The sequence below is a fragment of the Myotis daubentonii genome, chromosome 5 (assembly GCF_963259705.1).
Source record: "Myotis daubentonii chromosome 5, mMyoDau2.1, whole genome shotgun sequence".
NCBI lineage: Eukaryota > Metazoa > Chordata > Mammalia > Chiroptera > Vespertilionidae > Myotis > Myotis daubentonii.
The window spans coordinates 16,566,466-16,707,148 of NC_081844.1; the positions used below are offsets into that span (position 1 = coordinate 16,566,466).

At 54.6% G+C, this 140,683-nt stretch overlaps 1 protein-coding gene across 2 annotated transcripts; it reads left to right on the forward strand.

Annotated features, from left to right (window-relative positions):
* Window positions 1-18,492: 18,492 nt before the first annotated feature.
* GFRA2 (GDNF family receptor alpha 2) lies at window positions 18,493-109,829 on the forward strand. Of its 2 annotated transcripts, XM_059696050.1 has the most exons (10): window positions 18,552-18,619; window positions 19,151-19,230; window positions 24,507-24,821; window positions 30,523-30,606; window positions 51,287-51,641; window positions 95,161-95,270; window positions 95,960-96,100; window positions 97,992-98,164; window positions 107,637-107,690; window positions 108,546-109,829. In XM_059696050.1, exons 2-10 carry the CDS (start codon window positions 19,191-19,193, stop codon window positions 108,666-108,668), a joined length of 1,395 nt encoding a protein of 464 aa, XP_059552033.1. In that variant the 5' UTR covers window positions 18,552-18,619; window positions 19,151-19,190; the 3' UTR covers window positions 108,669-109,829. The 2 variants fall into 2 exon arrangements, with proteins under 2 accessions (XP_059552031.1, XP_059552033.1); XM_059696048.1 differs by having other exon boundaries at window positions 18,493-19,230.
* Window positions 109,830-140,683: the final 30,854 nt, after the last annotated feature.

Sequence of the window (140,683 nt, forward strand, 5' to 3'; positions counted from 1 at the left end):
GATGACTGAAACGGATGATTTGTGAGTTCTTAGAAAAGAAGGTGATTGCTAGGAGCCAGCATGAGTTTGCTTTGAACAGAGCTGATCAGCCACCTTCCGTCCCCTTTGTGACAGCTGGGAGACTGACACCCAGTGCAGCCTGGGGCTTCTGCTCCGCGGGGAGGTGGGGCGGGTGGGCGAGGAGTTGCCCTCCTCCCGGTATTGCCCATGCACACATGGGATTTGGGAGTTGTGGGGTGGCCTTGTGGCCCATCCTGGTCTGTACACAGGAACAGAAGGACCCCCATAGATACTGGGAATGGACCCCCATGCCCACACTGATGCATCGGTGGCTGTAGCCAAGGCGCGGAGCAGGAGAACAGCATGGCTCCACAGACGGAAACCAGTAGAGAAGGGGTGTCAGGCCTCCGGGACCCTCAGTGACAGCTCTCAAGTGGCCCCGGGCTGAATGAGGACCCTGGTGGGCCTGGGGAGAAGCTGCATACGTCCCATTACAGGTGCACCACGTGGGTTCTGGGCAGGTGTCGTGTGCTTCCTCCCACCTCGGAGGGCCATGATGGCCCTGCAGATCAGGCTGAGGTGTCTGGCCAGGTCAGTGAGCAGAGCTGGCCTCTGAGTCCCGCTTTCTTTGCAGGTCACAGCCAGGCAGCCTGGGGGAGGGCTGACTTTCAGAGAAGTGTATACAACCTGGGAATATGTAGTTGGGAATCGGATCCTTGGATAAGTGGCTGGGACTCAAAGCCATTTGAATGTGGGTATGAAAGGAAACCCTTTTATACGTAGAGGCTGGTGAGGCCCAGCTACCTGGCTTGGTCAGTTCTTGAGCCGGCAGTGCAACCCCTCACAGCGGCCTTTGAATAAATGAAAAAACAAATGAACAAACAAAACTGAAGTCCAGTGAGAGTGCACTTGGGTGGACGCACAGCTGCTGAACAATTGTCCCAAAGAGGATTGTTGCTCAAACCTCAACTCTCAATTTAGAAGGGGGGGTATCCTCGTATTATGCCATAGGATTTGGTGCTAAATCATATTCTCAACAATTTCATCTATGACGTGGATGAGGACACAGAGACCAAGATTATTAAATTTTTGGATGACAGTTAGGAGGGATAATTGCGGTCCGGAGAGATAGCTGAGGGTTTGAAAACATCCTGATAAGCTGAAATGATGCCTGAAACAAACCAGATGAAATTTAACAGGGGCACATAGTGAGCTCTATATTTAGGTAATAAAAATGAATTATGTAGGTACAGTACAGGAAGCATGACTTGGGAGAATTTCAAATCAAAATTCTGTGGCCCCGGGGGAACATTGAGCAGCAGACTGCCTGATGGGGGCAGCAGAGAGCAGCTGCTTCGCGGAGCCCGCTGGGGCATGAAGCACTCAGGTGAGGGACCCTGCCCAGGGCTGCTAGAGGAGTGGAGGCAGCATGGGGCAGGAGTGATCAGGCAGGCCCAACACGGGCAGGTGGAGACTGGTTTGTGGCACACAGGCTCCAGGTATGTGGGTTGTCTGAATCCAAGGGAGGCTGGGCTTTTTATGCCTTGGGCCACCTCTGTCCCAGGCCTGCCTGCTCTTCTCAGCGGGGGTCCGCCCAGTCTCTGGGGTGATTTTGAATGACCACCAGCTCAGTGCAGGGAAAGACTGGGAACAACACACTTATAGAGATGGAAACAGATTAATGATCTGCTGGGGGTGGGGAGGGACGGGAGGGGAGAGGTCTGAGGCGGAGGAGTAGGATGAGGGAGGTGGGTGGCAAAGGAGAGGGTCTGTATTTTGATTGCGGAGGCAGTTACACCTGTGAGAAAATGGCACCGAACTGCATATGCACATTGCACCTTGTCAGTTTCCTGGCTTTGCTGCTGTAGTATGGTTATGTAAATTGTGGCTGTGAGAAAATGGCCCAGAACTATAGACGTGCTCTTGTGCCTTGTCAGTTTCCTGGGTTTGGATCTTGGAGTACAGTTAGGCCAATTGTAACCATTTGGGGAAACCGCATGAAGGGTCTATGAGACCAATCCAGATTATTTTTTTACAACTTCCTGTGAATCTGTAATTTTTTTTTTTAAGTTTAAGAAAACCAAACCAAACCAAACCAAACCAAACAAAACAAAGCTAGAGTTTGCGATGCGTGCCCTAGGAGTGGGTGGGGCCTTCCAATCATTTCTGGAGGAAACTACTGTTAGGACAGTGGGTGGGGCCTGCTCTGCTCCTGCTCCCCTGGGGCCCCTCCCTTTCATGCCCTCCGAGTGCCAAGGCGCTGGCACCACGTGGCCATAGATTTTGATCAATGTCTTTAGCAAATGCCCAGGAAGGAATCATCTGGGGAGTGGAAGGACTTGAGAAGAGTGGAAACATCAGTATGGGACAAAAAAGCAACTATGAGGCTCCAGACCAATTAGGGGAGGGGAGAGAGAGGGAGGCTGACCACACCCCAGCTGGAGACAGACAAACCCGGGAAGGAGGGTGGAGAAAGACTGTCTGTCTTGGACTATTTCCACTCCCAGAGTTCAGGGTTATGGACAACAGCAGGGGCCTGTTTGGGTATTCATCAGAGAAGAAAGCCTGCAGGGCAGCGGCAATGGTGCTGCTTGGAGGGGTTGTGTCAGCTGCCATTTGGCCTTTATGGAACCTGAGGGGCTCACAAGCTCTCCTGGTTGAGCTGAGCTCAGGAGAGACCACGGCTTTTAATTCTGTGCCTATTTCACACCAGGTGATGGGGGGAGGATAAACATGTGGTCCACTTGTGCCCAGGACTGTCAGAGAAGCAGCATCTCGGGTTCAAGGCACCAGATCCCTACATCCACTGTAGGGTCTGTCTGACCTTGGCAGGGTCACGTTGCTGGGTGAGGGGGGTGAGCAGTTTGCATTTCATGTCCCCCCATTCTCCTTCCTGAGCCCTGTCTCCTACCTAAAGATCTCGCCCTGTAGGCTGCCGTTCACAGACCAAATGGCATTGCAAGCTCAAAAGTTTCTAGCATCCATATGGCAACATAAACACTGCGGGGTGACGGTGACGGTTGGATGGACAACTGAGGCAGGAGGGTGTGGCAGGGCCTGTGGAGAACTCTATGCTCAACTGAAATCATTCAGATACAAATTGTTCAAAAAGTGTGTGTTTGCCAGAGAAGGAAAATCTGCAGATAGAACCTGACAACTTTCCATCTTGCCCCCGCCCCCCCACCCCCCAAGGGATCTCCCCTGGGGAAGTTCCTTAGGGTCCTCCCACACCAACCCAGTGACTCCCAGAAAGGGCGTGGGTGTGAGTCAAGGACGGGTCATCAACCTGCTTCTTGTATGACTTAGGGCAAATACTTGACCTCTCTCTGCCTTGCTTTACTCATCTGCCAAATGGGTGTAATATCCTTATCCACCTTATCCTTGTTCTGAGGGTGAAATTTTAAAAATCCCCACCCTGCTCCAATCCACACTGGATTTGAGGCAGCTTCTAAAGATACCTGCAGTATAAAGGGGTAAAAATAAACAAATGTGAAATCATCTTGCCCTTGTGCTGTAAACACATTTTCCTTGTCGTCACGAGGAGTAGTGAGAAAGTGATAATAGATGTATTATTTCCCAGACTCATTTTCTTTTTTTTTAAAAAAAATATTTTACTGATTTTTTACAGAGAGGAGGGAGAGGGATAGAGTTAGGAACATTGATGAGAGACAAACATCAATCAGCTGCCTCCCACACACTCCCCACCAGGGATGTGCCCGCAACCAAGGCACATGCCCTTGACCAGAATCGAACCTGGGATCCTTGAGTCCGCAGGCCGACGCTCTATCCACTGAGCCAAACCAGCCAAGACCAGACTCATTTTCAACGTAACCTTGGCCTTCAGGGCTCTGACTGAAAAGCAGGCGGGCAGGAGAACCTCAGACACTGACGCTGGCCAGCCGGCCCGTCTACTTAACTCTTGGACTGGTTTTGCCTCAGGGCACTTGGGCTTGGGGGCTGGGAGTCGTCAGTTCTGAGTCTCCAACCTCCTGCTGCTCTGGTCAAGGCTCTACCGCCAGCTCTCTCACCGTTAATGCCGAATCTCCCCGAGCATCCCTTCCACGCCTGGCCTGGGGCTGGGTGCTCAGACACAGAGAAGAAAATGGCCGAGCTCTGTCCTACGGGGGCGCGCCAGGAAGGGACCTGGGCATCAAAGCCACACACTCGGCGCAGCTTGATGCGGGAAAGTCGGTTCATTCCTTATTTCGATTCTTCCTCCATGAGATGGACATGGAGATCCTCCTCTTCCTCCCTCTCAGCAGTGCCAGAAGTTTAGGCCAAGAATGTGCTCTGATAAGGAAAATTGCTATGCAAATGCAAAAGTCATCATCTCTATTCAGGGCTGCTCGACAGCGATTTCAAAAACAGCAGAGCTATTAGGATTTAGGAGCCGACATGACCGAGAAGGTTTGCCTTAAACTCTCTCCCTGGAAAGTTTCAGGGATCAGTGCAGGACTGAGCCTAACCCAAACCCTAACCCATGCCACACAGATGAGCCCTTCCGCGGGAGCAAACGGACGCCTGCCAACGCTGGAGCACGTACTGAATATGTAATAGGTGCCCAGCGCTGAGGTGGGCATGGTGAGGTGAGAGGTGGTCATGGGCTAAATGGTGTCCTCCTGCCCCAATTCTTATGTTGAAGCCCTAACCCCAGCCCCTCAAAACGTGACTGCGTTTGGAGACAAGGTCTTTGAAGGGGTGGTTCAGATCCAGCCTTGCTGGATGTCGTTATAAGAAAAGGCATTTGGACACACAGAGAGACACCAGACATGCACACACGGAGGGAAGCCTATGCAAGGACAAAGAGAGGACACTGCCATCTGCCAGCCAGGGAGAGAGGCCTCAGGAGAAACCGACCTTGCCGGCACCTTGACCTTGAACCTCCAACCTCTAGAACCGTGAGAAAGTAAGCTTCTGTTGTGGAAGTCCCCGATCTGTGGTCTTCTGTGCGGGCAGCCAAGCGGACACATGCAGATCTACACAGAAAGTGTAAATCTTTAATACCCACTTCTTGAGCTGGGCACTCGGTGGTGTGGCGATACACGGATGATTAAGGAAGATGTGGCTTCTGGTCTCAGGAAGCTCACAGTCCAGCTGGGAGGCTGACGTTGCCTTCGAGAAGGGGAGAGGAGACGGGCACGCGGAGTAAAGACGGCAGCATACATTGATCTGTGTATACGTGCAGTTGAAAGTGAGTCGTGTTGACCGAGTGGTGGACGCTCAGTGAAAATAAAAGGAAAGTGGATGGGAAGATTTTGTGGGGAGGAGGCTTGAAGGGCTGGGTGGTGACATGCTGGCTGCCGTGGGCATCTGTGCAGAACTTATAGGTCCAGCACCAGGCGGTCCCTCAGTGCTGTCGTACCTGGGAGGTGTCCCTCCCTGGGGACTCCTCAGGGACTGGCCGAGACAGGCTTCTCCCCTGGGAGCCATGCCGCCTCCCTCTCAGCTGAAGGCGCCTGCTCTCCAGCAGCTGGGCCTCGGCTGGCCCTTCTGCAGTTATTTGCTGCCATTCCTCCAGGCAGATGGGGACTGCTGGCTGTTCATCAAGTTAGCAATTAACACGTAATTCATTAGACGCCTAATGAACACGTTATTAACCTGGCCAGCCATGTCCCGCCTCTGACTGAAGGGAGAAATGGCTATTAATAAGGGCTTAGGGTGGCCGCTGCGGGTTAGTGGCGGAGGCGTGGCTGGGGGACAGAAGACGGTTCTGGACACTTAAGCCAAATCACTTTACTTCTCTAGAGCTTGGTTTGGCTGCTTAGGGGGTGGGAGTGATAAAACCTTATTAGTGGGCAAATTAAATGTCAGAGACAGTGTGTGTAAATGCAAAGCATTAGGTTGTATAAACTCCAAGGCCCCTTCCTTCCAACTTCCTATGATTTCACCTCCCCAGGCCCATGTAGGGGACACCAGGCCTATCTCTGGAACCCTGTCATCGGGCAGCTTGCTGACAACTTAGTCTGTGCCCGGAGCCCTAATATCACAGAGGACGAGGCATGGCAGGGAGGTCGTATGTGTATCTGCTCTCATGGTGCGTGCGGTGTGGATATCAGATGTTCACACACAGCAGACTCACTGTAGAGAACAAAGCAGCCTGCGATAGATAGGCCATGAGCTATAGTATTTCAGGGAAGAAAGACAGCTATAAGCTGGGGTGTGGGGCCTTGCCAGAGGGCAGGGACTTAAAGCATGACTTCATTGTGTTTTTCTGATTATAAAAATAACGTGTGCTTATCCCCCCAAATCTCCAAATAGAGGAAATTGGAAAGAAGGAGAGATTCTGTAATCTCATCGGCCAGCGGTAACTGCTGTTGACATTTTTGTGTGTATCTGGGAGGATTTTGACAGGCAGAGGTGGTGGGAGGATATTCTAGGTGGAAGACACGTGAGTGAAAGCTCTGGGTTGGGGAAAGGTAGGACCCGTGGTGGGTTCCATGGGGTTGGACCGGGTCCTGGGTCCTGGAGCAGAATGGAATTGGAGGCTGGAGGACAGGAAAATGGCTGGAGAGGGCAGAGAGGGTGTGTGTGTGTGTGAGAGAGAGAGAGAGAGAGAGAGAGAGAGAGAGTGCGAGAGAGCACGAGAGAGCCTTGTGCATCCGACCAGAAGCCCCAGCCAGCAAACCCTGCTCTTCAATCACACGCATGACGCAATGGAACTTATTGATATAGCTGTCCCACTTAGAAGAAATACTGCACAAACCTCTGCAGGAGAAATAAATGAATATAAAGCTATGGCACAGGTGCCAAAGGGAGTTTGGGACCAGAGGAAGAGGCCGGGAAGGCTCCATCTAGTCGTAGCTGGCGGGCCTTTTCCCGTGTGTCACCTGGACTCTTCGGGGGATAAGGGACCTGTCCCGCTCTGCCCGCCAACCAGTGGGTCCTCATTTCAGGCCCATGCCTCGTCCCTGGGGGACGTCCAATCCATTTTTTTTTGGTGATGAAACAGCAGAAAGGTTTGTAGGTGACGAAACTCTTTTCTATAAGATAATAACGAGATAATAGTTTGATTCTTTCAACCATCCCGTGGGATAGGTATTTCTGTTCCGTAGTGTGAGGAAGTGGAGGTTCAGAGAGGTGAAGTGACTTAGCCAAGGCCATATAGCTGATGACAGAACCAGGCTGAGAATTGAGATCTTGGGACTGCAGATGCGCGCGCACATGTGTGTGTGTGTGTGTGTGTGTGTGTGTGTGTGTGTGTGTGTGTGTGTGTGTGTAATTAGTTCTAGTTTGGGAGATAGTATAGCTTGATGGTAAAGTGAATGGTTTTTGGAGACATGATAGTTCTGCGTTCAATTTTCTGCTCTGTAATTTTTCTCACTGAAGAGTATGAAGAACTTTGGACTTTTTATCTTCATAGATCAACTGGGGCTAACAAAACGATTTATCTCCCTGGGTCATTGCAAGGCTTAAATGCAGCAATACAGGCAATATAGACTTAGCGTATAGCAAGTGCTCAATACACGTTAACTATAACTATTATGGTTTTAACTCTGAGTTCATCTGAGTCACAGAAATAAGCTGAATCTTGTGGTTGTTCCTCAGTTCTCGCCACGAAAAGTCACTTCGGAGTCAGGAAGGATGTGGGTTCAGTCCCGTGCCTCACAGATTGCCAGGGCCTGAGGGGCCAGACACAGAGTTCGCTCAAGAGCTCTCTGATTGGCCAAGCACCAGGTTTTGCAGGATGTAGGATTTTTCTCTGGTCTCTGTGATAAAGACATTGATGCCCACCAGGCAACCCATCTCTTTCCCCAGATCTACCAGCCCTAGTGCCCTTAGAAGACCATCTAATTGGTTCAGGCCAATGGGTGAAAGTGACACGTCTCCCGCTGGCCAGCCCCTCTCCTCCTGCCTCAGAGACAGAGGAGGCTTAGTGATGGAAGGTAATAGTGCACCAGTCGGCCTGGATCCTGAGTGACTGTGTGGAGCAGAGCCCCCTGCGAGCCTACATGGAGCTTATTGCATGACGAAGAAATGAACCTCTGCCGTGTAACCTGGCAGACTCTGCAGCTATGTTTTACAGTAGCTGAGCCTAGCTAACTAAGAGGACACATTTTGGTTGACTGCGAGCTGACATGTTACATTAATAGTAAAACTCATACCTTGCACTGTATAGCTTTCCACAGTTTATTATAGAGCAGGTTCATACCTATCATCTTTTTTGATCCTCAGAACAATTACCTTTATGGGAATTCCTGCTGCTAAGAGCTCAATGTTATTTCTTTATGTAATGACTTCTCTAAAATCCCCATTTGTACACATACCTGTTTTTCAATCAATCGCCCCCTCCCCACCTACAATGCCCTGAGTCTTCCACTGTAGCTTCCACACTTTGTTGCACTCATTTGTTCACGCATCTGTCTCCCACACTAGGCTGGGATCCTGTCTTATGCAAGACAGAGGCTGTATCTGTTGATTTTGTGTGTTTATGTCTATTGCAGCAGGTGCTTTAATGATGGCTGAACAAAACACCAATTGTGTGAGGTGGGCAGGGCAGGCCTACTGTCCCCATTTTGAGGCACATCACGAGGTTAGGACCAGCCCAAGGTTGCACAGCTCGTAAGTGGCAGGGCCAGGAAGGAGCCCCGTCTTTCATAGCCAACATTACGGCCTGTTGTTGCACAGGCAGGTTGGAGGATCAAATGAGATTGTGTGGCCAGGGCACTGCGGAAGTCTTCCTGCTATGTCTGCACCTCCTACTTCCAAAGTGAGCAGCTCCTTCCGAGGGCTGGCCCTTCTGTAGCAGAGATTTGTTCTCATTGGCCAGCAGGTTCCAACAGGGGCTGTTCCTCTTCCTTGGCACAGCAGGTCTCCTAAATAGACTTCTTTTGTTGTTGCTGTTAATCCTCACCCAAGGATATTTTCCCATTGATTTTTAGAGAGAGTGAAAGGGAGGGAGAGAGGACAGAGAGACATGGATGTGAGAGAGACACATCGATTGGTTGCCTCCTGCATGCACCCTGACCAAGGCCAGGGATGAAACCTGCGACCAAGGTACGTGCCCTTGACCGGAATTGAACCCAGGACCCTTCAGTCCACAGGCCAATGTTCTATCCACTGAGCCAAACCGGCGAGGGCTGATAGACCTCTTTCTGTCCTCCTCCAGGGAGTGGGAAGATCTCTCTCTTTGGTAAAGCTTTTGGACACTCACACTGGACACTCCTGGCCTGGCTGGGTAGCTTGAGGTCAGCACATAGTGCTATTTGAAGGGTGGAGGGAGCAACCTCCCTCTCGCCTCCCAGAACCCCAGACCTTAGAACTGGAGGGCACTCAGAATTCATCTAGCCCGCACCTGCAAATGGGCTAGATGGACCTGTGTGCCCACCACAAGTGACTGGTGGTGGCTGCCATCAGTTAACAGTACCTGCCAGGGGTGGGAGAGGGGAGCGGAGCATGAATGCTGCGGGTTCGCCATCTGGGATCTCATCAGAATCCCTTTCTCCTGGTGCCCGATTTCCACTATTAGAGAGCCATTACCTCGCATTAAGACCTTGCTTCTCTGTTCATGTCTCTTTAAAATGCATGTGTGTCAGAGAGGAGTACCAAGAAGATATCGAAGAATTCAATAATTGATTGCTTGGGATTGGTTGCAAACAAAAAGACCATGATCAATATCGCTAGTTCTGGAAATTGCAACACCTGGGCAATTCTTAAAAACCTTAGATTATCACTCGGCCTAGGACCGGTTTATCAGCCCACCTTCCCAAGTGGTGGTGACTGAGAGGAAATGGAGAGCAGGCCAGTTTGGTGGAAGTCAGGTTCAGAAACTAGAGGTCGCCCCTGAGGGCGCACCCTGCAGTGGGGACACAGGGGGCCAGAGTCAGGAGGTGCTGAACACCTGCGAGAGGCCTGAGACCAGCTCTGCCCCTTCCTCCGTTCAGAAACGCTCTCTTGTGGAGCCTGTGTCCCTGGCATTGACACCCATTCTCTGAGGGCTGTGGCTCTGTCACCCACTTCAGGAGGGTCAATCTCGGGGAGAACCAAGGTTGCAGCTGCTATGTTTCTTCAGACCAACAACTGATTGGAGGTCACTGGGCTGGAGTACTGAGTGTGGGGGCTTATACGCTAACAAGTAGGACTCAAATAGTTCATAGTGTTGATGAAGAATTCTAACGAGTCCAACTGCTGTCAGTGTATTAAGTCTTTAAAGAACTAGACTGTAAAGTGAAGAGCAGAAGCCAATCTCATTTGAATTAAAATAACTTAAATGGCAAAAATAAAAAAAACCCCTGGTCAGATTTATTAATTTTTCTTAAGGAGAACAGAATGGTGGGAAAGAGAAGCATTATGTCAGGTAAGAGGCACCATTCATTCATTCATTCATTCATTCATTCAACAAGCACTTATTGAGGTTTTATGGTGTGCCAGCCTCTAATGATATAGGAATGAAGATTACATGGGTTCTATCCACATAGAACTTTGAGTTGAGTGAGAGGTACAGACCAGAAAATGAGCATTTTCAGCAGAGCTTGATGCATGTTGGGCTCTGGAGGCCTTGATTCTCCCATCTGTGGAAAGGGAACATCCCTCATTACCATGGCGCTCCAGTCACTGGAGCAGCAATAGCTATCCCAAGCCATGCACTGGGTGGGCGCTGTGCGATCCTGAAGCAGAATCACCATGGAGCGTGGGCTGGATAGCTATTGCTATCCCTCCCTCCCTCCCTCCCTCCCTCCCTCCCTCTCCCTTCCTTCCTTCCTTCCTTCCTCCCTCCCTCCCTCCCTCCCTCCCTCCCTCCCTCCCTCCCTCCCTCCCTCCCTTCCTTCCTTCCTTCCTTCCTTCCTTCCTTCCTTCCTTCCTTCCTTCCTTCCTCCTTTTGCTCTTCCTTTCAAGGAGGGAATGCTATGTGCACTGTGTTACCCCAAGCAGTACTGACCTCTTCTCTGACCTGCCAGCAAGCCCAGGTCAAAGCTAGAACTTGAACCCTATCCGGGCCTCTTTCCACAATGCCACACTTGCAGTTGGGGTGTTGCCTGAGAGCCAGGTGGCATTTAATGGGGAGACGGGCTGGGAAGATTGCAGAATCCTGAGGCTCCCATTGCTATCCACAGTGTGGACGCCCCAGCGTGGGAAGCCCCTCTCCTCCAGGGGGCAGACTTACCCATTTTGGACTCAGGAGGCAGCAGGTGCCTGGACCTCTGAGAATGGCCCCTCCTGGAGTCTGCTTTGCAGATGTGATGGTGTCTTCCTTGTGGTGACTTGGGCTGGGGAGTAGGAGGTAGGCATGTGCCTGATGGCTTTGATGGGAGCAGTTCTGTCTGCTCTGCTAAAAGCAAACAGCATCCAGAACAGGCCTCTGGCCAGGGAGGTTGATGGCAGCTGGCTGTCCATGGGTGTGCAGTCTGAGGGACTCCTGGAGGGCTCCCGGCCCTTCCCATTCCGGTGGACGGGGGAATCACGGGGAGGCGAATCCCATTGTGGCACAAGGAAGGACTCAATTATCCCACCCGTCTGGACCATGGAATGGGGGCCCACGGGAGAAGCAGGCACCCTGTCGTGGGCAGTGTTTCTCTGAAGTTGTCTTCATTTTTACTGTTTACAACTACAAAGTAATTATTTTATTTTATTTTTTCTGAAGTGTTTAAGCAAAGGCCACCTCACAAATAGGGATTTGAATCAGGACACCTGGGCTCAAGTCCTAAGTCAGCAACTCACTGACCATGTGATCATGGACAAGTCACTCGATGCCTTGACTTTAAAGTTTTCTCATCTAAACTACGTCCACCTCAGAGGCGGTGTGGAAGGCCTAGGGAGACAGATTTATAGAAAAAAGCTTTGTAAGCTGTTGAGTGCTGTGTTCTCTTTGGCTGTTTATTATCCTTGTCCTGGAGGTTTTCTTCCAACCCCAGAGCCTGAGGGCCCATGATGATTGAAATTCTACTATTAACAATTCATTCCTTTGGGTTAAACATTGCCCCTCCCACTGGGAGCAGCTTGGTTTCCTACTCTGGTAAAAAAAAAAAAAAAAAGGGGGTAGGATAGCTGGAAAGCACCAGTGCACGGGGACTGTGGGGGTAAGGACGTTGTGGGTGATGGGAAAAGAAGTTCCCAGGCTTTGAAGTCAGGGTGAGGGAGGTGGACATGCAGGTAAATGTGCTCATTTGGCCAAACTTTGCTTGGGCTCAGGGAAGGCAAGTCTGCTCAGAGAGGGACACTCTGGTCCCGATTTTTTGTCCAGAGCCCCTTATGAGCTGTCTTCTAGCCTCTGAAGACCACCAAGGAGACTGAGTTGGGCCCTTCAAGTGATGGTCCATCTCAGACAAATCTCCACCCACTATGCTGGGCTGAGCTTCTGGGGCTGAGGGCTCTCCGGGGACTCCAGGCAGCGGGAGCTGGCTCCCCACCATTTGGCAGGAGCAATCAGGGCCCCTCTCCCTGGATTCTGCCTCTGACCTTCAGTAACCTGGCAGATGGCCCGTGCCTGGGAGCTGGGGTAGATGTGGGTGCTCAGGAGAGAAGCTGTGGGTTGTTCTAGGCAGCTGGGTCTGCCAAGCACCATGCTGGCAACAGGACAACACTGGGGCGTGGCTGGGACGGTGCCAACACAGGAGGAGCAGTGTAGTCAGGGCCAGTAGGGAGGAGGCTGACAGTAAGCTGGGATTTCAGCCTGACAGTAGCTCCCCTAAGGGATGCTTTCCTTCTGCCCCTGGGAGTTGTGAAGGGGCCAGGGGGACAGTGGGGCTCCACAGTTTTCTTAGGGCATCTGTGACTTTAGGACAAGAGGAGTTTAGAGAAACAGCCCTTCCTAGGCCCCTACAGGATGAAACAAAGACAGTGCCCCTGAGTGTTGGGTGTGGTCTCCTTTCCTCCATGAGCTCCTGGGAGGGAGAAAGCAGTGGTGACAGATGGATGCTGGGTTTCGGGTAGAGAGGAAAGGTCACTAGACCAAGGTGTGGGAGGACCTGCTCTGCCACTTGCTGGCTGTGTTGTGACTTTGATGGGTCTTCAAGCCTGAGTTTGTTCACTTGGAAAGGAAGGTAGTTGTGCCCCGCCTTCCTCCCAGGTTTCTTGTGAGGACTCCAGACCTTGAGGAGGAGGTTGTGAAACTGTGAGGTGCAGAGCAGCTTCCATTTGCATTCCTGCCTCCTCCCCCTCTAATGGGCTACCTGGGGCTGGGGGCTGGCTCCCTGGCATGGGTGGGGCTGCAGAGAGGTCTCTGAGGCCCCTGGGGAGAGGCTAAGTAAAGCCAGATTCCCACCTCCTGTGGTGCCTACCTCTACAGAGAATGACAAAGCAGAGAACATTGACTGAAATCAATTAGAGGAATCAATGCCCTGAGTGCATTGCTCTGCAGGCATTTCTTCCCTCCTCGCCAGTCCCACCCACCTTGCCCACAGCTCTGCTCACTCTTTGGGAATCAGATGGTTTAGTTAAATCCCTGCTGGTGTCCACTCCAGCCAGGCTGGGCCTGGGGCATCTGGAGTGGCCATGGGGAGAGGGAATCAGCCTGCTATGGGGAGGGAGACAGGGGCTGGCCCGGGGCTGGGAAACACCGTGGTGAGCTGGGCACCGTGGAGCTGCGCCATGCCAGACAGGATCCTTTCGGGGCTCCGGACTTGAACTCCAAGGATTAGGCCCAACAAGGCCCACAGGACAGATGAAAAGGAATTTCAATGCTCTTGACCTCTTTACACTGCTGCTTTTCAGGGGAGGGAGAGAGTAGTAAGGTGTCCCGAGTTGGGACATGAAAATTTATAGACCAGAGAGCCTTCACTTGGCTTATGTATTCAGCCCAGGTGGGACCCTAGATCCCAACTGCCAGAGTTCGAATTCTGATTCAGCCACTTAAAGCATGACCCCAGGCAACTTAAATCACTTTTCTTGCTTCAGTTCTCTCATTTGTAAGTAGGGCTATTAATAGTGCCGACCCCATGGAGCTATTGTAAGAATTAAAGGAACATCAACATTTATCTTGCCATAAAGTTGGCCACTTTATTCTCTCCCATGACGAAGCCTGAGAGGTCTGGGCTGGTTGCTTCACCCTTGCAATCACCCTCCTCCCTGTCCTCTGCGCGGCATATCGCCAGCATCTTGCTGATCCGTCTTTACAGTGCCCCTGACAACCGCCTCTTTCGTCCATGCCCAGCACCTCCTTCCTGTTTGGGGCCCTCATTGCCCTGGGCGAGACTGTTACAATCGCCTCCTAACTGGTCCCTTGTCTCCATCCTTCACAGAGTTGTCAGATCGATCTTCGTGGAACACCGTTCTTGTCATGTCACTGGCCTGCTCAGAAGCCTTCAGTGGCTCCTAGGGGAGCAAGCTCCAAACCTTCAATGTTTGTCCTCCACTGTACATCCCAATAGGACCTTCCAGACCAGGGGTGGGCAAACGTTTTGACTCGAGGGCCACAATGGGTTCTTAAACTGGACCGGAGGGCCGGAACAAAAGCATGGATGGAGTGTTTGTGTGAACTAATATAAATTCAAAGTAAACATCATTACATAAAAGGGTACGTTCTTTTTTTTTTTTTTTTTAGTTTTATTCATTTCAAATGGGCCTGCGGGGCCGTAGTTTGCCCATGGCTGTTCCAGACTCTCTCACTCCAAGCCCCTCCCACCTGTGTGCTTCGCTCCTCCCAACTCAAACCCTTCTAACCCCTGTGCACTTGCTTATGCCGCCTTCTTCCCAGACTGCCCTCCTCTGTGCTCAGCCACGCTCCTCGACCATCCTTCCTGGTCCAGCTTAGATCCTGCCTCCCTGCAAGTCCTCCTGAAACCCGGTGGCACTAACTCTACCTTTCACTCAGCCCCAGTGTGCCCTGCGGTTGCTCACTCTTTTCATGGGGACCTGACCCAATTCTATCGGTTCATGCTGCCATGGCAGGGCAGGAGGGTGGATTCCCCACAGCCCTGGCATGGTGCTGGGGGCAGAGAAGGGGTTGATAAGTTTGTGTTGGTTAATTGACTGGGGGAGGGCCTGGGTCCTCTGCTTGCCAGGTCCATGGTCCCTGACACGTCTTAGTTGGCACCTTCTTCTTTTTACTCCTGGCTGTTGTTTTATTTTAGTCTCTGGAGCAAGGGAACCCTCAGCCTCCCTCCCTCCACCAAAGAAAGGGAAGGGATGAGATTTGCCGGGAGCAGCGCAAGTCTGGTCAGTGAGCTCTGCAGCTAATGCATGCATGCGTGTGTGTGTGTGTGTGTGTGTGTGTGTGTGTGTGTGTGTGTGTGTGTGTGTAAACTGGGGCGAGGCTCAACCCCCTCTCCTTCGGCTAGTCCTTCTGCCCTCTGTCTGCTTCTCTAATGCTCTTGCCCTCCAGATGCCCCACCCTACAAGATGAGTAGGCCCGCCTAGGGAGAGGAGGGAGAGGAAGGAACTAAAGGCCCACCTGTCCTCCTTCCTGCTCCTGCTCCTGACAACTCCTGGAGCTGTGAAGGGGAAGGCCTGTCTTGGGTGGACAGGAGGCTCCCCTGCTGGTGAGCTCAGGAGCAGCTGGGATGGGCCCTGGCCGGTGGTTTGAAGGATGCAGTCCCCGAGTGCCTGGAAAGTGTGTCTGAAGCCTAGCGCTTGCTTTTGTTCACACCTGCTGACCCTCCTTTCTCCCGGGACTCCCTTTTGCAAGGTCTCATACGCTTGATCCTCTACCAAGAAGTCTCTGTTTCCCTTGAACTCCCATAGCTTTTCCCTCTCTGCTTGTTGGTTGTCACTTAGGTTTTATGGCTTATCATCGATTCCCAAGTCTTCAGGATTCAGGGGAAAGAGGTGACATTTCATGAGCAGCTACCTATGAACCAGGTGTTTGACTAGATGCTGTGTACCGTATCTCATCTAAGCTCTACAAGGTTGGGTGTTTCTAAAATCCCCATTTTATAGCCTAGACAACTGTCAGCGAGATTAAGTTCACTGTGACTAGTAGGTGTTCATCTGTGTTTCTTCTGCAGATCCTGGCACAGGCGGGGCAGGGGCGCTTACAGGTACCAGATGCTGCTCAGAAAATATCTATGTGACACTTGGAATTTGCCACATCTAAGGGCAGCTCAGGTTGAGGGTTGGGGTTGGTAGAAGAAGGTAAAGTGGGAGAGGCTTGTATAGACAGGAGGAAAGACAGGGCCCAAGGTCAGAGTGCCCCAAAGTCACCATAAGACGAATGTTGGTCTGGTTGGTGTTGCCCACTGTCCTTGTGATGGCTGGGTGACACCGAGTCCTGGAAGTGCCTCAGCCAGTCACTTCCTGCTACCAGCTCCTCCCCCCCCTCCCCGCACCAGGAGGAATTAGTGGGAACCACCCCTGGGAGTCCCCTGCTGCTTTCTCAGCCCCTTCACCAGAAAGGGGTGGGAACAGGGCACAGCTCCCAGATGTTTCAGCGGGGTTTCCTCCTGATGCCCAGCCAGGGTTAACAGACATTTAGAAACATTTTTGGAGGAGGGAGAGGGATGTGCTGAGCAGTACCTTGGGACTTTGGAGGCGGGCCCTTAGAAGAGGGAAGAGCTGCCTGGGTTACAAAATGTGGGGGTGGAGGAGGACATCTGGGCCACCGGAGGGTCCCAGAAGTAGGGGAGGGGAGGGAGAAAGTGCATATAGGACAGGCTCCCAGCCTCTGTGATTCCTGTTGGGTTCCAGTCCTTTAGCCTACACTCTCCTGAATTTTCTGAAGGCGGTTCCTTAAGACGCCTAACGTTTGGGAAGAAGCCAGGAGACCCTGTCAGATGTAAACTCATTTCCTTGAACCTGAGAGGAATGACAGGAGGGCAGCCAAACGGGGCTCTCCCCAGCTCCACTCCCCAAGCCCTCTTGGCAGGTCCAACACTAACAGGCGGGGCCCGCGCCTTCAGGACACCTGTCAATGGCCCGGGGCCCAGGAGAGCGAGGGCCGACGCCCCAGGATTCGCCAGGTGAGAAGAGGCGTTCGGAGGAGCCCTGCGGCCCGAGCTTCCCAGGCTGGGGAAGCCGCGCGCCCGCCAATCCGCAAGATGGAAGTTGCTCCCTCTAGCTTTCCCACCGGCGAAGGCTGCTGGTGTTGTGAGCGACCCCTCCCTTCACGCCCAGATCGGTTTCTAGCACTCGCTCTTCGCTAGAGTCTTGTTCATTTAAAAACGCATCTTAAAAGGCGCCGCCAACAGCACCTGGGATCGAGCTCAGATCCGAGGTTGGGTAGGGCGGAAAGTTTACGAGGCACGGCGCGTACCCCACCACCGCACACGGGGTGCGCGCGGAGCTGCGTGAAGGAATGTGTGCGCCGGAGCCGAGGGATGCAGGCAGCGCTCACCTAGCTAAGGAGGTGTCCCGAGGGAGCGTGAAATGGGGTGCCCGGCGTGCGTGGGTGTGTGCCTCCGCCGCCTCCCCCGTCTTGCCGGAACGTGTCTGCAACCTCACATCTCCTTCAGCCCTTTCCCAGCCTGACGCTTCCTTTTTGGTGTTTCTGCGCGTTTATTGTAAATTCCGTGCCTAAAACACGCCAGTAAGCCCGGCCCATCGACAGATGGATCAATCGCCCCCTTCCCGGCTGGGGGAAGGGGACCCCACTCGGAAGCGGGGAGCTGCCGGCTGCCTCGGGAGAGCTACCTACAACCCAGCCAGCCGCCACGCGCGGGCAGCGAGCCTGGCGCCGAGTCCTGCCCGGGGCGGTCTTGGGGCGCTCCCGCCGGGGTGGGGTGCGGGTCCTCGCCGGACCTCTTCGGCGCGTTTCGGGCAGGTTCGCCGGCCTCGGAGGCCGTAGCGAGGGCGTCTGGGCGCAGCATTTTTCTGCCCGCGCCGGGGAGGGGAGACACTGGGGAAGGGTCTCAAAGGGCTGCGACGATGGGCGTGCGAGGGGCGAGCGCGCTGCGGGACTGCGGGGAAAGTTCTCGCGCTCCGCGTGGAGATCACATGTGTGTGCGTGCGAGGGGCTAGACCCGGCCGGCTGGCCTCGCGGGGACGCGGGCGGCTGGCGCTCTAGGGGGTCCTCCTTTTCCACGGCGCCTTCGGGGAGACGCTTGGTTTCGGTTCCCTGGCCAAGGACGCATCCGCCCGCCGAGGGTGCAGCCTCTTCCCCAGACCCAGGCCACCAAGATGGGCTTTTTCTAGCGCCCCTCCCCCAGCCTCCGGGAGGCTCGGGTGCTCTGCACTCCGCGCCCTCCAGCCTCCACTCTGCCTCCCCGCTTGTCCCGGACCCGGTGGCCGAGTGGGCGGGGCAGGAGCCCTAGGGGTTGGAGGGCGAAGCCTGCCCAGAGGGGTGGGGCGCGCGGCGGGGGGAGGAGGCGGGCGAGGAGGCTCGGGGGGTTTGCGCCGCAGCCCGGAGTCGGTCAGTTTCCGGCCGGGGCGGCAGGTCAGTCCCGGGAAGGGCGGGGGGCCGAGCTCTCCTCTCGGCCTGCGTTCCCGGCGCCACCGCCGCGCCGCCGCCGCCGCCGCAGAGTGTGGTTGCTCCGCCGCGCGCCCGCGCCCCGCGCCGCCGGCCGCCTGGGAGCCCGAGCGCCGAGCCCGGGGCGGAGGAGAGGGGCGCGGGCGCGAGAGCCGCGGCGAGGGAGCCGCGAAGGGGGAAGGGGGCGGGCGGAGGGAGGAGCGGGAGAGAGGGGGAGGGAGGGAGAGGCGAGCGAGGGAGAGCTGGGCAGAGCGAGCCAGAGCTAGAGCCCGAGAGGAGCGGGAGGGAGAGGGAGGAAGACGGACGCACGCCGAGGCTCGGGCGCCGGAATTCCATTAGAAAAAAGTGAGCCGGCCGAGGGGTAGCGGGAGAAGGTTTTTTGAAAATTTCCTTCGTCTGGAGCGAAAGAAGCGACTCGGGTCTCGTGCCCGCCAAGCTCTCGCTGGATTGCTCCCTGGCGCTTGCCCACGTCGGTGGATTGCTCTCCTCTTTGCGTTTTATTCTGACCCCCACCCTCGCCGCTGCCTTCCAACCCCCCGCTCTCCCGGCGCCTCTCGCCCACCTCCCCAGACCCCTCCAGAGGCGCACAGGGGATCGGATCGCGGGGACCCGCGCTCCCGGGCCGGCGGAGGGACGGCAGAGCGCAGGACCGCTGTCGGCGGGGAGCAGCACCCACAGACACACCTGTGCGTTTCATTCCAGTGGGCGAGGGGCGTCGAGCGGGCCCGCCGCCTTCTTCCCCACCCCCTCCGGCCAGGGGCGAGAATCGCAGGACTCAGGATCTCCATCGGGCGGACTCGCTGGGATCTCCGCATTGGATTTGGGGCTGATTTTCACTGCTTGGCTATATTATTGTCATTTTTTTTTTAACCCAAGGGAGAAAGACAAAAACACAAAACTGTGGGATTTATTTAACATGATCTTGGCAAACGCCTTCTGCCTCTTCTTCTTTCTAGGTGAGTACCTGCGAGCGGCGGGGGCAGCGGGTCCGCGGGAACCAGGGGGCCTCGCAGGCGGCGCGGTCGGGCGCCTGCGAGCAGCCGGGGACGCGGGGGACGAGCGGGGCGCCGGGAGACTGGCGGGGCGACCGGCGGGAGAGCGCGCCGCGGAGCGAGCTAGCCAGGCGCTGCCCGCCCAGCCGGGGCCGGGCGCGAGCCGTGGCTGTCTGGTTAAGAGCGGGGATTAAAACACCCAAGCCATCCCCGCACGTTCTCTCTCTCTCTCTCTCTCTCTCTCTCTCTCTCTCTCTCTCTCTCTCTCTCCTCACTTACACAATGATGTACTCATTTCCCTCAAAATAATGGGTTCAAATTGCGGCAACTTAAGAAAAACACACACATAACCGCCCCCCACCCCCAACTCTTGATCTGGAAGAGAGGAGGGAGGAGAAAGGCTCATCATGGGGAGAAAAATCCAGGGTCCCCCCTTTCCAGGCCCCCAGAATGGATTGTGGGGGAGCCCATGGGTTTCTCCAGGAGCTCTTTGCTGGACTTTTTTGGGTGGGGGGCGCTGGCAACCATCCCCCACCTCCCAGTCAACCTCTGGACGATGCACCCCGTTTCCAACACCCTGAACCCCTTCCCACAGCTCTCTCCCTGGAAGACTTTTCAAGTTTCTCCCCACCCTTTGCCCTCCCTGCTGCCCAGGCCCAGCCAGATGGGGAGGCAGGAGTGGCCGGCTGGGAGCCCTATCATTGCTTTGCCTTCCTCACCCTGGGGGCCAGGGACCCTATAGCTAGCCGGTGGGAAGAAAGGGAAGGAGGCCAAAGTTTGCTTCCTTGGATGATGGAGGAGAGAGCCGTGATGAAAAAACGAGATCTGAACAAAGACCACTACTCATCCTGTAAGCCCCTTCCCCCAAGGGCAGGCAGGAGGGGCTGCCTGGTAACCCCGACCCTAGCAGCCTCATTCCCACCCAGAATTCCCAGCCCTCACCTCCTTTTATGCTATGTGGCATCTCAGCTGCCTGGGAAGTGGGTGTAGAGAGAGCATTCTGGGAGTGGAGGTGAGGAAAAGAGGGTGTTTGCAAGTGCTGACTGGGAGTCCCAGGCAAGGCTGCTGTCCAGAGCAGGTGCTCCAGGAGGGAGCTGGTGACATGTGTGTGTGTGTGTGTGTGTGTGTGTGTGTGTGTGTCTCTCTCTCTCTCTCTCACACACACACACACACACACACATTTGCTTCAGTGTGGGTGCTATTCCTGCCACCCTGGCCAGCTGTGTGATGAGCCAGGCTGGGTCATGAGTGCACCTCCTGAAGGAGGGGAGGGGGAGGCCTGGCAGGTAGGTGCTGGTCTCAGAAAGATGTGGGTGGTGTAAGTGCCTCCTGACCAGGACAGGGGATTTCAGTGAAGATTGGCCCTGGGCCTTTTGTCCACCTGTCTTCTCCCCCTCCCCCAGCATGAGTTTCCCAGGGGGCTTGGCCCTGCTCTAGGGTGTGGCCTTCACCTTCCTGCTGCCCAAACCAGAGACTGCTTCTCTGCAGGTAGGAGGGGCTGAGGCCGGAAGCTGGGTCGGTGCTCCGGGTTCACTGAGTGCCTGCAGCCAGTCCCGGCAACCCTCTGCCAGTGGACTCTGTTACTGAAGGGGCCATTCTAAGACCTGACCTTTCTCCACACTGGTTTGAAAAGCCAGCTTTCTGGGCCAAGAAGAAAAGAAAACTGTGTTTTGTGGAAAAGCCATTAGATTGCTCAGTGCTGCTGCACCCACCCCAGGCCCGCAGGACTCCCAGGCGTAGGCACTCTGAGGTCCGGAGTGGAGGAGGGCATATAGGACCCTCAGGCATCTCCAGGCCCAGACCCCCATGCTGCAGGCAGGCCTTTCCCAGCTGGGAGGACTGCGGAGGTGACTGTTCTCATGGTGCAGGTGTGGGTGTGTGGGTATGAGGGTGTGCTGGTCAGAGATGCCCACCCTGGTGCCTGCGACCTGGGGGCTGAGCGGTGAGAGGAGGGTGAGAAGAGGGTGAGAGCCGTGAGAGCGGTGGGGCCAGCAGCCCCTTTGGTCAGAGACAGAGTTCCTTTCCCCTGAGAAGCCCCTTTCCAGTGCTGGGCAAGGGGTTAGCTGAGTGACCACAGACCATTGCAGAGGTCTGGGTGAGGCCAGTCAAGAAGGAAGGGATAGGTTGGTGCTAAGGAAACTTCAGCCCTAGGGCTTCTTTCTTGGAAAGGAGTTGCTTGGAAATTCCACTTGGGGGAGAGGTTTCCCTGGAGCTTTGGTTGGGAGCATGGTGAAGCATGTTTCCAGGAGCGGGGCCTTCCGTGTGCCCCTCCGAGTGAGATCTGCAGGGGGGTCTGCAAGGTTCCGAGTGAGGTCTGCAGGGGGGAGGCCTGGGGGCCCAGCCATCCTGCCACCCAGTGCTGGCATTCCCAGGGAGATGAGTGATGGGGAAAGCCACTTGGGGGCGGGGTCTGGTCAGAGGGCCAACTTTACATTGACAACTCCTGTCTGGCAGGTACTCAATGCAGCAGAGTGCTATAGCTCTGTGTAGCCGCATAGTCCACCCCCCCCCACCCGTGCCTCTAGAACAGCGGTTCTCAACCTGTGGGTCGCGACCCCTTTGGGAGTTGAACGGCCCTTTCACAGGGGTCGCCAAAACCATCGGAAAACACATATATAATTACATATTGTTTTTGTGATTAATCACTATGCTTTAATTATGTTCAATTTGTAACAATGAAAATACATCCTGCATATCAGATATTTACATGACGATTCATCACAGTAGCAAAATTACAGTTAAGAAGTAGCAACGAAAATGATTTTATGGTCGGGAGTCACCACAACATGAGGAACTGTATTAAAGGGTCGCGGCATTAGGAAGGTTGAGAACCACTGCTCTAGAAGCTCTCCCACACCTCTTTTCTGGACGGATCCGAGTTTCCTCTTGATCTAGAACTTGGGCAGGCCACCAGGATACCTTCTGACCTTTATTTTCCTGGAATTCTTGGCCCTGAGTTGCCATGATTTCCTTCTCTGGCTGGGATTCATTGCTTCGGGGGGTCATGCCGTCAACTAGAGGAGTCAGGGACAGGTGGCAGTCGGGCAGTTTGGGGAAAGGACGCACCTGGCCTCTGCTGAGCATCTCCCACCTGGTCCCACGAGCTCACTGGCAGGATGGGGAAGCCCTTGCTTGGACACAGAGCCAGGATTCTGTAAGGATCTAGACCCCACTCACAGGGCAGGCAGGGTAAGTGTCCTTATTGCCCCAATCCCCTGGGCCTGTGTCCTGATCAGCAAGCCTGTGAAGGTGCCCCTTTCTCAGTCCACTTCAGATACAGTCAAGGTGGGAGGGGAGGAACCTGCTGGGACGCAGGGTTGACGATCAAAGTCAGTGGAAGGCCAAGGGCTGGGTTGGTCTTAAGGCTCCAGCTGGCTGGCTGGCTGGCTAGGTGGGGGCAGCAGGTGCAAGTGAGGCTGGGTCAGCTCAGCTGCTCCTGGGTGGCCCAGATGCACCGAGTCCTGCTCAGGGATCTAGGAATTTGCTGAAGCCGGGAAATAAAGCAGATGCCCCACTATCCAGCCAACACTCCATGCTGGTTTCTTCTCTGGTCTGTCTCAGCCTGGCCACAGCCTTCAGCTCTCCCTGTCCTGAGGCAGAAGTGTGGTCCGTGGGCGGAGGAAATGTCTGTCACTCTTGCCCTAGAGGCCTTCTCCACTGCAGGCCCACCCCCTGCTCCTCTTCCGTGGCTGGTGGGTAGGCCTGGTCTCTCTGGGAGTGGGTTCCTCTCCCTTCTGGCCCTGTCGGGAGGAACCGGCTCTCAGTGCAGCGCTCTGCCTCTAGGTGTCGCTGTCTCCCTGCGGTAGCTGCCCCCTGAGCAGGGCTTCTCGGGGAAGGAGTGAGACCTGGCTGTAGAGATGGGGGATTCTTCGGGTATTGAGGAGGGGACTTCTGGCCTAGGATCATTTTATGTCTCATGGCCGGATGGAGTGGAGGAAGACTCCCAGATCACGACTTGGATCTTGGAAAAGGCAGTCTTGGCTCTGGGCCACGTATGGGCTTTTTCTGGAGCAGGATCTGGAGTGAGGGCTTGGAGAGGACAGGGAGACCAGCAGGATGCCTGTGATGGATGGAACCATGTTAGGAGCTTGGTTTGGAAGGTCCCTGCCCTTCACCTCTGAATCTTCTTCCCTGACGCCCTCTCTCCCAAGGGCTGTGGGTGTGGACCCTCTGGGCTGTGGACAGACGCGGGGCCTCAGCTTCCTGCCTGTTCACTTTTGGAGAAGCCGGGCTCCATGGGACACACTTCCCCTTTTGCAATTGGCTGATCATTTGGATTTTGGAAAGAAAGGAAAGACAGGGGGAGAGGGTTTCATAGGAGGGTGGGAGGAGAGAAAAAGAAATAGGAGAGAGAGAGAGAGAGTGAGAGAGGAAATGATTTGCGTCGAGCATTTTTTGGGAGGGGCTGGGGTGTAGATTGTCCTGAGGAGGCACCATTTCGGGTCTTGCAGCTGTGAAGTGGCCTGGGCGAGTGGAGGCTGGGCCGGGAAGGGGTAGCTCTTTCCTCGGACGTACCTCAGAGCACAGGATCAGGACTGTCTCCCATTCTCTTTCTCTCTTTCTTTCTAAAATGCTTTTTTTTTTTTTTTAAATTTTCAATTACAGAACTCAGAATGAATAGGCTAGGGGTCCAAGAAGCCTTTTAAGCCTGTGTGTGACCTTCAGTTGTCATCACCCTTCTCTGGGCCTCAGTTTCCCCAGGGGAAAATCTGGGGGCTGCACTCTGTGGTGTCAGAGGTCCTAACAGGCTATGAAAGTTAAATTGCTTTCTGCTGCTTACACGGCATAATCAGTGCTGTGGCAGGGCTCTGGCTGGAACTGAAGCTGACAGGAGGCTTGAGGGTTATGAATGTGATCCCCTCTGCTCACCCCAGCTGGCCCTGCAGCCCCAGCTCTCTGCTGAGGCTCTTACATTGGCCTTCTGGCATGGGCCTTGCTCGAGGGCCTTCTGGCTGGCCCAGCGCTGAGGGTGACAGGGTGGAGCCAGCTGAGGATCTGATAGAACCAGGGCAGAGCGCAGCTGAGTTCTCCGTGGGGTTTGAGGAGGAAGGTTGGTGTCTTAGGACCAGCAGCCCCTCCTCTGACCTGCTCTGTTGGGAGGTGGCACTGAGTGGGCCTTGATGTGCTCTGGAGGAAATGGGTGTGATTTCCAGAGGGTCCTGACCGACCCTCAGCCCTGCATCTTGTGTGGGAGACTGTGGTGGCCTCACTCATGCTTGTCTTCCCTCCCCACCACCCAGACGAGACCCTCCGCTCTTTGGCCAGCCCTTCCTCCCTGCAGGGCCCCGAGCTGCACGGCTGGCGCCCCCCAGTGGACTGTGTCCGGGCCAATGAGCTGTGTGCCGCTGAATCCAACTGCAGCTCCCGCTACCGCACGCTTCGGCAGTGCCTGGCTGGCAGGGACCGCAACACCATGCTGGCCAACAAGGAGTGCCAGGCGGCCCTGGAGGTCCTGCAGGAGAGCCCGCTGTATGACTGCCGCTGCAAGCGGGGCATGAAGAAGGAGCTGCAGTGCCTGCAGATCTACTGGAGCATCCACCTGGGGCTGACCGAGGGTAAGCCGGGGAGTGGCGGTGGTGGTGCGGGGTGTGGGGGCCCAGGTTCAGGGGCAGGACGGGGTAGTGGAGTGAACTGGCCAGCTCCTTAGCCCTCCTCGCTGGGGGAAACAAGAACCCAGAAGTAGCCTCCTGACTTGGGAGGCAGCTGAGGAGGAGAGAAGGCAGGGTGGTGGGAGGAGAACAAGGCTGGAGCAGGGGTGAAGGGGCAGGAAACACACCAGGGACAGAAGGACCTCTGACCGTGTGAAGGGGTCACAGGAAAAGGTGAGGTAAGAGTCCCAGGCAATGGAGAAGTGAGAACAGGATAGAGAGACAGACCGGGACCGGCCCTGTGCTTGCAGAGCTGAGCTGCCAGCACACCAGCTCCTGCCACTCCCGCTGCCTGGACACCCAGTGCGGGCTGCCCCTTCCCGCTCTTCCTGCTCCCAGGAGGCCCATCTTCAGTGGCTCCTGACCCCGTGGCTAGCCTAGGCACCTTCTGCAGGGCTTGGAGCAGTGTGAGGGCAGCAGGTCCATATTCCTCAGCAGGCCTGCCCCCAAGTCCCCAGGTAGAACCTTTAAACACCCCCCCGCCCCCCCAACCCGCCCCGCCAAAGACTACCTTCCCCATGTCCTCCGCCTGCAGAGTGAAGTGAGGCGGATTTGCATATATTGTAGGAGGGTGGCCACCTGGGTCAGACGTTCATTTATTAATTCAGCAACTGTTTACTGAGAGTGTACCAGCTGGTAGGCGTTGTGGGAAGAGTAGGGAACAAGCTGGGGCAGCCTCTGCCTTCATGGAGCTCATAGTCGGGGGGTGCAGACAAGTGAGGGCTTTCTGTCATTTGGGGGTGTGAGTGCTGTGGGAGCACTGAGGAGGGGCAGCTAACCCCTTGCTACAAAATCTTGAGAGCCTTCCTGGAGGAGGCAGCCTCGCAGCTGAGACTAAAGAATGAGCTGCAGTTACAGAATGAAGAGCTGTGGGGAGAGCGTGGGAGGTGCAGGGAGGGCTGGGCAAAGGCGGCGTGGGAGGGAGTGGAACTGCTTATGGACCCACAGGTGACAGTGTGCAGAGGGGCCGCGGGAAGTGGGTGGGGTGAGGAGAGGTGGGGGGTACCGTTCCGCTGGGCAGCAGGGCGCCTGGGCAGTGTTGGTGAGACCATCCTTGCGCTCCGCTTCAGGGACGCTTGTGTGTTTTCATGAAGAGCGCAGACTGAGAGACTGGAAGGCGCCGTGTGACACAGGCCCGGGATCGTGTGGCCGAACGAGGACAGGGCAGGAAAGGAGGAGCTAAGGGCTGTTCAGGAGGTAGAACCCACAGGGGTTGGTGAAGGGAGCGAAGAGTCAAGGAGGCCGCCCAGTTTCTGTCTTGGGAGACTGGTGGGTGGGGGGTCCGGTGGCAAGAAGCAGCAAAGGTGTTGAGTGGGGGGAGGGCAGGGAGATGATGAGCATTTGGGGGCAGGTGCCTCTCCTTGGCCATGCCCTGCGGACAGCTGGGTGTGCAGGGCCAGAGCTCAGGTGGCAGGGATTTTGGAATCGCCATCAGCCTGTAAGTAGGAACCAGGCAAGGGAGTGGGTGCCATCTCCATGGGAGGACCAGCAACATGTAAAGATGTGCAGGGAGGGAGGGGGCTGGCGATGGTGACGGAGGAGGAGGCTGGGGGAGAGTGAGGGGCAGCAGAAGACCAGGGAGGAGCTTAGGAGTGCGCCAGCCCCCAGCCCTTTAGGTCCAGCAGAAGAGGGTGGGACAGGGCCCTGGGGCCCTGGGGTGAGCTTCTTAGGTGGCTGCTGGGAGCAGAAGCCTGGTTAGGGGGTGAGTGGGAGCTGGGGAGTTACAGACCATGCATGTGGACAGCAGCTCCTAGAATCTTGGTGTGAAGAAGAGAGAAGAACAAAGGATGACATATTCCTTAAGAAGCAAGAAGGTTGGGCAGTTTAAATTCTAAGGCAGGACAGTGTGATGGAGATGCTGAGGTGAAGGGGAGAGGGGTGCTCTGTGGACAGTGCCTGGGAGAGGGGAGGGGCGCGTCCAGGGCCCGGGAGGGGTTAGCCTTAGGTCAGAGGACCAATCCCACCTCCAGGTGCTGGAGGGAAGGAGGAAACAGATCAGGTGTGGAGGCCAGATAGTGAGGGGTTCCTGACCAGTGGCCAAGATAGTTCAACTCTGCCCCGAATATAGCAGTAAGCTGTGCATATAATTATCAATAGCACCTCCATTAATAACAGAGTGATTCCTCGTGAATCAGGTGGCCATTCCTCCCATTTCTAGCAGCCTCGAGTTCTAGAACTAGAAGTGGGGCCCATGCACTGAGACCGGAGCTGCCTGTGCCCCAGGCTGACTCTAGCGCACGGAAGACGAAGGTTCCTGATTCAGTGAGCTGGGTCCTTTAGTTTCTTGTTTTATTTCCAGCAGCCTTCCATTTCAACCCTAGGCAGACTGGCAGCAGGTCGGGTGGGGGCTGCAGAATGCACGGGGGAGGGGACAGACTGCCAGCAGAAGAGCCAGGTGGGCTGCCTGAGACCTTCCCAGTGAGGGGCTCCCTCTGGGACTTCTGATTGGAGCTGGCCCCGAGGTGTCTGGAGGTAACAATAAGCATTCCTTATGTTTATGCTGCGGACTGCCCTGGGTCTGCCAGGTCCTTTTGACCCAGAAATGTCTGGCTGGAGACAGCTCGCTTCCAAATCTTGAGCTGCTGTTGGTTTATTTACTCAACGAACATCTGTTAAGCCCCTACTGTGTGCTTCAGAGGGTGACAGGAGCCACAATCAGTCCCTATGCCTGGTCCCTATACCAGCCAGCCAGCATAAGGGCTGGGAGACCCTTCCCCTGGGCCCCATGCTTATCTCATTCCTCAGAACCCAGCCCCCTCCAGCACCCCCCTCCCCCAAGATTCTATAATCTCCTACCCCCGGGTCTTGGGGCTCAGAGGTAGTTTCTGCTAAGAGCTGAGCATGGGAAGCCGGGAGGCCTTTTAAGGGCAGGTACTGTTCCTGTGAGTACAGGATCTATGTGACAGTTTATTATTCATGGTGTGGGGGAAGTGGTCCCCTGAGCACCTCCTCCCTGTTCCTAATAACATTGAGTAACCTGGCCTGGTCCCTGGGGTGGGTGGGCGGATGGGGAGAGGAGAGGCCTGTGCAGGTCTGGACTTTGGTTCTTGTCTTCTCTTTGGCCCCAGCTGGGGGTGAGAGTTCCCTGGGGGTCCCTCCTACTCCCTCTGCCTGAGGCTCAGGTCCTCGGTGGTGGCAGGAATGTGGCCTCTACTGAGCTCCTAAGCGGGGGTGGGGAACCTCTTTCCTGCCAAGGGCCATTTGGGTATTTATAACATCATTCGCAGGCCATGCAAAATTATCAGCTTACACATTAGCCTGCTATATTTGGTCGAATATTTAATCAACTCATCCCTAATGCCTTGTGAGTTGGTTGCATGTTTAAAACCAGGGCCAGACCAAATGGTTTCTTGGGTCTTATACGGCCCCTGTGCCAGATGTTCCCCACCCCTGTCTAGAGAGTTGCAACTGCAAGGGGTATTCAGCCCCACAACCATTTTGGTGGGGAAGCTGATGTGCAGGGAGGAGAGGTGGTACCCAGGGCACACAGCAAGCTAGAGGAGGGGCAGGCCTGACTCCTTATCCAGCCGCTTTCCAGTGCCCTGGGGAGGTCCTGTGGCCTGGGCCCGTCCTCCCTTCCACCACCACCACCACCACTGCCACCACCGCTGGTATTTACGGGGCGGAACTGTTGCTGTTGGGCGTCTTGCCCTTTTCAAAGGTGACAGTGAAGTTCAGGGCTACCCTGGTCCTTCAGACGCGAGCAGCAGAGACCTCTCCCAGGTCCTCCCAGGTCGTGCACACGGAGGCGCAACCAGCCCCCTTTTCTGGAGTCTGCAGTACAGCAGACCGAATGTCCTGATTTGGCTTCGGTCTGGCTGCCAGGGATGCTCAAGTAGCCAGGCCTTGGGTTTCCACCGGTGAATTCTGTTGCTCTGAGAAGAATGGACTCCTCCCAGCCAGTCCTGGGAATAGGCCTCCCCCCCCCCCCCCCCCAGCCAATCATCTGGCTGAGCTGTGCCCAGGTGTGGTGCTGCACCCCATGCAGCAGTGAAGGACAGGCCCTGCTCTGGGGGAGCAGGCCAGCTGGCAGGAGACGGATCCTGTTTAAGAAGAGCTTGGTTTCAATAACACTTTATTTTGGGGGACAGCATTCATAATGATTAAATACTTGGACCCCGTCACCAACTGCTTGGGTTTGAAGTTTGACTCTGCCACTTACCAGCTGTGTGGCCTTGGGCAAGTTACTTAACAGCTCTGTGCCCCGGTTCCTTATCAGTAAAATAGGGAGACGGATGGTGCCTACCCCATAGATAAATTTAAGAGGACTAAATGAGTTAGTACATCCACTTCCAGTAGGATTGGCACGTGGGAAGCACAGGATAACATTAACGTCATTTTTATTACAAAATACTTCCTAAGCTCTTACGTTATTTGGCCTCAACAACTAGCACTGGCTGGCAACCCTCTCCCAGGGAGTTTCTCCAGGGCTGGTGGGTAGAGTGGAGGCCCCACGGGGAAGGTGGGGCTGGAGACAGGCCTGAAGGGACAAGTAACGTTTGGGTGTTGCAGGGCCTGAGGGGTGCTCCCATGAGGTAAAGTGAAGGGTGGGGCCATTTCTCTAGGGGGAATGCACTTCCCGTGTTGTCTGTGGTGGGTCCCCTTTTCTGGAGTCTGCAGTACAGCAGACAGGAGGCTTTGTTCTGTACCAGCAGGGGCTGGTTACGCCTCTAGGGTGACCTCATGAGCTGGCTGACCAAGCCCCTCACCGAGGATTCCCACTCTGGATGGCAGGCACCTTCCTGCAGGAGGCCCCCATGGACGCCGCCCACATGGGGTCCCCTTAGGAAGGAGGAGCCTGTCCATAGCCCGGGGCCCTGGATGGGTGGGAGCTCACGGCGTGAGGCTGTGGGTCATCACTATCTCCCTGGCCCTCCACTCACATGAACAGCCCGAGTGACTATTCATTGATTTCTTCTCATGGGAACATCTCAAGAGGATATTTCCTTCCCGTCAAGGCGGTGGCAGAGGGGGCAGGAGTCTGATGATGTGGTAGGGCAGCCCTGTGCCACTGATCTCCTGTCACTCCCTTGCCTTGCCTTCGCTGAGCTTCTAGCGCACCCGAAGGTCTGAGAAGCCAGCAGGTGGTGGGCAGATATGTAGGGAGTTGAGGAGGGGGTCAGGCCAAGAGGAGCTGGGGTCAGGCCTCCATTCAGCAGACCTTGGGCCCTCCAGCCAGATTCTCCCGGCGTCATGGTGGGAAGCAGAGGTGCGATGGGAGAGGACGCTGGTGGGAGGGCTGGGAGATGGCAGGCCAGCTGCTGCCGTGAGGAGCTGTGTGATCGCGGGCAGGTTGCTTCACCTCTCTGGGCCACCTCCACGCCCTGCCTTGTGAAATGAGGGCGTCGTACTGAATGGTGGGACCTGGCCTTCCCCAGGCTGTCACGGTTCCACCTCCCCAGGCCTTCTTTCCAGAGCATTCAGCAGTCCCTAGAGGAGGGCAGGCCATGCCGGGGCACGAGGGAGAGTTAGGCAGCCTGACCTGCTCTGGGGGACGTCCACTCCAGCTGGAGGAGATAACTGGTCCCTGTGACACTCCAACTCTTCACTCATGACCTCCCCTTTGCTTTCGGAGGGGCCGTGGGCCTGACGATGTTCTCTTTTCCAGGGGAGGAGTTTTACGAGGCCTCGCCCTACGAGCAGGTGACCTCCCGCCTCTCTGACATCTTCAGGCTCGCGTCCATCTTCTCAGGTAAGTGGGCTGTGCTGGGGCCTCCCGGTTCTCGTCTGGCCCCGGTGCGGCAGGTGGCGCCCTGGGCTGGCTCAGGGTCCTGGCCTGTAGCGCCAGCAAACCCCTGACCGGCTCTGAGCATCAGGTAGATCCTCATCTGTAAAAGGAGGCAGCACGTCCGCCCCAGGTTCTGCATGGAGAAAAGGGGTTATGGGAACTGCCTTGCTCAAGCCGGCCAGGCGGCAGGCCTCTGATATGAAACCTGCTGTCACTCTCCTCTTCGTCACCTGTCTTGCCCGATGGGTCCCTCTTGCAGTTCCCCTGCTCTTCTGTTCTAGTTGTTCAAGCTCTTTGTGCCTCCGTCTCCTCAGCTGTGCAGTGGGGAGCATACTACCTTGGAGATGGCTGCGAGGTCTGAAGGAGCCAGTGGTTGTTAAGGGCTCAGCGTGCTGCTGGGTGAGCCTTCAGGAAGTGTGGGCTGTGGTTGTTGGTGTTCATGTCACTGCTGTCCATTCTGCTGTGGGTTCCCTACCCGCCAGGGCTCCGCTCCTTGCACCCCACTGAGGGGCCGCTGAGGAAGGGCTCTGAGCCCCAGGGCGGGAGAAGGACCAGGTTAAACTCCAGCTTTGGTCCTTTCTTCCTGACCTTGTTGTTCCTTCTGCCATTTGGGGGCCCAGTGGGCCCAGGGCAGTCTGCCCCTGCTTGGGCACCGGGGGGTGGCTTCCGGTCTTGGAACTGCTCTGTGGGGCTGGGGTGAGCTCTCCTGGAGTCACCTGGTGCTAGAAGGTGCCAGGGTGGGCTTGTTCCCTCGGATCCTGTGCCTGGGCCCCTGTTTTCCAGCTGGTTTCGAGGCAGGATTAGAAGCCTTCTGGGGTGTCCTTGCTCTAAGCCAGGGTTCTTCACCAGCACCACTGCTGGTACGTGGGCCTGGGTAGATCTTGTGGGAAGAACCCACCCTGTGCATTTAGGATGTTGAGCAGCATCCTTGGCCTCTGCCAAGGGATGCCAGTAGCACCCCCTCCCCAAGCGTGACAACCCCAGATATCTCCAGACATGGCCTGGGACACATTTGCTGCCAGTTGGGAAGCAGTGCTCTAAACTGTGACACAAAAGACCTGTGAGCCCCCAAGCCCTTCCGAATGGAGAATTTTCTAGGACCATGCTGCTCAAACGTTTCCCCATTATTACCCCCTAAGGAGAAAAATTAATCCTCTCTAACTGGGGAAATAGTCTGCTTGGGCTGCCATAACAGAATAGCATAGACTGAGCAGCTTAAACAATATGAATGTTTTATCTTACAGCGCTGGAGGCTGGAAGGTCAAGATCAAGGTTGGGCAGGGCTTGGTTTCTGGTGAGAGCTCTCTCTCTGACTTGCGATGGCCACCTTCTCACTGTGTCCTCACAGGGTGGGGTGGGACAGGAGAGTAGTTGGGGGTGAGTGGGAGAGAGAGAGAGAGGGGAGAGAGAGAGAGAGAGAGAGCTTGTTATAAGGCCACAGTCCTCTCAGATTAGAACTCCACCCTTATAACCTCACTCAACCTTAACTACCTCCTAAAAGCCTTCTCTCCAAGCACAGTCACACTGGGGGTTCTGCTCTTTGAGGGGCACAGTTTAGTCCATAACAAGTGCCAAGAAATAAAGTGTTGTCAGACAGGGTTGAGTTTCGGGGGGCCACAAACCATGGTAATGTCTATTTTGTTTTTGCCAAACCAAGAACCAATTTTTGTTTCCATGAGGGTGACACCACCCTCTCCTGTTGAGAATGCATGCTTCAGGGATTGAGCCGGGACATTATGCATGTGCCTGGTGAGAGAAACCCTGGACACCCCTGAGAAGGGAGACACTGGCTAAAGGGTGACCATTTGGACATGCCCCAGGGCCTGGTGGTGGCGAAGGGCACGGAGGCTGCAAAGATGGTCTGTGCGTTGAGCTCCCTGGCTGGGCTGTCACCATCAAAGCCCCCAGGGGGGTAAGAGCAGAGGTGTGGGGCTCGGCAGCTTGTCGTCTGGCTTGCCTGCGGGCACTGTGGTCAGGCTATAGGCCTTGCCCGTCCGACAGGGCTGCCCTGGGTGAGGGGTTGACTGAGGTCTCTCCCAGCACGAATTCTGCTTCTTACATTTTCTGGTTCATTCTGGGTAGAAATCCACCCTGGACCACTCCTCTGAGACAGTGCTCGGGGGCACAGATGCAGGTGGAAGATGTCATTGGCATGTGGATGCTCTGGGGGATGCCCTGGCAGCTCTGGCATACCCCTTCCCCACCCTACAGTAGCTCAGGTACCAGCTGAGTTCTGCACGTGGGTGAGAGCCATTGGGTCTAACTCCAGTAAAGAAGCAGCTTTGGCTTACTCCCTGAGGGTTGAAGGTCAGACGTCCTCATTTCAGTCCGGCCCCTGCTGCTCCCCGGGCTCACATTAAGTATCTTCTTAGCAGAAAATCTTTACGTAATGGACTTGACACTCTGTGGGACAAAGATGTTGACAAGATAAATGAGGAAATGACTAGGTCTGCAGCTCAATGAATCAGCTGCCTTCACCCGCTGCCCTGGATGCCTGGGCCCTGGGGACCGCTCCCCGCAGTGAGGGAAGGCTTCAGGGTCTGGAACAGCTCCCTCCTCATCCCCCCCGTGGACTCTGCTCCACCCATTGCAGCCCCAGAGCTGGTGCACGGGCGGCTCTGTATGGGGCGACTTGGGTGCATCTCTGGGTGAGGAGGCCCTGGCCTGGCCAGCCCGAAACCAAGTGGGCTGTGGTGGGCTCAGCAGAGAGAAGGCTGGGTGGGGGGCGGGGAGGCCAGAGTATAGGGCAGTCCCTGCCACAAGTCAGCGGAAGGGCTTGGGCAGGTCACTTCTGCTCCAGACCTTGCATTTTCTTTCTGAAGAAAGGAGGTGTGAACTTGAAGTAGTGCTCCCCAACCTTTCCCCTTTGGGGTGCTCAGACCATGGCAGTATTGTTGGCACACTCGGATGAGCAGAGCAGCCTGGAGCTCAGCGATTGCAAGCCCCTGCCAGGCTGCCCTGCCAGCAGAGGGGTCTGTATCTGGGCACACATGTCACCTGCCTGTAGCTCCCTGGTGGGGAGGCCTGGCCTGGTGATCCAAGATGTTGCACGGATGCTTTGGGACGATAAGGCTGCTGTATTAGGGCTGTGTGGAGTCCCTCCCACTTCCACACATGCTGTATGCTGCCCCTTGTCTTGGTGGCTCTCCTCCAGGCCCCACTGCCCCCCGCTGGGGCCTCAGGGACTGTAAGAAGGATGCTGCTGTATCCTCTTCATTGTCTGAGCATTCAGGGCCCTGGTGCAGGGCATCCTGGGATGTGTGTTCTCCTTATCTCTCGCCTTCTCTCTCTAATGGGGTTCTTGGAAAGTCCTACTGGGATTCTGTTGGCAAAGAAAGCTGCCAGGATTACCCACCCCTCTCTGATGCCGGAGGCCTTGGGGGCAGGGCTAGCCCTCTCCTTCTCCCTGCCCCGGGCAGACACAGGCCTTGGGCTCAGTGGCTGGATCTGGGATTCCTGGTGTCCAGTGAGTCCCAAGTCCAAGGCCAGGGGAAGAGCGGTCTGGATCCACGCTGAACCAGGTGACAGTGATATTGGGGGCATCCAGTGTCCTGCCCCAGCCTTGTAGATGGGCAAGGAGATTCCATGGAGGAAGAGTGAGGTCTGTCCTCTTTCTAGCAATTCAAACTGCCCTTGGAAACATGAGCTGGAGTGTTTAGTGCACCTGGTGCGTGGGAGGAGTGTGTGGGCCTTGAGCCACACAGTGCTGGGTCTGAATCCCACCTCCTCTGCTTAGGGCTGTGTGACCGTGGCCTCGCTGTGGCCGTTCTGAGCTGTATGGCCTCTGTTTGTCCAGTGGGAGTGTGGCACCTGCTCACAGGGTAGATAAGGAGGATTCTATGAGAATGGATGCAGGGAGAGGGACGGTGAGTCATCCTCTCTCTGCTGAGGATGTTCAAGGCTGGGTGCCTTCTGGGGGGGACGCAGGGGCGGAGGAGCTGAAGTTGGGAGTCCCTCTGTCCCCGAGCATCTGTGACCCTGGGGTTACCGGATCCCAGCTGGTTTCACCTGGGAGGCAGGAGAGGCTGGAATAAGGTGGAGAGGAGAGAAAGGCTTCTTCGGGAAAGAAGAGGTTGTCCAGGCAAAGAGAAGTCATGGAGGGGCCATGTGGAGAGGGAGGGGAGCAGAGATGCCCTGTTCACCTGGAGGGAGGCCTTCCAGGTGAGGACGAAGGGCCCGGGCAGGCCAGGCAGTGGTTTTTCTCCCAGCCACGGCCATGCCTAAGGGACAGGAGAAGTGACAGACAGTGGCTGGCTGGGCGGTCAGCAGGCGCTGCCTCCACATCCTTGGTGAGGGGCGGGGTCTCCAGCGTGGCATGCGAGCATTTCTGGATGCTTGGGCACGGAGCATGTTTATGCAAACATGTCCTCCCCTTTTTGTAGCTGGGAGGGAGCTCAGAGATCACCTAGGCCTGTGGTCGGCAAACCGCGGCTCGCGAGCCACGTGCGGCTCTTTGGCCCCTTGAGTGTGGCTCTTCCACAAAATACCATGTGCGGGCGTGTACATACAGTGCGATTGAAACTTTGTGGCCCATGCACAGAAGTCGGTATTTTGTGGAAGAGCTGATATTTTGTGGAAGAGCCACACTCAAGGGGCCAAAGAGCCGCATGTGGCTCGCGAGCCGCGGTTTGCCGACCACTGACAGGCTGACCCCTGCCCCTGACAGAAAAGGAAACTGAGGCCCCGAGAGAAGGTACAGACAGAGATGGAGGTTCAAATCCTGGCTCTGCCCTGCCCGCATGTACCTGCACAGGTGTCTCACCTGGAAGCCCCGTGTCCTCTTGCAGGTCATGGGCAGGTAGAACAGCCTGCCCTCCAGGGTTTTGTGAGGCTGAGGGAGTACTCAGGGGGGTGCTGGCCGGTGCCTGACACACTGCACTGAACTGCCCCTGTGAAGGCCCCCTGCTGAGGGATCTCCCAGGCGGAAGGCAGGCAGGGCAGGGCCGGCCTGGAACGCAGCATTTGGGGAACAAATGCTTGGTGATGTGCGGCTGCCTCCCACCTGTGAGAGCGCCGGATGGGGCTGCAGTGGGAGGCCCTTGGGTGATTTTCGGGAGACGGACCCCAGGGCTCCCGCTGAGCTGCTGTGGCCTCTGTTGGTCCACTGTGACTGGGTGGGGACACATGAGGCTGGCGAGAGGCCGGGCTCAGGCCCTCTTCTGGGCTGGAGGAGGAAGAGATGGGCGGTGTCTGCCTCGGTTGGCCTGCGAGCCTCCGGAGCGGTCCAGCTTGCTTGGGTGGAGCCAGGAGGGGCCCAGAGATGTTCTTGTTGGAGGCTCTGGTGGCCCCCTTTTCCGGGCTCAGGACTGGAGGGAGCCCTACCCTGTCACGAAGCCCCGCAGATGGCCCCTGAGAGGTGAGCACCACCTGCCGTGGTGCCTCAGCGCTTTCCCCTGCATCATGGTGCTCGCTCTTGCTGTGGGGACATGTGGGACTGCGGTGTCGGCCTCTGTGCCAGTGCTGTGCCCGACGGCAGCTCCCTGGGGCATCCTGGAATAGTGGTGGGCATGGACCCTGAGGCCCGCTGTCCTAGCTGTGAATCCTGGCCTGGCCCTCCCAGCTGGGTGACCCCAGGGTGGGTCACGACCCCTCTGCATTTCACTTGCTCACCTGTAAAATGGAGCAGTTCGGCCTGCCCTGCAAGGCGTGCCCAGCTCCTCACAGGGCGCTGGGGCACAGGGCCATGGAGACGGCAGCCATGGTGGCTTAGAGGACTGCTGGGGGCCAGTGGTTTAGTGTGAGGGGTAACAGCTGCACAGGGAGGTGACGAGGAGGCCCAGGCAAGTCTGAGGTGTCCTGTGAGTACTCATTATAGGAGCAGCTGAGTTTTAGAGGGGGGTCCCTGGCCAGGTGCTCCCCCGGGAGAGGCGGAGCCAGGCCGTGTCTGGAGGTCCACGTTTGTGCAGTTAATGGTGAGTGCTCAGGGAGGTCCACATAGGACACAGCTTTAAAATGAGCCAGGCCCTGTCCTCACTGTCCAACGGGGCTGGCAAGCCCCCCCTTAGACACCCACTGGGTGGTTTATTGTTGGTGGTGGCGTAGACAAAAGGCTGCCCCAGGAGTCCAGGGGGCGCTGCAATGGGCGGTGGCCAGGAAAGTCCTGGGAGAGGAAGAGTGGGGTCTGGGCATGACGTCCCTGCGGAACCATGGCTGGGAGGCCTGGGCAAGCTGGGTGTGGAAGGAACCACATCTCTGAACCCCGTGGGCTCAGGACACTGAAGAGAGACCCTGGTGGCCTCTCTGGGGCTCCTGCCCAGGACTTACCCAGAGGACAGAGCTCGGCGACTGCTTGACTAGAGCTGCCCTGGGTGGGCGAGGGCGTCAGTACCCATTAAGGTCCCCTCAGTGGCCCTCGCAGGGGCGGGTGGGGAAGGACTGGGTCCAGCTCAGCTCTGCGGGATGCCTAGGTGCCCTCCCTTCCCTGGCTCCCCGAGGGGTGTCTGGGCCTCTGAGCAGATCGTGAGTTAAGGCTCCCTGGTTTGGTGGGTTCAGTAGGTTGGCTGGCGAGTCTGGGAGACCCTGCTGAGGCAGCCCCTGAGGCGGTGGGGGCTGGGGATGGAGGGCAGGGAGGAAGCGAAGGAATGGCAGCCTCCCCCTGCCCCTGGCTCCGAGATAAACTGCTTATCCGCAGGTTGTCTCCCTGAGCCGAATGCAGAAGCGTGTTATTTAAATTTCAAAATCACATTCTGCTCCTTACAGCTGTCAGAGGCTCTGAGCATCACCGAAAATTGGGCTTTAGCTGCAGCTCCGTCACTTCTTACACCTCCCCTTCCAGGGAAGTCGTCTGATGGCCAAGGGGAGGGTGTGGGGTGGGGAGAGGACTCTTGGGACAAGGGGAAGCGAGGTGTCCGGTGGCTGGGCCAGGGGACCGGGACTCTCGCCCTGCTGGTCAGCAGTCAGGAAGGAGTGGGAGGAGGCCAGCTTCCTCATCATGGGGTGCCAAGGCACCTGGGAGCTGGGGAAGTCTGCAGTCCCCCCTTCATGCCCTGCTCCCCCCTCCCATCAATGGCGGGACCTCAGCTCCTGTCAGTGCCCAGAGGAATTTGCTCCCACTGAGGTGTGGGCAGGTGTTGGTGAGTCCATGTCTGGTTGCCTTTGTGTATAAGGAAGAAATTGCTATGAAAAAAAAGGGAGAGAACAAAGTTTAACCCCAAACACGGCTTTTTAACGGTAGATCTTCAGGTGTCATCATTGGCATGAGGTTTTAGGGGGGAGGTTTTTTTTCTGTACCTTCATACAGCGTCTTCCAGGACACCTGCTTGCTGGCTCCCCTGCGGGGTACAGGACAGGCTGTGCCGCGGGTGTGGGTGCTCGGAGCTGGGCCTTCCTGCTCCGAGGAGCTCCTGGCGTGGCTCTGCAGGTCCTTCCCCCCCGAGTGTTCCCCTGGCTTAGCCTCAAGCTGCATTCACCTTGTTTTGTCCGATAGGAGGAGGGCTTATTTCAGAGCCCTGGGAACGCCCCTCCCTGCCACAACCCCAGGGGTGGGCAGTACGGACTGTGTCTGAGAGAGTCAGTGTGTGTATGTGTATGTAGTGTGTAGGTGGGGAGTATAGTGTCTTTGGTACATGCTTTGGTCGTGTGTGTGATGGTGTGGGGTGGGGTGTGTGTGTGTGTGTGTGTGTGTGTGGTTTTGTATGTGTCTATGGCAGCGGTTCTCAACCTGTGGGTCGCAACCCCTTTGGGGGTCGAACGACCCTTTCACAGGGGTCGCCTAAGACCATCGGAAAACATATATAATTACATATTGTTTTTGTGATTAATCACTATGCTTTAATTATGTTCAATTTGAAATTGGGGGTCACCACAACATGAGGAGCTGTATTAAAGGGTCGTGGCATTAGGAAGGTTGAGAACCACTGGTCTATGGGATGGTGTGTGTATGTGGTGTATAGGGGGTGGGGTGTGTTTGTGGTTTTGTGTGTGTGTGTTGGGGTGCTGGTGTGTGTGTGAATTGGTGTGTGTGTGTGTGTGTGTGTATCTGTGGTTTTGTGTATGTGTGTTGTGTATGTGGGGTGATGTGTGTGTGTGATATGGGGTATGGTATGTGTATTGGGTGTGTGTGTGTGTGTGTGTGTGTGTGTGTGTGAGAGAGAGAGAGAGAAAGAGAGAGAGAGAGAGAGAGAGAGAGAGAGAGAGAGAGAGACACTATGCCCCAGGTTTTCACTCAGTGTCCCTTGAGTGCCACGTGCTGACCTAGGTGCTGAGGCTACGTCCGTGAACAAGACAGAGGAGTCTTGTTCTCATGGAGCTTAGGCTTGATCCGCCCGAGACAGAGAAAAGCAGAAAACAGCACACATGTACATAGTGATGAAAGCTAAACAGAGAAATAACATCAGGTGATGAGAGAGGTGGTGGGTACTCCTGACTGGGAATGTCAAAATAGGCCTCCCAGCCATGGGGAGGGCCGGGGACTGCAGAGGGAACAGCCTGGGGTGGAGGGTGGGACTTCAGGCAGACGGCGTGGCTGGGCCCAGGGAATGAGACGGAGGCCATGGTTTGGGAGGTGGGCACGGAGGCGGGCAGGGGCCGGCCCATGGATCCTGGGCCAGATGCTGCAGGCCAGTGGTGGAGTTTGGATTTCACTCTAAGAGTGATGAGAGCCCCTGGGAGGGTGTAGACACTCGAGTAGCACAGTGCGATTTACGAATTTGAAAAGATTACACTTGCACCATGGAGAGTGGATCGTGGGGCCGAGGGGCATGGCGAGATGGGAAGTGGGAGAGCAGTTAGAGGCCGTCGCAGGGGGACGTCCCAGGACAGCAGCAGGGATGGAGATGGACAGCGGCGTGTTCTGAGATGGGCAGTGAAGGTGGCTGTGGCTGCTTTGGGAATGACCCCTGGAGTGGGAGAAGCTGAAGGGCAGGGAGAAAAGGGGTAATTTCAGGAGTGATGTCCTAGAGAAGGCGGAGAGATGGGACCCAGAGCATGTGGGACAGGGGCCCTTCTGCCTGGAAACCGAGGGGACAGAACAGAGGACTGGGAGCCACTGGGAAGGGGAGGGAAGGGGACCACAAGCCGGGTGTGAGGCCATTCCCAGGGCAGGCAGGGCGATGGCGAGGTCGGCAGTGACAGTCCCAAGGAGGAGTTAGGTGGTGAACTAGTGGCAGGAACCCCACAGAGGAAAAATGGCACAGAGATGGCGGGGAGAAAGCCCGTCATGAGGTGCCCAGTGGCCACTGCTTTTAAACTCAGTTTGCTAAATGACCGGCCACCAAATTTATTGATTTACCAAAATTGGTTATTTTAAAAGCTTTTAGAAATTTACATTGAATGGTTTTCATGGCTTCTGAAGATTTTTGCAAGTGGTTTTCATAGCTGTATTTTAATGTATAATTGAGGTTTTGGGGTCATAATTGATGTAGATGTCTAATGGCAAGAAAAATATATTCATTATCAGTAAACAAAATTACTTTATGATTTGGTGCCTCCAGTGCTATGTCCATTCACACCAATAAAAATGGTGGATGAGCCCTAGCCAGTTGGGCCCACGGACTGAAGGGTCCTGGGTTTGATTCTTGGTTGCAGGCTTGACCCCTGGCCCTGGTCGAGGTGCCTGAGGGAGACAACCAATCGATGTGTCTCTCTCTCTGTCTCTCCCTCTCCCTTCCACTCTCTCTAGAAGTCAATGGAAAAATATCCCTGGGTGAGGATTAACAACAACAAAAAAATGTGGATGAAGGAGTTAGTATCACATCAATATGAAATGCCTCAATTTTGGTTTTGAATACAAAATTAAAGCTGATATACCATTGTGGGGATTGGTGTGAAAATGCTTAAAATTCTAAATATTAAAAAACTAACCACCCAAACTATATTTAAAAGGACATAGAGCCCTCCAAAGTGGGTGAAGAAGTCCCTTCAAATGTGAAATAATGAAATTTTAATCAGTAAAAACACAAATAAGATGAATATGCTTTTTGAAGAATTAGTGAAAGAATTCTGACAAGTGGTTAAAATTTGACAAAATGTAAAATGATATTAAAAGGTAATTGATTTTTTTCCGAATTGATTTTCAATGAATTTGCCATTCATCAGATTGACCTTTGGTGGGTTGGCCTGCTTCCAAAATGCCCTGGGGGGGTGTGTGGCTCGGGCTGTGTGGGGCTGGAGGGGAGGGGAACGTTTGAGGGGAAATCCAGGGTATAAGGAAGCCTGGACTACACGCTGGTCCAGCAGGGATCCCTGTGCCTGGAGTGAGGACAGAGGCCTGGCAGGCCAGGCGTGCTGGGCTGGCTGGTCGCCTCCCGGGGAAGCTGCCGCTCTGCTTTCTGCCCCGGCTCCTGGTGAGAAAGGCCCCCTCCCCACTCTCTTAGGCTTCCTGGACGAGCTCCAAGGCCGCCTCTTGTTCTCCTGTGGGGCGACTGGGACTTTTATCTTTTGGGGTGTGGTATGGGAGGCTGGAGCAACAGCACATGGGGCCGGCCTCTGCTAGCAGGGCCCCGACGAAACCAAGAGATGGAGGGGAGGGTCTTCCGGCCACGACTCTCGCTCTTAAACAGCATTTGTGGCACACGTGCTATGGGCTGGAAACCACGTGAGCGTTTTTAAAAATATATTTTTTATTGATTTCAGAGAGGAAGGGAGAGAGAGAGAGAGAGAGAGAGAGAGAGAGAGATAGAAACATCAGTGATGAGAACTCATTGATTGGTTGCCTCCTGCACGCCCCCTACTGGGGATCAAGCCCACAACCCAGGCATGTGCCCTTGACTGGAATCGAACCTGGGACCCTTCAGTCTGCAGGCCGACACTCTATCCACTGAGCCAAACCAGCTAGGGCCATGTGAGCATTTTTGCCTACACTTTCCAGAGTAGTCTTTAGCGTGGTCCTGAGGGTAGTCCGGGCAGGTGTTGTATCCCCATTTTGCAGACGAGGAAAAGAGGCTCAGAGGTTGCATACCTGTGCAAGCTCGCTTGGCCTGTGGTGGTCCGCCTCCCAGGCCACTGCTGGGCCAGAGTCCCTGCTCCTAATGACAAGCCCAGCCCTGAGCAGGCAGAGGGATGCCTGTGAGGCAGGGAGGGAGCCTCAGGCCAGGGGAGGGTGTCCAGTGTCACTTTATTATACTGTCACCTGCGCTAGAATGGAAGCGTAGGCAGTTCTCTTCATTTCTCCAGTGGGCTTCACGCATAGTGGGTGCTGAGGAAGCAAACGAATCCTGAGGGAGGGCTGGGCATGGATGCCTCCTGAGGGCCGGAGGTGGGCAGGCGGGCCCTCGCTCTTCCTCCCGCCTCCTGCCTTCCCTCCAGCCCTATTAGCATCTGCTCACTCTGCACCTCATTGTTGAATGCTCACCCTTATGACCCCCATGATCTGGACTCAGTTGACTGCCCTTCCTTTTGAAGCTCTTGCCTTGGCTTTCATGACATTGGGGTCTCTCGATTTCCACCAACTCATGCTCCATGCCTTCCCGTTCCCAGCAAGTGGTGTTCCCTGGAGCTCTGTCCTGCCTCCCCCCCCCCCCCATTTAGTTCTGTAGTTTTAAATAGCTTCTAGTCCAGCCGTGGACAAACTACGGCCCACGGGCCGGATCCAGCCTGTTTGAAATGGATAAAACTAAAAAAAAAAAAGACCGTACCCTTTTATGTAATGATGTTTACTTTGAGTTTATATTAGTTCACACAAACACTCCATCCATGCTTTTGTTCCAGCCCTCTGGTCCAGTTTAAGAACCCATTGTGGCACTCGAGTCAAAAAGTTTGCCCACCCCTGTTCTAGTCAGTGAGGCTCTGCTGATGTCTGTAGCTCAGACGCCTCCCTGAAAGCCAGACTCTGTCCTTCTGCCTTTTCAACATCTTCACTGGGACAGCAAATGGGTGTCTCAAACTTAAGTCAACACAGAAATATCCATTTAGTCTTCCCTCCTTCCTCCCAAATCTTCCTGTTTCACAAAACAATTCCATCATCCTGGTGCCCAGACCAAAACCTTGAGTTCTCTTTCCCTTCTCATTCAGCAGCTAACCTACCCGTTTGGCTTTATCTCTAAATACAGGGCTGGGCAAAAGTAGGTTTGAAGCTGTTCGTATGGAAAATAATACAATAATCCTATGTAATAAAAGGTTAATATGCAAATAGACCGAATGGAGGAATGACTGGTTGCTATGATGTGCACTGACCACCAGGGGGAAGACGCTCGATGCAGGATCTGCCCCCCTGGTGGTCAGTGCACTCCCACAGGGGGAATGTTGCTCAGCCAGAAGCCCTGAGCCAGGCTCACAGCTGGCGAGTGCAGTGGTGGTGGTGGGAGCCTCTCCCGCCTCCACAGCAGCGCTAGGGATGCCCTACTGCTGGCTTAGGCCCACTCCCTGGGGACCGAGCCTAAGCTGTCAGTCGGACATCCCTTTGAAGACTCCCCGACTGGACTGTGAGAAGGCGCAGGCCAGGCTGAGGGATCCCCCGGCCTGCCTGAATTTCATGCACCAGGCCTCTAGCTAATAAATAATGACAAGACAAGAATTAACTCTGTGTCTTGAATACTCACAACTGTCAATGTACTTTTGCCCCACCCTGTGCATACAGAATGGGCTCATTTTTGCCCTCTCTGCAGCCACCACATCTCTAAGCTGCCACCATCTTCCGCCTGCTACTGCAGCAGTCCTTAGCTGGCTTCCTCTTCAGGCCGGACCCCTCATGTGTCCTCAGTCTTCCATGTGTCCACAAGCAGATGCCCCTCCTTAAAACCCTCCAGGAACTTTGCATCTTAGAGTAACATCTGAAGTTCTTACCCCACCCTGCAGTTCCCACGTGATCTCCCCTGACTGTCCCTTCTCTTCTCTTTGCTTCATTCGGGAAGCTCCAGCCGCCTTACCCTTCCTTCTGCCTGTGAACACGCCAAGCTCCTGGCTGTCTCAGGACCTTTGACGGGCTCTTCCTGTTACTTGGGGTTTTCCTACCTTGGATGCTTTGCACGTTTCACCCTTCCATCATTCTGTCTCATCTTGGATGTCACCTCCGAGGACAGGCCCTCCCTCATCCTGCCAGTCATTGTTTTCTGAATTCCCTTATTGTATTTTCTTCATCGCACTTATCACACTGTAGATCGCCTTGTTAATTTGTTATGTGTTCGCTACCAGTTTCTTCTCACGGGAATTAAAGTTCCTGGAGAGCGGGGCTCTGTCGCTGTAGCCCGCAGCTGGATTTCCAGGGCACGTAGTTAGTAGATGAAAGTGTTTGCTGACTGACAGCTGTTTGTTTGGCTGGCTGCTAATCGACAGGGATTTGGGTGCTGTGTCTGGAGGCGGGTGTGGTGTGAGCTCTGCCTGTATGTGTGTGCTGCTGTGTGCATATGGGCTGTTTTGCACAGGGCCAGGCTGGACCTTCTTTCAGCCTGCTCATAGGAAAAGGGGTGGGACAAGGACCTTTCTCCCGCGCGTGTGTGCGTGTGTGCGTGTGTGCGTGTGTGTGTGTGTGTGTGTGTGTGTAGGGGAAGGTGGGTGGGCAGGGGAGTCACAAAATGTAGGAGACCATGTAGTTTGAGGTGAGGACATGAGGCCCAGAGAGGGTCAGGTCTGTCAGGGTTTCACAAGCTGGGCCCGGGTCTCTGACTCCCACTTTTGTGGAAGAGCTGCCGAGCATGGCTCAGGGGCCCAGAGTGGGCCTGGGCCTGGGCATTGCAGCTGGGCACGGGATTAGGGGTGAGGGACCAGGCTGGCAGGTGGCTGGAAGGCCGGAAGGGGAGTTGACACACCTGGCTCCACTGGCTTGGAGGTGTCTCCGATACCGTTCCTGCTCCTATTGTGGTTGGAAAGTCTACCTTGATCACCCCCTAGTGCACCCCCAGGGGCAGGCTCTGCCACACAGGCCACACACCGCCTTCTTCAGAGGGTGACTTGGTAAATTGTGTGCTGGGCGGCGTGTGCATGTTTGGGGAGCAGCCATGGGCAGCTCGGCTCTCCTCTAAGTCACCAGTTCTCCAGTTTTGAAGGGTGAGCTCAGAACTGGGGGGAGCTTGGGAAATCCAGGGTCCTGGGCTCCAGCCATGGAGCTCCCAACACAGTGAGCCGGGTCGGGGGTGGGGTGGGGGCGTGCATCCGTGTGTAAGAGGCAGGTCACAATGCACCAACGTTTAAGAGCCTGAACTGTAGGTCAGTCAGTTCCCTTCGAGTGCACGTGCACCGATGCCGGGATGGGCTATGAGCGTGAGAATACATATATGTGTTTGAATAGCAATGCATCGGAACACATATTAGACAAATTCAGAACTAATGTAGATCTTATCATTTAGGACAAATCCAGGTAGGTATTGAAACATTTAAAAAGTGAGTCACTTGAAGAAATTTAAACATTTCGCTTAACTTAAGGAGTAAGGGATTTAAAGGAGTACGTGGCCAAAATGAATAGGCTATACCTGGGGGACCAGGGCTCGCTATGTAGCCAAGGAAAATGTCGGATATTCAGTTTAAAGCTCTAGGGACAGATGGTCATTGGCTCAGGGCAGCACCTGGGAGGGAAGCAGGGAGGTGGGCGAGGCTTGTGTGTGGGGGGGCAGCCCCTCTGTTGGTGGTTGTCTATCTCCCCCTCACCCCCCTGCCCTCACCTAGGGAGGGGAATGGAGGGGATGAAGAAGCTAGAATGAGTCCCCAGGGGCTGGAGCTGGTAGGTTTTGGAAAGTGCCAGGTGTGGCTAAGTCCCGCCTCACTCTCCTGGGGCAGCTGTCAGTCACCATTTACTCCTTGGCTGAGTCTGCCCGTCTGGCTGCTGTCAACGGGCCTGGGACACCCATGTGGGGAGGAGTGGGAAGGAGCCTGGAGGATGGGTCTGCCCAGGCCTGGGAAGAGTTAGTAGCTCCGAGTCCTGCAACTTCCTGTGTGGTCTCACCTCTCTGTGTAGGGACAGGGTGGGGTATGGGTGTGTGTGTGTGTGGGTGGTGGTGGGGCGGCTGCTAGCAGGGCCTCCATCCTGCTTTTTGGACATTCCAGTTTAGGGGCTGGGCCCACGCTGGGAATCCAGCCCCTTCTCCTTGCTCCCCCGTGGGGCCTCTCGAAGAGGAGAACAAGCCTTCTGGACCCGAGGGGCGCCTCAGCGTGGGTGGAGGCAGTGATGGCGGGAGGGCTGCCGGTCAGCCTGCCCGCCCCACACGTGCCTCCTCCCAAGGACAGCGGACCCCAGGCCAGCTCCCGGCCTCTTCCCACGGGAGTGGGGGCCCCGTCCTCGGGCCCACTGCCCCCTGGACCCACTCCGGGAGGATCAGAAGGGACATCTTCCTGGTAACTAGGCAGTTACGGTTACTATTGCCCCTTTGTTTGTTTCTTGTATTTTTTTTTCTAGGAAATTTACCAAGTTTTGGCCCAGGGGTTTACATCTGCCAGCCCGTAGCAAAAGCTGACACTATTCAAGCTCCAAATGGAAGCCACGAGGCTATAATTGCACCGGCATTAGCTCAGCAACACGCTGAGAGGAGCGGAACGGAGCACCTGGGGGACCTGGGAGTGGCAGAGGCCCTAAATTAGCTGCCGTTCCGTTTGTGGTTGTCGCCCTGCCCCTCTCTGGGGTCTCTTTCTGTCCTCGCTCGTCTCCACCTCGGCCCAGGCTGCTTCGCGCTTCCCTTCTGCCGGCGGCATCTGAACGGGAAGGAACCCCCTGGCGGGTCAGGGGGACCCTCCCTGAGAGGCCAGGCCTCCAGAGTGGCCTTTGTGTAGACAGGCACCCTTGGTCCTTGCCTGGCGGGGGCAGAATGGTTTGGCAGCAGCTCAGGGAACTGCTAGGGGGGCCCCATGCCCCATGTGACTGGAAAGCCATTGCTCAGCTTCCAGAGTCCTCTCTGCTGGTCCCTCCTTCAGTCTCCACCTCCAGGCGCTGAGTGCTGTCAGCTCCCCCTGTCTGGGTCCCCCTTCCTCTCTCTCTTCTCGCTCTGACTCATCCCGCAGGTTTCAGCAGGGATGCCACTTCCTCTGACCCTGGTCTGGGCAGGACGCTTTTCTCTCTGACTTCCTCCGTGCACAGCCTGTTCCTCTGTCTCTATCTGCGTCTCTGGGGAAATGCCAGCACATAGTAGGCCCTCAATAAGGATTTGTTAATCGAATGAGTGGGAAAACAAACCTTGATTCCCTTCCTGCCTTAATTCTCCTTTTGTTTTGACAAGAAGAGAGGGAGTTTGCTGTCTGCCTTTGCAGGGCTGCTGGCGGTGAGGCAGGGTGAGGGGTGATGGCTCGTCTTCACCGATTGACCCTGACTTTCTCTTCTGAGCCTTCTGGGCTGGGATCCACATCGGTACTTGACCACACGTGGTCATGTATGGACCACTGTTCCCGGCCCTCTGTCAGCTGGGCTTCCTTCGTAACGTTAACCAACACTCTTTGAACACTTACTGTGAACTAGATACTGTTCTAAGTACATTTAGTTTTTCACTCATCAAATGCTTATTCAGCACCCACCATGCCTCATGTGCTGGGAAATATGGATACGGTACAGTGAGCACAACGGACAAAGCCGCTGCCTTCATGGAGCTTATATTTGATACAAACAAATGAGGAAGTCAGTCCACACTGAGGCAGGTGTGATGAGTGCTGTGGGAAAACAGATCAGAGTCGGGAAAGGGAGTGACTTGTTATTGTGTATCAGGAACGACCCACAGATAAAGTAACATCTGAGCAGAGGCCTTAAAGAAGTGAGGAATGGTCATGGGGGTGGGGGAGACCTTTTCAGACAGAGGAAGCAGCGAGTGCAAAGGCCCTGAGGTCAGGGAAGTTCCTGGAACACCAAGGAGACCAGTGAGCTGGAACGGATGGAGTAAGTGAGCAGGGGAAGGAGTAGGAGATAAGGTCATAGAGCACCGTTGGCTACTAGAAATACAGGGTGGGGCCAAAGTAGGTTTATAGTTGTGAGTACACAAAGCACAGAGCTTATGCTTATATTCTTATTTATTAACTAGGGGCCCAGGGCATGAATTTGTGCACCTTGAAAGGAACTGTGGGCCAAGAGGCTGTGGTGGGCACAGGGGCAGGTCTTGGCCCATCCTCCGTGCCCCCCCCTTCCCTGTCTGCCAGCAGGCCGCTGCTCCTGCACTGATGGCGCCAGCCCCACTCTCACCGGCTGACGGTACTGAGCAATTGAGGCCTGCCCCATCAGTGGGTGCAATCGCCCCTCAGGAGCAGGGGGAGGTGGAGAAACCCTTAGGGGCGATCAGGGCCAGCAGCCACCGCTTGCACCTGCTGATGGTGCCAATTGATTGGGGCGGGCGCCGGCAGCAGATGCAAGCACCAGGTGGGACCACGGTGTGCGGGAGCAAAGAATTTTCAGTAACCACCAGAGGCTCACTCCGATGACAGTGACCGGTGCCCCTCCTTGGTCTGGTGCTCCCGCTCACCTGCTCCACCATCCTGCCTCGGCCGATGCCCGCCATGTTCCATGCTCTACCACCTGCTGCCCATGTTCTGGCGCCCCCATCATAGCAACTGGTTGTTTGGTTGTTCCGCTGTTTGATCTATTTCCATGTTAGCCTTTTATTATATAGGATTATTGTGTTATTTTCTGTTGAACAACTGTAAACCTACTTTTGCCTCACCCTGTATAATATGTCACATACGTAATTCTAAATTTTTTAGTATCACATTAAAAAGTAAAAAGAAACAGGTGAAGTTAAGTTATTTAATTTTTAAATTATTTTAAAAAAGATCTGTGTTTATTGATTTCAGAGAGAGAAAGGGAGAGGGTGAGATAGAAACATCAATGAGACAGAATCATTGATTGGCTGCCTCCTGCACCCCCGCGGCACACCCCCAACCCCCACTGGGGACCAAGCCTGAAACCTGGCAGGTGCCCTGACTGGGAATCGAACTGTGACCTCCTGGTTCACAGGTCGATGCCCAACCACTGAGCAACACCGGCCGAGCCAAGTGAAATTAATAATACATTTGTTTAATACAATATCTCCAGACTATTATCACTTCAACATGTGATCAAAGTAAAATATTGTTAGTGAAATGCTTTACACTTTTTTTGTGTAAAATACTCAAAATCTGGTGTGGACACCCCATTGTAAACGAGCCACATTTCAGGCCCATGGCCACGTGTGGCTCGTGTTGGACAGCCCAGGCCATGCCAAGGCCTCTGAATGAGATGGGAAGTCACGGGGGCTCCGGGGCCAGGATCTTTTCTCTGCCTCAGGTTCTAGAACGCTTGCTTCTGTGATGAGAGGATGGTTTTGAGGGGAGGGGAGCTGGGCAGGAGGCCTTCCCAGCCCACAGCAGCTGGTGGTGGCTGGGGCCAAGGTGGCAGCCGTGGTGGGGAGAGGTGGATGGATTCCGGATGTATTCTGGAGGTAGAACTGCCAGGTTATTCTGACGTGGTGTGTGACTGAGAGAGGAATCCGGGAAGCACCGAGATTTTCGGCCTGAGCCCTGGAAGGGTGCGGCGTTTTCAGAGGGATGAAGGAGACCGGGGGGCACAGCCTGGGGGGACATATGAGGTTTGGTTTGGGGGCATGTGAAGTTTGGGATGCGGTGCCAGCCTTTCAGGTGGAACTAGCAAGCAGGCAGGTGAACATGATTCTGGGGTTCAGTGGGGAGGTCTGGTTGGGAATTATTGATGACAGTTAAGGCTGTGAGGTGATATGAGGGCCCTGGGAAGCGGGTGCAGGGATAGTGGGGCTGAGCCTGGTGGAGAAGACAGGACCAGCAGAGCAGGTGGGGGAGCACGGGGAGGCAGCAGGAGGATCGGCAGCCACGAGGAGAGGGTGGAGGGAGCGACCGGCTGTGTCCAGCGGGCCGAGGGGTCCCTGACCACGGACACGGTGGGAGTGAGGCAAACACCAGCCTGCAGTGGGATCAGGACAGAATGGGAAGGGAAAAGGAGACGCTGGTATAGATGACTGGTTTGAGGGTTTGCTTTAAAGGGGAGCAGAAAAATAGGGTGGTAGCTTAGCCATGTTTCCTTAAAGATGGACGATGCCGTAACCAAAGGGAATGTTCTAGCAGACTGGGCAAAATTATCATGCGGGAGAGAGACAACAACGAGAGACCTCATTCGTGCCTGTAGAATGCTCTGAGGCAGGTACTGTTTAGTAGACAGGGAAACTGAGGAAAGGGGGGTACAGCCCTTGCCCAAGGCCACAGCTGATGAGCAGCAGGGCCAGGAGCAGACAGAGAGGCTCAGTCTGACTCCTAGGACTGTGCCTGCCTCTTGGTTTCCTGGCTGGACTGATGAGCTTTCGAGAATGGGAGCCCCTCTTACACTTCTGATCCAACACAGCACCTGGCAGGGGCGGGCTGTGCAGAGGTGGGACGTGCTCTCTAATGACCCAGGGATCAGAACCTCGGACCCGTGCTGGCAGTGCTCAGGCTCCTGGGAGGAGGGGGGCGGGGCCATGGGAGGGGAGGCGAGGTGTCAGGTGCCTCACTCACGTCCTTCCCACCTCCTTGCAGGGCCTAGAACGGGGGTGGTGCTCAGTAAGGATGAGAAAGCATTTGTTGGGTGAAGAATGAATTGAGAAGATACGGCCCACCCTAAAACCCAAGCCGCTGGTTCTCTGCATTCCGTGGTGGGATCTGGGCGCCTCTGGTTTGCTGCCGGCATGCGGGGTGACCGTGGCCAGCCCTCTGTCCACTCAGGGCCCCAGTGTCCCCACCTGTGAAGAAGCAGGGTTAGGTGATCGCCCATCCGCTCTCACCAGAGCACCTGAGGGGCATGTGCGGACTGGATCCCTGCCTCCCGCACCGGCTGTCATCAGGACGGACAGGCGCTCTGCAGGTGGGAGGAGCTGGCGGTGGAGGCCGCCTGGCCCCTGTGCTGTGCTCCCTGTGGAACAGCTGAGACCTGTGGGGTGGGACCTGGCGATTCCTGGGATCCTGCTTTGTGCCCACGGGCAGCGGCACGAAGCTCAAACCCATGGCACTGACTCCGGAGCCCAGCAGCCAGCACGTCTGCCCTGTGGCTGCTCATGCGCTCAGCCCCGCAGAGTCGGGGACGTGCCTTCAGCCTGCACCTCGCACCGCCAGGCTCCCCCCAGAGCTTTCTTGTTAGTGGGTCTGGGCACTAACCAGCTATGGTGGCACCCGTCCCGCCCTGCCCCACCCCGCCCCGCCCCGTCCCGCCCCGTCCCGCCCCGCCCCGCCCCGCTGGGGGGCATTGGAACTGTGTGAGGCAGGCCAGCTCCAGTGCCCATGGTGGTGGGGAGAGGGGTGGCAGGGGTGCTGTTTGTGCCTTGGCTGCTGAAGCTCCCGTGTGAGAATGTGCCCCCCTAAATGCCAGCGGTGTCCCTGCTGGAAGCCTGCTCTCGCGGGCTGCTGTGGTGCTCAGGGCCGGCCCGTCTGGGTTTAGCTGCCGCCTAGCCGTGTGATCCTGAGCCAGTCCCTGCCCCATTTCCCACACGTGTGAACAGAGCTGCGCACAAACACCGAGTGCTCACCTTCTCTGCTGTGACGAGTCTTAAATATGACTCTGGAGTAACAGCCCTCCTCCTAGGACATGTGTACTCACCACACGTGTGTACCCTGTGCCAGGCGCTGCCCGAGCACGGCATGGACCTGTCCATCCTTGTTTAACCCTCACCATGCCCGAGGGGAGGCCCTGGTAGGTGGCCCCATTTCACAGACGAGGAAGCTGAGGCAGAGCGTAGGGAAGGCTGAGGGGTGTCCCCAGAGAGCAGGCACGGTGGAAGGGGGGGTGTCCCAGGCCTGCGCAGCCCTCTGACCTCTCTCCTCTCCCATCCAGGGACCGGGGCGGACCCGGCGGTCAGTGCCAAGAGCAACCACTGCCTGGACGCGGCCAAGGCCTGCAACCTGAACGAGAACTGCAAGAAGCTGCGCTCCTCCTACATCTCCATCTGCAACCGCGAGATCTCGCCCACCGAGCGCTGCAACCGCCGCAAGTGCCACAAGGCCCTGCGCCAGTTCTTCGACCGGGTGCCCAGCGAGTACACCTACCGCATGCTCTTCTGCTCCTGCCAGGACCAGGCGTGTGCCGAGCGCCGCCGGCAGACCATCCTGCCCAGCTGCTCCTACGAGGACAAGGAGAAGCCCAACTGCCTGGACCTGCGCAGCGTGTGCCGGACCGACCACCTGTGCCGGTAAGAATGGCCCCCTGCGGGTGTCACGGACGGGAGCCCTCCCTGCCCGCATCCCCTGGGTCTGCTGGGTTACGATCCTGGGCCCAGCAAAGACTTGGGCATGTGCAGAATAAACTCATCCACATCCCTCCCTCCCTCCCTCCCTCCCTCCCTTTCTCCCTCCCTCCCTCCTTCCCTCCCTTCCTCCTTCAGCACAGGCCTGTTGTTGCCTTCTCTGTGCCCAGCCTCATGCTAAGCATCCTGGGGAGACCAAAGTGAAAACCCAAGGAGCTGGTAATTTAAATCATAGACCCTTAGAGCCAGGAAGAGGAAGGGCTCTTCAGGAATCCAGTCCCACCTCTATCGGAAATCCCCCAATATCCCCATGAGGTCATGTGGCCGTCAGGGAGGGGCTCCCAGGGGCACGTAGGCAGGTTCTTCCCCATCAAGAGCCGAGCCCATCTGGGGTCTGAGAGTTCTGGGTTTGTATCCAGGCTTTTTGGCTTCCTGTCTGTCGCTGGAGCAAGATTTTTAAATGTCCCGCGTCTCCATCCCTTTACCCGTAAAACAGGAATAAAAGTACCCGTGTCCCAGGGTTACTGTGATTACATGATGTGTGTCCAAAGCTTAGCACAGAGCCTGGCCACTAGCATATGTTTAAAAAGTGCAGCCTAATTATTAGGAGGGTTTTGCTGCTGTTACGGTGAGTTGAAATTTGCCTCTTTATGATTCTCTTGCTTTTCTTGTTAGTTGCTAAGCATTTATCGGGCCCTCTTGCATGCAGTGCGGGTTCTAAGGCCTGGGCGTGCTGCGGAGTGAGCACAATGCTTTCTTTTCACCTAAGGAGCATCCAGTCCAGAAAGGACACCAGACAGGAGAGCAGTGGTCCCAGGGCAGTGGGACAAGGGCCGAGGGCGCCCCAGGAGGGAGCACAGGGGAGGGAGGGGCATCCCCCTTAGCCTAGGGGTCCAGAGAAGGGGGGACCTTGAGCTGAACCTTGGAAAGTGGGAGGGAGAAAGCCAGGGAGGAAGTCAGCTGGAAAAGCACATACAAAGGCTGGAGGGCAGGAGGGAACTGGCAGGTGGTGGGCACGTACGGAGTGTGGGCCACGCGGTGGGGAGGCGAGTGAGGCTGCTGGAGAAACAGGGCTCACATTGTGCAGAAAGCGAGTGCCTACCATCTACCAGGCACCGTCCATCCTGTGGTTCATCTCTCTTAATCCTCGCAGCAAGGCTGCACCGAGGTAGGCACTGCTACCATCCCTGTTGCCAAATGCGGAGCCAGGAATAGAAGTGACCCGCCTGAGGTCACCCAGCACATGCATGTCAGGCTGGGATCTGGTCGAGCTGCCTTCGTCCCCGTGTAGCACACGGGCCTGGGCTACGATAGCGGCTGTGGCGATGAGGGGGGTGTGTCGTTTCAGAGCTGATTGGTAAGTAGACTTGACAGGACTGGGTGACTGGTCGAAGTTCCCTGGAGGCAAAGCCGTTTCTGTTTTGTTAGCCCTCACCCCGTCCTGCATGTGGAGCCTGGCGTGTGGTGAGCATGGCACAGACATCACTCGGATGGATACATGGCTGGTGACCACAGTGTTTCCTGGGTGAATAACTACAGGGCGATGGGGCCATTCAGCATGTGTGGGGTGTTGGGTGTGCGGTGTTGGAGGTGCCTGGATGCGTGGGCTTGGCGCTCAGTGCAGGGGCCAGAGCAGAGAGGTGGGTTGGGACTTGCTGGGAGCCTCGCTGGTGATTAAAGCCACGGCAGTGAATGAGGTGGGGTGGGAAGGCTGGTAGAGCCCACGAGGGAGTCTAGGCAGGAGATGCCTGCCGATCTGGCATCCTCAGTGCTGAGGTGGTAGGAGAAGCACCAAGTCTTAACGGAGGGACACAGGAAGAGGAGCCTGCGACAGGGAGGCTCGGGGGGCTCAGGACAGCCAGGGGACAGTGGGCCAGAACCCAGAAGAGGAGGGGTTCCTGAGGGAGGGAGGGAGTGGCAAGATGCCTCACAGAGTGTGTGTGCGAGTGAGAGGGCGTGAGAGCATATATGTGTGTGAGTGTGTAGGTATGTGTGACTGTGAGAGTATGTGAGGGTGTGCATGTATGAAAGTTTGCAGGTGTGTGAGTGTATATGTGTGAGTGAGAGTGTGAGAGTCTGTATTTTTGTGAGTGTGTGAGTGTGTGTGTGTGTGTATGTGAGTGTGTGTGGAGGGTGGAAGCCCATTACAGTGGGAGGCTTGGCAGGGAGGCAGAAGTTGAGGCAGTGGGTGCAGACCGCCTTGTGAGAAGGGCCAGGCAGGCAGGGGGTGGGACGGGGGCTGCACAGGAAGGGGAGCCCTTCTTTGTCCCAGGGGAGCGCTGGGCCGTGTGCACACGGAAGGGATGGGCTCCCTGGTTTGGAACAGGTGCTGCTGGAGTTGAGCGGAGAGCTGCTCCCCATTGCTGGCTGCAGGTGTTGGGGAAGCCCTGCTTTGTAAAACATATACACCCTGTCACCAAAAAAATACGCACAGCGAATTGAGGCGGTTTAAAATCAAACTATGTGTAAACGGTAGGGCGGTTAGAAGCCCAGCACCCGGAAAGGCCGGGAGCAGTGCCGGGGGAGCGCCGGGCTTCCTGGTGGCCGGGAAAGACCAGAGAATCACGGGCAGCTCGACCCCCACACTCGTGGAAGGAGCACGTAATTCCTGCAGGAAGACGCGTTCCCTCCTCGTTCAGGTGCTGCCGCGATGCTGTCAGGCCTCCTCACACAGCACATGCGAATGACAGGATGGATGGGGAGCTGGGCCTCGAAGGAGGGCCGGCCTGGGGCCCAGCCCAGTGACACCGGTGGTGCCTCCGGACCCAGGGACCCTGTGGGCCAGGTGCTCCCGAGGTCCCGCGGGCTGCAGCCAGGCCCACCCGGATGTCACCGCGGGGTCCCGGGCAGAGGGACCACATGAACACCAGCACCCTCTTTATTGCCGGTGCTTCAAGGAGGGACAGCATGTGCATCTTCTGAGGTGTCTGTGGCCGGAGTGGCCGGGCGAGCTGGGCGCGGGCCGGTTTTGGAGGCCTGTAGAACATCTGTGCCTGTTGGAAGAGCCAGAGGCGTCCTTTGTTTGTTATTCTGGAGGTGGGGGAGCCAGGAACGGGAGAACTGGGGGTACATTTCACATGTAGAAGGAAAAAGGTGTTACGATGGGACTCAGTGCTGGGCGGGGTGGCGTGGGAGGTGGGTTTGAAGGAGAGGAGCTGGCCTCTTTCCACGCGCTTGCGGGCCGGATTTACTGACCCGTGGACCCTGGGGATCCATGGAGGAGTCGGGGGCGATGGGTGGCTGGAGAGGGGCACCTGGAGAAATGCCCGGGAAGGAGGGCACTCCCTTCCCTTCTGGCCTGTCTTCCACCCAGTGTCTCCCCCAGGGTGGGCACCACAGGGAAGGGAACTAGGGACCCCCCAAGCCTTCCTTTCTTGGATACTTTAAGGACACAGCTGGCCTGTCGGGGTGGCAGGAGAGCCTCTCTGGGCTGACTCTGGGAATGAGGCCTCGTCCTCGGGCGTCTCCTGGAATGTACCCTGTGCTCCAGGGCTGCGGCGCCCAGTCCTGCTTGGCCCCCTCACCCCTCTGCTCGGGGAGTTGGCCCAGCTTCTTTCTGAGGGAATCTCGGCCCAGGATTCCTGGGATCGGTCGGCCGGAGCCCACCGCAGCTGCACTATATGAGACCAAGTGTGTGACGTCAGTGGTATACGTCACAGACGCCCTGGCTGACTTAGGAGGTGTCCCGCACCACGGAGCGTTCGGGTTGGAAGAGGTCTTTGGTTGCACAAGGATGTGTCCTTGCTCGGACCCTGTGGTTATTGGAAGCACCTCCAAGTCCCCCCTTTGGACCAGCATCAGTTTGGGGTGAGCGTGGAAGCTTCCTGCTCTAGCCAGGGTCCCGGCTGGTCCTGGAGGTGCAGCCAGGGCCTCTCACCCTTGTCTGGTTCCCACGCACGAGCCTTCGGGTTTGTGGGCTTAAGTCCAACAGAGGCTTGTCCTTTAAAAAGTCCTGATATGGAGTCTGGAAAGCCCAAGGGTCTCTTGGAATGAATCCATGGAATTTGGCTGAATTCTCTCGCCCAGCCCCCCAGTGGGCTATGGCCTCTTTTTTTGTTTTGTTTCTACTCTCAGCTGACACACTCATCACAAGGATGGGTGTAGAGGTCTAGATCATGTGTGTGAGTGTGTATGTATGTGCGTGAGCGCGTGTGCATGTATGTATGTATATATATGTGTGTGTATGTGTGTATATATGTGTGTAGTATATATGCATATGTGAGTGTATGTGCGTGTGTATGTATGTGTATATATGCATGTTAGTGTGTGTATATATGTGTGTGTGAGTATGCATGTGTGTGTAGTATATATTCATGTGTGAGTGTGCGTGTTTGTGTGTGTGTGTGTGTGTGTGTCTTTGGTGTGTGTGTGCAGATGGGGGCTGTGGGAAAGAGGGTTCTGTGTCCTGTGAGCTGTGTTCTTTCTAGGCCTGTGTGGAAGAGGCCTCTGAAATGCCCTGCTCCTCTGGGTCTGTTGAGAGGCTATAAATAGCAGGGCTCTGGCCCCGCGCCATATCCTGGCTGCAGTTTAACCTCTGGGTGCTGGGGATGTGTATAAATAGACCCAGCCTGGGGCTGCCCTGCTGCCCGCACCCCTTCGTGCAGCAGACACTGTCCTTGTCCGAGAGGACTGCTGAGAAGGCAGAGGGCTTGGGGTCTCCTCCCTCAAGGTGATCCGCAGGGAGTAGGGGAGAAGCCCTTCAGCAAGCCCCCTCTTGCGGAGCTGGGGGCGCGCCTGGTGCCTGTAGGCAGTGTGGATGGACAGGTCTGGGTGTGATTCCTGGCTCCTGGGGGCTGTCCCTCAGCTGCTTTGGACTCTGTAGAACCCGTAGGCTGATGGGTTTAGCAGGCTCTCTCTAAAGAGCAGCAAACGGTTATTTGCATAGTGGCAGGTGGGCTGTGTCGGTCCCAGGCCGCCCTATTTTGAAAAGAGAGGGTCTTGCCTGCTGGGATCCAGCCAGTCTTTCCTGGGCCAGTGGGTCACCTGTTGCAGGAGGGATGAAGGTCTTGGGGCCATTCGTTTCTTCATTTGTCGACCGTTTATTGATCATCACTCTGGGCCATGCCTTCTGTTGGGACTGGAGAGTGAATGAAGCAGGGAGGGTTCCTGGCCCACGGGGCACGCACGGTCTGGCGCCGGGACACTGTGGTGATTGCCTCTGCAGCGGGAACAGAGCCACACAGTAACCTGGATGGTAGTGTTTCCACGCAGGTTCTCTTGAAATCCCGGTTCTACTCTGCTACCTTCCAGGTCTTCCCTGGGTCACTCTGGTGGCACAGGAGAGCGGCCCCTTCTCCGGAGCCACAGGCAGGTAGACCTCGCCCAAGGTCCTGCCTGGCCTTGAGCAGTGCTCAGAGCCCACATCCTCATGCGCCCTCAGACAAAGCTGTGTCCAGGAGGGCCGCAGGGTGAGGAAGCCGCCGGTTCCACAGGAAATCCCAGCCAGCGAGGCTGCGGTGGAGGGTGCTCTGCATGCGGGAGGGGCCGTGGCTCCTCAGCCCTGCCAGGCGGTCCCGAGGGATCCTGGGCTGCCCCTGCTGCTGCCTCCCTCACTGGGGGTCCTGCTCACCCTTGAACTCTGGGCCAAGGGTACTCAAGGACTCCTCTTAGAACTTCCTGTGGCGAGTTGAGGTAAGGCTGGGATGTTGACTATTTCTTTACTGAAGGCCCTGGGAAAATAAACACAGAGAAACCGCCACCTAGTTGCTTAGTTTACCAGCTCTGGCTTCGGTGTCTTCCTGTTGTGGCCACCTCAGGGATGTCAGCATGGCTGGGCAGAGAGCCCTTAGCCTGGGCCATCAGGCTGCTCCCTGGGCACCTGGGCTCCACAGGGCTCCGCCCCACAGAGACGAGGCGCACCTCCTTGTGGAGCTCTGCGTGAGAGCCCACTCCACGTGGTGAGTGGCAGGAGGACTGGCCCATTTGGAGAGATGCCACTTATGCAGAGATCGCCAGCATACACGCCAGTGAGGTTTGCTCAGGCCTCAGGCCGACTGTGCACCCGTGAGGTTGTCCTGGGCGGTGTTCGCTTGCACAGGGGCAGGCACGCGTGCAGCTCCCCTGGTCTGGCTCTGCTCACCGGCCCTTTGATTATTTCTGCTTCCACTCATGGCCACGGGCTCTCTGCTTGCTGGTGTCTCAGTCTGCTCGGCTGCGATAACAAAACACCATAGACCGGGGGTCTGCAACCACAAACATTTCCTTCTCACAGCCCTGAAGGCTGGAAGCCCAGGTTGGGGTGCCGGCATGGTGGGGCCTTGGTGCCCCGTCACCCAGCCTTTCCTGGTGGGTGTGGGCGGGGAGAGAGGTCTGGCGTCTCTTCTTCTGTTTATATGGCCACCAGTTCCATCACGGGGCAACACTCACCCGTCAGAGGCTCCACCTCCTAATACCATCACATTGAGGATTAGGGTCTTGACATGTCAAAATGGGGGGGACACAACCATTTTTTCTATAGAACCTAGACTTACGCTTCATTCAAAGCCTGTTTTGTCCTGAGCCCTCTCTTAGCCGCACCTTCCACTAATGTGTCCTCGAATTTGTCTGTGTCCTTCATGTGGCACCAATCATGTATGTGGCTTTCCTTTGATACTTTATCCTCCCAATTAGGTCTCTGATTTTTAATAGTCTTATATGATATTACTACCATGTCAATTGGTTTAACAAATATTTATTGTGTGTCAGGCACTGTGCTAGACACTTGCTATTTCCTGGAGAACACGGTAGAGACCCCCTTGGAGCTGCTAGTCTTAGGAAGGAGATGAACAACGATCAGTGAAGAGACAAGGAAATCATGGACATTTTCAAAATGTAGAAATAGAGGGAAGGAGGGGAGGCCTACTTAGAAAAGGGGGATCAGGGAAATTTTATCTGAGGGGATGACATTTCAACTGAGACCTGAAGGATGAGGAGCCAGAAATAGGAGAGATGGGAAGAAAGAGCATGTCCTATGGGGGAGAGCATGCACAGATGTTTGCAGGAGGGAAGGTACTGGCTTTGCTGGGAAATGACAGGAGGCCACTGTGACTAGAGCAGAGGGGACGTGGGAGAGGGGTGCAGAAGGTCGGGGCCAGGCAGGGCAGGGCCACACGGGGCCTTACAGGCCACAGCAAAGAGTTTGGATTTATTCTAAGTATAGTTAGAAGGAAGCTTCTAAAACCAACGAGTGACATTATTAAAATTGTGGTATAAAAAAGATGACTCTGGCTACAGTGTGGAGAATTAAGGGAGGAGGCAAGAATGACCTCAAAGAGATGGGGAGGAGGTTATTTTTGTATCACTAGATCAGAGATGATGGCGGCTCAGGCCGGGGGGTAGCCATGTGCAGAGAGATAAGTGGGCAAATTTGAGATACTTTGGAGATGGAAATGATATAGCCTGATGCGGGAGCGAAGGAGGTGGAGGAACTCAAGGATAACTCACAGCCTCTGGCTTGAGCAATCCAGTGGTGATGCTGCCATTTGCTGAGATGGCGAGGGCTTGGTGGGGAAGGCGAATTCGGAATCCACTTTAGGCTGTTCATTTTGAGACCTTCCTATCTGGAGCTGGATTGGAGTTATGCATTCTGGGGGTCATTGGCATGTTCATGGTGTTTTAAGGCTTGGGGAATGGTAGGGTCTCCTAGGGAGAGGCTGGCACTGAGAATGTGCTGGCCCACCATCCCCCCACCGAGTGCCTTTTAAGTGTTTGGTGATGTCATTATGGCGCCTTGGGAGTCAAAAGAGATTTTTGAAAAAGAGGGAATGGAAGCTATGGTGCTGCTGAGAGATCCAGAAGGAGGAGGGTAACCACTGGATCCGGGAGCGGGGTGAGCGCTGGGGCCTCCTCCACAGCAGTCTCGAAGTCGTGATTACAGAGACCTGCTCAGACCTGCTCAGCAATGTTTGTTAGTTGGTCAGAGCTTTCTAGAAAGGTCCTCTTGGGAAGGGGTTTTCCAGTGTGAAGTTGCTCACCTGTCCCTTCAGTGGGAATAAGGCTTGGTTCTGGGAAGAGTGGGATGGGGGTGAGTGTGGGGGCCACTGTGGCCACTCCCAGGTGCTCCCTCTTCAGGTCCTCGGGCCACACCCTTGGCCCAGGTCAGTCTGTGATCCTGAGGCCCCAGCCCTGGGGGCAGTCCATGGTGTGGGCCAGCTGTGCTGATGGTCTTCGATGCCGACCCTACACGGCAATGTGCTTAGGACCCCAAACATCCCTACCTCCTTGTCCCTGGGCTCCCAGGAGCCATCATATAGTTGCCACTGACTCAGCTACTCCAGCCACAGCCAGAGGAGCCCCTGAACTGTGGGAAGAGACCTTCCTCTAATCCCCATGCTCTTCTGAGCAACCTAGATGCCTGGCCTCCCAGTGAGGCCTTGTGGGTCCCGCCTTCTCCGTCCCGGAGGCACTCGGAATGCTGCTGAGGAGGCTGGAGGGGTGCCCCGGGCGGCCTGCCCTGAGCTCCTCTCCGGGTGTTTCGGGGGCGGGGTGTGGCTTTTCTGGAGGCCACCTAGGATGTGTTCTTTGTCTTCCTGGGGCCATACCCACAGAGGTGAGGCAGCCCCACTCCCTGCCCTCTTCTTATGTACATTAGCCTGGTGTCCTAGGGCCAGCTGCCCGCCTTGGGGCCCTTTCAAGGGCCTCTGTGGATGGCTAGGAGACCTGCAGGCAGCTCCATCATGCCAGGGCTCTGAGGTGGGCAAGCATATCAGACCCCATTGGTGCCCCCACCAGGAGTTGACAGGACGTTGAGTTACACAGAGAGGAACAGTGAGATGTGGGCTCCTGGTGTACAGTTGGTGGGAGATTTTGGAAGAGCTGCCACACCCTGCCTGGCCTGAGATCATTGCTTTAGTCCCTCAGGTGTTCTCTGAGTACGATTCTCCCTCCCTGTGCCCACTGGGGGTGCACTCAGCCTCGTGATGTGCCCAAGGGAAGACCCCCTTCCCCAGGTGTGTTCTTTAGGAGGTGGTAAAGAGGCTGGAGTCACAGTCCTGGTGTCAGATCCCTGCACAGTCCCAGCTCCAGATCTCCCTCCACAGTCCCTGTTCCAGATCTCCCTCCACAGTCCCTGTTCCAGATCCCCCTCCACAGTCCCTGCTCCAGATCCCCCTCCACAGTCCCTGTTCCAGATCTCCCTCCACAGTCCCTGTTCCAGATCCCCCTCCACAGTCCCGGCTCCAGATCCCCCTCCACAGTCCCTGCTCCAGATCCCCCTCCACAGTCCCTGTTCCAGATCCCCCTCCACAGTCCCTGCTCCAGACCCCCCTCCACAGTCCCTGCTCCAGACCCCCCTCCACAGTCCCTGTTCCAGATCCCCCTCCACAGTCCCTGCTCCATATCTCCCTCCACAGTCCCTGTTCCAGACCCCCCTCCACAGTCCCTACTCCAGACCCCCCAACGACAGTCCCTGCTCCAGACCCCCCTCCACAGTCCCTGCTCCAGATCCCCCTCCACAGTCCCAGCTCCAGATCTCCCTCCACAGTCCCTGTTCCAGATCTCCCTCCACAGTCCCTGTTCCAGATCCCCCTCCACAGTCCCTGCTCCAGATCGCCCTCCACAGTCCCTGTTCCAGATCTCCCTCCACAGTCCCTGTTCCAGATCCCCCTCCACAGTCCCGGCTCCAGATCCCCCTCCACAGTCCCTGCTCCAGATCCCCCTCCACAGTCCCTGTTCCAGATCTCCCTCCACAGTCCCTGTTCCAGACCCCCCTCCACAGTCCCTGCTCCAGGTCCCCCTCCACAGTCCCTGTTCCAGATCTCCCTCCACAGTCCCTGTTCCAGACCCCCCTCCACAGTCCCGGCTCCAGATCCCCCTCCACAGTCCCTGCTCCAGACCCCCTCCACAGTCCCTGCTCCAGACCCCCTCCACAGTCCCTGCTCCAGACCCCCTCCACAGTCCCTGTTCCAGATCTCCCTCCACAGTCCCTGCTCCAGATCTCCCTCCACAGTTCCTGTTCCAGACCCCCCTCCACAGTCCCGGCTCCAGACCCCCCTCCACAGTCCCTGTTCCAGATCCCCCTCCACAGTCCCTGCTCCAGACCCCCCTCCACAGTCCCTGCTCCAGATCCCCCTCCACAGTCCCTGCTCCAGATCCCCCTCCACAGTCCCTGTTCCAGATCCCCCTCCACAGTCCCTGCTCCAGATCTCCCTCCACAGTCCCTGCTCCATATCTCCCTCCACAGTCCCTGTTCCAGACCCCCCTCCACAGTCCCTACTCCAGACCCCCCAACCACAGTCCCTCCTCCAGACCCCCCTCCACAGTCCCTGCTCCAGATCCCCCTCCACAGTCCCAGCTCCAGATCTCCCTCCACAGTCCCTGTTCCAGATCTCCCTCCACAGTCCCTGTTCCAGATCCCCCTCCACAGTCCCTGCTCCATATCTCCCTCCACAGTCCCTGTTCCAGACCCCCCTCCACAGTCCCTACTCCAGACCCCCCAACCACAGTCCCTGCTCCAGACCCCCCTCCACAGTCCCTGCTCCAGATCCCCCTCCACAGTCCCAGCTCCAGATCTCCCTCCACAGTCCCTGTTCCAGATCTCCCTCCACAGTCCCTGTTCCAGATCCCCCTCCACAGTCCCTGCTCCAGATCCCCCTCCACAGTCCCTGTTCCAGATCCCCCTCCACAGTCCCTGCTCCAGATCCCCCTCCACAGTCCCTGTTCCAGATCTCCCTCCACAGTCCCTGTTCCAGATCCCCCTCCACAGTCCCGGCTCCAGATCCCCCTCCACAGTCCCTGCTCCAGATCCCCCTCCACAGTCCCTGTTCCAGATCCCCCTCCACAGTCCCTGCTCCAGACCCCCCTCCACAGTCCCTGCTCCAGACCCCCCTCCACAGTCCCTGTTCCAGATCCCCCTCCACAGTCCCTGCTCCATATCTCCCTCCACAGTCCCTGTTCCAGACCCCCCTCCACAGTCCCTACTCCAGACCCCCCAACCACAGTCCCTGCTCCAGACCCCCCTCCACAGTCCCTGCTCCAGATCCCCCTCCACAGTCCCAGCTCCAGATCTCCCTCCACAGTCCCTGTTCCAGATCTCCCTCCACAGTCCCTGTTCCAGATCCCCCTCCACAGTCCCTGCTCCAGACCCCCCAACCACAGTCCCTGCTCCAGACCCCCCTCCACAGTCCCTGCTCCAGATCCCCCTCCACAGTCCCAGCTCCAGATCTCCCTCCACAGTCCCTGTTCCAGATCTCCCTCCACAGTCCCTGTTCCAGATCTCCCTCCACAGTCCCTGTTCCAGACCCCCCTCCACAGTCCCTGCTCCAGGTCCCCCTCCACAGTCCCTGTTCCAGATCTCCCTCCACAGTCCCTGTTCCAGACCCCCCTCCACAGTCCCGGCTCCAGATCCCCCTCCACAGTCCCTGCTCCAGACCCCCCTCCACAGTCCCTGCTCCAGACCCCCTCCACAGTCCCTGTTCCAGATCTCCCTCCACAGTCCCTGCTCCAGATCTCCCTCCACAGTTCCTGTTCCAGACCCCCCTCCACAGTCCCGGCTCCAGACCCCCCTCCACAGTCCCTGTTCCAGATCCCCCTCCACAGTCCCAGCTCCAGATCTCCCTCCACAGTCCCTGTTCCAGATCCCCCTCCACAGTCCCTGCTCCAGACCCCCCTCCACAGTCCCTGCTCCAGATCCCCCTCCACAGTCCCTGCTCCAGATCCCCCTCCACAGTCCCTGTTCCAGATCCCCCTCCACAGTCCCTGCTCCAGATCTCCCTCCACAGTCCCTGTTCCAGATCCCCCTCCACAGTCCCTGTTCCAGATCTCCACCCACAGTCCCTGCTCCAGATCCCCTTCCACAGTCCCTGCTCCAGATCCCCCTCCACAGTCCCTGTTCCAGATCCCCCTCCGCAGTCCCTGCTCCAGATTCCCCTCCACAGTCCCTGCTCCAGATCTCCCTCCACAGTCCCTGTTCCAGATCCCCCTCCACAGTCCCTGTTCCAGATCCCCCTCCACAGTCCCTGTTCCAGATCTCCACCCACAGTCCCTGTTCCAGATCCCCTTCCACAGTCCCTGCTCCAGACCCCCTCCGCAGTCCCTGTTCCAGATCCCCCTCCACAGTCCCTGCTCCAGATCCCCCTTACAGTCCCTGTTCCAGATCTCCACCCACAGTCCCTGCTCCAGATCCCCCTCCAAAGTCCCAGCACCAGACTCCACAATCCTGGGGTCTTCCTGAGAAAACCAAACCCCTCAGCAAACTGCACAAGGGTTCTAGGAGCTGGTTCCCCTGCCTCCCACGGGCCCCCTCTTCTGACACACACGTTCCCTCTGTGAGGACCAAAAGGGCCATCTCCTAGTTCAGGTCCACTCCTCCCCCAAACTGAGCCCAGGCATCCCCTCTGGGCCACCTGCCCCTGGCCCCGCCAGCCTCTGAGGCTGGCCTCCACCTCCTGGCCAATACGAGCCTGTGGGCTGCCCAGGGCAGGCCTGTGGTTCAACCTCAGCATCCTGGGTGCTGAGCACCTGGAAATAGAGCTCCATGACGGTCTGCAGAATGGGGTGCCAGGCTCCTGGCTGGGACTGTGGAGGGGGATCTGGAGCAGGGACAGTGGAGGGGGGTTTGGAGCTGGGACTGTGGAGGGGGATCTGGAGCAGGGACTGTGGAGGGGGATCTGGAGCAGGGACTGTGGAGGGGGATCTGGAGCAGGGACAGTGGAGGGGGGTTTGGAGCTGGGACTGTGGAGGGGGATCTGGAGCTGGGACTGTGGAGGGGGATCTGGAGCAGGAACTGTGGAGGGGGATCTGGAACAGGGACTGTGGAGGGGGATCTGGAGCAGGGACAGTGGAGGGGGGTCTGGAGCTGGGACTGTGGAGGGGGATCTGGAGCTGGGACTGTGGAGGGGGATCTGGAGCAGGAACTGTGGAGGGGGATCTGGAGCAGGGACTGTGGAGGGGGATCTGGAGCTGGGACTGTGGAGGGGGATCTGGAGCAGGAACTGTGGAGGGGGATCTGGAGCAGGGACTGTGGAGGGGGATCTGGAGCAGGAACTGTGGAGGGGGATCTGGAGCAGGGACAGTGGAGGGGGTCTGGAGCAGGGACTGTGGAGGGGGATCTGGAGCAGGGACTGTGGAGGGGGATCTGGAGCAGGGACAGTGGAGGGGGATCTGGAGCAGGGACTGTGGAGGGGGTCTGGAACAGGGACTGTGGAGGGGGGTCTGGAGCAGGGACTGTGGAGGAGGATCTGGAGCAGGGACTGTGGAGGGGGATCTGGAGCCATGGCATATTTTAAGGGAGAATATGACTCGATCCAGTGGGTGTTTTAGAAAGACCCCTTTGGCTGCTGTGTGCACAGTGGTCAGAGGAGAGTAAGGGTGGAGTTGGGGAGTCCTGCTGGGGACCCACTGTGATTGGGCCGAGGCAGGGTGAGTGGTGAGGGCCCTGATCCCAGGCACCTTGCAGAGGTCTGTTCCTGGGACTTACTGGTGTGTTTATGAGGGAGGGGAGGAGTCCGGGTGATGCCCAGGTCTCTGGCCGGGCAGCGGTGGGCTGGTGAAGTCATTACGTGAGAGGAGGGAGCAGAAGGAGGAGGTCTGATATAGAGGGAAGAAGCTGGGGCTTCGAACCTGTTGTTTGAACAGCTTTGGGACGTGTAAGCGGAAATGCCAGCGAAGTATTTGTATATGCGGGATTTCAGGGGAGAGGCCGGGGCTTGAGATGGAGATTATAGGATTAGGTGAAATAATGCAGGAAAAGCAGCGAGCATCGGGCCTGGCACACAGCGCATGGTAAACATTGCTTCCTTCAAAGCGCTTATAAGCTCATTTGGGGAGACAAGGCCTCACCCATGTGGAAACATTATGTACGAAGAGGAGGCGCTCCGTAATGGAGTGTAAGGATTAAACCACAGGGAAGGGAGTGATGGCTGGGGCAGAGCCTTCCAGGAGAGGGTAAGGGAGAGGCGGGGGTGGGGGTGGTGGTGGTGATGGGAGAGCAGGACTGGGCATGGCTTGTCCCAGGCAGGGAGGGATGTCCTGCTTAGAGCAGAAGGTACCAGGGAGAGAGAGGGAGGGAGGGACTGGAGTTCTGAGATGTCCTGGGGAGACACTGAGCATGGGATGAAACTCCCTGCTCCAGGCCTCCCACTGGTTGGTCAGTCCCAAACCCAGCAGGCTCAGGGTTTCCCCGACTTGTTGCTTAATAAGGGGGAGAAGTAGAGTCAGGTGGGAAGGAGTTATGCTAAATCCTAACACTGCTGCAGCCCTAGTGCTGCCTCTGCCTGTCACTGACTCTGATCTTGCCGGAGACTGGAATGAGCTGCCTGGTTGGGAGTGAGTGCCCGTCCTCAGAACTGAGCAGAGGCTGGAGTCCCTTGCCAGGCCTCATGAGTGCCAGGTTTAGTGACCTTCTCAGGCCCTTTGAGCAGGTGTTTTGCGGGTCTCCTCTCTCAGGGGGTCGTGAAGGGGATGGATTCATGATCTAGGAGGCGTCCTCCCTCCCCCTCTTTTCTCTCCTCTCCCTCCTCTCCCCTCCTTGACACCCCCTCTCCAATGCCTTCTTATTTTTCTCTTTTCCCTCTTTTCCTGGTTGTCAAAATGCAATTCATGTTATTGATCATAAAAACTGTATGTACTCACTTTAAACATAACTAACTCAGGCAAGGCCGGATGGTGTACTCGAGAACATAGAAATCACCCGCAGTCCTAACCCCTGAAAAAGCCAGGGTTCACGTTTTGGAGAATGCATGCACGCTTCCAGACTTTTTAAATATGTATGCACAGCTTTTAACATGCTGTGTTGTAAGTGATTGTTTCCTCTAAATAGATTTTTAACATTTTAGTCTGTTAACATCTCCATACATACAGTTTTATTGTGTGTGTTTTTTATCCTCATCTGAGGATATGTGTTTTTTAAAAAAACTGGTTGAGAGAGAGAGAGAGAGAGAGAGAGAGAGAGAGAGGGAGAGAGATGAGAGAGAAACATTGATCAGATGCCTCCAGTACTCACCCTGACCAGGGATCAAATATGCAGCCTTTTGGTGTAGGGACGATGCTCCAACCAACTGAGCAACCTGGCCGGGACCAGGTTTACTGTTTGTTTATCTAAAAAATACGTTTTTATTTATTTATTTATTTATTTATTTATTTATTAATTATTATTATTATTATTTTTAGAGAGAGAGGAAGGGAGAAGAAGAGAGAGAGTGGGAAACATTGATGGGGGAGAGAAACATTGATCAGTTGCCTCCAGTGCACGCCCTGACCAGGGATCGAGCCTGCAACCCATGCATGTGCCCTGACTGGGAATCAAACTGGGACCTTTTGGTGTATGGGATGAAGCTCAATCAACTGAGCCACATGGACCAGGGCAAGTTTACTGGTTTTTAATGGCATCCCTGTAGGTAACATGCACAGCTTGTCTTCATACATGTTCATTCACTCTTATCATGTGAGAAACTCGTGTCTGGACTGGAGCCTGGCCAGTGGTGGGGACAGCACCTTCTAGGCCCTCGAGGGAAGGGGACACTCAGGCAACAAGACCTCAGAGAGCTTTTGGCTCCTGCCTCTGGGCTTCCTCGAGGTGAAGAGGGGGCTGGGCCGGAGTGGGTGGGAGTGTTTCTGGGTAGTTTCCGCTTACGGGTTTGGGCTCCTCTTTGCTGGTCATTAGAGGTTGTGGTCTGTTTCCTCTGATGGCTTATAGCACAGGGGGAGGGCTGCAGTGGGGCCGGTGAATTTTAGAATGGAATATAGGAGGTCTCCTTAGCAGCCATCCAAAGACAAGGAAGATGATGCCCAACGTGGAAGATGTCAGGAACCGGGATGTGTGTTGGCATCATTAAAATCTAAGCTGGCCGATGACACCGAGAGTGGGGCCCACGGGCACATTGGAGAGTGTTGGGAGTGGCACATTCTCTCTGCGTGGTTTTCCTTAGTGTTTTGTTTCTCTGGGGGAGTTTTAAGTAAGTCAAGCAAGGATCATTGCCTGCTGCTTGCTGATCCTCATCTAGTTCCAGCAGGGACCAGGAGAAATCCCTATAAAATCAACTAGTAGCTAACAAGTGGTAACCAGTGAGCTCAGAAAGCTTGGGGGCTGTGGCTCAGGGTTAATTAGCTGCTCGCTAATGGGGTTAGAGCTGTGCTTGGAGGACGCGTGGGCTCTTATTGCTGAAGGTAGGTCGGGCAAGAGAAAGCTGGATAGGTCCAGGTGTATGGGATGAAGCTCAACCAACTGAGCCACACGGACCAAGGCAAGTTTACCAGGACTCAGAGAATCGAGCAGAGCGCCCGCGTGAGGCCTGAAGGTGGGGAAGGGACAGCCTTTGTGGTCCATGCGCCTTTGCGTGAACACCCCACCTTCCCTGCACTGCCTGAAGGGGAGCCCCAGGTGTGACGGGGCCTTGGATTCTGTGTCTTTGGTGGCTCAGCCTTAGGATGGGAGAGAGATGTGCTGTCTAGGGCGGTGGCTGTGGGCGGAGAAAGACATCCTTGTGCCTTAAACATGTGTCTGGGGGAGCCCCAAGGATTTCACTTTGAAGTGGGGCTGGAGGAGATCTCAGAGCTCATCCCAACGGCATCTTATTTTATAGATGAAGAAGCTGAGGCCAGGGACCTGACGCTATCTGCCCAGAGTCACACAGCTGGAGAGTGGCAGGCCCCAGGCTAAAGGCCACGCCTTGACCCCCTGGGCCGTGTCCTGTTTGGAGAGGTAGCCTGGCATGGCGGAGGTTGAACTGGACAGGGAGTTGAAACTGGGGTCCCAGCCCTGGCCAGTGTGGCTCAGTTGGTTGGGCATCATCCCATGCAACAGGTGGTTGCCAGTTCGATTCCCAGTCAAGGGCACATGCCCTGGTTGCAGGCTCAATCCCTGTAAGGGGTGTGCAGGAGGCAGCATATCGATATGCTGTTTCTCTCTCTTTCTCAAAAAAAAAAAAAATCAATAAACTATTAAAAAACCAAAAAACTGGGATCCCAGACTTGGGACATGGAACATCTCTGAGCCTTAGCTTATTTGTTTTTTTTACAGAGAGGAAGGGAGAGGGATAGAGAGTTAGAAACATCAATGAGAGAGAAACACTGATCAGTTGCCTCCTGCACACTCCCCACTGGGGATGTGCCTGCAACCAAGGTACATGCCCTTGACCGGAATCGAACCTGGGATCCTTGAATCTGCAGGCCGATGCTCTATCCACTGAGCCAAACCAGTTAGGGCAGCTTTTTTAAATTAAAAAAAATGGCAGAATCAGATCTGCCCTGTCTGTGTCACGGGGCTGTTGTAGCAAATGAGAGATCTGCGAATGCTGCAGAGACTTGGTGGCCCTGCACCCCTCCTTCCTGTGTTTAAAAGTGGGATGTCCCCAGCAGAGCGCTGGCCTGTGGACCTGGGGAGAAGGGTGAGGCAGTGGTGGGGAGAGCCCTGGTGGGGACAGGCAGAAGGTCAGGGAGGGCCTGGTACTTGAGTAGATGCAGAGCCCGGGAGGTGGCTTTTGGCTTCTGGACAGAAGGTCTAAGCCCAGTTGGATCACAGGCTAGACCAGACCTCTGCTTCCTTCTCCTTCCTTCCAGCTCTTTCCCTGGAACCTGCCAGATAGTCCCAAGTCCCCACAGTCCTGCCGGGAGCCAGCGGGTCCACGGGCGGGGAGGAGTGGGGGACAGGGGGTGTTCACAGGGACCGCAGTCCAGAGCCCCCTCTCTCACCCCCTTTCTCCAGAAGGGCTCACACCTGCATTGCTGTGGTCCCCTCTCCCTCCCCTCCCTCCCCTTTGGATCTACCTCCCGAAGGTCAATGGCAGAAAGGAGGGGGGAGAAACAGAAATGATGATGACTTTGATTTTTCCTTCTGCCGGAGCCTGGGGAGGGTGGTTGTTTTGCTTCCTGGACCTCAGCGGAGAATTCTCTGCCAGACAATCATCTCGGCACTTTCACTGCTTTCTGATGCTCTGCTAACTGCACAGGGTCGGCTATTAAATGGTCATCAAACCTCAGCCTCTATCCCATCAATAGTCATAAAGTTGGGGAGATAAAAGCCATCAGTTTTCCATTATAGCTGAAAGCAATACTGTAGATAGCTATTTTCTGAATGCTGCAGATAGATGTATTTTAACTAGATCAGGGCTTCCAGTGGCCCCGGCTCGGCCGCGGGCCCTGCTGGGTCTGGCTACATCTGCCAGGTGGCTAACATGGGGGAGGGCCAGGCTTTCTCTTCCTGTGCCTCCTGCCTCCGCAGAGCATTGAAGGGGCACACCCTCAAGAAGGGGTGCTGGGTGGAGGCTGGTCGGGGACTGGGGGCTTTGACCCTTTACTCTAACCAGATGCTGCGGATAAATGCCAGGGTTGTAATCTGCTCATTCTACTAAGAATTGACTCCCCTCTCTGATCTGGGGCTGCAGGCAGACCAGGGGGCCTGGGGTAGGCGCCTGGTGATTCGAGGGGCGTCAGGGCCTGCCGGCTGCATCCTGAGAAATCTGGGAGATGGATGTGGAACATCGGGGGGTGGCCGCTCCCGTATATGGTCCCTGTGGTTTCTCCCAGATGAGCGGGCCATTTGGAAATGGATTTTGCAATCAAACAGCTGGCAGCGAGCAGCCATCAGATAAGTCCTCTGAATGAACTTTCCGAAGTGCTCAGACCCAGGACCTCCTGCGCTGGTTGCAGAAGAATCCGGGGTCTGAGCTCCGGCCCTGGCACTCCTTCCGGCGCCTGAGCTCCAGCCTCCTGGGTGTGTCACCCGCCTCTGCTTCTGCTGCCCAGCAGGGCTTAGTCCTAGCCCCTCAGGGCTATTCTTAGGGTGACTGCACTCAGGGTCAGATCACATTTCCAGTTTTTTTTTTTTTTAAACCAGTTAGGGATCGCTCTTCCTCCCTGGCCAGTGGGAACTGTGAACCCAGGGGATTGAGCTTCCCCATTATGGGGCCTGCAGGGGCGGGAGGGACCTGCTGGGGTGGGCAGGGCGGCTGACCAGGCCTTCAGCATCTTCCCAGCCCTCCTGTGCCCCCACTGGTGTAAATCCACTGACCCAGACTTGCCCAGAGAGACCCTCAGGCCCCGGGGCTCCCTGTTCGCAGCTCCCGGGGGCTCAGGTTTCCTCTGGCCTCGGGAGGTGGCCTTCTCTCTGCCCGGAGGCCTTCTCAGCCCTCTCCTCCTCCAGGCCCTGGGCATCTCCAGCTCCTGGCCGACCTTCATGAAGCTCCGAAAACACGGCCTCTCCTTGGCGGTGGGGACACGGAGGCGCCTGGCCTCAGAATCCTGCTAGCCTTCTAGAAAGGACACGGGTGGGAGGGGAGAGGAGGGACAAAAACCTCTCACCATCTCAGCCCTTCCTCATTCGGGGCCTCGGGGAAGGCGAGGCACAGCTGCCTTCTCCACCAGGTTACTGTGGACACAGCACGCCCCGTGCGTGCGTTCTGTCGGCCACGGCCACTCTGTGCTCGTCATTCACCCTCCTCGAGCCCAGCCCTGCGCCGTGCTACGTGTAAGAAATACGCGTGCAGTTCTTGAGTGCTCTCTGTCTCCCTAAATGGAGGTTGTAGAAGGTCACCAAACCTCTCCTCATAGCAGTGCCACCCTCAACTGCCGGTTCGGTTGCACAGGTGGCGCTGGCGATGCCTTCCAGTGTTACCGACTCAGAGAACTGTTTGCCCCAAATGTATTAGCCCCAGAGACTATGGGTTTGGAGTGAATGTGTTTTGCTCTTTTGGTATTTCTGGCTCCTTTACTGTGTTTGCTGCAACTTAGTTTTTAAAAAAATGTTTTTATTTAAAAAAATTTTTTTTTTCATATCACATAGTTTTATGTTCACTGTAGAGATTCCTTCCACAACATTATGATAGTGGTCATCATAATAGATACAATTTATTGCGTGTTTCAGCACTGTACTGTTTACACACATTATCAGATTTAATTCTCACAATTACTCTGCAAAGCAGAGTAATGGTTTTATCCCTATTCTTTTTTTTTAATTAAATCTTTATTGTTCAGATTATTACATTTGTTCCTCTTCCCCCCCCCCCCATAACTCCCCTCCTCCCAGTTCCCGCCCCACCCTCCGCCCTCACTCCCCACCCACTGTCCTCATCCATAGGTGCACGATTTTTGTCCAGTCTCTTCCCACATCTCCCACACCCCTTTCCTCCCCAAGAATAGTCAGTCCATTCCCTTTCTATGTCCCTGATTCTATTATAATCACCAGTTCATTCTGTTCATCAGATTATTTATTCACTTGATTCTTAGATTCACTTGTTGATAGATGCATATTTGTTGTTCATAATTTGTATCTTTACCTTTTTCTTCCTCTTCCTCTTCTTAAAGGATACCTTTCAGCATTTCATATAATCCTGGTTTGGTGGTGATGAACTCCTTTAGCTTTTCCTTATCTGTGAAGCTCTTTATCTGACCTTCAATTCTGAATGATAGCTTTGCTGGATAAAGTAATCTTGGTTGTAGGTTCTTGGTATTCATCACTTTGAATATTTCTTGCCACTCCCTTCTGGCCTGCAAAGTTTCTGTTGAGAAATCAGCTGACAGTCGTATGGGTATTCCCTTGTAGGTAACTGAGTTACTTTCTCTTGCTGTTTTTAAGATTCTCTCTTTGTCTTTTGCTCTTGACATTTTAATTATGATGTGTCTTGGTGTGGTCCTCTTTGGATTCCTTTTGTTTGGGGTTCTCCGCGCTTCTTGGACCTGTAAGTCCATTTCTTTCACCAGGTGGGGGAAGTTTTCTGTCATTATTTCTTCAAATAGGTTTTCAATATCTTGCTCTCTCTCATCTTCTGGCACCCCTATAATTCTGATGTTGGTACGCTTGAAGCTGTCCCAGAGGCTCCTTACACTATCCTCGCATTTTTGGATTCTTTTTTCATTTTGCTTTTCTGGTTGGGTGTTTTTTGCTTCCTCGCATTTCAAATCATTGACTTGATTCTTGCACTCCTCTGGTCTGCTGTCGGGAGTCTGTATAATATTCGTTATTTCAGTCCGTGTATGCTTAATTTCTAGTTGGTTCCCCAATATAACATCGAGGGTCTCATTAGTTTTCTTGTAGATCTCATTAAGTTTATCGGCGGCTTCTAAACAGTTCTTGAGAGACCTTAAAAGTGTGGTTCTGAACTCTATATCTTCCATTGACAATTTTGTCCTGTTTCTTTGTCTCCGCATTTTGTTATGCTTCCTTGGTGCACCCCCTAGTGGTCTTTGTTCGAAGTCTTATAGTTAAATCTTGATTGTTGTAGCTAATTCCAGGAAGGGTTTGATCTCCAGGCCAAGTGGCTATGAGAATCAGCTGTGTCAGCAGTGAGAGAACTTCTGTCCTCTAGGGAGGTGCTAATCTAGCCTTTGCCTGAGGCTATCCGGCAAATGCCTCTGTGCAGGGCTTGGGCGGGGTGGGTCGCACAGGATCAATAGGGTGGGCCGGAGAGAGCAGTTATGGCGTCTCTCAGTCCTGTCCCCAGGGGCTCTGCCTCTCTGAGTCCCAGCACCCGCTGCAAAGCTCGGAGAGAAAGCTGCACTCGCTCTGACCGAAGCCAGACAGTCCCGCTTCTCCCGTTTGAGTCTGGGTCCCTAAAGGCTCGCCCGTATCTGGAGCTCAGAGTCTGCGACTCCCTCCCGATTGAAAACGCCAACCGCGCCCTCCGCCGCCAGCCCGCTCCGCGCACTCTGCACCTCAGAATTTGACTTCAGCACTGCGCCTCCTCTGAGTGTCCGTATGCGTTTCTCTTTCCTCCTAGTTGTAGGACTTCCACTCAGCCAGCCTTCCTGTGGTTCTGGGTGATGTCCCTTCCGTCTTTTAGTTTCACTTTTGAAGTAGTTGTTCAAAGCAGCAAATTCCAGCGTTAACCTATGCCGCCATCTTGGTTCTCCTAAAAAAATTTTTTTTTTTTTTTAGAGAGAGAAACATCGATGTGAGGGAGAAGCATTAATCTGTTGCCTCCTGCACGTGCCCCACAAGCTGCGTACATGCTCTGACCAGGAATTGAACCAGTGCATAGGGTGATGCTCACCCACTGAGCCGCCCCAGCCAGGGCTGCTGTCACCTCTTGCGGAAGATCCTGTCTCCCCGGGAGTATCCTTGTCTCCCTTTCTCTTTTGCTGGTTTTCCGCGGAAGGGAGACGGCACCTGTGTGAGAACTAGGCCTGCTCTCGGAGCCACCAGACTCAGGTGAGGGGAGGCAGGACTCTCTTAGGAGTAGACCGTGTTGTAGTGTGCCCCTTTGTGCTCTGTGAGCTGCTGCCTCACGTGGCAGCGCTGTTCTGCCGGAGCCCTTTAGATTACAGATCTGTGTTCTAAAGTGACGTTGGGAAAGGGAGAGAGAGCATATGAAGGCTTTTTGAGTAGTGTTGGCTGTTGGGATGGGTAAGGATAGGTGAACTTTGTTTTCTCTGCAACAAATATGACCTCATGGTCCTGTTTCCCTCTGCCTTCGGGTCACAACACAATTTTACCCTGTTTTTTTTTTTTTTTTTTTTTTTTTTTTTGTCACCAGGGATTCAGATGAGGGTGGTTGTGGTCTCAGGGTGGGTGGCCTCATCCTGGAGCTGTCACTTCATCACCGTGGGACCCTGAACACTGGGTGGGTGATGGGGACAGTGATGCCAGTGCTTGGCAGGGGTGCCCGAGAGGACCAGGTAGATGTAACGCATAGCGAGGGCTCCTCTTCAAATACAGCAAGCGCGAGCTGGGACAGCGTCAGCAGCTCGGAGGAAGGGGGGATCCCTGGGCCAGAATTCCTGGATCTTCCCCCCAAATCGGTCCTCGCCCTTTGGGAAACCGCAGGAGGACTCTGGGGTTTGCCCTTTATCTGAAAACAAAGGGGCCGCCTGAAGTGATACTTATCACAACTTCTGTGTTCCATGAACGGTGAACCGTGACTTGCCTTATTTCTGGAATCTGGGGCAGGGGAGCAGGGAGGATATGGTCGAGAAGAACGTGGGCTCAGGGCAGTAATGAAGCTCCTGCCACCCAGCCAGGTCGAAGAGCGGAGGCCTCTGCGCTTTGTCTTATGCTTCAGTAAGTTTGCCGAGAAGATGCGGGTGTGTGTGTTTGTGGTGCTGCAGGCATGGGTGCAGCTGAGTGAGGTGTGGGGGGCAGAGAGAGACCGAGGAGCCCCGGCATTCGGACAGTGCTGAGTGGCTGAGCGGTTAGCAGGGGCTTGCACGTGGCGTGGATGTGCCAGTCTCTCCCCCCCCCCTCCCCCCACTTGGGCACGCTGACAGAAGCTGGGCCGGCTGTGGGTGACCCACTCTGGGCAGTAGCTTGGCCACAACATTGAGAACTCTTATTATTATTTTAAATCTTTATTGTTGAGATTATTACAAATGTCCCTCTTTTTCCCCCCATAACTCCCCTCCACCTGGTTCCCACCCCACCCCAGGCCCTCTCCACCCTTTTGTCTGTGTCCATAGGTAATGCATACATGCATATAAGATCTTTGTCTAAACTCTTCCCACACCCCCACCCTCTTCTCTCTGAGAATCATCAGTCTGTTCCATTTCCATGCCCCTGATTCTATTCCATTCACCAGTTTATTCTCTTTAACAGATTTTTTATTCATTTGATTTTTAGATTCACTTGATAGATATACATTTGTTGTCACTTTGTTGTTCATAATTTTTTATCTTTACCTTTTTCTTCTTCTTTCTCTTCTTAAAGAATACCCTTCAGCAGTTCATATAATACTGGTTTGGTGATGATGAATTCCTTTAGCTTTTTTGTGTCTGTGAAGCTCTTTATCTGACCTTCAATTCTAAATGAGAGCTTTGCTGGGTAGAGTAATCTTGGTTGTAGGTTCTTGCTATTCATCACTTTGAATATTTCTTGCCACTCCCTTCTGGCCTGCATAGTTTCTGTTGAGAAATCAACTAATAGTCGTATGGGCACTCCCTTGTAGGTAACTAACTGTTTTTCTCTTGCTGCTTTTAAGATTCTCTTTGTCTTTTGCCCTTGGCATTTTAATTATGATGTGTTTTGATGTGGTCCTCTTTGGATTCCTCTTATTTGGGGTTCTTTGTGCTTCCTGGACTTGTAAGTCTATTTCTTTCACCAGATAGGAGAAGTTTTCTGTCATTATTTCTTCAAATAGGTTTTCAATATCTTGCTCTCTCTCTTCTTCTGGCACCCCCATAATTCAGATGTTGGTATGCTTGAAGTTATCCCAGAGGCTCCTTACACTATCTTCATATTTTTGGATTCTTTTTTCTTTTTGCTCTTCTGGTTGGATGTTTTTTTGCTTCTTCATATTTCAAATCATTGACTTGATTCTCGGGATCCTCTAATCTACTGTTGAATCCCTGTAGATTATTCTTTATTTCAGTCAGTGTATACTTAATTTCTGACTGGTCCTTTTCCATTTTTTTTTCTGGCATTCTCACCAAGATCCTTGAAGGTCTCATTAAGCTCCTTTGAGGTTTCTAGAAGATTCTTGAGTAACCTTATAACTGTGGTTTTGAACTCTATACCCAGTAGTTTGCCATTTCTTTCATTTTGGCATGTTTCTTTGTCTCTGCATTTTGGCTGCTTCCCTGTGTTTGTTTCTATGTATTGGGTAGCTTCTAAGTCTCCTTGACTTGATAGAGTGGTCTTGTGTAGTAGGTATCCTTTAGGGCCCAGTGACTCAGCCTCCCCAATCACTTGAGGTGGACACTCTTGGTGTACCCCTTTGTGGGCTGTGTGCACAATCTTGTCGTAGTTGAGCCTTGATTGCTGTTGGTGTCACTGGGAGGAATTGACTTCCAGGCCAATTGGCTGTGGGGACCAGCTGCGATTACAGAGGGAGAGCTGCTGTGCAGGAAACACCCTTATGGAGCAGGACTTGCTTCAGTGGGGCTTTGGTGCTCACTGAGTCTGCCCCTTGAGTGTGTCACTTATGGATATGTAGAGTTGTAATCTGGTATGGTCTCACACTGACCACTGCGTACACTGCCTCTTGGGTCTCCAGGGAAGTGCAAAGTCAGCCACAGCCTGGGGCCACCCAGCAAGAGCTACAGAGAGATCTTCAGATTCCTCTTCTTTGTATCGGGTTTGGAAGTGTCCATGAAAGGCCCAGCTGTGAAGCAGGGCATGCTGGTGCTGGTCTTGGGCCTTTTATTGATAGCTTTGGGGCTCCCTGACCCAGCTGCAGCTTGTTTGACAGGTTTTAGGTGAGACAGGATAGGCCATTCATATGCAAAAGCCGCTGCCCACAGCTTGAGTGGGGTTGTGATTTGGGTGGGGCAGGGTCTCAGGGAATCTCCAGGGTGGAGCAAACAGCAATGGCTGCCAGTCAGCCCTGCACTGGGGAGGTCCCAGCACAGGAACAATGACCACTGCGAGCACCTTGTCTGGAAGAAAGCCGGCCCCGAGTTCCTCCCCCAGTGCCAAACAGTCCAGTTTCTCCTGGTATGTGTCTGGGTCCCCCAGAGCCTCTCCGGGCGCTGGAGCTCAGAGGAAGTGGCAGCTTGTAAATTCAGTTCATGGTGCTGGCCTTTTAAGATCTCTAGCAGCCTTTGTGTCACTCAGCCCCAATCCGAACTGGTTTTTACAGTCCATAGTTCTTACAGCCTGTATGGACGTCTTTCCCCAGCTCTGGAACCCTGGGCTGGGGGTCTGGTGTGGGGCTGGGACCCCTCGCTCCTCCGGGCAGCCTCCGCAGAGGCGATCTCCCTCCCGATTAAAAAAGCGGCACACCCGGGTGCCAGCCCAGCCCATTCTGCACCTCCTGCCAGTCTCAGTGTGCTTTCTTCTTTACCTCTCTAGTTGTAGTGCTTCCACTCAGCCAGTTTCCTGCGGTTCTGGATGATGGTTGTTCTGTATTTTAGTTGTAATTTTTATGTGGTTGTGGGAGGCAGCAAGTATAGGCATTAACCTATGCCACCATCTTGGTTCCTTCCTAGTATTATTCTCTCTCTCTTTTTTTTTTGTTAATCCTCACCTGAGGTTTTTTCCCCATTGATTTTTTGGAGAGAGTGGAGGAGGGGTAGGGAAGAGAGAGAGAGAGAGAGAGAGAGAGAGGAAGAGGAAGAGAGAGAAATATCCATGTGAGAGAGACACATTGATTGATTGCCTCCCGCATGCATTCCCACTGGGATTGGGGATTGAACCTGTAACTCAGGCATATGCCCTTAACTGGAAATTGAACCCATGACCCTTTGGTGCTTGGGCCAATGCTCTAACCACTGAGCAATGCCAGCCAGGGCATCACTAAGAACTCTTGAGGCGCTTTTACAATTCCCCTGTTAGCAATTTTCATGTCTGACCTCACATGCTCTTTACAGCCCTGTACGGCAGGCACTGCTATCATTTCTCTATGTTCAGATTAGAGATGCTAAGTGACTTGACCAAGACCACATGGCGTTTAAGGTGGAGCAGAAGCCTGAACAGGGCTGGCTCCACAGGCTGCGTTCTTACTGTTAATTTGCGTTCTCTCTCCCCATGTGGCTCCATCGGCTGCGGGGCTTATTAAACTCTGATCTGGGTCCTTCCTAAAACCGATCGAAACAGAGCCCCTGGGTTTGGGGCTCAGGAATCTAGTTTTTCCCGGTTCCAGTGGGTGATCACAGTGAGGGCTGAAAACTGAGGCGTGCAGCACACCCTGCCTGGGGCCCATGCCTGGGGCCCGTGGGTTGAATCAGCGTGGAACAGGACCCAGGGAGAAGGCCCTGGCACGTGCAGCTGACACTAGTCTGCTTCCTAGATCCACCTGCGAGGGGCCTGCGTCCCCTTCTCTGCGTTCTCTCGAATCTTTCTAGTGGAGACGGAGTGTGCCAGGGCTGGAGCGTGGCCCAGATTTATCTGCCGGTTACTTGTGTGGAACATCCAAACACTTTTGTTTTAATATCCAGCTGGCATTGGTACTATTAAAATGACCCCTGCTTGTTTATCCTCTGGAAACAATCATCGTGTTTGCTGTGAGTGCAGACAGCCGTTGGAAATGGGACGTCTGCGCGGAGAGACCACTGTGGCGTGTACGGAGCAGACAGATGGGCCTGACCCCCAAAGATGAGTGAAAACCAGCTGTGGCCAGGCAGGGAGTAGCCGCGCTCCTGTGTAGGTCTGGCTTCTGCGAGACCTCTGACCTCTGCTGGGGCACCTGGCCCTGGGGGACCTAGGAGTGGTCTGGCACTCTGAGGAAGTTGAGGCAAAGGCCCTCAGCTGTCCTGGCCTGACCAGTCACAGGGACGGGGAGAGCATGGTAGGAATTGTCCCCCAGCGCTGTCGCTGTGGGGGAGGGGTCCTAATCCTCTCCCCCAGGGCAGCCCAGAGGACTTGCCCAGAGGAGGCCCTGCCTGTCTCCCTGGGGAGCGAGGCCCAGTACTGGGTGGGCAGCAGAGATGGAGACCCTGAAGAGTGAAGGCCTGTCTTTGGCAGAGTGGCCACCCCCGCTGGACACACACAGGGTCTCAGCCTGCATCTGAACCCCGCTGGGCTGGGGGTAGGGTGAGGTCAAGGGCCTGTTGCAGGGAGGAGGCTATGGATGAGTGCGAGTGGGGCTGAACAGTGTTCCTCCAAAAGTTCATGTCCACCTGGAACCTCAGAATGTGGCCTTGTTTGAACAGGGTCTTTGCAGATATAATTCGTTGAGACGGGGTCATACTGCAGCAGGAGGGGTCCTGAATCCAGTGACCAGTGTCCTTATAATAAGAGGAGAGCAAACACAGAGACACCGGGAAGAGGCTGTGTGAAGACAGAGGCAGGGACTGGAGTGATGTAGCTGCAAGCCCAGGAATGCCGAAGACGGCTGGGGCCCCGCCGTAGGGAGAGCATGGCCCAGCTGACACCTGCATCCAGCCTTCTAGCCTTCAGGATGTGAGAGAATTGATTTGTTTTTTTTCATTGCAGCAGCCCTAGGACACTAACACTGAGGAGGGTCCCCACACTCCCCAGGGGGCTCGCTGGCTGGAGAAGGGTGGTCTTGCTGCTGTCACTGTTGTCCCCAGGCTGGTGGGCGCTCCAAAGTTTGTGACAGGTAATAACCTGTGAGAGGTGGTTGGAGGGGGCTCAGGTAAGCAGGTACTGCCTAGGAAAGGCTGGAAGATGTGGGAGAGGGGGCAAGGAAGGTGGGTGGCAGGCTCTTGGCTGGGAAAGGATGGGCTGGGCTCTGTTCTGGGTGAAGGCATCCTGTGGTTTCCTAGGCTGAGAGAAGAGCTGCAGAAAGAACACAATTTTGAGGGCAGAGATGAAGCTGGACAGTAGACTTGAGAGGGGCCAGCCTTCCTCATGGAATGGTGGAGCCTGGGTGTCCCTCTCAAGGTCAAAGGCGCAGGTAGCATGGCTCTGCCTTCGTGGCCGTCACCCACCTTGAGGCCTCTCTTGGATTCTGCTGCCACCATGAACCCCAGAGGGCGATGTCCACCTCAATGGGAACAGTGGCCCGAATCCGTCCACACTTCTGAGAGGGCTGGTGGCCTTGGACCTGCACCACAGACAGGCCTGGCTCAAGTCCCAGCCCCGGCATGTCCCAGCCAGGCTACCGTCACATCTTCTCTCCAAGCCTCGGTTTCCTTCTCTACAGAGCGGGGGGCTTTGTGGTACCGTCTCGGGGTGTTTGTGAAGATTAAATGCGTTCATGCTTTTAGAGGTGCTTGGCGGACACATGGTAAACACTCCACATCGTTAGCTCTTATTATTTAGTATCAGCTTGGCAGGTCTCAGTAAGTGCAAAGGCAGGGCTGAAAGGCAATAATTATAGAAGCACGAACAGCATACAGTACAGGTTTCCATGGTCCCGAGTGTCTGGGCTGACTCAGCACCCAGCAGAGCTCCTGCCCCGGCCTGCGCCCTGGGCTTCTGTGAAGGGCCTCCTCCCGGTCCCTGCCCTGGAGTCTCGGCTTTTCCAGTCCCCCGTGCTGGCAGCAGGAGCTCGTTTCCTTGTAACGGAAGCAGGACTGTGGCGCTGGATTGGAACGGCCCAGCTCTGAGGTTTCATGTGGGGAGAAGCTCAGAAGTCTCCTGACTTCTCAACCTCTCCAAGCTGGCGGCTCTGCTATGAAGATGGAGGCTTGGGTGGCATTCTGTTCTCTCTTGTGCCTGTGGCTGTCCCCTCTGCTCCCTTTCAGAGCAGGAGGGGTCAAAAGGGAGGGGTTTAGGGAAGGTCTACTGTATGAGGGTGAGTGGGGAGTCCTGGCCTGGAAGGTGTTCAGAGTGTGTGCTCGGGCCATGGCTGTGGCCGTCGCAGCCCGGTGCAGACGTTGCCCATGCCTCACCCCATGTGGTGCCATTACCTGTGCTACCTGTGTTTGAGCCAAGGGTGGGCCAGGGGCCAAGGAGACTACTGTATCTTATGCCAACTGCTGAGTGCTCCCTGGGATATAATTATTTTTTATTTTGTTGATGTTCAGTTCTGGGCACACAGACTTCCATTGTCTTGGGGTCCTGGACACCTTCATTACAATGTCAGCCTTCACCCCTTGCAGACCCTTTGCCCTGGGAGGGCTGGTTTGGGAGGGCTCTGTTCTAAGGCCTTCCAACAGCACGCTGACCGCTCCACGATTGCAGACCTACAGCTCAGAGGAGTGCATCAGCTGGGTATTCAAAGGCTGGCCCTCCCAGCAGCTGCACAACTGGTCTACCTTCCTCATTGCCACAGGTTCACACATATCAAAACACAGTCAGTGTACCCCCATTCCAGTGCAACAGTAGCATCTACTCTCTTTCCTTTGAACACCAACATCGCCACCAGCAAAATCCAGATGAAATTCAGGGTGCCAGTAAGAACACCCAGTGCACTTCAGTAGGCCAAGGGCAGCAAGGAGGAAACCATGAAACCCTAGCCCCCATGGAAGACCATCACTGGGTTACCTTCCTGTGCAGGTAGGGCTGCTCTGTGGGCTCTGGGGTCAGCTGGCATCAGCCCGATTGGCTTTTCTTCCCCCGGGCTCTGTGCCTCGTGGGTTATAGTCCTCCTGTGGTTCTTTTCAAGTGACCTTGGCTGCCCCCGGCCCCTCTTGTTTCCTGGTGGGTCTGGGCCATGGTTGGTGGCTTTCCACCACTGGGCCTCGCCAGCCTTCATTTCTCCTGCCCCGTGTAACTCCCTGCACTGGGGCCTTGCCTGTTGAGCCAGCTCTGCCCTCTGCCAGCTGCTATGTGGTCCACATTAGCTGACACACTGAGATGCTGCCTCCTACGTTGTACCCCTGAGGTACCACAGGAGTGGGATTAGGGGACTAGAGTTTGTTTTACGGGATGCACTGGGCATCCACTGGTGTATGGCCCACTCAGAGGGCTGCTGTGTGAGCAGTCTTGGGCACCTACCTTCCCCCTCACACTTCCTTAGGGAGCTTTAAGCTTTCCCGGGGACCTGGGGCTCCTTACACCTAGGAGAGAATAGAGTTGGTGGTGGATGGTGTCTTAGCCCATCCAGGCTGCCATAGCAGAAACACCACAGACTGGGTGGCTTATAAACAGCTGGTATTCATTTCTTACGGTTTGGAGCCTGGGAAGTCCCAGATGAAGGCGCAGGCACACTGAGTGTCTGGTGGGAGCCTGCTTCCTGGCTCATCGACACCGTCTTCCCTCTGTGTCCTCACAGGGAAGGAAGGGGAAGGGAGCTCTGTGGGGCCTCTTTTATCAGGGCCCTAATCCCATCACGTGAACGCCACCCTCATAACCTAATCACCCCTGAAGGCCCCACTTCCTAACACCCGCACATTGGGGATCAAGTCTGAACATACGAATTTTGGGGGGACACAAACGTCCAGTCTACAGTAGACCCCTCGGGGGCCTCCTTTTGCTCAAGCTGGAGCACAGGTGCTCTGGAAAGTCATCCAGACTCTGGGCATCACCCTGGGTTCTGCCTCAAGAACCCACTCATCATGCTTTCCCGTGGCTGATCCCCTTCCTGCTCTCCCTCACCCATTGGCCACGATGGCCGTCCCTCTCTCCCTGGGTCAGCCCCTCCTGTGTCTCCATCTCCACTCAGGCTGCCCTTTTCTCTGCGCCCTGTACTGCTTGGCAGAGCCCTGAGGGGGATGTGTGAGAAATTCAGTAGAAACAGCGAGGAACTTTATGGGGCCCCGAATCTGCTTGTTCTAAGGTAAATGCATTCAAAGGCTTGATGAGCTAAGAATCTTCTCCCTCCGTGCCTGGCCGTATGTCAGATGGGAGTCACCATCTTTATCCTGCCCTATGGGAACGACCTATCTGCATACTTTATCTTCTCCTTAGTTGAAGCCGGAGGCTCCAGTTGAGATTCTCAGAAGCTCCAGGTCGATGTGTCATTGATTTATAGCAGAGGCTTTAGAGGGCTACTGACTGCTCTCCCTGAGTGGTGTGTGCATCCCCTCTGATTTCCACCCAGTCCACTCCCCATGGAAGGCACTGGTAGAAGCTGACCCTTTGCAGGATTGTAGCTTCGTGTACTCCATGCTGGCACAGCACCAGGCATGGCTCCCGGCCCTCTGATTTTGAAGGGTAACTTGGAGTTGTTGCTTGCTTTGGAGTTGGAGAGTAGGAACAGGGAGAACCCGCACAAGGGTTAGGTAGGACCTAGGGCAGTGATGGAGAACCTTTTGAGCTCAGCGTGTCAGCATTTTGAAAAACCCTAACACTGGTGCCATATAGAAATTTTGGGATACTTGCAACCATAGTAAAACAAAGATTTATATTTTTTGATATTTATTTTATATATTTAAATGCCATTTAACAAAGAAAAATCAACCAAAAAAAAAAATGAGTTCGCGTGTCACCTCTGACACGTGTGTCATAGGTTCGCCATCACTGACCTAGGGGAAGGGCCTGTGACTGGGGGAAGTGAGGACTCTTTACCCGAGGGGCCGTGAGGCCTTGCCTCTGTCAGGTGCAGGGCCCTCACACCGGCTTGTGTGTGGGAACGTGCGTGAGCGAGCATCCTGCCTGCAGGTGAGACAAACAGCCCATCTTCTCTCCTCCCGGGATGCCGCTCTGTGTGCTTGACCTTAGCTGACAGGTTGGAACCCCCCCCAGTTTATAGATTTCACTTTTTTAAAGCCCTTTTTGTGAAACACTAACCTCAGCGAAGGAGAAAGAAGGGAGAAAAAAACAAAAGAGCTGAGTTCAGCAGCTGCAGTTTGCTATATTTTTCATCTTGCCTCAGCAAGTTGGGGCCACAAATAATCTGGTCTTATATGCTTCAGCGATGCTGCTGCCGTGGACGACTTCCCTCTCCTCCTAGGGCAGCACCCCCCCCCCCCCCCGGGAGCCAGCCCGCCCCCTTCCCCAACCTGCCACTCAGGTGGCCCTGTGGCCAGGGCACGGGGTCCAAGTGGGAGGCGGAAGCTCAGAGCGAGCATTGGCCAGCCAGGGGGCGGGTCATTATTTTGGAATGGTTTCTGGAATCAGCTAAATATTTCCCTTTAACCAGTTTCCCCAGCCTCACATCCTTTGTTAGTTCAGGAAAAATGTCATTTATAATGGATGTTGCCTTGATGAATTGCTCAGAGAAGCACAGTGTTCTCATTAGTCTATATAATGAGAAAGACTCCTATGGCGGCATAGCTGCCTGGATGTGGAGACTATTTGATGGGAGGAATATTCATCTGTGTGGTCTGTTCCTTCTAGAAGGCCTGGAATAGAGGCCAGGGGCCTGAGCGGTGTTTGCCCAGTGCTCTCTGAGAGCAGATCCCACCACACTTGTCCCTCCTGCTTCCCAGCGGGTCTGGGTTGTGTTGTGCAGGCCCCTCACCTGCTCTGCCACCCCCACCCTCTGCCCCTGCTCTGGCCCCCTGCACTAGAAGCTGGTCTGGCTACTCAGCTGAGGAACATAATTTGGGTGTAATAGTCCTGCTCATTCTCTCTCTCTCTCTCTCTCTCTCTCTCTCTCTCTCTCTCTCTCTCTTCTTTTCCTAAGGAGAAAAAGAATAAACAGGTAGACAGTGCATTCTATTTTCCAAAAGCACTTCTGCATATGCGAGTCATTCCAGACTCTCTTCCATGGGGGTAGCAGACAGGTACTGGGCGGTGCAGTGACATTTCCAGGGTTCACAGCTTGCGAGCAGCGGGCATCTGACCCAGATGCCCTGGCGTGTCACTGGCCCCTCACTCTCTGCCTGTCTAAGAATGGACAGTTTACCCAGCCTTTCTCCACAGAGGCCCATTGGATTTCCTCTGTAAGCCCTCAAGGCACTTCTTTGTCTTAAGAGTGGTGCTTAAGGATGTGTGTTAATTTTTGCAGGTCCCTGGGGCCTCCTTTAGTGAATGGCTATTACCAGACAAAGATACTTTCCCAAGTTCCCAACAGTCACCAGGCAGGATGTGAGGAGGGGAGGAAGACAGTCCCCGTGGGGGCTGAGCTATCTTGGTGGCCAGGTTAATGCAAGGTTGATGCATTTGGCTGTGCTGCCAGCTGGAAATCTGCTTGTAATTTTATTTTTCAGGGGAAGGTGTTAGGCTAGTTCTTGACTCTCCTCCTGCTTAGAGTAAAGTCTTCTGTGCCTTCAGATGTAGTCCCCAAACATCCGTCCGTCCGTCCGTCCATCCATCCATCCATCCATCCATCCATCCAGTCACCCACCCATCCATCCACCCAGCCATTCTTTCTTCCATCTCTCCCTTACTCCTTCCATCCAATGGATACTGAGTTCCAGTTTGTTGTCAATCACTACTATGGGCCCTGAAGACTCAAGTGCTAATTAAATGATTTCTGTTCTGAACCTGGTTTTCTCAGTTGGGAGAAACAGATATGAACAATATAACTTACGATTTAGTTGGTGGTGCAAGTACAGTAACTGGAATTTGTGAAACATGTTCAGAGTTGGGGCAAGGCATTCAGAGAAGGTTTTCTGGATGAGTTGGCCCTGGAAGTGGCTTGAAAGGGTGACTTGGAAGGGGTTTTAAAGATGACATGGTTGGGAGCAGGCATTCCTGGCAGCGGTGGCACCAAGGGACAAGGATCTGTGAAACATCACAGTTGGGAACGTGTGTGTCTTGATATTGCTACAGGGTTTGGGGTGGGAGAGAGGAGGACGAGTGTGAGGACAGATGATATGATATAGATCAGCAGGGGGCCAATGATAGGTGGGGATCAGGGTGGCAAGTGATGGGCTGTCAGAGGCCAGGGAGTCCTCCTTTGTGGGTGTTAGCGGGGCTGTAGTCACCATAGTAGCTCGTGGGCATGGTCCTGGGTGCTGTCCACGAATCTCGGGTCCTCTTGCCAGAGATGACTAGACCATTGCTGTGGATGAGGACACAACCAGAGGGTAAATAACTGGCCCAGGGTTGTAGCCCTGCGATCACAGAGCTGGGCTTTGAATGAGGTGGTTCGGTGGCTGGGGTTTTGTCCATAATCGCTCCGCCTCTCTTGTTGGTCTGCAGTTTCGGCTAATCATGTACCTCTGGGGCTCTTTTCCCCGAATGTTATGTCAGGAAAATGTGATTTGATGTAAGAACCTATCTGAATTTCTGCAAGAATATGCCATGGAATAATAGGGTTGGGATGGATTGTGAAGGCTGACACATGCATTCCCTGGAGGCTGAAGGGAGGGGAAGTGCTGGGACTCACAAAGGTGGGAGGGAACTGGGTTCTTGAGTAGGAGGTCCTACTGGGCATCTGGAACAGGAACGAGGAGGTCAGAACAGCTTGACCTGAGAGCAGAGACACTAAGCTAATGAGAGCCCAGGGGTCAGAGTTTCGGGACTAATTACTGGAGTTGGGAAGACCATGTGAGGGGTGGACCACTGGCGACTGGGACCTTGCCTGCTCCTTGGCCACCACAGGATGGCCTGCTACCCCTGACTTGAGGACGGTGGACCTGGAGGTTTTTGTCTGCAGCAGGAGGGGGGCGGGCATGGGGAGGGAGAGAGGGAAGAAACCTAACCTCATACAGTGAGCAGGAGCCATATCAGCATTCAGAGAAAGTTGAAAGAAATCTTTTAGCTGGCTGGCTACCTAGCTCAAGGCTAACCACACTCTTAACACAATAATAAGTCAATCCTTACTGAATAATTAAATAGAGAGCCTTCATAAGTATTGACTTAATGTGACAGCAAGTCTATAGTGACTTGGGGTTTGCTTATGTAAACACAATCTCTTGTTCAGCTTACTTAGCAGTTCAATGAAATAGAACAGTCCTTCAATTAAAATCAAATGCTGAATACATTTAATTCTTTTCTCTTTTTACGGGGTAATAAGAGGTTTGGAACATAGGTGAAGGGATGGGGGGTGGGGCGGGGAGGAGAGAAAGGTACCTGCGCCCACATGCCTGTATTGTTAGAGGACTCAGAGGAGTGTATCCACTGGTGGTGTCCAGAAGAAAGAAGTGGTCTGGACTCCCATCTTGGGTCCCAGGTGGGAGATCCATGTGGGCGTGGGTTGACTTCTGTCCCATCGGACCCTCCCGATCCTCTCTCAGAGCAGGTGTGGGTTGGCCACTGTGGTTGGTGTGTCAGACTGTTGATGGTGGCCTGGGTCTAACTGATTGCTTCTGGTCAGCTGGGGTCCAGTGGCTCAAACCACAGCCTCTTCAGGTCATTTTCTGTGGACAGTTTCATGGCTCATCTGGAGGAGAGAGGGGACGCTGGGTGAGCTCCCGGCAGCATGGCAAAGAGGGACAAGGGGGGAAGGTGGCATCCCACTGACTCCCTTGGTGATGCCGGAAGAGAAATAAACCTCCCTGGTTCTGTGGCTGCAGTGCCAGGACCGGGGGAGAGTAGTGGCTTGGGAAAGAGATGGCTGGGCAGGGGCAGGGGCAGCACGGGCTCAGGAGTAAGATCTGGAGCTGAGCCTCTGGCCCTGTTGCTGGGATGTGAGTTAATTAATTAACCTCCCCAGGCTTCTGTTTCCTTATCTGTAAAGCAGGGCAGTCCTGCCAACTTCAGAGACTCATTGTCAGAATAAAATGCGGTGATGTCAGTGGAAGGACTTTGCGTGACGCCATATAAATGCAGGAGGTGCTTGTCAATAGGTCAGAGATATGATGTCCCTTTGTCCTGAAGAGACAGTGCTTATGCGTCTCCACAGTGTTCATGCTCAGGAGTGGTCAGCAGTGCCCACCAGCCGCAGTAACAGAGGCAGCAGGCATTGATGGGCATTGATGGGCATTGCCGGGCACCCACTGCACACCAGGCATTGTTCAGGCACTTCCGTATATTTGCTCATTGGACATCTCATTCATCCTCCCCACAGCCTTGTGAGGGAATAACTGTCATTCCCTCCATTTCACAGAGGCCTGGAGAGGTTTAATGACTCAAGGCCACACAGCTAGTGAGTAGCTGGGCCAAGGTTCAAACCCCGTCAGCATGACGTGATGTCAGAAGCTGGACTTCACGACTAGGGAGTGCTTCTGTGGAGGGGCTGGAGTGGGGGTGGGGAGGTGGGGAAGGATGCTTGAAGAATCCAGGGTCTCCAGTGAGTGGAGATCAAACCTTTCTACGTGCAACAGCTTGCCCCGAGGTCTTGGTCATGTCCAGATGGGTTCCATCTGCATTTCCCAGCGTGGCATCAGGCTCTGTCTCGAGCCTGCCAGCTCCCAGGAGTGGGAATCAGAGCTGCCCCAGGCTGAGGAGCCCATCCCCTGAGCTGGTAGCTTTTCTCTCAGCCTTGTTGTCTTGGACAGAGAGTCCACCGAATTTGTTGATGCTTCTGGAACCAATAACATTTTGTCTAACTGAAGGCGAGAAACATCATTGTTTATAATAGGCCCTGTACAATTAAACGTAAAGAAATAATTACAGTCTTAAAATGACTTTATTAAAAGAGAACATAATGAACAGCAGGTTGTATTAGCATCTTCTGAAATCTACTTCTGGATCTTGTCTGTTCCTAAGCTCACTAATTCCCCTGATTGTGACCAGGGTGCATAAACTGTCTTGTCTCCTGCTTTTTATCGCTTCACATGATTTCGTGTTTGAATTTTCATATATTGGTGCAATCCTCATCCTTGTCATCTCTCATAGTGATGTGGCTTTCTGCGGCTTATCTGTCTGAGCCATTCCTCTCTCGCTGGCGGGGAAAGGACGCCAGGCCCGGGGCGTCTTCCTCCCTGAATTTTACCGTCGTCCATTTTCCGAGTTGCTCTCGCTGAAGTGCTCCTGCCGCTTTGGCTTTTTTGTGTGGGTTAGTCATACCCTTTGTGGGTGTGGGTTTTGGTCTGTGTCCTTCCTAGTGTGTGCTTTCTGGTTGCTTTGAACTTGACAGAGAACATCACATCAAATCAGAGAGCGAAGCTAAATAGTAGTAATGTTTTCTGTTATAAGTGACAGAGACCCAACTAGCTTAAGAAACCTTAAAAAGGAATTTGTTCCCAATAAAATAGAGAAAGGGGCAGGAGAGTATTCCAGGACTCTAATACAAATGGGTCTCTCTCTCTCCCTCTCTCTCTCTCTCTCTCTCTATCTCTCTCTCTCTCTCTCTCTCTCTCTCTCTCTCTCTCTCTCTCTCTCCTTCTGCTTCTCTCTTCAGTGTAGCTACTTATTTGTATTGTGCCATGAGGCTGGAACTTGGTTCCCATTTCTCTGGGCTCACACCTATGCAGTCTCATAGCCAGAAAGAAGGATGCTGTCCCATGCCTGCTCCACCAGCAAGACTTCAGGGAAGGGCCCTGTCTGGCCCAGCCTGTCTCATCCTTCTCCCTGGACCAGTCAGTGTGGCTGGGAAAAGAATGGTGTGGTTTGTGCTGCCTGGGTCATGTGTCCACCTGCAGCCCAGGAGGGGTGGTGGTGCTATGGTTGACAGCCTGGCTGGAGGAGGAAGTCCCCAGCCCGCCCCGAGGGGAGCAGCTCTTCTGGGCAGAAAGAGTAAGTTCCCGGTGTGCGCTTTCAGGATGCACAGGAGGGAAGGAAGCCGGTTGGTACTTCAGGCCATGAAGTGAGTGGTGGCAGTGTCTAGAGGAGGCAGGCAGGGATGGAGGGCCAGGCTGTCCACTCTGAGCCCCGGAGGTGTCAGAAAACAGCCATGTGGGTGAAATCCACCTTCCCCTTTCTCAGTGTCACGTACACTGAACCCACTTAACGAGGCCCTGCACCGCTGGAGGGGCCCTCAGGCAGCCGTTCCAGAGGCACATGGGCCTAGTAAAGCCGTTTGCTCTGCGTTCCCATAAATTGCCTGGGAAGCCATTATGAGTGATTTGCTCTTCTTGGGAGCCCTTTCTTGCCTCCACAAAATATTCACGTGCCCTGTTGGTTTGTGTGAGGCAGTGCTGGTGGCTACCCTGGAAGCATTGTTAGCAGTGGGGGCTCCTGGCAGCAGAGCCGGACAGAGGACCCTGTCCTCACGGGACGGTGCCTGGCCCCGGTTTGCTGGCTGCAGGATATGCATGTGTGTCCTGCCGCTCAGAGCGACCCTGTCTTCACAGTGAAATCATCACCTCTGTCTACTTTATGGGGTTGCTCAGAATTAAATGAGAGAGCAGTGTCCGGCACACAGTCGGTTCTCAGTAAACATTAGCTCCCTTTCCTGTTTCTCCAATTCTCCAACCAGCAGAACATTGGTTTCCTAAGAAGATGGAACTTTGGGAAATCGACAATAACTTCAGACCAAGCAGCTGTGTGTTGGCCAGCATTGGAATGTTTGGGGGTTCTGTGGGAGCAATTCACCCCAATTTTATATGAGGCCAGACAGATTTGAGAAAGAGTATGTGTTTGGGTGCAATCTGGATTAAGGGAGTGTCTCATTGATAACTGGCACCTGTACTTTCTCTTGACTAAGACCAAAGCACGGAACTGAGAGGCGTGTCCAAGTGTAGCTGTGTCTGTGTGGGGACAGGGGTGTGTGTGTGTGTGTGTGTGTGTGTGTGTGTAGGTGTGTGTGTGCGTATAAACATGCGAACTCTTTGCCATGTAACCAGGAGCTATGGCCTGAAGCATCACTTTCTTCATTGGCTGGGCCTGGAGTGGGGGCAGGGAAAGCAGAGACCAGCTCTGCAGCCTGTGCAGCTGCCATGTCCCCGGAAGCACTTGCTTACAGGTCACCTGGACGGCTGGGCAAAGCACAGGTGGCTGGGCCCTGCTCTGTATGTCAGATCTGCTAGGTCTGGGGCGTGGCCCGGGAATGTGCATTCCTACCAAATTCCCAGCTGACGCCTTGGTCTTCGGACCCCACTTTGAGAATCTCTGACCTGTAGGAAGTCCATGCACCCCTGCACCCTCTCTGCATGATTTCTGCTGTGGGGGTCGGTCTTCTCTCATCTTGACTTTATAGGAGCAAATCTGCCCAGCAAACAGGATTGCAGGGTCTAACAAATCAGACACAGGGTGCCTCGCTACATTTGAATTCCAGATAGACAATGGAATACTGGTTAATGTAAGGATGCTCCAAATATGGCATGGACATGCTCACACTGAAAAGGTGTATTATTGCTTATCTGAAATTCAAATCAGATGGGTGTCCTGCATTTAATCTGGCAATTGTTTAATCAAATTGGGGGTCAAGTGTCCCTCTCCGTCTCTCCGCTGATTTCCTGTGATTGAATGGGCTACAGCTGCACATGAAACAAGCCCGCAGAGGGTTTGTGTTTTGGACAGACCCACCTGCTGCCGCGCTCACTTGGCAGTCTTCACTTGATCTCGGCGAGATGGACTTGGCTTCTGTTCATATTGGTCCTCTTGCTGGCTCTCTGCTTTTCTCGCTTCGTGGTCTGCTTGTCTTTCTCTCTCTCCTGCTTTCTTTGATGCCATCTCCCTTATGGGGGTTGCGAAAGGAAGACATCTGAGAAGCGATGGGGCTGATCCAGGGAGGCCTGTCTTGGCAGGGAGAGCAGAGTCCACGAAACAGGTGACCGAGGTCGCCTGCAGGGGGAGTGGCACCTGGCCCGGCAATGGTGCAGCGATCCCAGCTGGCTCGCGTGCATGTGCAAGGACACCATCGCCTTGGGGACTGCACCTACCAGGGCTGGTGTGTGTCGTGGTTGGAGTCCAGTGTGTCATGGCTTGAAGGAAATTGACACCATGTGCTCTCGTGTTGGCAGAGTACTCCAGCTGCCAGGGACCTCAGTGTATCTTGCGGGGAGGAGAGGACCTGAGCAATCAAAGGCCTCCTGGAGTCTTGGACGGGACAGCCTCCTAAATGGCCCCATTTGCCACTCTCACCTACCAAGGCTGCTTGCTCCTCCCCCCCGCTCCCCGCCCCCTGCCCCTTCCTTTTGCCATCTGCTGGTCTTGGGCCTGCTCCCCCTCCCTGTGCTCTGGATAGAGCTGTGGCCTGGTGTGAAGGAAGTAGGCCATGGCCTCAGGGGAGCAAGGCAGCCCTTCGTATTGGTTACCCTGGGGCCCAGTGCGTGGTGCCTGGCTTCGGGGGCCTGCCTCCTCCTCCTGTGTCCTCAGTGTGGCAGGGCAAGTGATGTGGGGGCAGGAGGCCATCGCTCACCTGTTGTCCAGCAGGGCGCCTGGCGCCTGGAGGCGAGGGAGGGTGAGGGAACTGTCTCCCTGTTCACACTGCCTTGCATGGGGCCCACATCCAGCTGGGCAGGTAACAGGTGTCTTTTTCTTTTATCAGACGCAGGGAAAGCTGCTCCCGGTGTGTACTTGCCGGTGGCAGGCACAGTGCTGGGACGAGGCGCCCGGGTGGAGGGGAGATAAGGGTGATTGATGCCTCTCTTCTGTGCCCACGTCTCTCAGGCCCCTGTGAGGGAGGGAGGCCGGCATGGCTCACCCATTGGGTAACTGGGGACACTGAGCACAGGCCGCATCACGGGCAAGGGATGGGCAGAGCGTGGCCTGTTGACAGACGCTCTCCTCTGCAGCAGCGTGATTGCCCGCCCGTCCTCACGGGGAGGCTGTGTTGGCGGCTCCCTCACCTGCAGGGGGGCCCTCGGGTCTGCTCAGTGGGCAGTTGCTCCCATGGGACCTGGCCTGGTGGGCAGTCTGCTCAGCCCCCACTCCCTGGGAATTCCTCTCTGACATTGCAGGGACATGTGTGCCCTCCCCACCCTCAGTCTCTCGGTCATGTGGCAGGGGCTCAGCACGTGTTCGGAGAAAGGATGGGTAGATATCTACCACCGCATCCAGACCCAAGGGGTTTGGATGAAGAAATCAGTAGGGCCTGCCCCTTGGGAACGTGGGTTCCAGTTGGAGAGACCAACAGGACAACAGCAGTAAATGTCTATGCCATTAAGTATTTGCTTGCCTGGTCCAGATGTTGTCTGCAGCTGGAATACAGAGGTGGAGGCGGTCAGAAAGGACTTCACGGGGCAGGACGGCAGGGGGGCACTGGGGAAGCAGCAGGAGGGAGCCGGGCCCTACCTGTGACCAAATGGCATTGGACAAGCTCCTGTGTTTTGGCTAAGAGATGGCATTTGGGTGCCTCCTTGGCGGGAAGGAGATGGGAGCCTCTGGCTCCGCTTGTGATCCCTGCAGAGCTGGGTTCCGCCCGATGCTGCTCACCTGCGGTCCTCAGTGCTGGGGCCTCTGGAGGAGACATTTGGCCAAAGCTAACCCCTCTCGCCCCCTCATAGCTCCCGCCTCATTTGCTGGGTTGTGGGGCGGACAGCTGCTGGTCTTCCATGTGATGTGAAGTCCTGTCCCATGGAGGCTGAGGCTGGGTTGGAAAAGCTGCTTTTCCCTGCTTGGGGGCCGGGTGGGGAGGAGCTAGAGGGCATATTTATGGGCAGGAGGGAGGTGGAGAGAACCTCGGGTCCCATTCTTTTCCTGCGAAAGACAGGATATGTTTCCAGCGCTGCAGGATGCTGGGCCTGGAAGGACGTCGAAGGCTTCTGCACAGGAGCAGGGGACCGGCCAGCTGGGCTCCCGCCCGCTGAAGTCTGGGGTGCAGCCCGGCTCACTGATCAGCTCGGGAACTTGGGCTTCGCTGAGGCTCGGCTTCCTCCTCTGTACGCGGGACCGACCAGACACCTGCTTGCCAGATCTCAGATTCTTTGGGAAGGTTCAGTGATAAAGTTGGCTGTGAACACCATTTTTTTAAATTGTGGTAAATTCTACATAACATAGAAGTTACCATTGTATCCATTTCTCAGTGTCCAGCGTGTGGCACGAAGAGCATTCGCATGGTTCTGCAACCATCACCGCCATTCATTTCCAGAGCTTTTTCATTTTCTCAAACTCTAGAAATAGCTTTTAAACCAGGAACTAAGAGCATGTTTTATTCATTTGATAAACAAGGAAACTCAGTCCCCAAGGAGCAAGGACTCACCTGAAGTCCTTGTGATCAAGGGGCACGGCGGACGTGGGAACCCCAGGCCCCACCCCCCTCACTCGCTGCCTCTGCAGAGCTTCCCTCTCCCAGCCCGCACCCCCAGGACCTGGGGCCCCAGGCAAACCCGAATTTGTCCTGTGGTGGGACCCACAAGCCGCCTCTGTGAGGGTGGTGCTCTCAGGCTCTCCTGGTCTGTCAGTCTGTTTCTCTCCTCCGTCCTCAAATGGGACAGAGTCTGGTGGAGAGCCTGGGGGGCTGAATTCAGGGTGAGCTTCGGGATGATTGTGTGAGGAACCTCGCCTTGTGGAAAGAGCTGGGATAGGGAGTCAAGGGCTGGCTTCTGGTCCTTCTGTGGTGTTCCCACTGAGCACGTATCTGTTGAGGTCCTACTGTGTGCCGTCATTGGGAACATAGCCGTGAACAAGACCTATTACTCTGGCTTGCAGCTGCTGTGAGACAAATGATAGGCGGGGACCCCGGGGCAAAGGGCACTGGCCCCTAGGAGGCAGTGATGGGGACGGGAGGGGAGGCGGGCCCAGCCAGGCTGACGTGACAGCTTGTGTCAGGGCGCTGGGCTAGAAGGAAGGAGTGGGAATCGCTGTGGTGCCCTGGGCTCCATGGGACCCTCCACACTGGGGGACAGACCCGGTCAGGCGCCTGCCTCCAGGAGGCTCAGGGCCGTGTGCACAGTTCAGAAGCGGTGTCACTGGTGCCGACAGAGAGGACTGGGCGATGCAGGGGAAGAGGCCGATTCTACTGGGTGGGACCTGGAAGCTGGTGGCTTGGGGCCGGAAGGCTGTGCTCTGGTTTGGTGAAGAAGAGATGGGTGAGGACGCCCTCCGGGGATCTCACCCCAGGGGACTCTTGTTCCTCCCTGGGGCCACTGCTGGGACCTCGCCACCTCCTGTGAGGCCGCTAGGGCAGGGTTCACATACCCGTTCTGCAAGTGGAAGAGGGACGTGTGGAGGGACCTGGCAGGTCACCAGGAGTGCGGCCAAGCAGGAGGTGGCACCAGCTTTCCTGCCTTGGTCCAGGCATGTTTGGTGCACTCGTTGCGCGTTCCCTGTTGCTCTGACTGAACCATCCATCCGGAGTGGATGTGCCTCAACTGTGTGGTCTCCAGGAGCCCCTTCCTCTAGGACAGCGGTTCTCAACCTGTGGGTCGCGACCCCTTTGGGGATCGAACGACCCTTTCACAGGGGTCGCCTAAGACCATCAGAAAACACATATATAATTACATATTGTTTTGTGATTAATCACTATGCTTTAATTATGTTCAATTTGTAACAATGGAATTGGGGGTCACCACACCATGAGGAACTGTATGAAAGGCTCGCGGCATTAGGAAGGTTGAGAACACTGCTCTAGGAGCTCTCAGCCTCGGGCCCCAGGCTCGGTGGCCCTGTGTTCCTCTGCTCCCTCTGCCTGGCTCCCTCCAGCCCAGGAAGCGGGGAGGAAGCCCTGTGCCGCAGAGAGGCGGGAGGGAAGGCAGCCACGCTAATTCTTTCGCTCTATGCATCTTCTCCCAACACCAGGTCCCGGCTGGCCGACTTCCACGCCAATTGTCACGCCTCCTACCAGACGCTCACCAGCTGTCCAGCCGACAATTATCAGGCGTGCCTGGGCTCCTACGCGGGCATGATTGGTAAGCCACCCCCTCCTGCCCGGGCTCACAGTGACTCCGAGCTGCCCAGCGGGCAGGGCCGAGGCCCAGCTCCAGCCAGTGGGGGGACACCTGACTCGCCTTTCCTGGTGGCGGTTTTAGCTAGAGCTGCCATGGGAAACCAGAGGCCAGGTTGGCTGTTTCATGGGGGAGGAGGGCCCGAGGAACTTACAAGGATTTCGAAATCAGAAGAAGTAACATTGGTTGCAGGGTCTGACACTGCAGGTGCTGTGCTAAGCAGTTTACATGACGAATTCTCCTAACAGCACTTTCTAGGGAGGTGCTGGGATCTCCGTGCTGCAGATGGAGAAACCGGGGCTTAGAGAAGTGGAGTAACATGCACAGGTTCACCTGTTGGCACTGGGACCCAAGCCCAGGATGTGAGGCCAGTTGCATGAACTCCAGAACACACTCTGCTTGGGGGCCAGGAGAAAGCACGGCCACGCTTGGGGGCGGGGGCATCCCCACGCCCTCTGCCCCCTGCTGACCCCATGGTTCCCTGGAATAGTAACACTCAGAGTTTGGACTATGAGTTGGGATGTATGTGTGCTTGGGGGCAGGTGGGAAGGAGGAAGGCTTCTAAGCCTCTTATCTTGGTGTCTGGGGTCTGCGGGCCCAGAGAGGAGGTCTCACTGCTCCCCTCCCCTTTGCCTCCCTTTCTCCCTGTCCAGGGTTTGACATGACGCCCAACTACGTGGACTCCAGCCCCACTGGCATCGTGGTGTCCCCCTGGTGCAGCTGTCGGGGGAGTGGGAACATGGAGGAGGAGTGTGAGAAGTTCCTCAGGGACTTCACCGAGAACCCCTGCCTTCGTAAGTCCTGCAGCCCCCCCTCACCCTCCAGCAGCCCCTCCCACCCTCATCCCAAAGGGGCCCTGAGGCTGCCTGAGCCATGCCCTTCCTCCTCCATCGGGACAGCCAGTGACCTGTGGGGCTGCTCCAGCAGGTGCCACCTGCGGAGACGGTGGCTGGGCTGTCCGAGTCACACCGAGCTGTCGGTGGGCCAGCCTCAGTTTACCACTGAGGCCATGAGCCTGTGTCAAGTCAGGCTGAAGGGTTCTGGTCTGCTATGCTGACAGCTTCAGACAGGTCCTCTGGGACAGCCCCATGATGAGGCCCTCGGCTGTCTGTCGCTTCTCCCTTTGGGATCCATTTTTAAGGATCCATTGGAATCAGTGACTTTTTTTTCCAAGTTATCAAACTCGTAATCCAAAGGCTGGAGAACAAGGTGAGCCACCAGCTCTGTCTGCCTCCATCTCTTCAGACTGACACCTCTGCTACCCACTCCCACCTGAAGGTCCCTCCCCCTCCCTCCCCTCATTCTTCCTTCTGTCCATCTGTCCATGCTGCCTTTCTGTATGGCCCTGGGAACTCAGAGAAACAAGTCATAGTGCCTGTCATGGGCAGCTTGCAGCCTGACTGAGGTCCGTGTGGTCACAGCCTGGGGGGAATGTGTTGGGGGACAGGTCTGTACAGGGCTCACCCGGAGCCCAGGGTGGGATGCCCAGCTCAGCCTGCAGCAGGGAGCCCCTGGAGGCTCCTCACGGGCGACCCCCGAGGGACAGGGCCATTGGTCAGCTGTAGCTGCAGGGAGGGCATGCCTGTCCACCTGGGCAGAGAGAGTTGTGAGAACCACAGACCACGGAGCCTTGGTATAAATCATGGGGTTGCCTGGAGTTGTCTGGTCAGGAGGGGAGCCCCCTCCCAAAGGGGATCCTGTGGTCCCCATGGTGTTGGGGTGGTGGTGTGGGCCACTGGTTCCGGGTCAGATCTGCATTTCAGAGGTTCACCCTCTGGTCCAGTGTGGAGGGGTGAGGTAGGGATGTGGTGCTGACCAGTGACCCACAGAGGGTCCACTCAGAGGGAGAGGACAGTGATGGCTGAGGACCCAAGAAGGGTCAGTGAGGGTGGAGGGGAGAGGTTGAGGGGAGAGAGCTTTAGGAGGCGGGCTCAAATGGCGGCAAGTGGGTGGTTAGGGAGGTGAACTGGGGGGTTGGGGTAGGGAGAGATGAGACCTTCCAGATTGGAAACACGGGAAAACAGTGTGGACACGGAAGGGAGTGGTGCCTGGTTCAGGTGTAGACATGTGAGCTTGAGGACATGGAGGTGGGAATTTCTTTAGGCATTTGGTTAGAGGGTTAAGTCTTGGGGACAGTTTTGTCCAAGAGGTTCCATTAATTTAGTCCTCAGTGAGTTAGTGCTAACCAATGGTGTGGGAGTCGGTGAGGCCACTCAGGGATGAAGGTGAATCTGGGGCCCTTGGAATGCCAGTGGTGGGACCTAGAAGCACCTGAGGTGGCAAAGGAGCCTGGGGGGCTGGGGTGGCAGATTCCTGAAGTGGGCGTGTCTGCAGCACGGAATGTCACTGGGAAGAGGGTGCTGGCTGCCCTGGGCGTGGCTCCCTCCTCCCTCCAGGCTTCCACGCTCACTCCCAGCACCCTCCTCTCCTCCTCTGCACTCCTCATCACCTATGTTTCTTTCTATTCTGGTCTTTTGTCTTTCTAATCTCCCTCTTGCTATTTTCTTATCCACATGGGAGACCTCACATCTGAAGGGGAGCTTCGGCACAGTTGAGTTTGGACCAGCTGCACCGTGCCCTCGGCTCTGGGCTGTGACAGGGAACATAGTGGCAGAGAAGGCGAGGGGCAGAAGTGACGGAGGTGCCCTTGATTTCTCTGCCTCTACCTGCTCTCTCCCTCCACAGGGAATGCCATCCAGGCCTTTGGCAACGGCACAGATGTGAACCTGTCTCCCAAAAATCCCTCATTCCCAGCCACCCAGGCTCCTAGGGTGGAGAAAACACCTTCTTTGCCAGATGATCTCAGTGACAGCACCAACCTGGGGACCAGCGTCATCACCACCTGCACATCTGTCGAGGTGAGGGGCGTGGGGAATGGAGCCAGGGCGGCTGAGGGCCTGGAGAAGCACCACGCTGTCAGAGGCGGGTGTGGAAAGTTAGCCAACTGGGGTGCACAGGTTCCTCCCCAAAGATCAGGGACCCAGGGCAGGGAGGAACTGGTGGGGCTAGTTGCCCATGTATTCATTCATGAGGCATTCACCTTGCAAGTAGCCAGCTCCTGCTCGACCACAAGATTGTACCAGGTCCCAGGGGGTGCAGGGGAAATGGGGTGGTTACCGTGTATCAGCCATCTGCTCCTTCCCAAGCGTGTGCCAGCAGCTCTCCCGACTTCACTGAATTTCCACACAGAGAGGAGGTTCTTATTTTACAGGACCTGACCCAGAAGGCTCAGGCAACCTGCCCCAGCTCTCACAGCTAATTACAGGTGGCATTAGATTTCACCTACGTCTGAGTCCAAGACCCATGATGATCATTTCTTTGTCTGTCTATCGTCCATTCATCCATCCAACATGGGTTATGCACTCAGAGTGTGTCCTTATGCGAGATGCTAGGGAGATGCTGGTGAATGACTTTGACACGAGCCTGGTTTTGTGGTTCTTATTGTGTTGTCCAAGGTCAAACAGTCTAACAACCATTAGATAGGGACTGCGGTCAGGGTCACGACAGGACACAGGTGGCACTGTGGAGGTCCTTATAGGGCGCCCCGCTTAACTTCTCTCTCTCTGCTGACCTACCATCATGTTACACTTGTGCTACAGTAGATTCTTTGCATATTAGGTTGGTTCTACTCAAAACACACACACACACAAAACCACACACACTCAATGACATCACTCACATACACTCATGCCTTCTCTCTCTCTCTCTCTCTCTCTCTCTGTCTCTCTCTCACACACACACACACACACACGCACAAAACCATGTACACTCACTGACACACTCGCCCATACACTCATGCCTACTCACACACACACTCTAACTCTCTCTCTTGCTTTCTCTCACACTCACACACAGACACACATACCTGGAAAAAAGAGTCCAAAGTAGGACCGAATGCAGAATTCCAGGGGAGCAGAGGACGGAGGGAGCAGTGAGGTGGTGGGTGGGTGTCACAGGGGATGTTTCAGGCAGGGGTTGGGATTGGAATGTCCAAGAAGGTGGGTGGGGTGTGAAGTGTAGCCATGGTGGGGGGCGTTGGGAGCACAGCCTGAGCACAGGTGTGGGAGGCAAGGGGAACAGACATGGCTGTGTGCAGGGGAGACACCAGTCTGAATGGGCTGGGCTGGTGGGACAAGCAGTGGGTGGGCATTCACTACAGAGTTTCATTCATGAAGATGGGTGAGTTCTGGAGTGCTGGTGCATAGCAGTGGGACTGTCGCTGACCGCATTAGATAGTGCTCTTGAAATTTGCTAAGAGAATAGACCTTAGACCTTAATTGTTCTCACACAAGAAAAACCAGGAAAATGGTAAAAGTGTGAAGTGATGGACATGTTGATTGGCTCGTGGTGAATATTTCACAGCCTATATCATGTCATCAGGTGCACAACTTAAATTTACAGGGTGGGGCAAAAGTAGGTTGACAGTTGTGAGTACATAAAACAGTTTACTCTTGTATTATCTATTAATTATTGTATTATTTTCCATACAAACAACTGTAAACCTACTTTTGTCCCACCCTGTATGCAATTTTTGGTGGTCATGTATAATCTCAATCAAGCTGGGGACAAAAGATGGTTCCAGGAGGAGGCTGTGAGCAGGGACTGGGCCTAGTGGAGCATTAAGTTGCCCGGTTCCCACTGCACCCCAGGGGCCGGGGCTGGGGCCATCCTAGATGGGAAGCCCACACCCTTCCCTGTCCAGTGGGCTGCCCTGTGTGTGACAGCTGACCTCCACGTGCCTTCACGCCAGGCTCAGCGTGGGCCTGCTCCCCTCCATTAGGCCCCGCTCCTGATTTGGGCCAAGCTGCCGTGCCACCCTTGGACGCTTCCTAATTACTCTGAGCGGACTTGAGCGGTGGCCGGCGGGGGCTCTGGGCCTGCTGCACAGGCAGTCGCCAGCTCAATTTCATGCTACAGTGGCGGGCAGCTCACCGTCAAGGCTGTGCCACCTGTCAGGTGGCCATGCTCGGAGGTGGCCCACATGTCCCTCCAGGCACCATCCGCCTCCATGTGCCACGCTTCCACCCCTAGCCCATTGGGTGGGCTCACCCACGGACATGCTGTCTCAGCAAGCGGCTCTTGCTGTGGTTGACCATGGGTGTGGGAAGTTCAAAGCCGTGACGCCTGCCCCACTACAACCTTTTCCCCATTTCACCGTAGAGCAGTGGTTCTCAACCTTCTGGCCCTTTAAATACAGTTCCTCATGTTGTGACCCAACCATAAAATGATTTTCGTTGCTACTTCATAACTGTAATGTTGCTGCTGTTATGAATCGTAATGTAAATATCTGATATGCAGGATGGTCTTGGGCGACCCCTGTGAAAGGGTCGTTCGACCGCCAAAGGGGTCGCGACCCACAGGTTGAGAACTGCTGCTGTAGGGTTTGCTGAATCGTGGCCTGGTTTCTTCTCACCGAGCCCGATTTTCTGTAGCCTCCCCACCTGGGGGCTTGTCTTACCCTTGGTTTGACCCAGATGAGAGGTGATGTACGTGACGGGGCCTGTAAACTGAGGAACACTATAGTGGGTGTGATGAGTCCTGGACGCTGGGCTCCAGAGGCTGCCTGGCAGGGGCCCCAAGGCCTGGCCCCGTGACCCTGCACTCCGGAGGTCTGCTGATTCTGGCCCTCTGGGCAGGACTGCTGAGGACAGCACCTGGGAGGAAAGGGAGAGAAGCAGGGCCTCAGAGGCTGCTCACCCACCGTCACCCTGGTTTCTTCTCACTGACGCTGAGGGGAGAAGCTCCTGGTTCTATTTTAATAACAGTCTTTTAAATGAGCACCTACTGGGTGGGAGTGCAGGTGAATACATGCACGCACCTCGCGGAGGCTGTGGGTGCTTTGTCCCTTCCCTAGCTCGTACCCCTCCCTCAGCTCTGGCTTGGAAGGGCTCCATGGTGGCCGATGTGGGGTCCTTGGGAAAGACAACCACCCATGGCTACAGAAGGGAGTCCCTGGGTGAGGACAGAGACAGGAAGCTGTGGTCGGGGTGAGAGGGAGGGGGGAGGCCCTGCACCCCAGATGCCCCCATCCTCCTCCCCATCCACAGACCCGGGCCCCGGGAGAAGCCTTAGGGACCCTTCAGCGACCAGACATGGCAGCCAGTCGGGGACCCCATTTGAATGAGTGGATGTTAGGTCCAGATGGCACTCTGAGATCTCCTTACGGGCAGAAGCCCAGTGAGGACAGTATCTTGTCCCCAGCCCCGCTTCCCAGTCTCCGGGGCGGTTTCCTTCTGGCTGTGCTGTGCTGCCTGCCCCCCCATATCTGCCTTCCCGGGACTCTCCCACAGTGGGGGTTTGCTGTGGGACTAGGGGAACTCAGGTCCTCATGATGGGGCTGCTGAGCAGATGTGAATGTCCAGAGCGGAGCCCAGAGGCTCTGAGCTGGCCTGTGTCTGGGCATCCTGCTTCCGTCTCCAGTCCCGGCCTCCTCATTTCTACTCCTGGCTGTACCCTTACCAGTGGCCCTGCCCAAACAGGAACTTGGGGAAAGCATGGTGGAATTTAATCAGCAGAATGGCCTCTCCCCCCTCCCTTCTGGTCCTGCTACACACACACACACACACACACACACACACACACACACACACACACACACGTGTGAATGTCCCCAGAGCAGGGAACCTGTAGGAGATAGCCCATCTTGTACCCTCATCCAAGGCCCTTGGTTTCTGAAGCCCAGGGAGGTTTTCCCATGGGTTAGGCTAAAGGCCGGGCAAGCAAGGTGCTGGCTGTGCCTAGCCAGTCCCTCTGCGCAAAGTGCTTCTCCTTCCCTCTCTCCCACCCTCTCTGCCTGGATGTCGCCTCTGGTCCCTTGATGCCGCTCAGGCAAAGCTGCCTTCCACTTACATAGCGCTCCTGCTTTGCCTCATATTGGCCCCTTCACCATGCCTCTGCTCGCTGCTCCCAGGCCAGCATCCCTGGGAGACTGGCCACATCTCGCCCTCAGTGTAGCCTGGTTAACTGAGCACACAGTGCTTGGCATGGACTAGCGTTCTGTAGAGGGAGGGAAAGAACCTGAGTCCCCAGTTCATTGCTCCATTGGAACTGCCTGCTTTCCAGTGTAGAAAACAGTCTGTTTGACTGGTCGCAGGCAGCTATTTATTCTGTTTCCCGCTCTCACTGATGCCCTCTGTGTGTCGTGAATGTGCGAGGTGACATCTTTCTGTTGAGCATGCAGGAAGACGGTTAGAAGGCCCCCTGGACCAGGGCACTTCGGTGTGGATGGGGAAGGCTGGCAGTGGGTTGGCACCTTCCCTGGCCCTGGTTTCTTCCCAGGGTCCTGGGCACTCCCGGTTGCTCTGGGCCAGTTTGCAGGGCCCATCAGATCAACTGGAGGCTCACCCTTCCTTGTGCTAAGGGGCCCCAGCAACACAGTCCCCTTTGCTTTCGTGTCTCCACTGGCCAGTTTCTGCTCTTACCCTTGATACAGCCGTCACATCTGGGGGAATTAGAAATGAGTTTGGAGGGGTTGCCACACCCCCCTCACCACTCACCTGGGCTCAGCAGCCAGCAGCCACCTGCCTCGGGCCCCTCCTCCTCCTGCCTGTTCCCTGGTGAGCCTCTCACTTTGTGCACACGCCCTCGGCCGTCAGAGTGGGACCGAGAGGCCTGTCATGGGTCTGTATGTCTATCAGGCACAACTCCTGATTTATAAATACGGCTTGTTTCAAAGCTTTGGGAAACTTACGTGCATTCCTTCTTTCCTTCCCTCCCCCAACTCTCCCTCACAGTCATTCATTTATTCATCCACCTCTGCATTCATGCATTTATTCAACACAAATCCTTCTGCATGTCACTATATCCCAGGCACCGAGGCTGACAAGCTTACTGGGCCAGTACCTAGGTCCCCATAGGGGTGGGATGGACATGCTCAGAAGATTGGGGGGAGGAAGTGACTGGTGCACCAAGAGGACTGATCCTGGGTGGTGGGATCAGCCTAGTAGCGCCTCGTGGTCAAAGCACCACTAGGCTCGGAAGAGAGGGAGATTGACCACGTGGAGACATGGGAGTGGACCGGAGTAGGTGAGGCGCCCAGCAGAGCGGCCAGTGGAGCAAGTCAGGGAGGCAGGACAGCACGGAGAGGTTGAGTAGGGGGTGCTGCCTTCGTGGATAAATTGTTTTATTGGATCAAGACCGCACCTTGTTTACACATCGCCCTTGTGCACAGGCAGAGCAGAGTGGAGTGCGTGGCCGGCAGAGCCTGAAATCGCTGCTGTCTGGCCTTCTGCAGAGAAGCGTTTGCCTGCTCTGGAAAGGGAGGGACAGCAGGCAGTGGGCGTGGTGAGAACTCGGAGTGGGGGTGGGCGGGAATGAAGACCAATGAACAGGTTGAATGGTGAGTGTGGAGAGGCCCTGAAGGCTTTTGAACGGGGATATCGTGATGAGAAGATGAGAACTGTGATTTGGGAGGCTAGTTGACAGCTGGGGAGATTGGTTGGCAAGGGTGAGACTGAGGGACCTGCTAGAGATCTTGGCGATAGTCAGGTAAGAGGGGAGGGGTTGAGCTGTGGGGAGGAGCTGTGAGTTACTGGGGTTGGGTATGCAGCAGGGAGGTGACCAAGGGCACTGAGATTTGGGCGTGGTGCCAGAAATAGAAGCAGAGACACAGGAGAGAGCTAGCCGGCTCCATAGGTAGACCAACCGACGCTGGACTTGGTCCTGGCGCCTGGGCCAGACCAGCAAGGCTCTGATGGGACTGCTGGACCCAGCTTGGGAGTGCAGACAGAGGTGGGCAAGGAAGAGGAGGAAGATGATAATTTCCTTCCAACTTTCTCTGGGAGAATTTTCTAGAATGCAACCTTGCCTTTCTGCCACCCTCTTTCCGTGTCTGCATCCCTTCCCCAGCTCAGGTCCCCCAGTGCCACCCACACAGCCAGCGTTCATGCTTCTGGTGGCACCCACAGTGTGGAAAGCTCTTCCCAGTCGCTGTGCCCCCCTCCATGTTGGAGCCCTGCCTCCCCCTGTCCCAGCAGCCACCTGTGCCCTTTGGGTGCTGCAGTCATAGACCCTGAGCTGGCCTCCAAGCGATGAGAGGCTCAGAGTAGGCTGGGGCAGGGGCTGGAACAGCCCACCTGTTGCCTAGACTCTTCCACTGGAGTCTAAGCAGCAAGATGGGCGTCCAGGGCAACCTGGGGTGTGTGGCCGCCGAGGACAGTGTAGCCTGGGGGTCAGGGGCCAAGGCAGCCTCCTTCCCCTCCTACTTATTGAGCTGGTGTGGAGGTGGCTGCATGGATGCTTATTTCTCTCACTGGGGTGTGAGTAGGACTGCGACATTTGTCTTTGGTGCCCACGTGGGAGGGAGCACCAGGAAGGGTTAATGGGTCAGGAGGGTGGCCAGGAATTTGTCCCCCAGTGGTTTTCGGATGAGTTGATGGAACTGCTTTCTCTCTGCACCCACGCCTCTCCCATGTGCATCTGCAGAGAAGGCCCACGATGGGCTGCTCTGGGTGCTGCTCTGGGTGCTGGGCTGGGTGAGGGGCCTTGGGTTCGCCTTAGGAGAGGTTACCGCAGCCATCACCGTCTGCTCTGTGTTCTGGAAGTCACGTGCGTCAGTGAGGCACACCTGTCTGTATTTTATAGATGAGGACCATGAGGCTCCAATAGATGAAGGGACTTGTCTCCAGTCATTGGCTGAAGTAGACTGGAGCCCAGGGCTCTGGCCTCTCAGGCCCTTCCTTCCCTCTTTGGGTCAGGGTTGATCCTGTGGGGGGTGGGCCCCAAGGGTTAGGACCCTTCAGCCTAAACGAACAGGACAAGCATCCGTGCACTAGCTCATGGAACCTGAGGGGAGAGCTTTGGGACAGCCAGGGGGCCTGCCTGTCACCTGCACTCAGCTCGGCATGGCCTCTGCCTGGGTCTGCAGCACTGCGCATCCTGTGCAGGAGGACTTCCCGTGAATGCTGGGAAAGGTGCATTCAGGTGGGGCCCTAAAGGGGACAGGAGACTGTCCTGTCCCCACTCTTCCCAGAGGTCAGCCCTTTCCTCCCCACATCCCTGGGGCCCTGTCAGAGGCCATAGCTGCACTGTATCCCCTGGGGCTGGCCTGGCGGTGTCTGTGCTTCCTCATGGTAACGGGGGTCAGAGGAGAGGGTGAAGGGGTCCCCCTCTGCTGCTTCTCCTCCTGTGTTCCCTCCTCCTCCTCCTCTGTGACCCTCCCCTTCCTGCTGTTCCCTGCCGCTTCCCTCTCCTTCCCCTCCATGCCCTCCTCTGCCTCTTCCTATCACCTTTGTCCCCTCCCCCTTCCTCTCCTTCCCCTACTCCCTCTCTCTTCCTCTTCTCTGCCCTCTGGGTGCTGCTTTCCCCTGTTCTCTCTGCTTCTCCCTTTCTCTGATTTGCCCTCTTCTATCTCTCCCTCCTTCTCCTCTCCCCTCCTTCTCCCTCCCTCATAGTTGACAACATGCCTGCCCTCCCCTCTTAAGAGGACCTGTCAAGCCCTTCTCACTGGGAACTGAGGAGTCCAGGCACAGGCCAGGCTGCTGCAGTACCCACGCCAGGTGGTTACATGGTGCCTACCCTGGGTGACTCCATGGTGCCCACACCAGGCTTTGTCTCCTCAGTCACTGTCTCCTGGGAACTTCTCTGGGGCTCCCTTGGGTGCAGCCTTTAGGGCCAGCAGTGTCGAGGACCCTGAGCTCCCTGAGAGCAGGCATCTCATCAGATAAAGTTATATGGCCAGGCTAGAGGTCATTGAATTGAGTTATTTTCTCAGGCCTTACTTATTTTTAAGCAGTTGACTATTTTAAAAACAACTTTGTGCACAACTCCAGTATATCAAACAGAACTGAGCTGTGGATTGAGCTGGGGGTGAGGACCTTGACCTGGCCATTTGAACACACAGGCTCTGTATGCAGTGAGCCCTGTGGTGAGGGCTCACGGAGGGAGCAGACCTGCCACACCTGGAACAGTGAGGGCAGGAAAGGATGTGGGAGGCACAGCGCTGGGCCGGGTGGCACAGAGCTCAGCAGGCCCCAGGATGTCACGGGGGGAACTAGCAGGGGCTCGGAGTTGCTCAGGGAAGCAGCCACGTGAAGGTGAAGGTTGAACAGTCGGACAGGAGGCAGTGGTGGCAGCGGTCTCTGAGGTGGGGTATGTGGGCCACCCTGGCAGCGGCCTCCCACAGCCCTGGCTGGAGCTGCACTGAGTCCAGGCAGTAGAATCCAGTCATTGGGGCAGAAGGGCCCCAGAGCACTCGCCCTTTCCCAGGGATGCAGGTTGGTGGCTTGGCTGGGCTGGATCCGGGCTCCTGGGTCACTGGTGCTGTGGTCCTGAGCAGGATCCTCCTGGGTCTGGTTTCCCGCCCACAGCACGCATCATCACCCTGGTCACATCTCCACCATTGGCAGTGACTGCTCCTGGCCGGACCTCTGTGTGGTAGCTGGGCTTTGTTTAGCTGACCAGATGCCCTGGGTGGTAGATTGCCTGTGATGTCCAAGGGATTTTGATACTTGTGGCCAAGAGCAGTGATTTAGGCATAATTTCTTGGGCTTCCCGGTTGCTTCTGGTGGCCAGAGAGTCCCCACAGGTGCCTTGAGAACCAAGCCATTTGAAGTCAGGATGGAAACACCATATCCGCCAGCTGGTTCCCGGGGTCACTGTTATGGTGATGATAACAGAGGACTGTTCGTCGGCACACCCTCTGGTCCTGCATCCAGGCGGTTATCCGGGGGCACAGAACCCGGAACCATCACCAAGCCAGCTTTCTTTCCATTCCTCACCTTGACCACGGAGCTCCCAGGGGCCATACATCGGTTTAGGTGGAAAGGCTAACCTTGGCACTGTTGCCAGTTGTCCTCCTAACATGCACAAGGGCAGACATAACTAATCAATCACAGTCTCTCTCTTCCCCCTGAACCCAAATGAGGACTCATGGTCTTCAATGAGCTGACTCTCAGATGCCGATTCTGCTCAGTGGCATGCGTGTGTTCACTCATCTGTCCATTCATGCACCTGGTGAGATGTTTACTGAGCTGCTGTCATAGGCCAGACACTGTGCAATGTGAGGGGAGGAGGGCGTAGTCCCTGCCTGGCGTGAGGAGCTGAGTGTGGTGGAGAGACCTGTGAGTGGCTTCTGACTCTGTTATGCTGGACGTTGGAGAGCGGAGTTAGAACTCTCTCTTCAGGAGCTGACAGGAGCTGGGACCTAGTCGCTGAGATGTCGGAAAGGGGCAGGGTCTTGTGCTGCGTGGGATGGAGCCAGAGCTTTCCCCTGTGCCCTTTGCTTCATGACGCCCACAGCAGATGGCAGGGCCCGGAAGGTGGGCCCCATCCGAGTAACAGGACAAGCTCAGCTGTGGTGACCCGTCCTCACTGGTGCCTTCTCTCCCACAGGAGCAGGGGCTGAAGGCCAATAGCTCCAAAGAGCTGAGCACGTGCTTCACAGAGGTGAGTGGGGCAGAGTGCGGTGGTGCAGGGGCCTGGTCACGGGAGGCTGTTTCCAGGTGAGCCTCAGACTCGGGGCCCTTAGATCCTGTTGTGGGCAGGGCCAGCTGAGCTCCTGGCCCGCCTGGGCCTGATGGGCACACAGACGGGGGGTTGGGGCTGGGGGCGGGTGCAGAGGCTGCAGCCAGAGCCTTGGCTGTCTTGGGAGAGACACTGCTGCTCTGAGCAGGGCCCGGCCAAGCCTTCCTGACCCTTTAAGGCAGGTGTGCAGAGCACCTGCGCGTGCTGGTTCTGTGAACTTGAGGAGACAGAGAGGACACAGCCCCTTCCTCATAGGAACCCTGGTGCATGGTGGTATCTGACTGTATGATAGTCTGTCTATAACTTACCCGAGAAGAGGCCACATAAGCTTCCACAGCAGGAGGAGAGCGCAGTCAGAGATATGCAGGGGTGCTCTATGGAGGGGAGGGATTCGGCCACATTTAGGAATAGGAAGAACACAGTAGCTCTCTCCTCTCCTCAAGAAGGTCCTGGGACCCAGGAGCCTCTTCCCCTTGAGATCGTTATCTCGCCCCTTCTCCCTGCCCTGCGTCAGGCCTTCTTCCTCCCCGGGCAGTGTCAGCCAGGCTGTCCTGGGCACCATGGCACTGCCTTCCCCAGCTCGGGGTTCAGCCCAGCTCCCCGGAAGCCTGGCTCTGCCTCCAAGAGGGTGGGCAAAGGGGAGCCCCCTGGATGGGTGGGAAGGCAGCGGCATGGGGAGTCAGTCCTTTTCTTTGCCTGCTCCCAGCCCTGCTGACTCCTTTGTTTGTTTGTCTTTCCTGTTCTCTTTGCTTCTGTCCCCTTCTGCCGTGGCCTCAGCTCACCACCAACATCATCCCAGGGAGTAACAAGGTGATCAGACCCAACTCAGGCCCCTGCCGAGCCAGCCCGTCGGCCGCCTTGACCGCTGTCTCCTTCCTGATGTTGAAGCTGGCCTTGTAGGCTCTGGGCATGGCGTCTGGAGGTTTCCGAAAGCTACGTGGATGAGAGCACCCGCCTGCTGAATGGACACACACACACACACACACACACACACACACACACACCTTGCAAAAAATTTCCCTCACCTTGTCTCTGAACCTGTCTGTTCCCAGGTTTCTTCTCTGGAGTTTTTCTAAGCCAAACAGACAGTAGGCGGGTAGCCTGAGAGCCTCCTGGGGGGTCCCTGGCAAGGGCACCCCAGCGCCAAGGAGGGCGCAAGGGTCTAGACATGCCCCACACCTTCTCCTGGTGTTTTCCTCTCTGGACCCTGACGAGACCCCTGCGGCTATGGGACTGTCGCCGTGCCTGGTGTGGTCTGAGGCAGAACAGTAGCCGCTGCTCTTCTCAAGTTGCCCACTCTGGGGACTTGCTGGGGCTGGCAAGGGGCATCAGGTGGCAGAGCAGTGGGGCTGGCCCCTGGGTCCAACTGGGCACCAGTCGCACCTCCACGTGCTTTGAGAGTGGAGTTTATTTTGCCCTCCCTCTGGGCTGGGCAGGTCTGCTTCTGGCCTGTGGAGGGGTGTGCACGGAGGCCCCCCACTGTGGCACAGGCTGGGCAGCTCCAGGGCCTTGGGGGCTCAGCCCACCTGGGACACCCCCTCAGGAGGAGGGAGCAACACTTGGCCGCAGCTCGGGGCTGCTGCTTCCTCTTGGTGGCAGGAATTTTGAAATAAAAAAGAAATGATTCTTCGGTGGCTCTCTTTGGAGAGGGGGCTGCTGAGAGGGGCAGCGAAGACCACAGTGGACGTCCACCGCCCCACGCTCTGGTCTCTGCAGCTCTCTCCCCACTTCCACCTTATCTTTCCTCATTTCTGAGACATACGCCAACTGTATGTACACAACATGTTGCCCTTCTCAACATATATGTATATACACATCCATATACATATATCGTGTGGTCTCCCCTTTCTTTCCGTTTTTTTAAGAAACAAAACTATTGAAATAATACCCCAACAGATGAGCGAAATGTATTATTGTAAAGTTTATTTTTTTTATAACATTGTCTATGAAGGGATCGGAGGAGATGGCCTCCCTGTGTCCCGGCCTGTTGGGCCGCTGGGCCGTGGGAGGGGCTCCTGATCGCATTCACGCTGGCCAGGCTCCAATAAATGTCCTCACTCCCGTGTGCCTTCTCCCTGCTTGGTTCCTGGCCCAGCCGCACCTTGGCTGCTTACCTGGGGCTCCTGGGTGGGGCCATCTGTCACGTGTGCTCGGTGTGGGTGATGAAGCTCCATTAGGAGATGCTTGTATATTTGGTGGGTCTGGGGTCCCACTGTGCTGAGTCTGTCTGGCCACTCACCTGTCTGTCCCACCTCCCCTTCCCAATGAATGCCAGTGCCCTTCGGCAGTTGGTCCCAACCTGGAAGGCAAGGAGTGGCAGTGAGGATGGAGGTGAGGGGACAACTTGTCACACTTAGGGTATGTTTTTGTTTGAAGGCTGCCTGGGCGACCCTGTAGTTGGCCCTGCTTGTCCGCCCGCTGGGACTCCTGGTTTACTTAAGGGTGTGTGATTGTGAGGCAGGAACCTGGCTTCTTGGGTCCCACCAGGGAAGGAAGACACTGTGGCTCAGCCCTGCTCCTTGTTTTCTCTACTTACCACCCAGCCTCTACCAGACATGGGCCTGCCATATTCTCCCGGAGAGACCAGAAGGATGCCTGCTAGCTGAGTGTGTACACATGTGTGTGTGTGCTTGCAGGCGCTCATGTGTGTGCCAGTGCACATGGCAGGAGAGAGGAGGCACGGTTGCCAGTGAGGGATGTTCCCGCTGTCAGCATGGCCTTCAGGGACGCACACGATCCCATCCTGTCACCTTTGGGAGATGGGTTACTGTTTTCCATTCTCCCAATCCGGGGCCCTGCAAGTGGCTCTTGTTTCTGGCCACTCATGCTCCATGTCCACGGTGGTGGTCACTGTGATGTACAGCGTCCCAACCCCTGCATGGAGGGGCGCTGAGGAACCCTCTTCCCCATCATCATTGGCCTGACTCTGTGTGTGGAGGCAGTTGTGGGGCCAGGGGCGCTGAGGAGCCCTCTTCCCCATCATCATTGGCCTGACTCTGTGTGTGGAGGCAGTTGTGGGGCCACTTGGGATCCACGTGTTTGCAAACAGCAAAGTCTGGTTGACTTCAAGGCGTGGTGGGGGGAATGGCTCACAGCATCAGTGTTCCTAGGACAGTCGCCAAAGAACATCTGCAGGCTGGATGGCAAGATCATAGGGTCAGCACGCTGCCTCCTCCGTGATGGACCACCAACCGCCATCCAGCTGTGTGCACTGGGACCGCGTACCTACGTCCCGCCATTCTTGGGTGCAAGGATACGTCACGTCTGGCATCCCTCATGGGAAATAAGCCCTTGGATTGCATGATGGGGGAGAGGAAGTTTCCCAAGAAGAAGTGGAGGTGCCATGATGAAGGGAGGAGAGGATTCTGGGCAGCTTTCCTCTGCCTTAAAACATCTCCCAGGCACCGCGTAGCTAAACTTTTACCATTAAATATTCATTCCTTTGGTTGAGATGACTTCTGTTCTCTGTGATCCTCTCAATATGTGTTAATAAAACTGGGAAGAATAAAATGTTACTATTTAATGTTAATTAGCTTACCAGTGAGCCCAGACATCGAGCTTGGGCTTGGGGGAGATAAGGGGAGAGGAACAGGAAAGGAAGCAGGAGATTGGTCGGGGCTACAGAGATAGATCTGAGACTGTTTTGGAGTTCTTCTGGGAGAGTCACCACATGCAGTGTAGGCCAGCCGAGCCTTTACCCCAGAGTCAGCGAAGTCTATGAAATGAACTTGCTTTGCCGCCAGCCCCCTGGGGACTCCTGATCTGGGGCACACATTCTCTGCAAGGCTGTGCAATCTTCCCTACGTTTTCCAGGCTCTAGTACCTTGGCAGGTTGGGACCACATCGGGATGCTTCTCCCCTCGCTGGGAAGGCTTCCAGCCTGGGATGATTTTGCTCAACCAAAACATCAGCTTCCCACCTGGCCCCTGCCCCTGCTGCCCTCCTTTCAATGCAGCTAGGCCCCACTTGGACCTGTCTGAACGCCCAGCTGAGCCCCCACCCATACCCGCCAGCCGTGGCTGGGGAGCCAAGGAGGCAGATCAGGAGCTCAGGGGACTCGGCATCAAGCCAGCCATGCCCGGGTCCTGTGCTGCCCTGGGGTGGGCTGCACAGCTGGCCTTGTTCCAAATTTTCTCAGTTCCTTGTACCCCCACCCTTTCCTTTGTAACCTTGGCAACATGGGTTTCCCATGACAGCCCAACCCTGTTCTTGGGAGTCCTTCCAAGACATAAGCCCTGACTTGATCCTCAGGCCCTATAGCTGGACCCTGCTGTCTCCTCCAGGCTGTGGTGATATCAGGGAACTGCAGGCCTGCCAGGGCGGCTGCCTCTGGCCTGCTACCTGGCTCCTGCTCAGGGCTCACCTGCTCACTGAGATGCCCACCCCGGAGACCAGTGTGGTTAACTCCCAGGGTCTGCTGGTCCACTCGCAATGGCTTCACTTTATGCTAACGGGCCGTGTGTATGTGCGCATGTGCGCCGTGTGCACGTGCGCCTGCCTGCCCCTAATTCCCAGCCCTGTCCCACTGACTGTCAGGTGCCTGCGTAAGACTGACTTTCCTTTACTCACATAAGGGCAGAGCACGCTAGAGAAATTCTTTGCCAGCCTCTCCTAATCTCTGATGTGAATTTGAACTCGGTCTTCCCTCCAAGTGGGCCAGGATGCCAAGGGGATGAACTGGTCTGACTCTGTGACAGTCCAAGTAAATGTGTTCATAGCCTGTTGCCCATTCTTCAGTCTCGGTGGGGGTAGATATTTGTCTTTAACAAACAGACTAAATTTTTCTTAGGGTAAACCAGTCATTTGGAGCCAAAAATGGTAAATAAGTTTGGTAACATTCTTAGTGGTTGGTTTAAGTGGTGGAGAGACTGGTTTTTAGTCACCTGTTCAACCTTGGTTAGCTCACCTGCAAAGTTCTTTTTTTCTAATCCTTACCTGAGGATATTTTCCTATCAATTTTAGAGAGCGTGGAAGAGAGAAGGAAAGACAGAAACATTGATGTGAGAGAAACACATCGATTGGTTGCCTCCTGCACAAGCCCTGACCAGGACCTGGGCGGGGGGCAGAGAGGAGCCTGCAATCAAGGTACATGCCCTTGACCGGAATTGAACCTGGGACCCTTCAGTCCGAAGGTCGATGCTCTATCCACTGAGCCAAACTGGCTAGGGCTACAAAGTTTGATTAGATGATAATTAAGATCCTTCTAAGCTCCAAACAAGCTTCAGAGGGGAGAGAAGAGAGACAGATGGACAGACGATGCTGAGATGGTTTCCTGCCCAGCGCCCTCTGTCTGAGTAATGGGACCCCAGGCCACCCAAGTGGCTACTTGGAATTTCTAGGTTCTGATGTGTTTCCTAAAATCCCAACCACATCACTCCATTGTACACCCCCTACCTTAAAGCGGGGGCATTGGAATTGTCACAAAGACGCTCTTTACAAAATCAGGGCTGTGCTGACTGTCAATTAACCAGAACATTACTTGCCACATTCTGCTTCCAGAGTGAGTTATTTCTATATTTTTTTGTGCTGTACTTTTCAGAGCAGAATAAGGGAGTAAACATTTTATAAGGGTTTCCATAGCATTACTGGAAACCCAAACCGAATGTAGCTGTTTTAAACTACGCGTATTTAAGACTTAACTCATGCCTCCATAGCCCGCACCCTGTATCAGGCACTGTTCGGAGTTGCATGAATATTAACTCCTTTCCCCCACTTGGGTGCAGCCAGTTCTGCCATTCTACAGAAGCGCAGACTGAGGCCCAGAGAAGTTACCATCTTGCCCAAGATGGTACATGGGGGAGGGTGCAGCACTCATGCAAATCCAGGCAGGCTGGCTTGCAGGTCTGTGCTTGACTCACCGTGCCAGGCTGCCAGCCCTCACTAAGCTGCCACGATGTGCCCTGCCCCGCGCTGGCTGGTGGCTGCCACCTGGGGGGCTCAGTGCTTCGCTTGCCTCTCCCTCCCCGGCCCACAGGGCAAACGTGAGGGCGTTCTGTAAACTAGTTCATTGAATCAGGTGTGGTGTGGACTCAGAAGGGAGAGAAGGTGAAGAAGATGCTGCCCCAGACCGGGCCCTGCCCCAGGCCTTTCTGGTGGGGCAGTAGGGGGTGGGGCGAGCATCCCACCTTGGTGTTTGCCTTCCTGATTTTCCTGGGAAAAGTCATTCCCATGTTAGAAAACAGCTTGATTGGCAGGCGGCCTCTCTGGGAGGAGGCTGGCTGGCCAAGAACCTGCGCATGGGACTGGATTGCTCTGGCCTTGGGGGCACTGTGGCGATGAGGAAAGACGATGCATTTGGGGGTGAGGCAGACCTGGGTTTGAATCCCAAATCTCTCATTGACCAACTGGGTGACCACATCCAATCTGGGCTTTGGTTTTCTCATCTGTAAATGAGGATGGCAGTCCCTGCCTCATACAAGCACTGCTGAGGTTAAACGGGTACCCCACGTATCCAGTATGCCATGCTCTTCCCTTCACCCTGGGCATGCTGGCCCCGGCCTCCATGGGTTCTCAGCACCTGCCTGGCAGGGCAGCGTCCCTACTCTTGGCAATGGGAGGAGCTGTGCTGGGTTCCGACCTCGGAGCCTCTCCCTTCCTCCTCCTGTGCCCTGAGCTGCTTTCCACGAATGACCCGTGGCAGACAAAGAACAGGACCATTCTCAGGCCCCGGCCTGTGCTCTTGGAAGCTTTGCTGAGAGGAGTTGAAAAGGCAGGAGGGGTGAGGAGGAAGAAAAAGGGGACCTCCTGCTATTTGTAAGTCACTGCTGATTTGATTGGTCAGTCGCTGGGGACAATGGCTACAGAACATCCAGATGTCATGTTCTCTGGAGTCCCCTGGATTGGCCACCTTCTCTCCACTCATGAAAACAGAGGTTATGACACGGCAGTGAGTGCACCAGCTCAGAACCCAGGATGGGAAGCATCGATTGGCCCCGGGAACTGGGGCAATAATAGCACCTTCAGGAGGTTAGCAGGCAGGCTGGTGCGGGTCCCTGTGAGGCCAAGGCAAGAGCAAGTGGTTTAGCTACCACAGGTTCTCAGGAACTTCCTCCAGGGAGGGAACCTCAGGCCCCCCAAATCAGCTTTTGGGAATGAGTGCAGAGTCACCCCGATGCTTTCTGAGCAGACCTATCTCTCCCTTGGCATTTTTCTACAGAAAAAGGCTGGCAATAGGCTGGGCATCTGATGACATGTCCAAGTCCGCTTTCTTTCTGCAGAGAGTCAGGGGTCTACTGGAAAGAACGTCAGGACCCCAGGTTCAAACTCTGGCTTGGCCATCCATCAGCTTGGGAGATTAAGTCACCGAACTTCTCTGAGCCGCAGGAAGGGTGCTTTGGATTAGGCACTGGCAAGCCTTCTGTGAAGGGCCAGCTGATAAACATTACAGACTTTGTGGACCATGTCATTTTGGTGGCTGCTATCCACTGGACTATTGTAGCTGGAAAGCAGTCGTGGACAGTATGTCAACGATGGAGACTGACTGTGTTCTGATAACACCGTGTTTACAAAAATAGGCCTAGGGTGGATTTGGCCCCTGGGCTACGGTTTGCCATCTGTTCCCTGATGGTCTCTGAGATCCAGCTCTCACTCCCAGGCAGTCTGACCACAGGGCTTTGGTGGTGCCGAGGGATAACGGGGCTGACGCTATCCTTAGGTTGGAGGAAGAGAGAGGGCAGGTTGCCACTCTGATGAGTGAGTTGGACTTGCAGATAAGCTGGTGGGAGAGAAAGCTGGGAGGAAAGGCCCTGCTTGGGAGAGAAACCAGGCAGCCCGTGGGCCACACACACTTAAGCATGGTCGGAGCATGGGAGCCGCGGTAGGTTGTGAAGTTGTGCTCTACACAGCAGCTTCAGGCTAGGAGGGCAAATGGGGCTAAAATTCACCTGTACCCACCCAGGGCCTCCTCTGAGGAGGGGGCATTGTTCCCTGATCTGCACGACGGTGTCGGCATGCATTGGAGCAGGCCCTGTGGCTGAGAGCAAGGGGTGGGAGGGGAGAAGGGCCACTGAGGTATGGCAGCAGAGCCCCCAAAAGCCCCTGTGTGGCTGTCGGCAAGTCACTTAACCTGGCTGGCCGCACTCTCCTCATCTACAAAGGGAAGGGTCAGGGGGTTGCTCTCCAAGGCGCCTTCCCACAATGGAATTCTGCGATGCGATGACTGCCAGCTATTTCTGAACTCACCAGCCCGGCACAGAATGACTTGGAAAGAGACAGAATTCATTTCTCTCAATAAACACTGCTACCCCGCTTGGTTGCACCAATTTTTCAGCAAGTGTCTTGTGCGGAGCTGTGAACTGCAGCTGTGGGCCCCTTCTGCGTATGGCTGCGTGTGCCCACGTATGCCCCTCACTCTCTGCCCAGGCCTGCTCCTGGCAAGACAGCACTTCCTGGGAAGCCAGCACCTGCTGGGCCACACGGACAGGGCCTGCCCCAGTCCTGACCTCCCTCCCTGGGGAGGGCACTCTCCAGTTACACCTGGTTGCTGCTTATGGTGTCTCCTGCACTTGGGCACCCAGACCGGGAGTGACTCATTCTCAACTAACGCAGGAGTTTGCACACCCACCATAGCCATCATGATCCAGGCTTCCAGGAAAACCTCCCTCTTGACTTTTCCTGGGCCTGTTGCTCCCCTCGTCCAGCCACCAACCCACAGGCAGGAGGCTGGCAATTTTAAATAAAGGCCACCGTTCTCACTCTACTCCATTCATTAAAAACCAGCTGGCCCAACAAATCCTTGTGAGATGACACTTCTGGCCCAGGCCATCCTTCACTTTTATCCTCGGTGGAAGATGGAAGGCCTTTTTATTCAGGAGCCCCGGCCACCTGAAATCACTCTTCTGTGTTATAAAGCTGCACGAGTGTGAGGCCACAGCGACCCAAAGGACTCATACTAATATTCCAGGAGGTGTGTTGATAGCATTGCTCTTCTGAATGGAGGAGACTTGACTGTATTGTTGATTGGAAATGGCCCAGAGATGCTGTCATTCTGGGTGACAGGGATGGCCCTCTGCCAGACCTGCAAACTCACCCAAACCCATGTGCCTCACTGCCTGGCCCAGGGCAGCCGTGCAGACAGGTCTGGCAAACTAAGGAACGTTTGTGTCAGCAGCCTTGCTGCCGGGTCCTTATTTGGGAATGGGACTGAGCTGGTGCTGAGGGTCACACTACCCAACACCTGCCCTCAGTGTGCCCGAGAAAAGGATCCATGTAGAGCAGCCCCAGCAGGGCTGCCTTCCTCGCGCATGGCAGGTAAACTCAACCTGGGCATCTCCATGTAGACTGGCGAGTCCGCAGCTTCAGCATGAAATGTAACAGTGGCAGGAGAGAGGGAGGACTCTGGGTGCTGCCTCCTGAATTACGGTGATTGGTCACATGATTGATTTCCAGTGGAAAATGGGTACTCCCAGGGGGATCCCCCGGGTCCTGTCCTTCCTCTGAAGGAACTCTGATGGCCACCCCAGGGGGTTGCTGCTGTCAACTAATGATAGTTGGCGCCAATTCAAATGCCAACAGGAATCCCTAGTTTGGGGTGCTGTGAAGTAAGACATTGTTTAGTGCTAATAGCGCAATAGTGCTACAGCATGGCCTCTGAACATGGAACAGCTTGATGGGGCTACAGTGCGGCTGTTCTGCATGGCTGTGAAGCTGCTCCCAGGCCTGGCAGCTCTGGGGCCAGGAGCCTCTTTAGCCCTGTAGCTCGGCTCCTCTACTGCCTGCTCCAGTCTGCTCCACCCAGACATTTCCTGTATTCTCCCGAATTCAGTATCTAGTAGAAAAGTCTGCTCCTGGAGCCAGAGGGGAGCTGGCTTTTGCAGACAGAAGCCTCAGCCCTGGTTCCTGATTGGCCCATCCTCATGCAAATGATACCAGTTCTTCACAGTTCGATTGGTCCAAAGTCCTGATTGGTCAAAATAGAGTAGCTCTGATTGGATGGGGAAAGCCTCAGTCCTATTGGTTGAAATAGGACTCCAGGAGCTCCTTTATAAGGTGTGGCTCAGATGGAGAAACAGTGTAGGTGGGCAGTTTAGCTGCACAGGGCAGGCAGTCCAGCACTGCAGTTTGCTGTTTGTGTGAGAAGCCCCTGTGCAGAAATGGCTTCTAGACTCTGGTTTTTGTTTTTTTGAGCCCATTTAGCCACCAGGAGCCCTTCTTAGTAGGTGTCTTTTTCCCTCCACAGCGTTCACAGTATGTAGAGCCAAATTTATCTCTTTTTAACAAGGGCTCTGCTGTTGTCCCAGAACCCCATCTTTAAAGATCATCTTTACCACATGGTTTTGAGATGCCGCCTGTCTCATTTACTAATTTCTTACCTATGTTCTGGGCCTATCTTGGGACTGTCCTGTTCCATTGGTTCACTAATGTGTGCCAATGACACACCGTTTTAATTACTGAGGCTGTATACTGTTCTCAAATTGTCTAGTAAGACTAGTCTCCCCTCATGGCTCTTCTTTTTAAAAATTATTTCTCAAGTTTTATTTGCTTGTTTATATTTCCATATAAACTTTAAAATACCATGTCTAGTTCCAGGGGAAAAATAAAACCCATTGGTATATGATTGGGGTTGTATTCAATGTATAAATTAACCTAAGGAGTGTTGATCTTTTCATGATATCGAATCTTTCCATCCAAGAACACAGGTGGGGCCAGGGTTGGGGAGAGAGAAGGTGCTCCAGCTTCAAGGTCTCCAGGCGGATGCTCAGTGGGGTGATAGCATAGTGAGTCTCAGTATTGCGTCCGAAGTCGCCATTTCCCCCAGCCATTCCCCGACTGCACTAAACATGTGACCTCATTTCGTTACCTCCTGAACATCCATTTAGGATTAGGATTATTCAGTGACACTGTGGGGGGAATCAAAGGAAGACAGGTTACACGTTTAATGGGTGCTTCCTGTGTGCTAAGACTGGGAGTAGCTTTACAAGGAGGTAAACATTTCCAGGCGCCCCAGAGCAACTACCTGGCTTCAGCAGCTTGCAGTGCAAAACACAATGGGTGGGATCCTCTGACACTCACCCACAGAGCACATGCAAAACGGTCTTTATGTTTCCAACGTTAGAGAGAAAGCCATTGCAGAGAGCAGAGATGGGCCTCGGCAAGCTGTTGAGAACCAGGAAATGTCCCCTTGTCTTTCCATGTAGGCCCCTCCCTCCGTCCAGACCAGCCTCCTTTTGGCATTGGACCCATCCTCATCCAGCCAGGCCAGCAGAGGTGGCAATGGCTGTTTTCTCTCTGTGCACTGGCATAGGCCATTCTTTCTGCTGGGATGCCCTTTTCAGAGTTGGCTGCCTGGCATCCCCTGCCCATTCTTCTAGACTCAGCTTCACCCACTGCCACCATGAAACACCCTGACTCTTTCCTGTAGCAGACAGCCACTGATGCCCAGCCACCCTCCTGGGAGCGCTGTGTCCTCTACCTGAGTACTTCCCCAGGCTACGCCCACAGGGCAAGCTTCAAGGAAGGCCTCTCCATTAGACTCTGATCTTCTCCAAGGCAAAACTTCATTTGAAATTCAGTGCTGGGTGCATAGAAAACACCCAATATGTGCCTGTAAAAATGGACAGGCTAACAAAGCAATACGCAGAGGCCCAAGTTCAAATCCCAGTCCTCCATCATCACCCCTTACCACAACTAAGCAACCTTGGACAAGGTGTTACACCTCGGCTAGCCTCAGTGTCCATCCGTATAAAATGGAGAGGGTAATAACATTCCTCTCAGGATTGTTAATAGGATTAAATAAGATACCACAGGTAAAATGCCTACAAGGCACTCAATTAATGTTAGTTACTCTCAAGGCCACTAATGAGATTTTAGTTAATGAGGCTTGAAGCTTGAGCTGTACGTTTAACAAGAGGATCGAGGTTTGGGCTGGGGCTCCCGTTTTTTATAGGAGAGCTATTTCTACCGCACTCTGCCCCTTCCAACAGCCGGCCCTTCAGAGGCTCTGACGTCAGGGTCAGCACTCTAGTGGCACTCGGAGCCCAGAGAACTCCTCAGAAATGCTTACGGAACACCAGACCTCAACTTTGCATAAAGTCCCAGGAAAGCGCTGACAAAGGCCTGGTTATGTAATCGAGACAGCAAATGATTAGCACAAAATGCCCCCCAACAGCAGCGGGGGAGATACCCTGTAAGGCGCAGGTCACTCCCGCGAGGGAGACCACAGAGAGAGCTGCTGGCATTAGCCCAAGTGTAGGGAAAGGGTTTTCCTCCCTAGAACAGACTTCATGAAAACCTTCATGCCAGCCTGCTGAGCCAAAGGAGCGAGGCCAAGGCCTGGGGATCTTCCCCAGGGGTGGTGGGGTGGGGTGGAGGGGGCGGTCTGCCAAGTCGTTCTTCCCCAGGAAGGTGTGGTGAGGGGGTGAGGGGAATAAGAGTTTTTGGGAAAACCCACACTGCTAGCTGGCCCATTAGGGACTTTTTTTTTTTTTTTTTTTTTTAAGATCTTAAGTATGTTTTTTAAAAAAATATATTTTATTGATTTTTTTTTACAGAGAGGAAGGGAGAGGGATAGAGAGTCAGAAACATCAATGAGAGAGAAACATCGATCAGCTGCCTCCCGCACACCCTCTATTGGGGATGTGCCCACAACCAAGGTACATGCCCTTGACTGGAATTGAACCCAGGACCCTTCAGTCCGCAGGCCAAGGCTCTATCCATTAAGCCAAACTGGTCAGGGCTTAAATATGTTTTTATTGATTTGAGAGAGAGAGAGGAAGGGAGAGGGATAGAGAGATAGAAACATTGAAGAGAGAGAAACATAGATCAGCTGCTTCTTGCATGCCCCCTATTGAGGATCGAACCTGTAACCTGAGCATGTGTCCTCACTAGGAACATGTCGACATGACCTCCTGGTTCATAGTCGACCCTCAACACTAAGCACACCAGCCAGGCTGGTCAGGGACTTTTTAAAAAAATATGTATATTATTGATTTTTTACAGAGAGGAAGGGAGAGGGCCAGAGAGCTAGAAACATCAATGAGAGAGAAACATTGATCAGCTGCCTCCTGCACACCCCCCACCGGGGATGTGCCCGCAACCAAGGTATATGCATGCCCTTGACCGGAATCAAACCCGGGACCCTTCAGTCTGCAGGCTGATGCTCTATCCACTGAGCCAAACCGGTTAGGGCTGGTCAGGGACTTTTTAAGGCAGTTCCTCCGTGGGCTCCCCTCTGGTCAACACATAGCAGGCTCTGGATAAACGGTGTTGAATGAATACATTTGTCCTCATCTCAGGCTCTGAGCTTGCAGGGTTTCCAGAGGAACAGGAGAAGTAGGTCATGGGGTGGAGGAAGGGTGGCAGGCAGATCACGCCCCATCCAGGTGCCCACCTGCCTCCTTGAGTCGGCAGCACGCCGGGCCTCCTTTGTCCACGTGCCCAGGGAGCTGAGCCCAGCGTGGCCTGGGGAGAGATGTGTTTCTTCTAGTCAAGGGTTAACACCAGCTCTCAGCAATGTGGAGCCAGTTACTGCATAGATGATAAATCATAAAGAGCTGCTGAATAAATAGGCTATGCGTTAAAAGCCCTTAAACATAAAATTAAATTTATATTGTGATTAGCATTTGCGAAGTTGCTGAATGCCAATCATGCGTGTGTCCAGCGGCTGCTCCATTTGGAGGCGTGTGCATGTACGTGATACAGATCCCGAGGCAAAGTCACGCGTGGCCCTTCCCACCCCTACCATGTTAGTAATACTGTCTTTGGCAATGGTGCTGTGGGAGCTTTTAACTTTGAGACCACCCAGGATACAAGTCAAGGCCTTCAAAGTCAGCCTCCATCTCCCCAGATTCCACCAGTCCATGGAAGCCACGGGCAAAGGCGGCCTCATCAAAAGGCCAGGCCCTCTCAGCTCCCACAGCCTGGGCTCAGGGGATTCAGGCTCTGACCTTCTCCAGAGCAAACTTGAAAGATGGTGCCAAGTGCTAGACACAGCCCCTGGCGGCATTCCCACTAGGCCCAGGCAAAGAACACTGTTCCTCTCCCAGCTGGGTTCTCAGTGATGGAGAATGAGGGGACTGGTCGGGCCAAGGCCAGGGGCAAAGGAAAAGTTCCTCCACTTTAGCCAGGGGCCCCAGAGCGGCTAACTTTAAAAGACAAGGAAGAAGGGAGGGACCTGGGACCCCCCATCCCCTAATCTCTGGCTCTCCAGCTTCTCACCGTGTCCGGATGAAAGCACCTGCCCTGCTTCACAGAGGCCCTGCGAGGAAGCAGGAGACCGTGGCTGTGAATAGCACTTTGGGACATAACGCTCCCCGCCTGCACCACGGCCAATGACTGCAGCTTCAAGACCACCCGAAGCTCCGTGCTCAGAGGGCTGGCATCCCGGGCCAGCTGTGTGTCCCTGTGAGCACCTTCGCCAACAGCCAGGGAGAGCAACATGGTGGGGTGGGGGTGTTTGTGGGGGAAGGTGTGCTTGCCTGATGTCAGGATCCTGGGTCTGGACAGCCTGGCTACCCAGCACCTCCATAGACCCCAATTTCTCCCACTGTAAAATGGAGCTCAGACCACCTGACCTCCAAGGCCCCTCCCATATCTGTGTGCTGTGAGTTCATAAACCAGACTGACATTTATCTGACACTCCCTCCACCGATGTTGAGAAGTTTATTCAGAGACTTCGTGCCCAGCATTGAGCCAGGGGGCCAAGTTCACACAAGAGAGAGGAGCTTCAGGCCAGGGCCTGACCTCGAGGAGCTCAAAGCCAAGTTAGAACGGCAGGACGCGCCGGGGCGCATCACTCTGCCGGGCACTGTCTCGCGTCATCAACACTCGCTGAGCGCTTACTATGGGCCAAGTGCTCTGTGACTCACTTCACTTACCAGGTCTTGTTTAATCTTCCACTGCCCTATGAGGGAGAGTCCAGTCCCTCCGGTTTTATCAACGAGCAGCAGAAGGTCAGGAGGCAAATCAACTTGCCCGAGATTACACGGCTGTTCCGTGACAGAGCCAGGAAAACGCGTGTCCTGCTTTATTCCCAAGTCTACATTCCTGAGCACAGGTGCTCGCCGGCTGGGGCTGGCAAAGGCTTCGGGGAAGAGGCATTTATTTATGCTTGTATTTATGCCCCACCCACACAATTTCAAAAAGCCTTAAGGTGGTGTTTATAATAAAAGGTGTGCAATAACTTTAAAAGGTTGTGTTTATAAAGAAGGTGTGCAATAATTGTAAAAGATCAAAATGTAAAAGGTAAAAACCCACAGAATAGAAAGGGAAGATGATTATATCTGACATCGGAACCAAAATGCTTTATTTAACCATTGGTTCATTCATTCATCTCTCCATCCAAGGAACATTTATTATCTCATAAGTTTCAGACACCAGGTATTCTGTGTGGGGTGTACTGAGCTGATCATACCCCCTGGTCTCAAAGTTGTATGTGTGTGTGCGTGCATGTGTGTGCATGTGTGTATGTGCATGTTGGTGTGTGTGCGTGTGTGTGTGTGTGTGTGTGTGTGTTGAGAGAAAGGAATGAGTGTTCTGTTGGAGGAAAGCATGAGCGTTGCAGTGGGCCCCTTTCCCAGACTTGGGGAGCCAGCGGTCTCCCTGAAGGATGTGTAGGAGAGGGGGGTAATACCACATTTCAGACATTATAGCTCCTAAGCATCAAATTTAATCATGTTTCTGGCAACCACGGCGAACAGGGAAATATGATGTCTTCCACTGTGGTCTAACAACAAGAAGATCTCATTTTCCTGTACTAAAATCTCAGACATATCTACCCGTATTTCAGGGACATTGTCCATAGCAGGCAGTCTCCCAGCATGGGTGCGCAGACAGTGCAAACCTTCATCAAGTGTCCGCGGCTCCTGGCAATCCCCCGAGAGAGCGGAGAGAAGTGCACACATTTATACAGGGAAGCAAAGTCATGTAGCTGCCTGTGTGGCTTTCCGATTCTCACACTTGTGCAGCCATTGAGCCAGAAGAATGTAGGCGTGGGCAGCGAGGAAACAGGACGTGAGCAGGAAACCTGTTGTATTAAGTCCCATTCCCCGCGCTAGGCACGGCACGCACACCAGCTCACTCAGCACTCCCAAGTCTTCCAAGGGTCACTGACCCCCTAACAGGTGGCAAATGGAGACTTACAGAGGCTAAGTGGCTGCCCAGGGTCACAGAGCCAGAGCGTATTGGGAAGGACCTAGAAATTGAGCTGATTCACACCCACAGCACTCACCCATTCCACTCATTCTAGATTGCCTGAGCGCCTGGTCCCAACCACTCCTCTGACGAAAGAGGAAACTGAGGCAGGCAGGAGGCAAGGGACCACATCCTTGCCTCCCCGACTCCCAGGCAGATAGGTCCCTCCTCCCTCACACCCTTTCCTGCAGAGGCCCATTCATCCGGGTGGAGCAGCAGCTCAGGGCCCCGACGCTGACGGCTTCTCAGTGCTGAGGAGCCTGTGGGACCCCCTGCCCTTTGCCAGCCTTTGTTTCAAGGACCATGCACTCAGTCCAGCCTGCGACTGTGCACAGAGTCCCCAAAGGGGCACATGTGCCGCCCTCATGCACAGGGTGCAGTGCCCACCACCCCATTCGTCTTTCAGCGTGAGGCCATCTCCACAGTGCACAGGGACGCCGACGGGAGGGGAAGGGGGAGTACTTCCTGCAGTCTCCTCCATGCACGCTTCTCTCTCTCCGTCCACTCTCTCTGCCTTTGACTTCTCTGAGTTTGTGTGCAAGCAGTTAATGATATTTTTAAAAAGCCAAATGAGGGGCTTAGTAAAATCATTCACTGGTTGCAGATGATCGCAGGAAGAATACCATCCTGGGGGCCATTGAGGGAAATGGCCCTGGACTGACAGGCTCTCGATTGGAGTCTGAGACGGGAAGGCAGGCAGACAGGCAGCAGCCCCCCTGCAAAGTGGGCTTCCCCCAGCCCACTGCCAGGCCCCGTGTGGGCCTGTGGTCGCCCGAGACCACAAGCAGCTGGGTCGATGCAGGGCCCGGCCAAGGAGGCCGTTACTATGGTCATTTCTCAGTCCACTTCCCTCCGGTTTGTTAGCCGGCTTCCCACACAGGGTCTCAGAGTGTGCTTCCGTGAAAGGGTAGAGAATTCCATCCCCTCTGTGTTCTGTGAACCAGAAACTTCTACGTGTGTGGGCATGTATGGACCCACCAGTACGCACACGCCGCATCACCCCTCCCTGTGGAGTGGGGGCGCAGGAGGAGCAACGCGTGCGCCCTCAGCCCTGACACAGTCATCTGGTCTGTGGCACCCCAGCAGGCAGCGCCATGGGCAGGCCTCTCAGCCTCGCCCTCCCGGCCAGGAGAGCAGTGTCCTCACATGCTGAGCATTTTTTAAAGTAAAAGATAGTTAGTAAACTTAGGACACTTAAGACCCAGGGTTTGTCGTTCCTGGTCCCTCCCTTCTGCCTTGTCATGAACAGTCAGCAGCTTTGGGACTCTTGACTAGAGGGGGAGGAGGTTTTGCCCCCCTCCGCCCAGCCCGGGCCCCACCAGTGCCCCTCACTCCATCACTGACCGTGGGGGACAATTCCTGTAAGGAGACTGCTCATCCAGCAGGCTTTCCATGGAGCCGGGCCTGTGTGCTGGGCACGTTGGAATCTTTCCCTTTTATCCTCCTCCTGAGGTTGTATCTATTTCCTCTCCATTTTGAGAGGCAGCTGTTGATCTTGGGTATAATGGCCTGGTGATTTTCAACAAGCTCCTCGTCCCTTTCTCAATCACATACCTGAACAAGCAAGACTTGAGAGTCCCCTTTTATTTTTTTTTTTAAAAAGTATATATTTTATTGATTTTTTCAGAGAGGAAGGGAGAGGGATAGAGAGTTAGAAACATCAATGAGAAAGAAACATCGATCAGCTGCCTCCTGCACACCCCCTACTAGGGATGAGCCTGCAACCCAGCTACATGCCCCTGACCGGAATCAAACCCGGGACCCCTCAGTCCACAGGCCGACGCTCTATCCATTGAGCCAAACCGGTTAGGGCAAGGGTCCCCTTTTATTATAGGTGGCCCCACTTAGTAAGTAAGGCCCCCGCCTCCTCTTCTCCCTCTCTGTCTGGGCCCCTCTGGACCCCTTCCAAGCCCAGGCTCTTGCCCTGGGCAGATTTTCCTCCCTAACTTCCCAGCTCATTCACCAGACGTCTGGTGCAGTGCAGAGCGAGGTCTTGGTGCAGATTCAGGAGACTTGTGGATGCCTGGGTTTTACAATGGAACATCATTTTTCTTAACGAGGAAGGTGAGCCTGGGTAAACCAGGACATGCAGTTCTTTGGAGGGACAGGATGGAGAAATCCAGATGACTGCCAGCTTGATTATAAGATAAGCTTCCTGCAGAGGAACTCAGCTGAACTCGCAAGAACAGATGTCCCCATCTCCATCCGAAACCCAGACGCTCTCCCCTCAGCATTCTCTTCACCGCGCCCCCCCCCCCCCCCATCAAATCCGACCAGGTCTAAACCCGGCGAAAGTTACACTAAATAGTTTCCTTCTTCACTGAACCCCAAATTGGGGTTTCCTGTGGGCCTTTGAAGGGGTTCCAACAGCCAATGGTTGACAATACCAGTATTGGGACACTCTCCAAATGGAGCAAACACTTACATGTTAAACACACACAGAAAAGTGCCATAAGGACATGGGGGTCTCTTGGATGGGGACGACCTTTCTAACAATAATTCAAAATCTAGAAGCGAAAGCAAAGTTGGAAAAATTTGACTGTAAAATAAAAAAGCTCATGCATGCCCAAAACATCATAAACAGAAGGCAAATGAAAAACTGGGGAAGAGAGTGTGTACAACGTAGATCACAAAGAGCTGATGCCTCTCATATAAAGAGAATTTGAAATCAAAAAGCTCCATAATCCAGTAGAAAAGTGGGCAAGAGACATGAACACCGAGTTCACAAAAAAGAAACGGAAATGGCTCTTTGCCCCTGGAATAGATGCACTACTTGCTCGTAGTGAGAGATGCAAATTACAGCAGCACCGGGAGACAGCAGCTCTCACCGCTCAGACTTGGCAGAAATCCAAAATTGTGACAGGCCCAGTGTTGGCCAAGTTGTGGGGAGGCACACGGTCTGCGTCTTTGCTGGCGCCGGCGGAAGGTGAGGTGGTATCATTCCGTGGAAGTAACACTGGTGATGTCTGCCAACACAAAAGCGTGTTTACCTGCCACTAGCGAGCCCACTTCTGGAAATCTGTCCTACAGGTACATCAAAGTGTGAATCACACATGCACAGTCCATCATTACCGCGCTGTTCGCGGTAGCGAAAGACCGGACACGACCCTGCGTCTGGAACAGGGGCTGGATGGATAAATCAGGTATAGGGTCCCGGTGGAAAGAGGAAACCCCGCGTACGAGTGTGTAGAGCTCTACAGGATGTCGCTGTTATGTGACTAAGAGACAAAAGCGAGGCACAGAACAAGTAAATGGTATCACACCTTTTGTGAAAGGCTGGGAAGAAACAAGATGTGTATTCCTGTGTGCTTGTATTTACATAAAACATTGGAGAGACAGACAAGAAATGGATCAAAGGGTCAAGGGGGTTCTCGGCGAGGCGTCTCTGGGTGTATCTGTTTATTTGGTTTTGGCTTTTGATGAATGCAGATGTATTCACTGACTTGTTCAGGAAGTCCGTATGTCCTGATCCAGCCTGATCATGAGAATCACTTGGGATACTTGTTAAAACCGATCCAGATCCCAGGCCCCTGCATGTGCTGGACCCTGGAGTGTGTGGATGAGGCTGAGTCTAGAGGGGGAAGTTTGGGAAAGCGCTGAAGCCCATTCTTGGCCCTAAGGAGCCAGTGGGGGGAGACCATCCCCGTGAAGGCCCTGTTGCAGAGTCACAACCCAGGTTCTGAAACCCAGGCTCAACGATGGGCATGAAGAGCTCACGCCTCCCCCACTCCAGCTCTGCTCCCCTACCCCCTCCCAGGGCCAGCGTCTCATCTTGCCCAGAACCATCACGGGGTTTCCTGCCCGTCTCTAGCCACCAGATGCAGGTGTTTGATTTTATGGTACTTTCCACAATTTGTCTTATGAAAATGACATAAATGTATTTTTTCTTTTTAAGAATAAGATTATGTTATACGCCTGAATATATCTTTTCAAAATACCCTCAATCCTGCCCTGTTCCCCAGGGAATTCTGAGAGCTGATGGACATCCCTGTCCACCAACCCAGAGAGGCCCCTCCCCACTCTCAACCCTTATTCACAAAGAACAATCATGGGAGATGCTTGAAAGAGATCCCTCTGGTCCTGCCCCCCGCCCCCGCTTCCAGGAAACATTCCTGGGGCTGCTCTACAGGAGATAAGGAAGGAGACCTGACTCCTGAGAGGTGGGCTCGGGTCACCTGGGGGTTTCTTGGTCGCAGCCATCTCCCCTTTCCCTCCGCTCTGTCCTATGGGGCCGTGTGTCCCTCAGGCAGGTCGCCTCTGCCGCTCCCTTCCAGGAGCTGGGCACGTGCTCCATTTTCTTTTCAAACGTTTACGGTTAATCTTCATGAGGGAGCAGCAGGGAGTAACCCAAATAATGACCGTGCGGGAGGTACAGAGGCTGGGGAAACGGGGCCATGGTCTCGGTCCTGGGGAGATCGCTTCGAGGCCCTCTGGAGATGCTATCTGGAATTAGAGGGCCCTGGCTGGGAGGCTCTGAAGCTAGAGCTCCCTGTGGGCCCACAGCCACAGTGACAGACACAGCTGAGCTGTGAGCGCGAGGCCGGCCGCCCACCAGGTCAGCAGCCGTCCTCTGTGCCCCGCCCTCTCCTGGCCCCTCTTTTCCAGCATTTTTGGCCTTTTCTTTTTCTGGAATCAGGAGGGAAAACTCCATTTCCTTCCTGTTTCTCATTGAAGTCCCCAAGGACTGAAGTCTTGGGAAAGCTTCGGGGTTTTCTATTTGCTGCTGACAACGAGGAATTGTGAGCCAGAGATGAGGCCTGCCAACCAGGGCTGTGGTAGGTATAGATCGGTGGGAGGTGTTAGCAGCCTGGCCTGCCTGCCTTCCCAGTAGCCCCACACCCTGCTGGGCCTCCCAGAGGAGCAGGAGCTGAACTGGGGGTTGCCCTGTCTCTCTGCAGCCTCACTTTCCTCCCTAGCGAAATGGGGCTGCTCCAGGCCAACTCCAGAGCCCCTCCTGCTGGAACTGGCATTCCTGCAGGCACCCGCCCTGCCCTGGGGCCTCTCTGCAGAAAACATTTGGGGTGAAGGGAAGCCCCTCCCAGGCAGCGTCTCTCTCAGCCCCTTTGCCCTAAAGGACAGGGCAGCATTGTCAGAGCCAAGAATGGAAGACAGGAGGTGGGAGGAGGAGGCCCTGGAGCCAGAGGCCAGCTGTCCCAGGCGGACAGTGGAATGCCTGTGGGGAGGCCCGCCCCTCTTCCCTCTGTTCTCCATGTGGCTTTGCTCCCTTTGCAGGAGGGAGAATAAACAATGAGTCAAACCTCCAACCCCATCTGGCAGCAGATGCTTGTCTTCTCTCGCTGTTTTCAAGTTTTACAGGCGGTCAGGCCATTTCCTGCTCCCTCCCTCTCTCGTGGCTGGATAAGGAGCAGCCTGTTCTCCAAAGGCCTGGAGCCAACGCATTGGGGGTGGGGATCCAGGCTGATGAGCCCAGGCCCTCAGTTCTCCAGGGGCCCCGTGGTGAAGGGGCCTGCCATGTCCCCCCTTTCAGCACCGGGAAGGGGTGCGGTCAGGGAGGAGAGTCCGAGACCCTCCACAGAGAACCCCCGGAGCTACCAGGAAAGTCCCCACAGGGCTCCGAAGTAAACAGAGGCCTGCAGGTGGGAAAGGTATTTGGAGAACTGCTGCCCACAGGGAGGGTTTCAGGGCAGGCAAGGGTGCCTCTGGAACGTGCCTTCTTTCTTCTGTGACCCGCTGCCAGCCTCTTAAGATCTCCTCTCTTTTTGATCCCTGGCTTTACCTCTCATACTGGCTGATACAAGCCCGTTTCCAGAGTCCCCACACAGAGCCCCACTCCCAAGTGTCCTGTGCTCATTTATTCTTTCAATGAACTTCGGTGGAGTCCCGGGGCCCTGGGGCCATACGGTGGACAGCAGCCAGCCCTGCCCTCCAGGAGCCGATGGTGAAGTGGAGGAAACGGTGATTGACAAGGTCATGATGACTGAGTGATGAGCACAGTCCTTGGTGCTCAGCAAAGGCTGCCCGTTCCCTGTCCACCACCTCACCTTCCCACAGCAGCATCATGTCTGCAGGAGGCATTCACACTGAGGTGTGACGTCCCATTAGTGCTCCCAGATGACTCCCCCCGCACAGGGGAGCTTGTTACCCCAACCCCAGGACTGCACGTCCTGGAGGGAAGGACACAGACAACTGTGGTGTCTGCCGTCTGCCTCTCTGTATCAACACCCGCACCTCACTTCTGAAAAGTGGCCAAATTCTCACCGAGGTGGGCAACATATGGTGTGTGCACCTGAACACTATTTTTGGAAGGAGGCTGACACTGGGAGTCCAGGAATGTGGATTTAGACGGCTGTTAATTAGCTTTGTGACCTGCGGAGATTCATCCCACCTCTCAGGACCTCACTTTCCTCAGGAAGGAAGGTAATGCTATCTGGCCCGCCTGCTTCAGGCAAAGCCACTGGGAGAGGATTAGGCAGTGTCTGTGTCGGAGTTCTACCAGCGCCTGATGAGGTCCCCTCTGAATGCAGGGGGTCGCTCTGGCCTTGCCTCCATGCTCAGTCACACAGGCCTCCCGCCACTCGGCAAGTTGGAACCAATGAGGAGCTGCGGTTCCCTCGGATCCCCGTTCTGTGAGTGCTTCTGAGCGCCCCTTCCTGGCTCAGGTGTGCTTTTGCTCCCAACACCTGCCCCTGAGGAGGATACCCCTGGGTCTGGGAGCTGCTTCTCAAAGTGCCAGGGTACCAGGGACCCCCCCCCCCCCAACACACACACACCTTGTCCATGACAGGAATGTAAGGCCCAGCTCCCTGGTCTCACTGTCAGGACATCTCAGATGTGGAACTGACCCTGAGGTCACCTTCCTGGGTCTTGGCCTGAAGCTCTGCTTGGCTCCCTCTTCCTTACATGCTCCTCCTGGGAGCACTTTCTGGGTAATCACTCCCATATGTAGCCTGGCTCAGTATAGCAGGGTCTTTGTCCAGGGAGCTTGGCTTGGGGGAAACCTCATGAGATGATAATGGGCTATCATATTTTAGCAAGGAAGACAGTGTGAAGAGAAAGGAGAAGCTGTTGAGCAATTATTAAGCTCCTATAGTATGCCATGCACTGTGCTCAATGTCTCATATTTCACCCGATCCTTAAAAACCATCTGTATGCCTGCTATACTTTCCATTTTATACTTGAGGAACCTGGAGCTCTGAGGGTTTAAATAACTCACCCGGGTAATGAAGTTAGCGAGTGACATTGGAACTCAGGTCCCCCACACTTTCTGCTTCATTTTGTCCCCTCCTTGATGTGCTGTGGCTTTGGGGCGCCTGGAGCTGGCTTTGTGGGACACCTGTGAGCAAGGCATCTCCTTGGGCCTGAGTGCAGCACCCTGTAGGCATATCCCTGAACTTGGGACAACCTTGGGAGCCTTCTGTTTCTCCTCCGGAGAGCAGTGGGACTATGTATTAGTATTCATGTGTATGTTTGTCATGTGTGTATGTGTGGATGCTGTGTCTCTGTGTGAGTGCGTTGTAGGCATGCATGATGCATGCATGCATGCACACATGGGCATGTTTGTATATACGCGATATGTATGTGTTTGTATACACACATGTGTATGCACACATATGCACATGTGTGTATGTGTGCATGAGTATGCATGTGTGTGATGTGTATATGTGCATATGTGTATATTGCAGAGGTAGGGGCAGGGAGGAGGCTGTCCTTCTACCCTCCTAATGAGATTTAATGACCAGCTGCCTTCAAGGGCTTTGAAGGCGATGATCTGGGGAGAGAAGCTGGTCTATTTGTGCATCTGCCATGACCCACTCTAATGCCAGTCAGATGCCTTTGTGTCTCCATCTTCACTGTTAATGGCGAGGTCTCACTCTCGCCGGCCACACACACTGCTCATCTCCTGCCGCTGCAGGGAGTGGGAGGGAGAGGCTGTTATCTTCCCTTTCCCCTTCCTGGTCAGAATAAAGCAGATGCGGATGTCCTCCTGGGCCCGCAACAGATGAGGAGCAAAACGCTCTGTGACCTTGAGTCACTCTCCTTCTGCGTCCTGGGCCTGCTTGCCCATCTGTAAAATGGGCGTGATCACACCTGCCTGGCTTTCTTTGTGAAGCTGCAGAGGAAAGAATGAGCGAGCAGGCACAGAGGCATCAGCAGGGAGCTGCCCCCAGGAAGGTCAGGCGCTCCCCTGCACCTATGTGGGCCTACCCATGGGGCGGGGCTTCGAGTCCGTGCTGCAGGGGCGGGTACTCAGAAGTACAGGGTCCTTGCTGCTTGCCGTCCAGCATGCCCGCCCCACACAGCCCTGTAAATTGCCTGGGCTGAATTCCACACACACCTCAGTGGAAGGGGAGTTATTTGCCAGATATACGGTGTCTGCGAGAAGGGTCTCTTATGAGTCAGTGTTCAAATATGTTACTGGCTCAATAAATAGAGATTTGTTGTAAATTAAGGGAAGGAATTGAGGCGCCTGCAACAACCCTTGTTCATCTATGTTTCCTATTAGCAACACTTTGCCCTAAGTGGTGCATAATTTCTTGGGAGCTGCTGGGCGGGCGCGGAGGGGAGGTAATTACACAGCAGTTGTTGGGTAGGTAGAGCTACACGGTAGGTCGGGAGAGGGATGGGGCAGCCCTGGGTGGCTTGGCTGGGCTCCCTAGACAGGGCATGGGTTCCCCAACATCCTTTGGGCAAAGTTGGGGCTGGGTTAATGAGGGACAGTTGGGGTTAGGGAAGGGAGAAGCAGCCAGGGCAGGGGAGGGGCATCTGGAAACAAGGCTCAGCACTGGGAGGAGGTGGGGTCACTGGTGGGAGCCCTGTGCCCGTGGGTTGGCAAGTGGTTGGCAAGTGTGGCTGTCCCTGAAAGAGACAGCGGTTGTCACTGGGCTGCCAGGACACAGGGTTGAGCCTGGACGAGTGAGGCCTGGAAGGGGGCTCAAGGTGAGGAACGCTGGGGTTGAGAGGAGCCACAGGCCTATTAGGCCTCAGATGGAATGACCCAGGGAGCTGGCGGCTGGTGAGTCTTACCCGGGGAGGTCTTTTCTGGAAGGTTCCACTCCTCCTGCCCCCCCAGCTTTTGTCAGGCTGGCCCTACTCCACTCACAGTCCCAGATTCAGGAAGGAAGTAGGTGTCAGCCACCCTCTCCCTCCCAGCCCCCTGTCCCATGGGACTTTAGTAGCCCCCATGTTCGGTGTCCCTGGCTCTTGCAATGTTATGTAGAACTGTGGGGTGCGGGGCTGGGGAGGCACAACCAGGCATGCACTGAGCTGTCACCGTCCCCACTATCCCTAGGCTCTCATCTCTGAGGTTGCTGCCAGGGCAGCCCTGCTCCCTCCATTGGCCCTTTCAGGGGTGTCCCTCTTCTCTCCCCTCTGCCGGGTGGATATTATTTAGAGAGGAGGAGGGTGTCCTAAAGCCCTCAGTCACTAGGCAAGCCCAAGGTCCTCTCAGTGCCTTAAGGATGCAAGCTTTGGTCATCCCACAGGCAGGGAGATGCTCACGGTGGTTTGGTCTAGGAAAAGTCTAGATGCTTGAATGGGTGGGGAGGGGAGCACAGGGTGGGTGGAAAAGAGTGTTGATGGCCCATACGTTTCCCACTGGCGTAAAAAATGGGGGACTCAACAGGGGCCTTGCCAGCTTCTGTTCAGCCCCCTAGGCTACAGACAGAGACTGGAGGCCCACAGTTAGACAGCTTCTTGGTGATGGAGGGTGCCCCTCTCCTGGCGGAAGAGTTGGCACCTGATGTACAGGCATGTGCTTGCCATGTGGCTGATGCTCAATGCAGTTAGGTTGAGTGAATGAATGAATGAATGGAGGGTGGGGCTTCTAGTGGTGAGGATGGGTGATATTTGACTGGAGCTCCAGAGCACCCTACCTTTCTCTTCCTCCCTCCCTCCCTCCCTCCCTCCCTCCCTCCCTCCCTCCCTCCCTCCTTCCCTCCATCCCAGCATCATGGCACACAGATATTGTTAGAGTGGTAGGCACTCTAGAATAATGGACGTGGCTTCTTGCAGCCAGAGGCCAGCCTCTGCCCGGGTGCCACGAGAGCTTCAAGGATCAATGCCTCACATGCCGGTGAGCCACCCTTGCCCCACCATCGTGCTGCCACCCGGGGGCTGGGAGCTCCGGAACTGTGGAGCTGGCTGGAAGCACATGCAGGCCCGGGGTTTGGGGACCGGGCCAGGAGGAGCGGGAGGATAGGCTGGTAGTCTCACTCCAGGCTTCAAGCAGAGACGGGCCCGGTTCAGTTAGTCCCACCGTCAGCCACGGCCACAGCTCCTCACTGGAGCAGCTTGGCGATTGGATGCCGGCGAGGCACTTACCGGAGCACTGATGCTGCATGCTTGAGGCCCTCATCAGAGTTGCTCTGCCCTCCTCCCCCATCCCCCAGCAGTAAAGTGCTCATCTCATCGTTGGCTGTACAGTTCCTGCTCCACTGCTTTGCACGAAACCTCCTCACTGAGGTGGGCTTGAAGGGAGCACCTACGTGTATGGGACCGCAGAGGACTCACCTTAGTTCGGTTGGGTGGCTGGAGGGCTCTTTGGAGAACTTGTGATTCTAGAGGCCTCTGTCCAATGTCCAGTTTTACCTCCCAGGCTGGATTGCAAGTGTGCGTTCCCTCTGTGTCTCCTTTTGGTTTCACTCTTCTTTAGCTAAGTTTTCTCTGCACCCCTGGATCCCAAAGATGCACTGTCTTGCTTAGAACCTCCATGTCTCGGGACTCCAGGGAGCATTGTCAGCCTGGCCAGCCCTCCACTCCGAGCTGCCCAGCGTGGGCCTATCCCTAGCGCTGGTCCTCCAGGCCCCATGGTGGTGAGCCTATGCCACCCTCCACTACCTTCTCCAGAAAGCACTCTCCCTCCTGCTCTGTGTGGGCCAGGTCATGTGGTGGGAAAAGCATAGGCCAGGACACAAGCGTCTCATTTGGAGCCCAGGCCTGTGGTGTGCTCTTGGCAACTCAGTGAACCCCTCTGTGTGGTTTGTGTGCTTGTTTTTACCAAATTTAAAATAGGTGAGATTTACTTCACAGGGTGAGGGTTAGGGTTATAATGCCATCAGTTCGTAAAGGTGCTTTGCTATGCTCTAAACCACCATGTAAGTATTGGTCATGGTTGTTCATGGACCCTGGGGTCTCACTGCCCCAGTTAGCATCCAGCCACCTGACTTGTCAGAAGAGTCAGGATGTGAAAACAGACCTTCACTCTCCCACTACAGACCTCCAACTAAGGGGGTACTGCAGTGGAGTCTTGGGCAGCCTCTAAGATGAACACCTTGGCTTGCACTTGGCCTTCATTGGACACACACTTCACAGATACTTGCTGAGCACCTCCTGCAAGTATAGGCACTCAGGACACATCAGGAAACAGACACTTAGTCCAGGCCCACCAAGAAGATGCCCCAGTGGTATTAGATTTGCTGGGAAGAAGCAAGGAAGGAGGAGAAAGCCTATGACTGACACCAGCAGAAGAAGAAGGGGAAGGGTGGAAGCTGGAGGTAGAAAGAGCTTTTGCCTGGAGCGCAATTCCAGGCGTGGTTTGGCCCAGCTAGTGGGGAGTCTCTGAACATTGGGCCTGCTGTGCATAGGCACTGCTGGCAGCACCCCTGGAAAGTGCTGCTTCAACATGAGGGTGGAGGTGGATCCCAAAGGCAGAGCTGAGACTGTTGGTCAATTATACCTCTCACAGCAGAGATCCGAACAACGCAGTTTTGTGGCCACACTGATGGAAGCTCTGTGTGGATGAGGGAAGACAGACAATACTCAGTAAATATAATAAACACACAAAAATAAATACTATAATAGAATTTTGTGAGTACTATGCAGAAAATGGGGTGGCATAAAGGGGATTGGAAGTGCCAGTGTGGGGAGACTTAACAATTTCCATAAGATGGGCAGAGGTGTATTCTGAACAGGATATCCTAATGAGCAGGTGACAGAAAGAGAAGACTCAAGGGTGACACCGACATTCTGGCCTGAATAACTAGAGGATGTTTGTTCCAGACCCATAGAAATGGATGCAGAGTTTTCAGACCAGCAGAGGATAATGCTCTCTCTCCAGTGGGAAGGGAAGAAGGAAGAGAGAGTATGGAAAATGAAAAATGTGAAATAAAACAGCAAACATAATTCTTAATATAATATCAATTACAATAATATAAGTGGATTAAACTCACAATTCAAAATAAAGAGAGTTTTAAATTGAATTAAAAGCACAAGATTCAGGAATACACTTTTTACAAGAGACACAACAAGAGGATGGAAACAAAGGAGAAGAAGAAGATAGAGCAAGAAAATACGGACAAAAGAGAATTGATAAGAAGTAAAGCAACACTCCAGTAAGAGGAATGAGTTCACAAAGCTATAACAATCATGTAACAATATACTGTAAAATATATGTGTGTACTTATACACAAGCACACATATAAATATAGCTGTAGCTATAGGGAGAAATAGATAAATCAACCGTTTAAATTGAATATTTTAACATATTTTTCTTTTAAGTTGATAGAGCAAGCAGACAAAATTTAAGTATGTAGACTTGAAAACTTGTTTAATGAGCTCAAATGTGTGTATATAGTTACACATAAATGACTTTATATCTAACAAACAGAAACTATACATTCTTTTGATAATATGTACAACATTCACAGAAATGACGGTAAATCAGGGCATACAGGTGACCTCAGTAAACTCCAAAGGTTTGACATTCTACAGACGTACTCTGGTGAAACTTAAAATCAGTAAAAAACAAAAACAACATACCCAAAACATGCATGTCTAGCAACTAAGAAATGGCACTAATAAAAACATCTTTGGATTAAAGAAGAAATGAAAATGGCCATTGCAAAATATGTAGCACTGACTGAACAAGCCACATGCAAGCTGCTTGGGATAAAGCAGCGCTTTGGAGAACAGGATGGCCTTAAACCCATTTATCAGAAGACAGAAAACAAATGAGCTGAGACTTATCTCTCAAGAGGCTGAAAACGTGGTGGCAGAGTAAGCCTAAAGAAAAAAAGAGGAAATAATAGCGACAAAGGCAGAAATAAATGAATAGCAAATTACAATTAGAAATCACAGAAGCTTAGCCAAGCTGAATGTGGGTCTTTTGGAAAGATTAATAAAATAAGAAAACCTTTGGCAAGACTGCTTGAAGAAAAAAGAGATATAATAATGTAATACTGAATGAAAAAAAGGGAACTGATAGGCACAACAGAGTTTCAAAAAAGTAATAAAATAGTATTGTGAGCACATTTTATGAAACACCAATAAATTTGAAAAATTAGATGAGTTGGATAGCTTTCTGGAAAGTGAGAAATGCCAACATTGGCAAGAAAAAAAACAAAAAACAAAAACCAACAACAAACTCAAAACAGACCAGTAATGAGTAAAGAAATTAAAATCATCCCCAATACCTCCTTTTAAAGCCCTGAGACCACACTGCCTCACAGCTGAGTTCTACAAAGCATTTATGGAGAAATAACCCCTGTCTTGTAGGAGCTGTTCCAGGAAACAGAAAAAAGAAAAAACAACTGTCTCTTTCATTAATGGAGGTAGTTTAATTGTTACTTTTAAACTAGATAAGGACAAGAGAAAAAATTATAGGCATGTTTCACTTGCAAAAATAGATGAAAACAATACTAAACAAAACATTAGATAAATGAATTAAAAAATCACCGAGATCATATTGGGTTTATGTGAAAAATGCAGGGGTGGCTTAACAGCAGAAAGTGTACAATTTACCACATTAATGGACCAAAGGAAAAAAAAATTATATGATTAGCCCAGGAGTTGCCAAAAAACATTTGATGATGTTCAATACGTATTTATAAGGATTATAATAACAAAAAGATGAAGTTCAATATTCATTTATAACAATAACCATCAAATTGATACATTTATCAGGGAACTAGGAACAGGGCAAAGTTCCCTGGCTCCGGAAAGGCTGCCACCCCAAGCTTACAGCGGCGTCCCACAGAATGCAGGAGCTGCCGTGCACACCAGGGCTGTCTGGCCCCACAGCCCATGGTGTTGCCTGTGTGTGGGGCCAAGGCAGAGGCATGGACAGGCTCTATGGATGATTATGACAGAAACTCAGTTCTTTGGAAAGTGGGAACTTGGTCATAGCTATGGCAGGGACAAAAGTGTTAAGTTTTAGGTCTCAGCCTTGCCCATGAGCAGGTGCCTGTCTGTCCTGCCATTGGCTCCGAGTGGCATTCACTCAGTGTCTGTGGGGTGGATGAATGGGCCTCTGTTTTGCATGAGTGTTTGGTGGTGAGGGAGAAACAGAGGTGCATGCTGCAGGAGAAAGGGGTGGTCCTCCAGCGATGCACCTGAAGCGTGTTGGTAGAGGGAGAAGAGGAAGGGGCGGAGAGAGCTGAGCAGCAGCCTCGCCTGGCACTCCGAGGAGAGAAGTCCTTCAGAGTATTTTTTGCTCCTACAGTTAGGTGCAGCCCCTGTTACCCTCAAATCCTCAAAAAGACCGTTTGTTACATGCTATTGCTTACCTTTGGGTCTTACGGTATTAGACATGTGACTTGTTTTTCAATATGTACTCGTAATAAAACAGGGGTCAAAAGGCCAAACTGTATTCGGCCACTAAGGGTACAGGTTCTCCTGCAGCCCAGGGGCAGGAGGCAGAGGCTGGTTCGGGAGTGGGCCCTGCTCCACTTCCTGTCCCTCCCCACTGGGACCTCAGGTCCTCTCCTCCCTGTGCCCCCTGACGCTGTGCACTCTTCACTCTCCTCTCCCCTCTCCCTCTTGCTCTCCTTTCCCTCCAACCCCCCCCCCCCAGATCCATGGAAACTTGGGAGTTGTGCAAAGTGCATGAACATTTCACTCCATTAATTCCAGCGGCCGGCAGAGACTGGCTGGGTCCTCTTTGGCCTTGTAAGAAGGACTTTGGCCCGGCTGGTGTGGCCCAGTGGTTGAGCACCGTCCTATGAACCAGGAGGTCATGGTTTGATTCCCCATCAGGACACATGCCTGAGTTGTGGTCTCGATCCTCAGTAGAGGGCGTGTAGGAAGCAGCCGATCAATGATTCTCATCATTGATGTTTCTATCTCTCTCTCTCCCTCTCCCTTCCTCTCTGAAATATATATGTATGTATATCTATATAAAGTATATCTATATCTATACCTCTATATCTATACCTCTATATCTATACCTCTATATCTATACCTCTATATCTATACCTATACCTATACCTATACCTATACCTATACCTATACCTATATCTATATCTATATCTATATCATCTATATCTATATCTATATCTATATCTATAGCCATAGCTATAGCTATAGCTATCTATATCTATATCTATATCTATATCTATATCTATATCTATATCTATATCTATATCTATAGCCATAGCTATAGCTATAGCTATCTATATCTATATCTATATCTATATCTATATCTATATCTATCTATATCTATATCTATATCTATATCTATATCTATATCTATATCTATATCTATATCTATATCTATATCTAATCTATACCTCTATGTCTATGTCTATGTCTATGCCTATGTCTATGTCTATATCTATATCTATAACTATGAACAACATCAAGGGGAGTTGGTGGTGGTGTTAAAAAGAAAATTTAAAGGACTCTGATTGCCTCAGTCAGGGTCTGGTGTCTACCCTGCTCCAACCTGTGTGGCCAGTGAGGGGCAGTGTGAGGGGGTGGAACAGGTCACTATGGCTAGAGGGGGCTTATCCCTATGGGTGGGAGTTTGTGTTTCAGAAAAAGGAGGTGTGGGTTGGCCGGATTCCCCATGTTCACTCTGTACCAGCCTTAAAACACAAAAAGAACAAAATGGCAAAAGTCAGAGTCAGGCTAAGAAGGTGGCTGCACAGGTGCGGTGGCCCTGGGACACTCCCGCGAAGAGGGAAGCACGCCCGGTTGTCTGCCTGGGGGTCTCTGAGGACACGGAGCCAGTTCTAACGAGGAAGAAGAAACTATAAAGGAAACGAATTCATAACAACTTGACACCTTCCGGGTGGAACCCAGCGGTTTTATTTTTACGTGTTCAGGAGGGGAAAAATCTCCGCTAATTCCACAATTACTTCATTCCGGAGAATTTGTAAAAAAGTGACTTCAAGTGTGAAATATTGTCTTCTAAAGAATTAACTTCCTAGATCATTTGGATTCAATTATTGGCTCAATACTAAAATTTGCTGGGAAAAGCGCAGGCAATATTTTATGACTGTCACATGATGCAGCGATTGTGAAATTAGTTATTAATGACTTATAAGAGAGACACTTAAAAAATGTCAACGAGGGGAAGAAAATCCATCGCTTGGGCTTTTCATAGGGCAGCCACGATGGGGAGCCTTCCTGTTCCATTTCTCAAGTGATTCCAATTTTGCTGACTGGACCCCTTCCCTGGCTCCTGCCCTTCCTCTCCCCATGTGTGAGATTTGGGGCTCAAATCCTATGTGAATCCTTGGGGAGCAATTAGAAGCTGAAGGTTGCTGCCATCCATCATGGCAAGGGGCCGCGTGTCCACCTGCACTGGGATCTGGGGTGACCTTTCACCTCTGCTCGCGCCATCACTTACCGCTGGCCTGGCCGCGTTGTGTCAGCACCAGGGGGGCTTTAAAGCCAGAACCACCGGCAGGCGGTTTATATCCCTTACTTCCCCCCCGTCACCTGCCTGCTAGTCACCTGCCTGGCTTCTCCTGGGGGTGAAGATGATGTAGCTTCATTAGCTCTTTTAAAGTTATTACAGAGGCTATCTTCTAAATTCAATTTAAATGACGCTTGTTCTCCCAGCTCTTCCTCTACGCCAAGCACGGCTGGGATGTGTGTGTGTGTGT

Bases quoted from the DNA above. Each gene is read 5' to 3' on its own strand.
- GFRA2 (XM_059696048.1), top strand. From the start codon at position 19,191: ATGATCTTGGCAAACGCCTTCTGCCTCTTCTTCTTTCTAG. The intron at 30,607-51,286 runs GTAAGTGGGCTG...TCTCCCATCCAG, and splicing joins GCTCGCGTCCATCTTCTCAG to GGACCGGGGCGGACCCGGCG. The intron at 107,691-108,545 runs GTGAGTGGGGCA...CCGTGGCCTCAG, and splicing joins TGAGCACGTGCTTCACAGAG to CTCACCACCAACATCATCCC.